Source organism: Dryobates pubescens, chromosome 15 (assembly GCF_014839835.1).
Source record: "Dryobates pubescens isolate bDryPub1 chromosome 15, bDryPub1.pri, whole genome shotgun sequence".
Taxonomy (NCBI): domain Eukaryota; kingdom Metazoa; phylum Chordata; class Aves; order Piciformes; family Picidae; genus Dryobates; species Dryobates pubescens.
This window is the reverse complement of record NC_071626.1, coordinates 2,066,728-2,207,666: the sequence shown is the minus strand read 5'-3', so window position 1 is coordinate 2,207,666 and position 140,939 is coordinate 2,066,728. Positions and strand designations below refer to the sequence as shown.

Below are 140,939 nucleotides of genomic sequence, written 5' to 3'. Positions count from 1 at the left end.
CAGGCATGGGGACTCCACCACCTCCCTGGGCAGCCTCTTCCAACCCTTGACCACGCTTTTATGTCAAGGAGAGGGATGCAAACCCCAAATCCTGGAGACTGAGGAGTTAAGGAAGTGGTTTGGATTCTTGGTTGAGAGCTGAGGGATGCCAGAAGACAGACAGCAACAGACCCAAGCAAGACACAGAGCACAGCAGTGCTGTCAGCACAGGTCCACTCTGCAGCTCTTATAGAGTCAGGGAATTGGTTGCCCTGGAAAAGACCTCTAAGGTCATCCAGTCCAAGCAGCAACCCAACCCCACCATGGCCACTAAACCATCTCCCAAACTGCCATGGCCACAGGTTTCCTGAACCCCTCCAGGCATGGGGACTCCACCACCTCCCTGGGCAGCCTGTGCCAATCCCTGACCACTCTTCTATGTCAAGAGGAAGAGGCAAGGGAAGAGGCTTCAGAGGGAAGTGAGGAGCTGTGCAAAGCAGAAGTGAGAAGCTGCCAGGGAGGCTGCCTGCTCTGCTGCCTGAGCAAAGTGTTCTGCCAGGTCTCTCACCAGGCTCTTATGAGCTGTGTGCCATGGCTCTTGCCCTTCCTATTTGATGTCCCAATGCTGAGTGCATCCTTCTGCATTTTTTGCAATCAATTGGCTGCTGGCAGACTGATTTGCCACACCAACATCCTCTCCAGCTCTCCAGATCCCTCCAGCCTCTCATAGTCAGCCCATGATGCTTTCCTCTCCAGCTCTCCAGATCCCTCCAGCCTCTCATAGTCAGCCCATGATGCTTTCCTCTCCTGCTCTCCAGATCCCTCCAGCCTCTCATAGTCAGCCCATGATGCTTTCCTCTCCTGCTCTCCAGATCCCTCCAGCCTCTCATAGTCAGCCCATGATGCTTTCCTCTCCAGCTCTCCAGATCCCTCCAGCCTCTCATAGTCAGCCCATGATGCTTTCCTCTCCTGCTCTCTAGATCCCTCCAGCCTCTCATAGTCAGCCCATGATGCTTTCCTCTCCAGCTCTCTAGATCCCTCCAGCCTCTCATAGTCAGCCCATGATGCTTTCCTCTCCTGCTCTCCAGATCCCTCCAGCCTCTCATAGTCAGCCCATGATGCTTTGCTCTCCAGATCCCTCCAGCCTCTCATAGTCAGCCCATGATGCTTTCCTCTCCTCTGTTCACCACCCCCCTGGCTCCAAGGCATTTTCCAGCCTCCTCAGTGCCCTGCAGAACTTTGCAGCTTGCCTCTCTTCTTGCAAGTGGCACTGAGGAGGCATCACCTTGGCTGCTGTGTCTCCTGCTCCATGCCTGTTGAAGGGAGGAGGTCTTCTTGCCTGCTCAGTGCTTCCCTCTGTGTTTTACCCTTTCAGTGTGGCACTGCTGAGGCCACACTTTGAGTTCTGTGTTCAGTTTTGGGCCAGGGTCAGTGAGAGCTGCTAGCATGGCCCCACAGAGGGGGTGGAGAAGGAAGCTGCTTGCTGTCTCCTCTTTTGACATGATGACAAAGAAAGGCAAGTGTGTGAAGGTCTCAGAGCCCCAGTGCAGAGCAGGAAGAGGCAAACAAATGGCTCCACACCACATGCCCCTAACCTCAATTAAAATGCATTCAAATTCATTTCCCTGCCCCTCAGCTTCCCTTTTCCACACCAGTGAACAAATAGGTTTGACAACAGGCTGTGGGAATTTCTACTTCACTGAGCAGGTTTCCTTTCTCCTTGCCCCTGCACCTACCTGAGGCTGCTGCTCCAAACCCTCAGCATGCAGCCCAGAGCCAGCCCCCTCCTCCCTCTGCCATGCAGCCAGGCATTGCACACCAGCCCAGGGGCTCTGGGGGGAAGCAAACTGGGATGCAACAGACATGGCTCAGGGGAAAGCCTTCTCAGGAGGGGGAAGTCAAACCTTGCAGGCTCCCTGATGATGCTGTGCAGGGCTTGCCACCCTTCCCAGGCACAGAGCTTCTCATGCCTGGAGAACCATCATAGAACAGTTGAGGTTGGAAGAGACCTTTGAGATCAAGTCCAGCTGCTCACCCAGAGCTCACAGCCCCAGCACTGCTGCCCAGCCCCTGCCACTAAACCACCTCCAGCAGCACCACAGCCATGTGGCTTTTGAATCCCTCCAGTGAAGTGGTTATCCTAAAAGCCAACCTGCACCTCCCTTGGCACAACTTGTGGCTGTTTCCTCTTGCCCTGTCCCTTGTGACATGTGAGAAGAGACCAAGCTCCACCTCACTGCAGCCTCCTCTCAGGGAGCTGTAGAGAGCAAGGAGCTCTCCCCTCAGCCTCCTCTTCTCCACACCAAACATCCCCAGCTGCCTCAGCTGCTCCTTGAACTTGTGTGCAGCTTGGTTGCCCTTCTCTGCTCTCCCTCCAGCACCTCACTGGTCCTCTGAACTTCTGCTGGGGTTCTGCCTGCTGCCATCTTTGGCTGTGTATCTCTGGAGGCTGGACATTAGGGAGAATGTTTTTCCCCAGCAAGAGTGGTCAGGGATTGGAATGTGCTGCCCAGGGAGGTGCTGGAGTCACCAACCCTGGGTGTGTTTAAAGGTGGTGCTTGGGGATATGGTTTAGGGGTGAACAGGGCAGGGTTCTGGGTTGGACTGGGTGCTCCTGAGGGTCTTTTCCAACCTGAATGTCTCTGTGGTTCTGTAGAGCAGGGTTCTGGGTTGGACTGGGTGCTCCTGAGGGTCTTTTCCAACCTGAATGTCTCTGTGGTTCTGTAGAGCAGGGCTCTGGGTTGGACTGGGTGCTCCTGAGGGTCCTTTCCTACCTGAATGCTTCTGTGGTTCTGTGAGGGAACCCAGGAGGGAGAGCTGCAAGGAGGCACAAGGTTTGGAGGCTGCCTCACACAATCCAGGGCTTGGCAGGCCCCATTGTTTATGTAACTAATCCCAAACTGATGCTTTTGGGAAACTCCACCCAGGAGTGATCCAGAAAGCTTCCTGATATGCCCAGCAAGGCTTCAGCCAAGTGCACTAATTGTAGGCTGCAAAACATTAAGGTTTTTTTTCAGGGTGAAAGGATGGGAGGGGGAAAAACAAAGAGAGTAAAAAACTAAAGCCAGAGAAGGAGAGATTAAGCCAAGGCCTGAGCTTCCATGGAGCCAGAGGCACAGCCTGCAGGGCTGCCTCTGCACAGCTCTTTAGGTCTTGTTAGGGACAAGGGCTGGAACTGGAGCCAGTGAGGACCTGTGGCATCCACCAGGGACTGAGTCTTCACCTGGACACAACTCCAGTGGAAGCTTTTGGCTTCCCAAACATTGGAATGGTCTGCCCAGGGCAGTGGTGGAGTCACCAGCCCAGGAGGTGTTTCAACATCGTGTGGACCTGGCTCTGGGCAGCCTGCTGTAGTGTGAGGTGTCCCTGCCCATGGCAGGGGGGTTGCAACTGGCTGATCCTTGAGGTCTCTTCCAGCCCTGACAATCCTGTGACCTTGCAGTGCTGGGTCAAAGGCTGGACTGGGTGATCTTGAAGGTCTCCTCCAGCCAAAGATGTTCTGTGACCTCCTGTGTCAATGTGAGAAGCCAGATGGTCCCCACCTGTTTGTCCCAGCTGACCAGAAGGGACTGAAGTAGGAAGGATGATAAAGGCAGCACCAAGTGCTAGTGCAGGAGGAGGCAGAGGTGGTGGGGGGTGTTGGGGGAGACCATCCAACCTAATTAGCAGTAACTTAATTGTCAATAATCTAATTATTCAGTAGAATGGGGTTCAGGGTTGTCCTCTCATGGAACAAAGAGCAGCTGAGGGAGCTGGGGGTGTTCAGTGTGGAGAAGAGGAGGCTGAGGGAGACCTCATTGCTCTCTGCAGCTCCCTGAGAGGAGGTTGCAGTGAGGTGGGGGTTGGGCTCTTCTCCCTAGTCTCAGGTGACAAAAGGAGAGGAAACGACCTGAAATTGTGCCAGGGAAGGGTTAGGTTGGAGATGAGGAGAAATTTCTTTGCTGCAAGAGTGGTCAGGGATTGGCAGAGGCTGCCCAGGGAGGTGGTGGAGTCCCCATCCCTGGAGGTGTTCCAGAAACCTGTGGCCATGGCACCTGGGGCCAGGGTTTGGTGGCCATGGTGGGGTTGGGTTGAGGGCTGCACTGGATGATCTTGGAGCTCTTTGCCAAGCCAAACCATTCTCTGATTCCTTGATGATCCAAATACGTAACCCTGACCCCTCAGGACCCGGCAGGCAGGGCCAGGCTGTGCTGCTCCCAAGACCTTTTCCCTCTCATTGAAAACTAACCAAAAAAAAAGAAAAAAAAAGAGAAAGAGGAAGTCAGGAAGAATCCCAGGTTCAGTCCAGAGCCATCCTGGAGCCACTGGGGCCTGGAGAGCTGCCAGGCAAGAGCTGGCAGGAAATCAGGCAGGCTTGTGATGGAAACCTGCCTGTGCCTCATCGGAAGTTCATCCAAACAGAGGAGCTGCTGCAAAACACTTTGCTGACGACAACTCAGCCTTCTCTGACAAAAACCTGGGCTGCTGGAAGCCTCCCAGGCAGTGCTCCTGATGCCATCAGCCTCCCTTAATAAAGGAATTGAAAAAGCAGAAGCAATGGGGTGTGGCACAGCTAACCTTGCGTGGTACAACTGCAGCTGCCCCAGGGGAGGTCGGAGCCAGCTGGGGGTTTGGTCTCTTCTCGCATGCAACAAGTGACAGGGCAAGGGCAAACAGCCCCAGGTTGTGGCAGGGGAGGTTCAGGTTGGACCCTAGGAACAATTTCTTCACCAAAAGGGTTCTCAAGCTCTGGAACAGGCTGCCCAGGGAGGTGGGAGATTCACCATCCCTAGAGGGATTTAATAGACACGAGGATGGAAAACTGTCTCATTGTAGCATCTCCTCCAGAGGAGCATCCAAAGGGCTGCAGGATAAGGTCTCCATACAAATTGGGCACTTAGTTCCCCATACTCTGAGTGGCAGAGCAAGAAGTTCTAGGCTTTAACTCAGATAGCTGTGCAATAAGGAGCAAGGCACCCACTGAAACCAGCCTCTCCACTTCCAATGGCTGTAGAGACCCACCAGAATCTACTGGCTTCAGTTCTGGGCCCCTCGCTCCAAGAAGGACTTTGAGATGCTGGAGCATGGCCAGAGAAGGGCAACAAAGCTGGGGAAGGGTCTGGAGAACAGGGCTGGGGAGCAGCAGCTGAGGGAGCTGGGGGTGTGCAGTGTGGAGGAGGCTGAGGGAGACCTCATTGCTCTCTACAGCTCCCCAAGAAGAGACTGCAGTGAGGTGGGGGGTTGGGCTCTGCTCCCTAATCTCTGGTGATAAGAGGAGAGGAAGTGGCCTGAAATTGTGCCAGGGTTAGGTTGGAGAGGAGGAACAATTTCTTTCCTGCAGGACTGGTCAGGGACTGGCACAGGCTGCCCAGGGAGGTGGTGGAGTCCCCATCCCTGGAGGTGCTCAGGAGCCCTGTGGCCATGGCACTCTGGGACATGGTTTGAGGGCCATGGTGGTGCTGTGTTGCTGGTTGGACTGGATGATCTTGGGTTTCTTTTCCAACCCCAACAATTCTATGAATTCTATTTCTATTCCTTGTACCTTTGAAAGAGCCACAGCTGCTCTTCAACTCTGGTTTCTTTGCCCCCTCCCTCCCCCAGTTCTGTGTACAGAGTGCAGAAGATGAGGACATTTTCAGCCTGGAACTTGAATCATGTGAGCAGTCCCTCTGCTTCCAGCCAGCGACTTCCTCTTGAGTCAGCAAAGTCCTCCTGGCTGTGTGTGATCTGAGGATGACTAATGCCCCTGGCTGTGTCTGCACTGGTGCCTGGGTACCTTGGGCAGGATGTCCTGCAGCCCTGGCCCCCAGCAGACGCCCTGGCTGCATCCTGGCTCGGGGCTGGGACAAGATTGGCGTCACCAGGAGCTCTGCTTTGATTTGGGAAGGGTTCACTGTGCCCAGAGCCAGCAAGAAGAGTGCTGTACTTTGGGAGAGTCCAGAGCTGGGGTGACTGAGGGAGTGCCTGCAGGAGCATCCCCTCTGCTGCATGGGTGCTCAAAAACCATGCAGGAGCCAAGGGCCAGGTGCTGCACTTGGGTCACCACAACCCAGTGCAACACACCAGGTGTGGGGCAGAGTGGCTGGAAAGCTGCCTGGCAGAAATGAACTTGGGGCTGCTGGTTGGCAGCAGCTGACCATGAGACATCAGGTGGCCAAGAAGGCTACCAGCCTCCTGGATCAGCAATGGTGTGGCCAGCAGGAGCAGGGAAGTGATTGTGCTCCTGTGCTGGGCACTGGTGAGGCCACACTCCAAATCCTGGGTTCAGTTTGGGGCTCCTCACTCCAAGAAGGACATTGAGAGGCTGAAGCAGGTCCAGAGAAGGACAACAAAGCTGGGGAAGGGTCTGGAGAACAGGGCTGGGGAGGAGCAGCCTGGAGAAGGAGGCTGAGGGGAGACCTCATTGCTCTCTAACAGAGAGAGAGAGATTGGCCATTGGGATGTGCTGCCCAGGGAGGTGGTGGAGTCACCATCACTGGAGGTGTTTAAGAGGAGACTGGATGGGGCACTTGGTGCCATGGTTTAGTTGAGTAGATGGTGTTGGGTGATAGGTTGGACTCAGTGATCTCAAAGGTCCTTTCCAACCTGGTTAGTTCTGTATTCAGAGAGGAGGTTGCAGTGAGGTGGGGGTTGGTCTCTCCTCACATGCAACAAGTGACAGGGCAAGGAGAAACGGCCTCAGAAGTGCCCCAGGGGAGGCTCAGGTTGGCTATTAGGAACAATTTCCTCTCATAAGTTGGCACTAGATGATCATTAAGGTCCCTTCCAACCCAAACCATTCTGGGATTCTGTGAAGTACTGTCCTGGGGAGCACAAGCTTGGCTTACCTCTTAGTCTGAGGATTCTCATGCCTCTCAGGGACCTGCTTTCCCTTGGAAGAAAATGTTGTGAATGTTACCCAGGTGCCACTAAACTTTGGGCAGAGCAGCTGAGTGCAATCAGGCAGAGCCCAGCAGGTTGCCTGCAACCCCACCGAGTGGCTTCCCTCGGCGCTGACGTCTCTCTGCAGCTCCAGCGCTGAAACACAGAGCTTTTGTGCAGCCCCTGCAGCCCAGGCAGCAGGGACCTCGCCTATAAATAGCTGCATTCTTGAGAGGCAGGCAGAGGTTCATTAGGGAAGTTGTGACAGCCTCATTTGAGCCAGGGCTGACAGAGCACCACTCCAACCTACCCAAGAGGTTCAGCAGATGGGTAACAAACAGCATGGAGCGATGCTTTTGGCCGTGGAATCATGGAATTGTTTGGGCTGGAAAAGAGCTCCAAGATCCTCCAGTCCAAGCAGCAACCCAACCCCACCATGGCCATCAAACCATCTCCCCAGCTGCCATGGCCACAGGTTACTGGAGCACTTCCAGGCATGGGGACTCCACCACCTCCCTGGGCAGCCTGTGCCAATCCCTGACCACTCTTGCAGCAAAGAAATTTTCCCTCATGTCCAACCTAAGCCTCCCCTGCCACAATTCCAGGCCATTTCCTCTCCTATCACCTGATACTAAGGAGAAGAGACCAACCCCCAGCTCACTGCAACCTCCTCTCAGGGAGCTGCAGAGAGCAATGAGGTCTCCCTCAGCCTCCTCTTCTCCACGCTGAACACCCCCAGCTCCCTCAGGTGCTGCTCCCCAGCCCTGTTCTCCAGACCCTTCCCCAGTTTTGTTGCCCTTCTCTGGCCATGCTCCAGCATCTCAAAGTCCTTCTTGGACTGAGAGGCCCTAAAACTGAACCCAGCACCAAAGCTGTGGCCTCACCAGTGCTGAGCACAGGGGCACCATCACTTCCCTGCTCCTGCTGGCCAGACTACTCCTGATCCAGACCTACAAGACCATCAAGTTCAACCTTCTCCCCTGTTGCTCTCACAGGGTGATGGTGATGGGAATGTGCTGCCCAGGGAGGTGGTGGAGTCCCCATCCCTGGAGGTGTTCAAGAGGAGATTGGATGTGGCACTTGGTGCCATGGTTTAGTAGTCATGAGGTCTGTGGTGACAGGTTGGACTCAATGATCTTTGAGGTCTCTTCCAACCTTGGTGATGCTGTGATGATGATGATGGTTACAGGTAAGCATCACACTAAGGTGTAAGCCTGCTCTGCAACAGGTCATAAATGCAGCTCGTTGCTCACTGCCCACTCTATAAACTCCTTTATCGGTTTGGATTGCTGCTGGGCTCACCAGGGCTGGTGGCAGGGCTCAGCTGAACCGAGCTGAGCCGAGCCGAGCCGCGCCGAGCCGCACCTGCTCTTGGAGGCAAGCCCTAACAAACGCAACCCTTCCAGGCTGCAAAGGGAAGGACTTGTGTGCACTCCTCCCAATTAACATCTGCCTTTTGGCAAGTCATTAACCCATTTTCTCACAAAGAAAGGGCTTCCATTGTGCCGTGCCTCCCAAGCGTGCGAGAACAGGAGCCCCCGAGGGGGCACGCTGCCAAACGCAGCCTGTTCCTGCCGCCGCTGGCACCATGCATATTCATTCACTGTCGGGGGCAAAGAGTGCAGAAGTTCTGAGCCCTGCAAAGCCTGACAAGGTAAACAGCTTACATAAAGCTGCGGCCCTGAGCACACAGCCAGGGCCCTGCTCCCTTTGGCTCAGCAGAGAACTTTCTGTGCTGTGCCATGGCAAGGAAAACACAGCAAAGGGAACGGGCTCGGCAGAGGGGAACGCAGAGAAAAGCCTCCTCTTTGTCCTAAACGTGGGGCAGCATGGCCAGAGGTTCATGGAGTGCTTTGGCTTGGAAGGGACACTAAAGATCAGCCAGTTCCAATCCCCCTGATGTGGGCAGGGACACCTCCCACCAGCCCAGGTTGCTCAGAGTCTCATCCAGCCTGGCCTTGAACACTTCCAGGGAGGGGACAGCCACAGCCTCCCTGGGCAACCTGTGCCAGTGTTCAGCTGCCTCAGACCTGCAGCTGAGTTCATGCAGCACTTATGGTTTCCAAGGTTCATCAACCTCATCTTCACATTTGCCACTCCCAGCTCACAGAATCAACCAGGTTGGAAAAGACCTCAGAGATCATCAAGTCCAACCTGTTACCTAATGCCTAACACCTCCTGACAACCAAACCATGGCTCCAAGTGCCACATCCAATCCCTTTTGGACCACCTCCAGGGATGGGGACTCCCTGGGCAGCACATCCCAATGGCCAATTACTCTTTCTGGGAAGAACTTTCTCCTCACCTCCAGCCTAAACCTCCCCTGGCACAGCTTGGGACTGTGTCCTCTTGTTCTGTTGGTGGTTACCTGGGAGAAGAGACCAACCCCCAGCTGGCTACAACCTCCCTTCAGGGTGTTGTAGAGAGCAAGGAGGTCTCCCCTGAGCCTTGACATTCCATCCTCTTGCAACCATCACTCAGTGAATAGAAGACAGAGAGGAACTGCCACTGCTTTGGGGCAAAATATTTGAGGGTGTGTAAAGGGATAAAGAAAACCTCATTCATTCTTGGGGTCAGGACTACACAAGGTTGTACTCAATTTAGGTGCTTGAGTGAAGTTGCCTTTGAGTAAAGAGAATGAGTCACACAATCCTTACCTGAGTTAAACACCTGCAGTGCTCTTCATCTAACAGGAAGCTTGCCAGGCTGGGCTCCAGAGCTCCTCCATCCCTGCCAGGCTGGGCTCCAGAGGTCCCCACTGCCAGGCCGAACTCCAGAGCTCCTCCATCCCTGCCAGGCTGAGCTCCAGAGCTCTCTTCCCACCCCAAGACTGAGCTCCAGAGCTCCTCCATCCCTGCCAGGCTGGGCTCCAGAGCTCCTCCATCCCTGCCAGGCTGGGCTCCAGAGGCCCCCACTGCCAGGCTGGGCTCCAGAGCTCTCTTCCCACCCCAAGACTGAGCTCCAGAGCTCCTCCATCCCTGCCAGGCTGAGCTCCAGAGGCCCCCACTGCCAGGCTGGGCTCTAGAGCTCTCTCCCCACCCCAAGACTGAGCTCCAGAGCTCCTCCATCCCTGCCAGGCTGAGCTCCAGAGCTCTCTCTCCACCCCAAGACTGAGCTCCAGAGCTCCTCCATCCCTGCCAGGCTGAGCTCCAGAGGCCCCCACTGCCAGGCTGAGCTCCAGAGCTCTCTCTCCACCCCAAGACTGAGCTCCAGAGCTCCTCCATCCCTGCCAGGCTGAGCTCCAGAGGCTCCCACTGCCAGGCTGAGCTCCAGAGCTCCTCCATCCCTGCCAGGCTGAGCTCCAGAGGCCCCCACTGCCAGGCTGGGCTCCAGAGCTCTCTCTCCACCCCAAGACTGAGCTCCAGAGCTCCTCCATCCCTGCCAGGCTGAGCTCCAGAGCTCTCTCCCCACCCCAAGACTGAGCTCCAGAGCTCCTCCATCCCTGCCAGGCTGGACTCCAGAGGCCCCCACTGCCAGGCTGAGCTCCAGAGCTCTCTCCCCACCCCAAGACTGAGCTCCAGAGCTCCTCCATCCCTGCCAGGCTGGGCTCCAGAGGCCCCCCTCTGCCATGCTCACAGGCAATGATCCTAGAGAAGTCTTCATTTTATCCACTTTATTAGCTATAAACCCAAACCACCTGCCTGCTACCCCTGCTTTACAAAGCATTAATTTGGTGGCTTTTTTCCTTCCCTTCCCACTGCAGCAACTTGTAAGAAGGGGAGGACTGGGCTGGGTTTTCTCCTGGTTGCAGCAGAAGGAAAGAACATTTTCTGCTTCTTTGTGGAAGTGCAGCTCCTTCCTTGCCTCTTCTACTCCTCCTGCCTTCCCTGCAGCAGCATTTTCTGCTGGGTTTCTAGGCATTCCTTCAGTTTGTCTTCAGTCAGTGTCAAACGTTGTTCCAGGATCGAAACAGTCTGCATGAAGAAGAGAAGGGACTGCAGCTCCCTCCTGCACCTCACTCACACAGTCAGGCTAAAGATGGGCACCAGGGGTGGGGGAATACTTCTGATAATACTACCCACAAATACTTATTGAGTGCCCCCTCAGCAGGGTTGCTGGTGACACCAAGCTGGGTGGTGCAGCAGACAGCTGGAGGGAAGGGATCCATCCAGAGGGACCTGGACAGGCTGCAGAGCTGGGCACAAGCCAACCTCAGGAGGTTCAACCAGACCAAGGGCAGGGTCCTGCAGCTGGGTGGAGGCAATCCCAGGCACAAATCCAGGCTGGGCAGGGACTGGCTGGAAAGCAGCCCTGAGGAGAGAGCCTTGGGGGTGCTGGGGGAGGAGAAGCTCAGCAGGAGCTCTCAGTGTGCACTTGCAGCCCAGAAAGCCAACCAGAGCCTGGGCTGCAGCAAGAGAAGTGTGGCCAGCAGGGCAAGGGAGGGGATTCTCCCCCTCTGCTCAGCTCTGGGGAGACCCCACCTGGAGTACTGCCTCCAGTTCTGGAGCCCCTAGGACAAGAGGGATCTGAAGGTGCTGGAAGGTGTCCAGAGCAGGGCCACCAGGATGAGCAGAGGGCTGGAGCTGCTCTGCTGTGAGGACAGACTGAAGGAGTTGGGGCTGTTCAGTCTGGAGAAGAGAAGGCTCCGAGGTGACCTCATTGTGGCCTTCCAGTATCTGAAGGGGGCTACAGGAAGGCTGGGGAGGGACTGCTCAGGATCTCAGGCAGTGATAGGACTAGGGGGAATGGAATGAAGCTGGAGGTGGGGAGATTCAGGCTGGAGGTGAGGAGGAAGTTCTTCACCATGAGAGTGGTGAAGCCCTGGAATGGGTTGTCCAGGGAGGTGGTTGGGGCACAGTCCCTGGAGGTGTTTGAGCCCAGGCTGGATGAGGCTCTGGCCAGCCTGATCTAGTGTGGGGTGTCCCTGCCCATGGCAGGGGGGTTGGAACTAGATGATCCTTGTGGTGCCTTCCAGCCCTGATTCTATGACACTGATACTATGAAATAGCTTTTCCTTAGCTGTTCCACAAGTGCACTTTAAAATCCTAACAGCTTTGTGTCTGTGGAGATTGCCTGGTTTGTGTCTTCTCTGTGGGCAAATAGAAGGGAAATAACTAAGTGAGAGGGTAGATGACTTCCTCTGGAATGCTACAGCAAAGCTGCATCAAGATCACAGGATGTTAAGGGTTGGAAGGGACCTCCAGAGGTCAGCAAGAGGAGCCCAGCCATCATTGGGTGACCTCAAGTGATGGCTGCCAAAAAAGCTATCAGAAGCTTCTAAAGCATCCCAAAAATGAAGCAGTGGGGGGGTGGTGTGGAAAGGGGAATTAAAAGGTGTTCTCCAAAGGAAATGACCAAAAAGTGAGGGAATTGTTTGGGTTGGAAAAGCTCTCTGAGATCATCCAGTCCAACACCACCATGGCCATTAACCCTCTCCCCCATGGCCACACGTTCCTTGAGCACCTCCAGGCATGGGGACTCCATCACCTCCCTGGGCAGCCTCTGCCAGTCCCTGACCACTCTTGCAGCAAGGAAATTTCTCCTCCTCTCCAACCTAACCCTCCCCTGGCACAATTTCAGGCCATTTCCTCTCATCCTGTCACCTGATACAGGGAGAAGAGACCAACCCCCACCTCACTGCAGCCTCTGTTCAGTGAGTTGCAGAGAGCAATGAGGTCTCCTCTATACAAAACCTACTCAGAACCACCCCACAGACTTCAATGTTGTGATTCCAGAACCTGGTCCCTGCTTTTATTTGCCCACTGACAGCACCAGCCCTTTCCACTGCACATCTCAGCTGTTACCTCATACTCACCAGAGTTAAAATATCCAGCTGCTCCACAATGTGCTCCAAAGTCTTGCTCAAGGAGGGGGAGATGTCTGTTTGCTGCTCCCCATCATGCAGAGTTGATTTGCTCTCATTCTCTGACTCCCTTTTAGAACTGGCTGTCAAATCTGAAGGAGGACACTGCAGGTCTTCACTGCTACCATCATCCTGGAACACAGAAATCATAGGACAGGTTAGGTGGAAGGGACCTTCAAAGATCATCTTGTCCAACCCCCCTGCAGTCAGCAGGGACACCTTCAACTACATCAGGTAGCCCAAAGCCACATCCAACCTGACCTGGAATGTCTACTACCCCTCTGGGCACAGCCTCTGTGAGTGTTTCACCACCTGCAGTGTAAATAATGCCTGGCTCCTCTCCAGCCTGAACCTCCCTCTTCCAGTTCAAACCATCAGCCCTTGGCCTGGCACAACAGGCCAATACAGTCTGTCCCCAGCTTTCTGACTGGCCTCTTGAAGTACTGAAAGGCTTCTCTAAGAATAGAATAGCATAGCATAGAATAAACCAGGCTGGAAAAGAGCTTTGAGAAAATGCAGTCCAACCTCTCACCCAACACCATCTGATCAACTCAACCATGGCACCAAGGGCCTCATCCAGGCTCTTCCTAAACACCTCCAGGGATGGTGACTCCACCACCTCCCTGGGCAGCACATCCCAATGGCCAATCTCTCTTGCTGGGAAGAATTTCTTCCTCACCTCCAGTCTAAACCTCCCCTGGCACAGCTTGAGACTGTGGCCTCTTGTCCTGGTTGCCTGGAAGAAGAGACCAACCCCCACCTGGCTACAACCTCCCTTCAGGTAGTTGTAGAGAGCAAGAAGGTCTCCCCTGAGCCTCCTCTTCTGCAGGCTAAGCAACCCCAGCTCCCTCAGCCTCTCCTCCCAGGGCTGTGCTCCAGACCCCTCCCCAGTCTCCTTGGAGCCTTCTCTTCTGCAGGCTGAACCACCCCAGCTGGCTTGGATCAGGAATGGTGTGGCCAGCAGGGCCAGGGAAGTGATCACATCCCTGTACAGGGCACTGGTGAAGCTGCACCTTAAATACTGAGCTTTGTGAGGTGTAAGAATAGAACCTGAGTGAAATGCATCCATATATAAAAGATGCCTGAGCTGTTGCATTTACAGAGGGGGGGAGAAAAAACAACAAGCATCAAAAACCCAAACCATTCCCACAAGAAAAATCCTCAAGGAAAAGAAAATAATTCCTCCAGGAAAACATTTCCAGCAAGTAAAAACAAACAAGCAAAAAAACCCCAAAACAAACACATTCCTCAAGGGGAAAGAAAAAAGGCTCAAGTGCAAAGTTTCCACCAAGGGATAAAAAAAAGGCTCAAGGGGAAAAAAATTCCCCTCAGGGGAAAAAAAATCCAAGTAAAGAAAATTGCCACAAGGGGGAAAAAATCCACAAGGGGGGAAAGGAAGAAGGGAAAAAATCCATAAGGGGGAAAGGAAGGAAGAAAATCCTCAAGGGGGAAAGGAAGGGAAAAAGATCCACAAGGGGGAAAGGAAGGCAAAAAATCATAAGGGGGAAAGGAAGGAAGAAAATCCTCAAGGGGGAAAGGAAGGGAAAAAATCATAAGGGGGAAAAGAAAGGAGAAAATCCACAAGGGGGAAAGGAAGGCAAAAAATCCACAAGGGGGGAAAGGAAAGGAGAAAATCCACAAGGAGGGAAAGGAAGGGAAAAAATCCACAAGGGGGAAAAGAAGGGAAAAAATCCACAAGGGGGAAAAGAAGGGAAAAAATCCACAAGGGGGGAAAGGAAGGCAAAAAATCCACAAGGGGGAAAGGAAGGGAAAAAATCCACAAGGAGGGAAAAGAAGGCAAATAATCCACAAGGGGGAAAGGAAGGGAAAAAATCCACAAGGGGGAAAGGAAGGGAAAAAATCCATAAGGGGGAAAGGAAGGGAAAAAATCCATAAGGGGGAAAGGAAGGGAAAAAATCCATAAGGGGGAAAGGAAGGGAAAAAATCCACAAGGGGGAAAGGAAGGGAAAAAATCCACAAGGAGGGAAAAGAAGGCAAATAATCCACAAGGGGGAAAGGAAGGCAAAAAATCCACAAGGGGGGAAAGGGAGGAAGAAAATCCACAAGGGGGAAGGGGAGGAAGAAAATCCACAAGGGGGGAAAGGAAGGGAAAAAATCCACAAGGAGGGAAAGGAAGGCAAATAATCCACAAGGAGGGAAAAGAAGGCAAAAAATCCACAAGGGGGAAAGGAAGGAAGAAAATCCTCAAGGGGGAAAGGAAGGCAAAAAATCCACAAGGAGGGAAAGGAAAGCAAATAATCCACAAGCAGGGAAAGGAAGGGAAAAAATCCACAAGGGGGAAAGGAAGGAAAAATATCCACAAGGAGGGAAAGAAGGCAAAAAATCCACAAGGGGGAAAGGAAGGAAGAAAATCCCCAAGGGCAACTACCATTTGAAAGCAGAAATGTTTGTGCCCCAGTTGCTAATTCTTGGTCTTCAATCATCTAAGAGCTTTGAGTTCAGGAAATGCAAAGGACAGCTTCCCCAGGCATCTCTGCCTGCTGTTATCATTAAACCAGGCTTAGCTGAAGCCAGTCCTGTTGGTAAGCTCTGCAATGAATCACCACAATTGGCACCAAAATCTGCCTTTTTTCCCCCCCCCCAAAGAACCCTTGAAATCTGGAACCCTTGGGAGCTTTGCCTCCTGGTGCTAAAACATTTCTGAGGCAGTGAGTAAAACAACTCCAAATAATTAGTCATGAGCAGGGCATTGAGCTCTGAGAGATCAAAGACCAAAGGCTCTCACCTCAGCAGACCTGCAATCCCTGCCTTCCTGGGGCACTGGAAATCACAGTGACAGCATCTGGGGTAGAGAACAACCCCAGGCACCAGTACAGGTGAGGGGGTGACCTGCTGGAAAGCAGCCCCATGGAGAAGGACCTTAGAGAACTGCTGAAGAAGCTCCCCATGGGACAGCAATGTGACCTCAGGGCCAAGAAGGCCAATGGGATCCTGGGGGGTATTCAGAAGAGTGTGGCCAGCAGGTCATGGTTGGTTCTCCTCCCCTTCTACTCTGCCCTGGTGAGGCCACATCTGGAGCACTGTGTCCAGTTCTTGGCTCCTCAGTTCCAAGAGGGACAGGGATACACTGGGGAGTGCCCAGTAGAGGCTGTGAGGATGCTGAAGGGACTGCAACATCTGTGTGAGGAGGAAGGGCTGAGAGCCCTGGGGCTGGTCAGCCTGGAGAAGACAAGGCTGAGAGGGGAGCTGAGCAATGTCTACAAACATCTGAGGGGCTGGTGTCAAGAAGAGGCCAGGCTCTTGTCAGTGGTGTCCTGTGATAGGATAAAGGGCAATGGACACAAACTGGAACCCAGGAGGTTCCACCTCAACAGGAGGAGAAACTTCTTTGGTGTGAGGCTGCTGGAGCCCCGGAGCAGGCTGCCCAGGGAGGCTGTGGAGTATCCTTCTCTGGAGGCTTTCAAACCCACCTGGACACATTCCTGTGTGACCTGCCCTGGGTGACCCTGTTTTGGCAGGGGGGGTGGACTGGATGACCTCCAGAGGTCCCTCTCAACCCCTACCATTCTGTGATTCAATAAGAATGGACAAAAGAATTGCTGATGACAACCCCCCAAAAAGACAGCTCTGGACAAGAAGGGTTGAAGGACACAAGTAACCTCCTTCTAAACCCTGCAGAAAGCTGAGCAGAGCTGCAGTCCCTGTGCCCCACAGACCAGGGGTCTGAATACAGAATTAACCAGGTTGGAAAAGACCCCAGAGATCATCCAGCCCAACCTATCACCCAGCACCATCTGATCAACTAAACCACGGCACCAAGTGCCTCATCCAGGCTCTTCCTAAACACCTCCAGGGATGGTGACTCCACCACCTCCCTGGGCAGCACATTCCCATGGCCAATCTCTCTTGCTGGGAAGAATTTCTTCCTAACATCCTGCCTGAACCTCCCCTGCTGCTCTACAAGGCTGGGAGGAGAACCAGTGGAGTGGTGGCTGTGCTGCAGAACCTTCCTGCATCAACATACACAGCCCACATCCTCTTGTAGAAGGCTACAGAAGATCTTCTACCAGCCCACACACATCCACACAGGACATACTTCTAAAGTCATGGACAAAGCCACCAGAAGCTCCTCTCTGGTGACAAAGCTGCACTGCAGAGTGTCCACAAAGAGGCTTCACAGTGAAACCCTCTCTTGTTAGCTGAGATCTAGCAGCTCTGACTGCTAGAAAAGGAAGTATCAAGAGGTGAGAAGAAACTGAGAGTGTTGTAGAGCCCAAAGTTAAATCCAGCAGAGCCAGCACAATTGCTTGAAGGCTTTGCCAAAGAGCCAGATGCTACTATTGGGGAGGGGGGAAGAAATGTGCTCAGTATTTCACAGCTTGCAACTGAAATCCCCTGATGGTAGCCAGGCAAAAATAAAAGCCACAGTTTACTATGTAAGAGAGGAAGAGTGAGCCTCAGCAGCTGAGCAAGGCTTTTGGTAGGAAAATGTTACACCTGGGACAGATAATGAAGAAAGGAAGAAGGACATCAAGAATTTCAGACATTGAGTTGCTGGAGCAGGTCCAGAGAAGGGCAACAGAGCTGGGGAAGGGTCTGGAGAACAGGGCTGGGGAGCAGCAGCTGAGGGAGCTGAGGGTGTTCAGTGTGGAGAAGAGGAGGCTGAGGGGAGACCTCATTGCTCTCTACAACTCCCTCAAAGGAGGTTGCAGTGAGCTGGGGGTTGGTCTCTTCTCCCTAGGATCAGGTGATGGGAGAGGAAATGGCCTGGAATTGTGGCAGGGGAGGGTTAGGCTGGAGAGGAGGAACAGTTTCAGCCAGGGATTGGCAGAGGCTGCCCAGGGAGGTGGTGGAGTCTCCATCCCTGGAGGTGTTCAAGAAATGTGTGGCCACAGCACTTGGGGAGATGGTTTGATGGCCATGGTGGTGTTGGACAGATGTCTGAACTTGATGACCTTAGAGAGCTTTTCCAGCCCAAACACCTCTATGATTCCATGAACCTGGTCTAAAAAGGAGGGCACTGTGAGCTTCCCTTCATTCCCAGGCCCTCAAAACCTGCAAGCTCAGAATTATTCGAGTCCTGTGAGCACCACAAAGTGCCCAACTGGTGCTCCTCTGTGGAAAAGGATGAGCACAGGCATTATAGAGAGCCAGAGAGCTGCTGGATGCTAACTTCATTAACTTTCATTAAGCTAAATGACTCACAAATGGCATTGAGATCAGTAGTAAATCATCACCTAGGTCAGCAGGAAGCTCGTTACAGACTGACAACCCGAGCGACAGAAACGCTTCTCTGCCAGGGCTGGAGCAGTAATTTCCTGTGTGAAAGGCTTGCTGCTGGTTGCTGCATTCCTCAGGGGAGAGTTTTCTCCTCAGAGGATGTTACTCTTCCCCAGGAAGAGGAAGGAAGCAGTTTACTGCCGGCTGTGTGGGCTGCCGGCTGGCGAGCATTGTCGGCGTGCCGCAGAATCAGCTGGGAGAGCTCGGCAGCCAGCTTGAGAATCCCAGCCCCAGACGGGTGGGGTAGGGCTGGAAAAACACTGCTCAGCAGCCAAGGTCAGAGTGTACAAGCAGGCTATCTCAGGAAGTGGCAACAGAAATAAAACCTGGAACTTCCAGCCCTCTGATTCCCAGAAGTGTGCTGCTGTGCTGAGGGAACAGCACACAGCCACGGAGCCACCCGGAGAGCATTCACAGAGAACGGGTTGGGTTGGAGGGGACCTTAAAGATCAGCCAGTTCCAACCCCACTGCCATGGGCAGGGACACCTTCCACTAGCCCAGGCTGCTCAAGGATTCCATGAACCTTGTCTAAGAGTCAGGCACTATGAGCTCAGGGCTCATCCAGCCTGGCCTTGGGGGAGGAGGCATCCACAGCCTCCCTGGGCAACCTGTGCCAGTGTCTCACCACCCTCACTGCAAAGAATTTCTTCCTAATCTCCAGCCTAAATCTGGCTTCTTCCAGCTCAAAGCCTGTTGCCCCTCATCCTGTCACTACAAGCCCTTGTGAACAGTCCCTCCACAGCTGTCTTGTAGGCCCCTCCAGGCACTAGGTCTCCCCAGAGCCTTCTCCTGGGCTGTTCCAATCACTGCGGTACCCCTTGACAACAACAAGGAGCACCTTCCATCCTAACCAGTCACACCACTTCTGCTCCTTTAATACTGAAGCTGCTTTGCAGCACTCCTACTGTACATGAACAATGGCTCCTGCTCTTGTTTTCAGCGTGAGGTGGCACTGGAAGAGGAAAGAACAGCAAACACCTCCCAGCCAGCGCTGCCGTCGTGACTTCCAGATTACAGTACACACTGCTTTGCTTCCTCCAGATCCTGTTTACATGAGCAAGGTCAGGTGATGGAACATTTCACAGCCTCTACAGTGATTTATTTTTTTGCTGCTGTCAGTAAAAAACAAAAAAAAACCCCACACCAAAACCCAAACCCAACAAACCCCCCCCCAACAAAACCCCTACCCAAGACAGCATCAACTTTCCTGTGTTCCCAGCGAGCTTATCAGGGCCCGGAGGTGACCGATGCGTTTCCCAGCAGCCTGGCAAATCCAACCCCAACAACCCAACCTCCCTCTGAACTCAAAAGTGAAGGGGGAAAAAAATAATAATCAAATCACAGCATGAAACAAGAGCAAAAAGTGCCCCAGGGAAGCAAGATTCCCAGGGTTTTTTTTCCCCTTTCCAAGAGCTGGGAGAATCCAGGCAACGTGAAACTGCTAGACACAGGGGGAAGAAAGGGTGAGAGAAGAGCAGAGCCTTTGGGGAGCTGGGGAGGAGAAATGAGCACCACCACTACCAGCAGCAGGACCCTTCCAACAGCTGAAGGAGGGATGAACACTTTCCCTTAGCTCCTGGAGATCTTTGGGAGTCTGCCTGAGTACCACTGGGAATTCTGGCAGTCACTGAACACATCAGAGGGGTTTGTATGGATCTCCAACCCCCCTGAAGATGTCTTCTGTAGTGGCTCAGCCTACTCCTATGATTGCATTGAGTTGCAAGGGACCCTCACAGGTCATCTTGGCCCACCCCCTTGCAGTCAGCAGGGACACCTCCAATTAGAGCAGGCTGCCCAGGGCCACATCAAGTCCGATCCTGAATGCCTCCATGGATGGAGCCTAAACTACATCCCAGGGTAACCTGTTCCAGTATTTCACCACCCTCATTGTGCAGAACTTCCTCCTGATGTCCAGCCTACACCTCCCCTGCTCCAGCTCCAAACCACTGCCCCTCATCCTATCCCCACAGGCCCTTCTGAACAGTCCCTCCCCAGCCTTCCTGTAGGTCAACTTCAGATACTGCAATGCAGCAATAAGCTCTCCCCAAAGACCTCTCTTCTCCAGGCTGGAAAAACTCTCTCAGCCTGTCCTCAGAATCCCAGAATGGTTTTGGTTGGAAGAGACCTTCAAGATCACCCAGTCCAACCTCTGACCCAGCACTGCCCTAAGCACCAGCTCCACATTGTGCTTGGACACCTCCAGGGATGGTGACTCCAGCACAGCCCTGGGCAGACCACTCCAACATTTGCCAACCCTTTCAGTGCAGAAACATTTCCTAACAGCCATCCTGACCCTCAGAGGAGAGGCACTGCCTCTGCTCCCCTTGGCGGCCCACACCTATCCACCCCCACCTCTTAGCCCTTCAGCCACACCAGTTCTTGTTCTGGTTAAAGCTGCTCAGGATACAATTTATGCCTTTATAGGGAGAGATTGAAAGCTAGAAGAGAAACTCTCCTTTCCCCCTAATTGCAGAACAGGGTGTTACTGAGATTCCAGAGCAGGAGAGCATATTTCTCCTCCTACGACACCACCGTTCAAACGCTGCCTTCCTTTTCCTCCCACATGCCATACCAATGTCATATGAAAAGCTGATACTAGGAGGATCTAATCCTAGGATTCTGCCTTAAAATGTGGTGCTTCTGCCCCCCACCCCCCTTATTTTATTTTTTTCCATTCCCCCTTTCTCAGAGAACTCCATGCCTTAAAAGGAGAAAAATGAAAGCTATTGAACCCATTCGTTTCCAGTGAGGGTGGGGAGGCACTGGGACAGGTTGCCCAGGCAGCTTGGGAGGTTGTGGATGCCACCCCCCTGGAGGTGTTCAAAGCCAGGCTGGATGAGGCCTTGAGCAAGCTGGGCTGGTGGAAGGTGCCCATGGCAGTGGGGTTGGAACTGGATGCTCTTCCAGGTCCCTTCCAACCCAAACCCTTCTATGATTCACTTTGGGATTTTTATCTTTAGGTTTCCCATTGTTTGCAGGGCTAAAAGCAGTGTATGAGAATAAGGCACAAATGTGAACAGCAATATTTAGTTATAATTAGCATGGGCTTCTAATTAGCATTTCTGCTAAGCACGTTGTTAAAATCCCTCCTGAGTTTCAGTTCCCGCTGCTGGCAGCGCGGAAGCTTTGCTCTCACTCCATCTTCTGGTTCCACTGGGGAACTGTGCAAGAGGGCTGCAAGTGAGAACTGCAGGTTCATAGAATCATAGAAGGAACCTGAAAGATCATCCAGTTCCAACCCCCTCACCATGGGCAGGGCCACCTCCCACCAGCCCAGGCTGCTGGAGGCCTTGAACACCTCCAGAGGGGGGATGTCCACAGCCTGTGCCAGTGTCTCACCAGCCTCACCGGAAAGAATTTCTTCCTCATCCCCATTCTGAGCAGCCAGAATTGTTCTAAAGAGAAAACAGATGCTACTGAGCCAGACAGGTCACATTTCCCAGAACCTTTCAGTTCAAACTGTCTTTCTGGCTACTCACCCCCCACCCCCTTAAGGCAACTCACCTGAGCACTGAAGGATGAAGAGGCTCTAATCTCTATGACAGGTGGGTCAAGTGTTTGTGTAGCAGTCACATCAAGGGTAGGGTCAACCTGTTCAACAAAGAATCAATGCAGGCTTGGCTCAGCATCAGTGGAGATACAGGCCTGAGAGAAAGAGGACTCCCTGCTCCATGAAGGCACCACTATTCATTAAGGAGTGGAAACAGCCTCTAAAACTTGGCAAAACAAAGAATCCTGGAAAAGGTTGGGTTGGAAGGGACCTCAAAGCTCATCCAGTTCCAGTCCCTCTGCCATGGGCAGGGACACCTCCCACCAGCCCAGGTTGCTTAAAGCCTCATCCAGCCTGGCCTTAAACACATCCAGGGAGGGGACAGCCACAGCCCCCCTGGGCAACGTGTTCCAGTGTCTCACCACCCTCACTGGAAAGCATTTCCTCCTCACCTCCAGTCTGTTCTAAGCCTAATGATACCCAATCTTAAAAAGAAACCCTCCACCCTGTACTTTTTCAGTGTGAGACTTTGGTGGGGTATCAAAAAGCTAAGAATCAATTAAAACAACAACCACAAAAGCCTGAAATTCCTCACAAAATAGGAAAGTGGTGGAGCTCACTCTAAAACAGCCTCTCCAACCACACAAAGAGAACTTTAGCTCCCAGTTTAGCTGAGCACTGGGCTCTGCTGGAGCCTCCAAGCCAAGCAAGTCACAGCCTCTTATTTCTATTTCTATTCTGCCACCTAGAGTAAACTTGGATCCCCTTCAGCTGAGAGCACACAACCAACTGGCACTGCAAACGCTAGGATGAAGCTAAAGAAGTCACTTTTCATCCTCTCCACATCTCAATATGCTCAAAACTCAGTGCTGTGTTTTGAGAGGAAGCTTCTTTCTGCCTTCCATCTGCTTTCCAGAGGTCTCCAGTACGTGAGAAGTTAGTTAGAGGAGATGCAAAGGTACTGCTGGGCACAGGAAATGCAGCACCAGGGCTCAGCACATGGAATGAGTTTCTTCTGGGATCCTGCACTGAAATTTCAGCCTGGATTAAACCTGCTGCCTGCAAACTCAAAGATGCCCCAAGAGGCCAAAACTTCCTTAGGATGAATGGCAGAGCTCTAGAGCCCTTTCATGGAGCCAGAAGCCTTTAAATTGTCACAAATGCTACAGCCATGGAGTTAAAAAAAAGCAGCAAGTATTAGGTTGGGAGAGAAATAATTCCCTGGCATTCAACCATCACCAGCACTGAAAGCACACAAAGGAAATTTCATGAGGTGTTTCTTTTAGTGTCAGCTCAACAATGGTTTCCCAGAGCTTCTCAATCACCACAGAAGAGGAAGAAAAAAGGAAACCAAAGCCAACCCCCAGAATGCCCCAACCCCAAACCCCACAACCCAAACAGGCCCTCAAAGCAGCCCAAATAAAGCCCAGTGCCAAGCCAAGCCAACCCCCCTCCCCCAGCCACCCCCCAAGCAATCCAAACCCCACCAGATCACAAAAGAAAAGGCTCTCTGCACTCACCTGAATTGGCTCAACCTTTCCATCCCCATGGAGAAGAGGTGCCCTTGGGTAAACATCCAGATGAGGAGGATCATCAGTCTGTGTTCTTCTCATGTGATGTTTGAGAACTTCTTTATAATCAAATGAGTCAAAGTTTGTTTTCCATAGTAACACCTGCAAGCAGCCAGCACAGCACTCACTACCTGAAGCTCCTTCAGTGCTCAGAACTTAACTGCTCAGTGAAGTCTTATCAATGCAGCTCCATGGAGGAGGACCCTGGAGTCCTGGTGGACAAGAAGTTCTCCATGGGATGGCAATGTGCCCTTGTGGCCAAGAAGGCCAATGGCATCCTGTGTTCAGAAGGTTGAGGCCAGCAGGTCCAGGGAGGTTTTCCTGTACCTCTGCTTTGCCCTGGTGGGACCAAATCTAGAGTACTGTGTCCAGTTTTGGGCTCCCCAGTTCAAGAGGGACAGGGAACTACTGGAGAGAGGCCAAGGGAGGCTGTGAGGATGCTGAAGGGACTGCAACATCTGTGTGAGGAGGAAAGGCTGAGAGCCCTGGGGCTGGTTAGCCTGGAGAAGAGAAGGCTGAGAGGGGATCTGAGCAATGGTTACAAAGATCTGAAGGGTGGGGGGCAAGCAGGGGCCAGGCTCTTGTCAGTGGTGTCTTGTGATGGGGCAAGGGACAATGGACACAAACTGGAGCACAGCAAGTTCCACTTCAAGATGAAGAGAGACTTCTTTGTTGTGAGGGTGCTGGAGCCCTGGAGCAGGCTGCCCAGAGGGGTTGTGAAGTTTCCTTCTCTGGAGACTTTCCAAACCCACCTGGATGTGTTCCTCTGTGACCTGACCTGGGTGATCCTGCTTTGGCAGGGGGGTTGGACTGGATGATCTCCAGAGGTCCCTTCCAACCCCTACCCTTCTGTCATTCTGTGATTACTAACTGATCACAATATCAGAATCAGCCTGCAGCCACCACAGGTGGCCAACAGGTCAAGGGAAGTGATCCTCCTCCTCTCCCCTCTGAGAAATTCCTCCACTGAGGAATAAAGGGACTACTAAAGACACCTACACAGGTAACTACCACCCAGTGATCAGAGGTGAAACCAAGTGCCCTGTCCCACCAGAAGGGTCACAAGGGGCAAGGTTCAACTGATAAAACCATGCCTTTGAGAGGTAAATGAACCCCAGGCCTGGGTACTGGAACTCCTGGGACTGCTTTAATTAAATATTGACCTAAGACAGCACTTCCTGGTGAAGCTGGCTAAGTCATCCTGCAGATTTTCGCACTCACATGATCCCACATGGGCCAGCAGAGAGTCAGAGCAGGAGAAAGGCAAAGACATAGTGGTTGGAAGGGACCTCTAGAATCAATAAGGTTGGAAAAGACCTCAGAGATCATCAAGTCTATGACCTAATCCCTAACACCTCCTGACAACTAAACCATGGCTCCAAGTGCCACATCCAATCCCTTTTGGAACACCTCCAGGGATGGGGACTCCACCTCCCTGGGCAGCACATTCCAAAGGCCAATCTCTCTTGCTGGGAAAAACTTTCTCCTCACCTCCAGCCTAAACCTCCCCTGGCACAGCTTCAGACTGTGTCCTCTTGTTCTGGTGCTGCTTGCCTGGGAGAAGAGACCAACCCCCCCCTGGCTACAACCTCCCTTCAGGGAGTTGGAGGGAGCAAGAAGGTCTCCCCTGAGCCTCCTCTTCTGCAGGCTAAGCAACCCCAGCTCCCTCAGCCTCTCCTCCCATGGCTGTGCTCCAGACCCCTCCCCAGCTTTGTTGCCCTTCTCTGGACACCTTCCAGCAGCTCAACATCTTTCCTAACCTGAGGAGCCCAGAACTGGACACAGGACTCAAGGTGTGGCCTAACCAGTGCTGAGTACATCCAGTCCTACCCCCTGCCAGAGCAGGGTCACCTGGGACAGGCCATGGTTGCACTGAACATGTCTGTCACTCAGGGGCCCCAAATGCAAAGGAGCCTTGCAGAAGGACAAGAAATCCCAGGGTGTGTTGGCATTTAGAAGGGCAACAAAGCTGGGGAAGGGTCTGGAGAACAGGGCTGGGGAGGAGCAGCTGAGGGAGCTGGGGGTGTTCAGTGTGGAGAAGAAAAGAGGCTGAAGGGAGACCTCATTGCTCTCTGCAGCTCCCTGAAAGGAGGTGGGGATTGGTCTCCTCTTCCTAGTCTCAGGTTATAGGAGAGGAAATGGCCTGAAATTGTGCCAGGGGAGAGTTAGATTGGAGACGAGGAACAATTTCCTTGCTGCAAGAGTGGTCAGGGGTTGGAAGAGGCTGCCTGGCCTTGACAGGAAGAGGAAAATGCTGCATGATGGAGTTGGCTGGAGAGAAGCAAGGCCACAACTTCTACCCTGGATGGATGTCAGCATGCTGCAATGAGCACACTGCTGTGACAAAGCCTCTAACAAAACCTTAAGACAATTAAAGAGAGAGACCACAGACCTTGGCATCTGCTCCACCTGAGGCAAATTTTTCACCACTTCTGGAAAAAGCCACAGAAAGTACAGGTCCCTGAAAGGGAAAAAACAAATTAGGACAGAGTTGAATTGTGCTGCTGCTGTAATCATTGTCTTGTGATGCACAGGGGAAAACACTTCTGGACTCTCAATACCTTTGCTGGCATTTATTTAGGAGATAATTCTTTGCTGCAAGGGTGGTCAGGGATTGGAACAGGTTGCCCAGAGGGGTGGTGGAGGCACCAAGAAAGGTGTGGCCATGGCACCTGGGGACATGGCTTAATGGCCATAGTGGTGTTGGGTTGATGGTTGGACTGGATGACCTTAGAGGTCTTTTCCAACCCACACAATTCTATGATTCTCTGAATGCCCCTTGCCACAAGTGCACAAACACAGCATTTTGCTCTCCACTCAAGCTGATCTGCAAGGCACAAGACAGTGGCAGGAGTGTCACTGGTCCAAGCAAGCTGGTCCAGCAGAAGGTGTCCCTGCCCATGGCAGGGGCTTGAAACTGGATGACCCTTTAAGGTCCCTTCCAACCCAAACCATTCCCTGAATCTATGAAGAAGTCAATGTAAGTAGGATTCTTGTACATGCCTTGTGTCCATGGAGAGTGTAAATAAGCCTTCCTTCTAAAACATCCAAAATCTTCATGGTCCCATCAGTAGAAGCAGAGATGAGGTAGTTCCCAGAGGGATGGAATGCCACACAATTAACCCCTGCTGTGTGAACTAGTTAAGAGAGAACAATATTCACAAGACAGTAAATGCCTCCTAACAGGACCTGGACACTTTGTTCCTTCCCTTTTTTCACTTCCCACAACTACAACCTACTTCATTTATGGGCAAAGCAACCCACAGCTGGGCCATGGCAGCCTCTCCACATTGTTTCTCTTAGTTCTGCTCTGAAGAATTAGAAGCATTGCAAAGGAACCATCAGGATTCAGACTGGATTTCTATGGTTAAAAGACCACAGAAAGGTCACTTACAAAATGCCAGTCTGGCCTGGTTCTCCACTGTCCCCAGGAAAGGAGGAAATGGGCAGGGGGTTGGAGGCACCCTCAGCAAGGTGTGCAGAGGACACCCAGATGTGTGGTGCAGTTGATATGCTGGAGGGAAGGGAAGGCATCCAGAGGCACCTTGACAGGCTGAGGAGAGTCAAGGCCAACCTCCTGAAGTTCAACAAGGCCAAGTGCAAGGTCCTGCACCTGGGCTGAGGCAATCCCAAGCACAAATCCAGGCTGAGTGTGTAGTGGCTAAAGAGCAGCCTGGAGGAGAAGGGCTTGGGGGTGTCAGTTGGTGACAAACTCCCCAGGAGCCAGCAATGGCCCCTGGCAGCCCAGCAGGCAGCTGTGTGCTGAGCTGCAGCCAGAGCAGGGAGAGCAGCAGCACAGGGAGGGGATTCTGCCCCTCTGCTCTGCTCAGCCCCCACCTCCAGCACAAGAAGGACCTGGAGCTCTTGGAGAGGATGCAGAGGAGGCCATGAAGATATCAGAGGGCTGCAGAACCTCCCTGTGGGGACAGGCTGAGAGCTGGGGCTGTTCAGCCTGGAGAAGGCTCCAGGGAGACCTTAGAGCAGCCTTCCAGTGCCTGAAGGTGCCACAGAACAGCTGGGCAAGGACTTTTGACAAGGGCTGGGAGTGACAGGATGAGACAAAATGGCTTTGAGCTGGAAGAGAGGAGATTGAGACTGAAGATTAGGAAGAAATTCTTTGCAGTGAGGGTGGTGAGACTCTGGCACAGGTTGCCCAGGGAGGCTGTGGATGCCTCCTGCCTGGAGGTGTTCAAGGCCAGGCTGGATGAGGCCTTGAGCAACCTGGGCTGATGGGAGGTGTCCCTGCCCATGGCAGGGGGGTTGGAACTGGCTGATCTTTAAGGTCCCTTCCAACTGAAGCCATTCTATGTAGTCATATAAGCTAAAGAAACCAAAGAGCTCCATCCTCAAGAGGACAACCTCCTGCCCTGGCTTTACCTTTGTAATGCTGCAGGAGCTGCTTCGTTCGAATGTCCCACAGCTTCACGGTGTGGTTGGAGCCTGCAGCAGCTACACAAGTGCCACTGGGGTTGAAATCCACATCACTGGTAAATCTAAACAGAATTAAAAAGCAGCTGATGAGGTCTTTCCAGAGAAATGCTTAGGAGCAGCCTGCCCTGGGTGGTGCTGCTTCGGCTGAGGGGGGGTGGAGGTGATCTCCAGAGGTCCCTTCCATGCTGCATTTCAGTTCTTTGGAATAAGGTACTTCAAGCAACTGAAATAAGCAGAAGGACTGAAACATGTCCAGAGAAGGGCAACAAAGCTGGGGAGGGGCTTGGAGCACAGCCCTGGGAGGAGAGGCTGAGGGAGCTGGGGTTGCTTAGCCTGCAGAAGAGGAGGCTCAGGGGAGACCTTCTTGCTCTCTGCAACTCCCTGAAGGGAGGTTGTAGCCAGGTGGGGGTTGGTCTCTTCTCCCAGGCAAGCAGCACCAGAACAAGAGGACACAGTCTGAAGCTGTGCCAAGGGGAGGTTTAGGCTGGAGGTGAGGAGAAAGTTCTTCCCAGCAAGAGAGATTGGCCATTGGGATGTGCTGCCCAGGGAGGTGGTGGAGTCCCCATCCCTGGAGGTGTTCCAGAAACCTGTGGCCACGGCACCTGGGGTCATGGTTTGATGGCCATGGTGGTGTTGGGTTGATGCTTGGACTGGATGATCTTGGGGATCTTTTCCAACCAAACCCATTCTGTGATTCTAAACCTAAATAAGGCAGGTCACTCAAGTTGGTGGAGCTGGCTTAAAGGGGAAAACTGGATGCTTCACGTCAAAAGCTGCATTAGAGAAAGGGAGGATGGCCAGGAAAATGTTCACAGATCCAGGAACAATCTGACTTTTCTCTGCCTTATTTCTTCCCTGCTGGAAAATAGGAACAAGTTCTTTCCCATGAGGATAATGGATCATGGGAACAGGATGCCCAGGGAGGTAGTTGAAGCCCCATCCTTGGGGATGTTCAAGGTGAGGCTGGACAGGGCTCTGGACGACCTGATCTAACTGAGGATGTCCCTGCTGACTGCAGAGGGGGTTGGACTGGATGAGCTTTGGAGGTCCCTTCCAACCCAGACCCTTCTATGATTCCATGAAACAGGTGAGTAAATTAACCAACTTCCTTAGGAAAACATGAAATTGATGATTCTGGTTGCCATGGGTGGCAGAAAGCTGCTCCCTTTTCAGATCTAACACAGTTAATGCCATGTTTATGAAATTAATTGACATTAAACAGCTACAGCTTGGGTTGGGTTGGGGTTTTTTCCAGTAACACTTACCCTCCATAATCTAAGAAGCTATCAATGCAAGTCTTATTTCTTGTATCCCAGATCCTAACAGATTTATCTTCACTGCAAGATGCTATCAGCCTTCCATCAGGTGAGAACCTGCAACATACAAACATATAAATGGCTAAAACAACTGACACCACCTAGGCAGGCATTAGAGGCACAAGCAGCAAACCACCAGAACCAAGAGAGCCAGTTTGGAACTCAGATGTGTCACATTCAAAGGGTAAGTTGGACCAGATGATTCTTGGGGTCCCTTCCAAGCTGGTGTTCTGTGACTTGAAGCTTCTCACAGGCACAAAAAGGAGAAGAAAAGCTGGAGTATTTTGTCCAGTTCTGGGCTCCCCAGTTCAAGAGGGACAGGAATATACTGGGAACTGTCCAAGACGGGCTGTGAGGATGAAGGGACCGGAACAGCTGTGTGATGAGGAAAGACAGAGCCCTGGGGCTGGTTAGCCTGGAGAAGAGAAGGCTGAGAGGGGATCTGAGCAGTGTTTACAAATATCTGAAGGGTTGGTGTCAAGAAGAGGCCAGGCTCTTTTCAGTGGTGTCTGTGATAGGACAAAGGGCAATGGACACAAACTGGAACCCAGGAAGTTCCACCTCAACAGGAGGAGAAACTGCTTGCTGAGGCTGACAGAGCCCTGGAGCAGGCTGCCTGGAGAGGTTGTGAAGTCTCCCTTCTAGGGAGACTTTCCTAACCCATCTGAACACGTTCCTGTGTGACCTGCTCTGGTGAGAGGGTTGGAGGGGATGATCTCCAGAGGTCCCTTCCATCCCCTGCCACGGTGTGGCTGCATGAACCGGGAGGGACACAGCAGCGCAGGGCGTGCGAGGCTGGTTTCGATGGCATCGTGAGCGGCAGGTGCTCGCAGGGGGCTGCTTCTCGTTCCTCAGGTCTACCCTGGGAAGTAAAACCCCTTGGAGAGGGCTTTGGAAAGAGAGGAAGGGCAGCACTTACTTGGCAGAGCGAACCCAGCGAGTGTGCTGGAAGAGGGTGAAGGCAAGGCGCTGCGTGCGCACGCTCCAGACCTTCACCGACTTGTCGTTGGAGGCGGACGCCAGCGAGCGGCCGTCGGGCGAGAAGCTCACGCTGCGCACTGCTGCCGTGTGGCCCCTCAGGACCGAGGACTCTCCGTGGCTAAGGGCACACAGAACAAACCACAAACAGGGAAAACACCACAACAACAAACAAGTCAAATGGCACAAAGCAAGCCCATCCAAAGGCACCAAAGGCCGGTGCTCCTCCGTGACCGGCCCGAGGGCGTCCTGCTCTGGCAGCAGGGGTGGGCTGCAGGATCCCCAGAGGTCCCTCCCAGCCCCTACCGCTCTGTGCCTGGGAGGGTCCAGAGGAGGGCCATGAAAATGATCAGGGGGTTGGAGCACCTCTGCTGTGAGGACAGGCTGGGGTCCCATCCAACCTGGCACCCTGTGGTTCTATATGAGTCGTAGCTTGATGGGTGAGCTGCCTGACCAGTACACATCCATACAGGGCAGGCATGGAGGGATCACAGCACCTGCCCTATGGGCACAGGCTGTGAGAGTTGGGCTGTTCAGCCTGGAGAAGAGAAAGGCTCCAGAGACACCTAATAGCAGCCTGTCAGTACCTGAAGGGGGCCTACAGGAAGGCTGCAGAGAGACTGTTTGCAACAGCCTGTGGAGACTGGACCAGGGACAATGGCTTCAAATTAGAGCAGAGCAGATTCAGATTGGATGTTAGGAACACATTCTTTACCATGAGGGTGGTGGAGCACTGGAACAGGTTGCCCAGGGAGGTGATTGAGGCTCCTTCCCTGAAGATATTCAAGGTGAGGCTCAATGAGGCCCTGGGCAGCCTGATCTAGTTGGGGATGTCCCTGCTGACTGCAGGGAGGTTGGACTGGATGAACTTTGGAGGTCCCTTCCAACCCAGACCATTCTGTGATTGTGTTGGGAAAGCCTCCAAGGCTGCAGAGGGGCAGCCAGCAGCAGCCACTCCTACTCACATGCAAGGAATCCAGAGCCTGACAGTACGATCTTGAGAAGCTGAAGCCAGCAGCTGCCCATCTGCTGAGAACTGCACACTGGTCACTGCTTCCTCATGGCCTACAAACCTGTAGGCTCTGCACTGTGCCTTCAGCTTCCACACCATAAGGCCATCCAAGGAGGAGGTAGCTGGCACAAAGAAGAGATATCAGTCAGAAGCAACCACAGAATCAACCAGGATGAAAGAGACCTCCAATATCATCAGGTCCAACCAATCACCCAAGCCTAACTAATCAACCAGACCATGGCACCAAGTGCCTCATCCAGGCTCTTCTTAAACACCTCCAGGGATGTTGACCCCACCACCTCCCTGGGCAGCCCATTCCAATGGGCAATCTCTATGGGATGAACTTCTTTCTAAGATCAAGCCTAAACTTCCCCCTGCACAGCTCGAGACTGTGTCCTCTTGTTCTGGTGCTGGTTGCCCAGGAGAAGAGCCCAACCCTCACCTGGCTACAACCTCCCTTCAGGGAGTTGTAGACAGCAGTAAGGTCTCCCCTGAGCCCTCAATGGATTTGGATTCACCAGTGACCTTCCTGGGGCAGGGAGCAGTTACTGGGTGTTAATGGATACTTGGCCTGAGTGGAAGCCTGGCAGCCAGCAATGCCAACATGAGGCTTCAGGAGGGACATCAGAAGACTGGGATGAGTAAAGGATGTATCTTAGCAGATGGTTTTCCACACATGCCAAGCAGAGGTTTTATAGAGAGAGAACTTTATAGAAGAAGCACTTGAGAGATGTAGACCAAAAGATCCAAAGGTGAACATCATACAGCTGCCATTCATGACAGACCCAGGTTTGGTGTCACCAAAGACCAAGGGGCAAAGTTTAAGGCACTGCAATTGAAACCAAAGAAACACAGAAGGCCCAAGAATCCCAGAATGGTTGGAAGGGACCTCTGGAGATCATGCAGTCCAACCCCCTGCCAAAGCAGGGGCCACAAAGCTCGGTGTGATAAGGTCACAGTGTGATAGTCACAACACAGACATTTAACAGTGATCTGCAAAGATTTCCCACTTAGGAATGGAACCTTCTGTCAAGACACCCAGTCTGGAATTCCAAGCACACTGGACAAACTCATAGAAGAGTAGGAAGGGACCGCTGGAGATCATCAAGTCCAACCCCCTGCTAAGGCAGGGTCACCTACACAAGGTCACACAGGAGCACACCCAAGTGAGTTTTGAATGTCTCCAGAGATGGAAACCTCACCTCTCTGAGCTGCAGTGCTCCAGCACCCTTCAATTAAAGACGTTCCTCCCCAGTCAGCTGAATATGAGCCAGCAGTGTGCCCAGGTGGCCAAGAAGGCCAAGGGCATCCTGGCCTGGATCAGGGACAGTGTGGCCAGCAGGAGCAGGGAGGTCATTCTGCCCTCTACTCAGCACTGGTTAAGCCACATCTTGAGTCCTGTGTCCAGTTCTGGGCTCCTCAGTTTAGGAAAGATGTTGAGGTGCTGGAAGGTGTCCAGAGAAGGGCAACAAAGCTGGGGAGGGGTCTGGAGCACAGCCCTGTGAGGAGAGGCTGAGGGAGCTGGGGTTGCTTAGCCTGGAGAAGAGGAGGCTCAGGGGAGACCTCATTGCTCTCTACAACTCCCTGAAGGGAGGTTGTAGCCAGGTGGGGGTTGGTCTCTTCTGCCAGGCAAGCAGCACCAGAACAAGAGGACACAGTCTCAAGCTGTGCCAGGGGAGGTTCAGGCTGGATGTTAGGAAGAAATTCTTCCCAGCAAGAGAGATTGGCCATTGGGATGTGCTGCCCAGGGAGGTGGTGGAGTCACCATCACTGCAGGTGTTTAAGAAGAGCCTGGATGAGGCCCTTGGTGCCATGGTTTAGTTGATCAGGTGGTGTTGGGTGATAGGTTGGACTGGATGATCTCTGAGGTCTTTTCCAACCTGGTTAATTCTATTCTATGTTTAGATGGAGCTTCTTATGCTCAAGCTTGTGCCCATCACCCCTTGTCCTCCCACTGGGCACCACTGAAAAGTCTGGTCCCAACCTCTTGCCTTCCACCTTTACAAATTGATCAGCACTGAGGAACTCTCCCCTCAGTCAGGACTTCTTAGACTGAAAGAGCAAATCCTCCCCCTCTTTCCTCAGAGGGATGCTGCAATCCCCTCAGCATCTTTGTAGCCCCTGCTGTATCCTCTCCCTGTCCTTCTTGAGCCAGGGAGCTCAGAACTGGACACAGTATTCCAGATGTGGCCTCAGCAGGACAGAGAAGGGGGGGGAAGGAGAACCAGGAGGAGACTTCTGAAGAACTTCTACCACTTGTAAGTCAAATCTCTGGGCTAGTGCGAGAAGTGAGAAGAGAGCCAGCATGCCACCAACATTTAATCATCATCCTGAAGTTTATTTTGTCTGAAGAAACCCCAAAGCCCTCCTACATTTATTCAGTGTTAAGTTCACATTCAGTTTCTTTTAAGTCACTTCAAGTCAGTAGTTTCAAATACATACAACATTCCCTACATTTGCAACCTCAGTACAGGGGGGGTGGGGGAGGAATAGATACAAATCTTTCAGAGCTTCAGATTTTCCAGGAATCTGCACATCCTGAACACCAACTGCATGGAACATTGCTTCAGGATTGCTCTAACTCACTTCAAAACTCATGGAATTCAAACTGGAAAGGGTTTTTTAGCCCCTTCCTCCTCTTCTCTCACCTTGTCCTGTCCCCAACCTTCTTTATTCCCATTGGGATCAAAATTAAAGGAATTAGAAGTGGAAAGGGTTTTTTTTATCCTTTGTTTCTCCTACTCTAGCTCTGCCTCCTCCCCACCTCCCAACCTTCTTTATTCCCACTGGGATCCAAACCAAAGGCACTGGAAAGGGAAAGGGTTTCCTTTCTTCCTCCTTCTCTAGCCCAGCCTCCTCCCCATCTCCCCACCATTTTATTCCCATTGGGATCCAAACCAAAGGAACTGGAAAGGGTTTTTTCTTTCTCCTTCTCTAGCCCAGCCTCCTCCCCCTCTCCCAACCTTTTTATTCCCACTGGAATCCAAACTAAAGGATTTATAAATGGGAAAGGTTTTTTTTCCCCCCCCTTTCTCCTTCTCCAGCTCTTCCTCCTTCCCCCTCTCCCAACTTTTTTATTCCCATTGGGATCAAAACTAATGGAGGCAGAAAGGTTTTTTTCCTTCCTTATCATTTGTTTCTCCTCCTCCCCCTCTCACAAACCTTTTATTCCCACTGGGATTCCTTCTGTTTCTCCTCCTACCCATCTCCCAACCTTTCTTTTTCCCCCTCCTTCCCATTGGGAAGAATGATTTCAATGTTGGTTATTTACTCAGGGCCAGGTTATTTCCCTTTAGTTCTCACATAGCCACAAATCCATGGTAATCACAACTCCATGATTCCAAAACTCACCTCAGAGGCAGTGGGGAAGAGGAGAGCCTCAGACACATAAAGGGGGGTAAAAAAAGAAAGAACTTTTCCAGCTTTAAGGAGAAGGTTCACTTATTGCTTCAGTAGATAAGGAACACTTTAAATGCCAGCTTTAACATGAAGGTAGTTTGGTTGCTTCTGTTGTGTTTGCTTTTGTTCCACATGAAATGCAGTTTTATGCCAAGTTCCAAAAGTGTGAGGTGTATAAAAGTTGCATAGTCTACATTTGAATCCCTTTCAGCCAAGGGAGCATGCACTGCACAATTTATGCTCTGCCATGTAGGAGAAGCCAGATCTCCCTGCTGTCATTTCTGCTGGATGCAATAATGCCCAGTACACACAAGAAAACCCTTTCTGTACTTCACTGCCCTGATCTGTAGTGACTGGCTGCCTTCTCAAGGTTGATAAATGGTTTCTAAGTCACAGAAGAATTTCTTGCTGCAGAGGGGAATGGAATTTTTTTTAGGACCATCTCCTTTATTTAGTAAAGAAATTCCCTTGTAAGGAGAAAACAAACAAGAACAAGTGAAAATCAGCTCAGGGAAGGTAATAGAGGATAAAATACAAACACCCAAACAAATTGAAGTCACAGAATGGTTTGGGTTGGAAGAGACTTTGAAAATCATCTAATTCTGACCCCTTCCCCCCCAGCACTGGCAGGGACCACCTAAAAATAAGTTAAAGATTTAAAACAACCCATGCCACACAGTGGCAAGCATTTGTAGAATGATTCAATGCCACATCCACAGCTCCACAGGTTTTGTGTTTCCCTTCTAATCAGCCCCTTCCATGCAAGCTTCAGGACTCAAGAGCAAGTCTTCATTTACTCATGGTTTCATGGCAAACCTCCACCTCTTTCAGGTCTCACTTGCTCCCTTTTAACCCTTCTGCCTACCAGCACCTGCAGCAAATGCACAACTCCTACCTTCCTCAAGGCTCCAGATTTGCATTGCTCACTAATCCAAGGTCCTATTTACCAACACCATGGCAAGAGTTACTGCACTGGGGGCTACTGAAGGATGTTTGTCACTTGAAAGGAATCAAAAACATCATAGAATGACTTAGGCTGGAAGAGACCTTAGAGATCATCTACTTCAACTCCCTGCCATGGGCAGGAACACTTCTCACCTAGACTTGGTCACTCATCCAGCCTGGCCTTGAAGACCTCCTGGAAGGTGGCATCCACAACCACTTATGGCAACCAGAGTCTCTCCATTAAGATAAGTGTTCAACCTAAATCATCAAGGTGGTTGGAGTCAATGATCTTAGAGCTCTTTCCCAACCAAAACAGTTCTATGACTCTAAACCCCACAAGTACCAAGGGAAGATTCTTTTTGCCCAAGCACACACAGTCTCCATCACACCTACTGCCCACAGCCACACTCAAAACTGATTAGTGAGGTGATTCTACAATCAAGGTTCTTCAAAACTCAGCATAAGAGGATACAGAAAATCATTCTAAGGATGTTCTGTGAAGCACCTAATCAACACATCTTGGCTTCCTCCAAGCTGCCCTTTGCCTTTTCAGTTCCTTGCTTGAGGAACTCCAACTTCCCAGCCTTGCCTGAGGCCTCCCCCAGTGCCATCACGAGCAGGATGAGGCAGCTTAGTCTGCCCTACCCAGGGCCACTGTGTGCCAGCTGGTGCCAAAATGCATCATGCAGAACCCACCTGCCCATGTTTTCCTCTCTACTGCCTCTGCCTGCCAAAAAACAACCCCAATCCACCACAAAACCCAAGCAAATGGAGAGATGGTAGAGGTCTCACAAGCTCTGGCTCTTGGATGCTGGGCTTAGTGTGGAAAAACTTACACAGAGGCAACAAATAGGAAATCTGTAGCTAAACAAGAAAATAGCAGCAGCTCAGGCAGCTCTGAGTTTTCTTTCCTACTCTATTACCTTTAAACAGAATCCTCACTTGCAGCCACATCCATTCCCATTTGTGGTACTGCCAAAGGTCCTTGGTTCCACTACCAACCACCACACTCCTGACTCACCCTCATGAGATAAGCTTTCCAGAATAGGCACAAAGGCTGCAGAGCAGTGCCAAGAGCCAGCCACAAAAACCAAACCCTTCCTCTTCTTCAGTGCATCAGAGCTGATGTCACCCTGAACCCCCTAAGAGCATGGAAATTCCTAGAAGCCTGCAGACACAAGGCTTAAGAGTCAACTTCCCACATCAGCCTCGACCCAGCCACACACCACAGTAGCATCATTGAGGGTGTTCAGGACAGATGTCCTAACTATCTGCAACAGATCAGATCATTCCCCTGCAAGAACCCAAATTCTGACTGCTCCAGGACCCTTTATTTTTACTTCTATAAGTCCATTTCCACAGCTCTAGGTCCTATTTTTTTTTCCCTTTCTCCATAGTTCCAGGTTTTGGGTTCCAACTTCCCCCCCTGCCCAGCTCTAGGTCCTATTCCTTTCTCCTCCCCCAGCTCTAGGTCCCTTTTTGGTTCCCCTCTCACCCCCCCAGCTCTAGGTCCCGTTTTGGTTCCACTCTCACCCCCCCAGCTCTAGGTCCCGTTTTGGTTCCACTCTCACCCCCCCAGCTCTAGGTCCCTTTTTGGTTCCCCTCTCACCCCCCCAGCTCTAGGTCCCTTTTTGGTTCCCCACACACATTGCTCTAAGGTCCTGGGTTTTTCCCCCCCAGCTCTAGGTCCTGGGTCCCCCCACACACACACACACTGCTCTAGGTCCTGGGATTTTCCCCTCAGCTCTAGGTCCTGGGTCCCCACACACACAATGCTCTAGGTCCTGGGGTTTAACTCCTCACTGCTCTAGTCCTGGCTCTCCAAAGAGACTGCTCTAGGTCCTGGTTTTTTTCCCCACAGCTCTAGGTCCTGGTTCCCCCCACACACACTGCTCTAGGTCCTGGGGTTTTTTTCTCCCCCATCTCTAGGTCCTTTTTTTTTTTCCTCCACTGCTCTAGGTCTTTTTCCCCCTTCTGTAAGGCCCTTGTTGGAGTAAAAACTCTCTACTTCCCCATAACATTACTCTGCAGCTGTCATGTGCATACTAATTATCGAAAGGAGGGGGGAAAATCCCTCCTCAGTCCACTCAAAAGCCTTTGTCTGACCCTAATCATCGAGGCAGTAACTAAAGCATAACAGATCAGAATTTCACAACAATAAAAAACAAAAAGGCATTAGATCAACATTAGAACATTGCAGAAGCTAAGCCCCAGCATTCCCTCCTGCTTTCCAGCACACAGTGTCCCAGGAACTAAACCCCAGCATCTCCTCCTGCCCTCCAAAGTTCACCACAGTGCAGCTCCTCCACCAGCTGAAGACCTCCAGCTGAACGTCCCCATCTGCTCCCACAGGCGAGGGCCGTGGGGGCTCCCAGGCCAGGCTCCTGCCCGCCGGGGACCTACTTCTCAAACTTCCACATCTGATTTTTATCTCCAGCCTCGCAAGTTCTCATCTGCACGTCGGCACGCCCCTCGGCCGTGCGGTAGGCGGTAAGGCACCTCCCTGAGCGAGGGTGATAAATGGTCCCATCTTCTTTGAAATGCCAGATAATGCCTGCGGGGGGAGGAGAGCCGTCCTTCGGGCAGCTCCGCATCCCGACGAAGTCCTCGTTCTCGGGCACCTCCGCGCACAGCTCGGTCACGGAGTTAAACCTGATCTCCTGGTTTGACGTGTACTCAAAAAACTGATTGCCTCCTTGCCCGTGGCACCCAAAAAGAGAGAGGTGAGCCCCAGTGGGGTGATGCTCTGGCAAGACATAGTCGAGGCACTCCGAAGCTATCCCGGCGCTGCGGATAGCGCCGTGCCACCCGGGCCGGTCCTCCGGGACGTGCAGCTCGGCGAAGACGTTCTGGAGGTACCAGCTGAAACTCCTGCACTTCAAACGCTCCCTCAGGAGCTTCCTCTCGGAAATGTCCCCGTAGTTCTCCTTCCTGGCCGAAGGGTTCCTGTTGTAGAAGTGCTCCTTGTAGCGATCCATCCAGACCTCGGCGGCCCGCGCCGTGTTCTGCAGGAAGCTGGGCCTGGCGTAGGGGGCGCGCTTGGGGAACACGTGGCCCACGTGGGAGCAGGGGTGGATCTCCAGCGTGCCCCCGCACTGCCAGACCCGAAACGACAGCTCCAGGTTCTCCCCTCCCCAGACGTCCATGCCCGTGTCGTAGGTGCCCAGGTACTCGAAGTACTTCTTGCTGACGGCAAACAAGCCGCCGGCCATGGTGGGGGACCGGATGGGGTCGGTGTCGGCGGCGCGGCGGAGGCGCTCGTGCTTGGGCACCGAGTGCCACTGGAAGGTCAGCCGCCAGTCGAAGCCCCCAATCATGGGCTCCGCCGTCTGCATGTAGTACTCGAAGGTCTTCCAGTCGATGGTGTCGATGACGGGGCACACGACGACGCTCTGGTTCTCGGCGATCCTCTCCAGCAGCGGCTCCAGCCAGCCGGAGACGCACTCGCAGTGGCAATCCAGGAAGGTGAGGACGTCCCCGGTGGCAAAGGTGGCACCGATCAGGCGGGCACGAACCAGCCCTTCCCGTTTGTTGGTCCTGATCAGCCGAACCCTTTTCAGGCTGCTTATGTATTTCTCCAGGTCAGCCTTCAAATACACTTTATCGCTCAGGTCATCCACCAGGATAATCTCTTTGAGAAGCACCGAAGGAGACGTTTCCAGGACGCTGTGTACGGTCCTCAGCAAGGTTGACCAAGCCTCGTTGTAGAAAGCAATGACGACGGACGTGGTGGGCAACCTCCTGTAGTCGTAGGACTTGGTTTTACAGCCGCTCAGGCGGTTGTCCTCGATGTGCCGGTGGAGGGAGATTTTGTCACTCAAGTAAATATTGATTGCATACTTCTCGATGAGCTCCTCTTCCTGCTTCTTCTCCTCAGGGCTCAGCTGCAGGCGAGTGGCTTTGCCCCATTCTCCCGGGGCAGAAGGATCGGGAGGGGATTTGGCATAAACCGGACGGGCCAGATCCACAGCCGCTTCTGCTCTGCCGGAGAAGTGCCTGTCCCATTTCCCCTTGGTGATGCTCTCCCCTGCGAAGGAGGCACCTAAGGAAGAAACTGACAGCTCCACCACAAAGTAAGCGACGGTCAAGAAGCCGAGAAACACGCAGCTTTTGCGGACCCACGTCCATCTTCTCGCCAAACGGATCCTCATCGCAGGCGGATAAACGCCTCCCCTAGCCGAGAAGGGCTCCGTGTGCTGCTGCCGGACCACTCTCGTCTCCCCCAAACTCCCAGCTCCGCGCTCGGGCCGCCGGCCGAGTTCACCGCCCGTCCCCCGGCGGCGGGCCCGGGGGTTTCCAGGGGCGCCGCGGGGCGAGCAGAACGGCAGCACGGAGGCAGCCTCCGGCCCCGGCGCTCCCCTCACTTACTTCCTCCTCCTCCTCCTCTCCGGTGGCGGGACAAACCCCTCCTCCCGCCGCGTGGTTTGCTCAAAAAGTTGTCGCTTAAGAAAGGGGCAGAGACTGCTCGTCCCGCCCGGCCGGCGCGGGAGCCCGCCCCGCCTCCGCGCCCGGACCTGCGCCCGGACCCGCCCGCGACTGCCGGAGGGAGGAAGGGAGGCAGCGAGCCCGCCCCACCCGGAAAGCAAACGGAGACCGGCCCGGCCCCCGCCGCGGGCCCCCGCACTCACCCAGCCCCGCGCCATCCGCGTTGAAGGAGACGCCCGTCACCGCCGCTCGGTGGCCGCGGAGAGACCGGATCAAGACGGGGTCCTCCTGGGGGAGAGGGTGCGCAGCGGTCAGACTCCGGCTGAAGGCGGCCCCGCCATACCCCCCCCATCACCTTCAGGAACCGTTACCGGCCCGCAGACAGCGGAAGCACGGCGAGAGCAGGCCCCGCACGGAGCTGGGCGCCGGGCGACACCCGCCGGCCGTGGTAGCCGCTGGCAGGTCGGCAGCTGCATCTCGCTGGAGCGCTGCCCGAAGCCGGGGCCGAGCCGTTACCGGGGCGGAGCGGGGCCGAGCCCGTGCTCTTACCAGCACGGAGGCCATGGGCGCAGCGGGACGGTTAACGGCGGCTTGCCGAAGTGCCTGGGGCTGGGGCTGGGACCGGCCCCGGTAGAGCCCCGGTGCGCGCGCCAGGCGCGTCCGGCCGAGCCCCGAATTCATCCCCGGCGCCAACAGCGCGTCCTCCCGCTCCGCCCGCCCATTGGCGGCCAGCGCTGCCCGGGGGCGGGCCCTCTGCGGCAGCCTATCGGTGCGGTAGGTGCTCGATTCGCCCTTAAAGGGGCCGAGCCGCCGCGCCGCCCGCGTTGCCCGGCAACCGCCCGACCTGCAGACGCCGCCTCAGCGGTGAGCGGCGGCCGCGGAGCGGAGAGGCCTCATCGGCCAGGGCGAGCGAAGTACAGTCTCTTCGAATCAGACAGCTGCTGAGCTTGGAAGTGACCTTTGAGATGCTCAAGTCCAGCCTCTCGCCTAGAGCTCGCAACGCCGCCGCTGCTGCTGAGCCGCTGCCACTCAGCCGCATCCACCTGGCTTTGAAATCCCTCCAGCCGTGGGGACTCCACCACCTCCCTGGGCAGCCTGGGACAGTGCCTGACAACCCTTTCTGTGGAGAAATGTTTCCTGATCTCCCACCTGAACCTCCCCTGGCACAACTTGAGGCCATTTCCTCTGGTCCTGACACTTGTTCGGTAACCACAGAATGGGCTGGGCTGGAAGGGACCTCCCAGGGTCGTTCAGTCCAACCTCCTCTGCAGTAAGCACAGGCACTGTTGCACGGGAGACCAAGCTCCACCTTGCTGCAGCCTCCTCTCAGGGAGCTGTAGAGAGCAATGAGGTCTCCCTCAGCCTCCTCCACACTGAACACCCCCAGCTCCCTCAGCTGCTGCTCCCCAGCCCTGTTCTCCAGACCCTTCCCCAGCTTTGCTGCCCTTCTCTGGACCTGCTCCAGCCCCTCAAGGTCCATTGTGGGGTGAGGGGCCCAAACCAGGATTCCAGGGGTAGCCTCACCAGTGCCAAGTACCCCTGGACATCCCTGCTGCTGCTGGCCACACCATTGCTGACCCAGGCCAGGATGCCATTGGCCTTCTTGGCCACCTGAGCACACTGCTGGCTCACATTCAGCTGCTACCAACCAGCACCCCCAGATCATTTTCCACCAAGCAGCTCTCCAGCCACTCTGTGCCCGTACCTGAGGCAATCCATGCGTGTGCACAGAGGGTCTCTTCTAGTCCACCTAGAAATCTATCCAGTCCAAAATGAGGACTTTTTAGAATAGAACAGAATTAACCAGGTTGGAAAGGACCTCAGAGATTGGGTCCAACCTATCACCCAACACCATCTAATCAACTAAACCATGGCACCAAGTGCCCCATCCAGTCTCTTCCTAAACACCTCCAGGGATGGTGACTCCACCAGCTCCCTGGGCAGCACATCCCAATAGCCAGTCTCTTTCCTTGAGGAACTTCTTCCTAACATCCAGCCTGAACCTCCCCTGGCACAGATTGAGACTGTGTCCTCTTGTTCTGGTGCTGGTTGCCTGGGAGAAGACACCAACCCCCACCTGGCTACAACCTCCCTTCAGGGAGCTGTAGAGACCAAGGTCTCCCCTGAGCCTCCTCTTCTCCAGGCTAAGCAACCCCAGCTCCCTCAGCCTCTCCTCCCAGGGCTGTGCTCCAGACCCCTCCCCAGCTTTGTTGCCCTTCTCTGGACACCTTCCAGCATCTCAACATCTTTCCTAACCTGAGGAGCCCAGAACTGGACACAGGACTCCAGGTGTGGCCTAACCAGTGCTGAGCACAGGGCACAATGACCTCCCTGCTCCTGCTGGCCACACTGTTCCTGATGCAGGCCAGGATGGCGTTGGCCTTCTCTGCCACCTGGGCACACTGCTGGCTCGATCCTGCTTTAAAACACAACTGAGAACCTGACTTCAGTTGCTTAAGATTACACTGGAGGCAGCTGCATTAGCAAAAGAGCTCTCCAGACCCCAGAGAGGCCTTTGTCCCTCAGGCTGTTGAGAGATGAGGACACCAGCAGGTGATGGTGGTGTGCCGTGGGCGCTGGAGGGGACCCAGAGCGCTGCCTTGCCAGAGTGGTGTCAGTTATTCCTCCACCCATGTGCAGCGCAGGAACGTAGTCTCAGGGCACAAAGATTTAATTACAGGCTGCTTGCAGCTGTAGAACCATTACACCTTCTGCCCTCAGGGGTCTTTACAACCTCTGAGCCTACCTTTTTTTTTTTTGCCTACATCCAAATGGTTATGAAAATAAATATCAATGGAGCTTGTGGAGAGCTCTTGGGGTTCGGTTTGGTGGCAATGGTCTTATCAAAATCCCATTACAGTTCGCCACCAGCAGCAAAATAAACCCCCAGAATGGGACAAGCTGAGCACTGGCTTTGGGAATATATCTTCTGAAGAAAGAGGGAAAGGGTTTTTTAACCTTCATCAGGAAAAGGAGAGTATGAGTTCAGTTTGAGAGTGCTGAAGCCCAACAGACCCATCACCAAAATTGCTTAGCTAGTTCCTTAGCCCGTGAGGATTCCAGGAAGCCCTACAGAACAGAGCTCAAGTTAATGCCATTGAAAGACTTTTTTTTTGGCTTTCCCAGTCAGTCATCCTTCAAAAAAAAAAAAAAGAGCTTACTTTAGCAGAAGTGATCCAAGCTGTGCTGTCACAGCAGGCAGGTAGCAGCAAGCCCATTAGATGAGGTTAAGGGGAGAGAAGGACAAGTGCCAGAGAAAGACAAGTGCCAGCTCCTTTCTTCTTGTGGCTCAGGTTTGATCACTGCAGAGATTGATATTTTTTTTCACCAACTCCAAAACTGAATTCCACCTATGCCTAGAAATATTCCATAACACTAGTTGGGATCCTGCTCAAGAATGTCAGCAGCACAGAGTGGCCAAGGCTGGCAGGGACCCCTGCAGATCATCTAGTCCAAGTCCCTGCTCAAAGCAGGCTCAGCTACAGCAGCTTGCTCAAGGTTGCTCTCTAATTGTGCTTGAAAGTGCTGCCAAGGATGCTGACACTACAACCTCTCTGGGCAACATGGTCCAGCCTGTGCCCACCAGCACAGGAGAAAAAAGGAAAGTGTTTTCCTGTGTTCAGGTAGAATTTGATGTGTTGTAACCTGGAGCCATTGCCTCTTGTCCTGTCAGCAGGCAGAAAGGAGAAGAGCCTGGCTCCTTCCTGTGGTTCTAGTCCTCACACCCCACAGCTGTGGTAAATTAAGACCCCCTACAGAGCCAAAAAAGCTTAGTGCTTGTTTTGGGGGCTTGGGTGGTGGGGAAGCAGAGGGGCTCTGGGGCAGATGTTGGGTGGTGGGGAAGCAGAGAGGCTCTGGGGCAGATGTTGGGTGGTGGGGAAGCAGAGGGGCTCTGGGGCAGATGTTGGGTGGTGGGGAAGCAGAGAGGCTCTGGGGCAGGTGTTGGGTGGTGGGGAAGCAGAGGGGCTCTGGGGCAGATGTTGGGTGGTGGGGAAGCAGAGGGGCTCTGGGGCAGATGTTGGGTGATGGGGAAGCAGAGGGGCTCTGGGGCAGATGTTGGGTGGTGGGGAAGCAGAGGGGCTCTGGGGCAGATGTTGGGTGATGGGGAAGCAGAGGGGCTCTGGGGCAGATGTTGGGTGGTGGGGAAGCAGAGGGGCTCTGGGGCAGGTGTTGGGTGGTGGGGAAGCAGAGGGGCTCTGGGGCAGATGTTTCCTACCTGCAGGCAAGCACAACCTGTGCCTGCTCCTGTTGGGTTGTGTGTTGATCAGGCCTCCAGGTACAGCGGTCTGCAGGCAAGGTCACCATGTTGGTTCAGGTAGATGCTTTCTTAGATACCTACCTTACCTTGGCCAGGTATTTTCTTTCTTAAGTCCTCCTAGCCCTTTCATGCATGTTTTCAAAGCCCTGCCCTGAGGACTTTTGATTTGAAGTGGGTGTTAAAGACATACCTGACAGAAGGCAGAAAGCTTTTCAAGTTCCCGGCCCAGGGTTTTGAAGTATGATCCCCATTCTCAGCACCTGCACATCTGCAAGCATGACCACAGTCCCCACTATGCATGGAGCAGGAACCTTGTCTGTGTGCCAAGGAGCAGCCACATAAGCAGGCACAGAGGCTGGAGTGAGGCCAGCGTTGGCCTCTTCTCCCACGTAACTAACAACAGAAGGGCTGATGGCCTCAGGCTGCAGCAGAGGAGCTTTAGGTTGGATATTAGGAAGAATTTATTTACTGACAGAGTGGTCAGGGATTGGAAGAGGCTGCCCAGGGAGGTGGTGGAGACCCCATGCCTGGCAGTATTCAAGAAGCCTGTGGCCATGGCACTTGAGGGTTTGATGGCCAGGGTGGTGTGGGGTTGATGGCTGGACCGGATGATCTGAGAGGTGTTTTCCAACCTTAATGATTCCATGAATGAGCATCAAGGGCTCAGCCAGGAAAGTGCTGCCTATGAACCCAGGAGAAACACTTGGTCTCAGAATGTTCAGTCCTCCTTCTGATCAATTTCTCAGGGTTAGGCTCTGTTCATTCTTAGTCTGAAACCCAGTTCTTCGAGTCTTCACACCACTTAAAGAAGACATTAAGGACCCTTGACTGGAAGCACCACCAGCCCCATTGCACAGCAGTTTTCCAGTGTGTGTGCTGCTAGAAGGTGAGATCTTGGAAGCAGAAGGCAGAAGATCATAAGGCAGGGCAGAAGAGTGATAAAGGAGACAAATGCACTATTGCATCTCTCGCTCCACCTGTCCTTCACTGCCTCCCCTCAGCAAGCCTGTGCAGACTGCAAGGGGGAAGAGCAGAAAGGGAGAAGATCCCAAGATTTTTGTCATGCCCATAGTACTGCCTTTGGTTTAGACACAGTGTAAGCCTCATCTCCTTGATGGGTCCTGCAGTCTCTTGAAGAAGGTGGTTAGGTAGTTCTGTATGGAGTCCAAGACAGAAGAGAGACAGAAACAGCTCCAAGGCTCTTGAGTCTGGAGGAGAATGTCTCATTAACATGACCCTGAACAAGCAGAGGCCACTTCAGGCTGGAGATGGCTGGAGCTGGATCTTGGCTCATCCAACAAAAGTATTTCAGTGAGGGCTGGAAATCTGCAAGACCAGAAAACATGTACAGCTTGGGGAGAGGGTGGAGGTGACACCAAGCAGCTCCTTAGAACCAAGCACTGGCATCGGAAGAGCAGGATGAACGTGGAGACATTCCACTGTGGTTTCTGCAAGCCTTAAAAGGATCTCAGGTCTGGGGCACAGCAGAGGCTGGCACTACTGGCAGGAGAAACTCCACTTCTCAGGCCAACACAGCAACAAACAAAGTCCTTCCTTCCTTCCTTCCATGAGGAACCACATTTGCTTTCTGTTCAAAACACACTGGAGAGCCTCCTGCCACTCTAGGCAAGCGCAAGAGTGTTGCTTGGCTGTTTCTGTGCTTTTCACACTTGGTGCAGACCCCTGCATTAACCCGCTGGCTTGGCATTAAATTGTGGCCATGATTCTCTCCAGCCTACTCCATGAAGCCATTCCCTCTTCCAGGCAGCCTCTGCCAATCCCTGACCACTCTTGTACCAAGAAATTTTTCCTCCTCTCCAACCTAACCCACCCCTGGCACAATTTCAGGCCATTTCCTATCACCTGGAACTAGGGAGAAGAGACCAACCCCAACCTCACTCCAGCCTTATCTCAGGGAGGGCAATGAGGTCTCCCTTCAGCCTTTTTGCCACGCTGAACACCCCCAGCTCCCTCAGCTGCTCCTCCCCAGCCCTGTTCTCCAGGCCCTTCCTCAGCTTCATTGCCCTTCTCCAGCCCCTCAATGTCCTTGCTGGAGTGAGGGGCCCAAAACTGAACCCAGCTTTGTTGCTTTCCTCTGGCCATGCTCCAGCACCAAAACTTCCTTTTGACACTAGGGAGGGACTGTTCAGAAGGGCTTGTAAGTGACAGGACATGGGGCAATGGTTTGAGACTGGAGCAGGGCAGATTTAGGTTGGACATCAGGAGGAAGTTCTGCGCAACGAGGGTGGTGAGACACTGGAACAGGCTGCCCAGGGATGGGATGAGCCCATCCAAGCTCAGACTTCATAGAATAGGATAGAAGATAGAAGATAGGATAGAAGATAGGATAGGATAGAGGATAGGATAGAGGATAGGATAGGATAGAGGATAGGATAGGAGAGAAGATAGGATAGGAGAGAAGATAGGATAGGAGAGAAGATAGGATAGGAGAGAGGATAGGATAGGATAGAAGATAGGATAGGAGAGAGGATAGGAGAGAGGATAGGATAGGAGAGAGGATAGAAGATAGGATAGGAGAGAGGATAGAAGATTGGATAGGAGAGAGGATAGAAGATGGGATAGGAGAGAGGATGGGATGGGATAGGAGAGGGGATGGGATAGGAGAGGGGATGGGATAGGAGAGGGGATGGGATGGGATAGGAGAGAGGATGGGATGGGATAGGAGAGAGGATAGGAGAGGACAAGACCAGACCAGGTTGGAAGAGACCTTCAAGATCATCATGTCCAACCTATCATCCAACACCACTTAATCAACTAAACCATGTAACCAAGCACCCTATGCCCTGGGCAGCCTGCTCTAGGTGGAGGCATCCCTGCTGACTTCAGGGGGGGATTAGACTTGATGCCCTTTGAGGATCCCTTCCACCCCACTGCAATCTGGGCATCTGGGGATGGAGCCGAGGGGAAAGGCACACCAAAACCCTGCCAACAAAAGACTCCTGAATGAATAGAGCTGTAAGAAACCATGGCTGCAATTTTATTTTAACAAAAGGGCAGATTTATTCATGTTTACAAACAAGTTGCAAAAACAAAAAGGAGAACATGGATGCTACCCCCCTCCCCCCCCCCGCCACTGACAGCCTCTCCAAATTGCCAACAGCCCTCATGCTGCACGAAGGATCTCGAGAGATTAGAAAACCCCAAACCAAAATGAAACCAATTAAAACAAAAAAGGGGGGAAAAATAAAACAAAAAATTATTATTATTAATAATAAAAGAATAAAATCAAATCACAGTTCCACTCACAGTTCACCAAGACAGCACTAAAAAAAAAAAAACCAAAACAAAACCTAACCTGTGGAGACCAAAAGAAAAACCAACCTCAAAAGAGGACTAAAGGTTCTGATGTTGGTTTGGATTTCATCCCTTGTTTGGTTGGGGTTTGGTTTTGGTTGTTGTTGTTGTTGACTACTTTTGGTTTGCCAGAGAGAACAGAAACGTTTCAAGCACGTCCCCCACTGCTGCCCTGCACTGAAAACAAACCCTGCCCAGTGCTGAACCACCCAAGGAAAGCGAAAAGGAAAACAACCAAAAAAAGCCCCCCCCCAAAAAAAAACCCCAAAGCAAGCAGCAAAGTCAATGACTTCTCCATGGAATCGGTTTGGTTTTGTTTCCAAGTTGCTCAAAATGAAAAGCAAGTTGCCCCAACAACCATCACTTGCAAGGGAAGGAGCTAGAAGCAGGGCAGAGGTCACGGAGAACACCTAACTGCTCCTCTCGCTTCGCTGGTTTGGTTTCCTCTCTGTCTTTAGTGTTCTGTTTGTTGTCTCTTTACAAAGCGTTTAGTCTTCAGCTATTTGGCTAGCAGTTATTAGCAATTTATCTACAATATTTCACAAGGGAAAAGCTTTTGTTTGGGGTTTGTTTTTTTTTTTACTTTTTTTTTTTTTTTCCTTTTTTCTTATTTTTTTTTCCCTTTCTTTTTTTCTTTCTTTTTTTTCTTTTTTTTTTTTTTCAGGCAAAATTTTGTAGTTTCCATGGAAACAGCCTTCCTGGAGCTGGGGTTGGGGGTTCTTTTTCCCCCTGAAAATACAGCACTAGCTGAAGGACCAGTTTATTTTGGGGGTTGGTTTTTGGGGTATCTTTTTGGTAATTTTTTTTTTTAACTTTATTTTCTCTTTTTGTTTGGATTCTCAGTTAGTTTGGATTCCATTTGTTTGGATTCTCAATTAGTTTGGATTCTCTGTTTGGATTCAGTTTGGATTCTCTGTTTGGATTCTATTTGTTTGGATTCTCAGTTAGTTTGGATTCTCTGTTTGGATTCAGTTTGGATTCTCTGTTTGGATTCAGCTTGGATTCTCTGTTTGGATTCTATTTGTTTGGATTCTCAGCTAGTTTGGATTCTCTGTTTGGATTCTCAGTTAGTTTGGATTCTCTGTTTGGATTCAGTTTGGATTCTCTGTTTGGATTCTATTTGTTTGGATTCTCAGTTAGTTTGGATTCTCAGTGTGGATTCTATCTGGATTCTCTGTTTGGATTCTATTTGCTTGGATTCTCGGTTTGGATTCTATTTGGATTCTCAATTAGCTTGGATTCTGTTTGGATTTCTCAGTTTGGATTCTCAGTTAGTTTGGATTCTCTGGATTCTATTTGGATTCTCTGTTTGGATTCTGTTTGGATTTCTCAGTTAGTTTGGATTCTCTATCAGTTTGGATTCTCTGGATTCTATTTGATTGGATTCTCAGTTAGTTTGGATTCTATTTGGATTTCTCAGTTTGGATTCTCTATTAATTTGGATTCTCTGGATTCTATTTGATTGGATTCTCAGTTAGTTTGGATTCTACTTGGATTTCTCAATTAGTTTGGATTCTATTTGGATTTCTCAGTTTGGATTTTCAGTTTGGATTCTCAGTTTGGATTCTGTTTGTTTGGATTCTCAGTTAGTTTGGATTCTATTTGGATTCCTCAGTTTGGATTCTATTTGGATTCTCAGTTAGTTTGGATTCCATTTGGATTTCTCAGTTTGGATTCTCTGGATTCTATTTGTTTGGATTTCTCAGTTAGTTTGGATTCTATTTGGATTCCTCAGTTTGGATTTTTCAGTTAGTTTGGATTCTCTTTGGAATTTCAGTTAGTTTGGATTCTCTTTCTGACTGGATTCTCTATGTTTGGATTCTCGTTTGTTGTTGCCTTTTTTACATTTGATTCGTTGATTCATGTCTTTATTTTCATCTCTGCATGATTGATAAGGAAGCTTCCCATCTATCAACAGGAACCCAACCACCCCCCCCACCCCCAAAAAAGAACCCCTCCCTCACCACCCTCCCTCTCCTTCCCACCCCCCCCCAAAAAAAAGTATCTACAAACCTTTTGTAAACAGATCTGTTCTCATTTATAAACATAAATAATCCAAATTATTAACAGCCAACAGCAGAAATTAAAAGTTATCCATTCCACCATGCCAGGGCTCTCCTCATTTTGTGTTTTGCCCTGTTTTTGCCCTTCCCCTCCACGAAAAGGCTCTCTCAAGCTCAGCTAAACACACATCTCCTGCAGGACCATTCTCAAGAGTACAACAGATGCTCCTCAGGTCACTTTGTTAGTTTATGCCCAAGGATTTATTGTTTTTTTTCTTGACTCACATATATATATATATATATAGAATTGTTGTTGTTGCTTTATTGTTTCATTTTCGTCGTTATTCATCTCTCTCTCTCTCTCCAAGAGTTGATGAAGCTCCTCCCCCACCCCCCGCCCCCCCAGAAAAGCACCCTCCAAAGTCTGGCAGAAAGCTTTTTTATTTTTATTTCTTTTCTTTTGTTAAAAAAATAAATCTACATTCGTACAAGTGTTGTCGGGTTGGGCTGGGTTGCGGTGCCTTGTGCGGGGGTGGCCGCGGGTGGGTTGGTTTGTTTGTTGTCTTCTGTTCGAAGTCCAAAGACAAGAAATTCTCCCACCTTGTCTGTCCATCACCACCACCACCACCACCACCACCATCATCACCACCACCACCACAACACCACCAACGTGAAGAGACCCAAACTTGCCGTTTGCGGCTCGAGAGAGCTGCGCTTCCCGCGGCGCTCGGCTTCGCTGCCATCAGAGGGACGTTTCCAAACTGTGTAGAGGGCTCCCTGGGGACGAAGAGGTAGCAGACTTGTTCCTCCTGCCTGCGGTGAGGTGGACGACGGCGCCGTCGGCGGCGGCCGCCGCGTTGTTGTTGTTCCTGTTGGGGGAGGGCGGGGGAGGGCTGGAGTTGCGCTTGGTGGGAGCGTCGTCCTCCGCGTCCGTGTCGTCGATCAGGGGGATGTGAGGCTCGGAGTCTTCTATTCTAAACTCGGGATGCGTCATGAAGTTGTGGATGGAGCTCCGCGTCTCCGGCTTCTCCAGCCCCTCGTACAAGGAGCTACGAAACGCATTCACCACTCGGATCTGCCGGCCCGGGAGGGGGAGGGGGAAACAAAACGAAACAAAAGAAAAGAGGGGCGGTGAGAAGCTTGGAGGTGGCAGGAGGTCGAGGGGGAGGGGGGAGGGGGGGGTGGGTCATGGCTCGGATGAGTTTGAATCCACAAACAGCTTAGACATGAGTGAATCGAGCTTGGATGTGATGCGGTGGAGCTTGCAACCGACTGTAAGAAATGAGAAGCAGTTCAGTAGAGCGCTGCCAAGTCGACACACGGGAGGAAGACAGAGTAAAGAAAAAGTACCACAAAAAGCTGGAGAAGGGCCTCAAAAGGTTCAGGCATGGCGCTAGAATTGGTCTGCTCAAGGTGGGCTATGAAGTGAGGCCAAGGACTATCGACTGAGTCACAGACTGAAATCAACCTCAAAGAGAGTGTTTGGTTGGGTATCTGGGGACAGGGGGGAGCACAGTGCCTGGGGGAAGAGGCTGGAAATCAGTAGAGGATCAAAGGATTACTGAATTCTCATGCTAGGGATTGGGATGTCAACTGACTATGGAAAAGCCAAGCAAGTGTAAGCCAATGTCAGGATGACTGAACGTTGGGAGTCATGCAAAACAAAACCAGGATACCCCTGGAACAGCTGTAAATATTCGAGTATATACCCAGGCAGCACGCCAGAGAAAGCTCCTTACTCAACACAGCTTTGGAAACGCAGCAAGGAGGAAATTCAATCATCTCTTGCTTCCTTCAGTGCCTACAGCTCAGAAGAGACTACTCAAGTAGCACAAAGGGTATGAGAAGAGGAAGATCAACCTTTGCTTGAGCCTTCAATTTACACTGAATTCATGGACAGAACTCCCAGGCTGAGTATTTCATCAAGTCCTTCCTCCACTGCTGAACTACCTCTCTTTCTTTTTCCCTTTCCAAGCACAGAGCTAAGTTGACAGAAGGAACAAATAAACCATTTCCAAGGAGATAAAGCACAGCTGCATTCTGCAAATCCTTGACTGGAATTTGAAGCTTTCCCCAATTGGAACTTGAATAATGAAACCACCCTCCCCCTTCTCCTCCCAGACAGCAATGACAGCCACTCAGGATTCATCCTTCAACTGCTAAAGTGAATTAGGTTAGGCAGAGTCAGTGACCCCTTTGCCCACTGAGCCCTTTCATAGACTCAGAGAACAGTTTGGGTTGGAATGGACCTTAAAGATCATTCAGTTCCAACCCCCCTGCCATGGGCAGGGACACCTCTCACCAGCCCAGGCTGCTCAAGGCCTCATCCAGCCTGGCCTTCAACACCTCCAGGGAGGGGACATCCACAGCCTCCCTGGGCAACCTGTTCCAGTGTCTTCCCACCCTCACTGGAAAGAAGTTCTTCCTAATCTCCAGTCTAAACCTGCCCTCTTCCAGCTTCAGTCCATTCCCTCTCATCCTATCACTCCTAGCCCTTGTCAAAAGTCCCTCCCCAGCTCTCCCGGTGCCCCTTCAGGTCTAAGGTCTCTCCAGAGCCACCTCTTCTCCAGGCTGAACAGCCGCAGCTCCCTCAGCCTGTCCCCATAGGGGAGGTGCTCCAGCCCTCTGATCATCTTTATGGCCTCTGGACCCTCTCCAGCAGTTCCAGGTCCTTCTTGTGTTGGGGCTCCCAGAACTAGATGCAGTGTTCCAGGTGGGGGCCTCACAAGAGCAGAGCAGAGGGGAAGAATCACCCTCCCTCATCCTGCTGGTCACAGTTCTTTTGTTTCCCCCTTCTGCAGCTTCCCTGTTCAATTCTCAACATCTCCATTCAAGTCTCCAGAACAGCACAGTTTCAATTCCAAAGCTCTTATGTTGTATAGTAAGCAGCAGAGCAACTCTGTAGTAAATAAGAACTTAATGTTACAAACAGCAAGTCCAGGCTACAGATCTGGGGTTTTTTTTTTAGCACATCCAAGATGACTTGTTTCAAGCTGAGAAATAGGTCATGGCTGGTTCTTCTGTAGAGATTCTTGGTAGTAAAAATACTCCAGATGAAGGAATGAAGCTGGCATAGAATCATACAATTGTTTTGCTTGGAAAGGCTCTCCAAGATCGAGTCCAACTGTCAACCCAGCACCACCATGGCCACTCAACCACATCCCCAGGTGCCATGGCCACAGGTTTCTTGAACACCTCCATGGATGGGGACTCCACCACCTCCCTGGGCAGCCTGTTCCAACCCCTGACCACTCTTGCAGCAAAGAAATTCTTCCTAATGTGATCCTGATGACTTGTTTCAGGCTGAGAAATAGCTCAGGACTGGGTTTTCTGTAGAGCTTCTCGAGAGTAAAAATACTCCAGATGAAGGAATGAAGCAAGTCAAGAGCAAAGACTTCAAGCCAGCTAAGATCCCTCACCCAGACCCAGTGTCCAATCAGCAGGGCTCCCCCAAAGCAGTGCATCATCAAATTTGTGGTCACAGAAAATCACTGCATGTGGTAAAGTTTTAGGTCCTGACTGTGTTCTTTGACCTCGAGAAAGAGCACTGCTACCTCACCTCTACCCCCTCAGAGGAGGCTGTACAAGGAGGTGTTCAAGGCCAGGCTGGATGAGGCCTTGAGCAACCTGGGCTAGTGGAAGGTGTCCCTGCCCATGGCAGGGGGGTTGGAACAAGATAATCTTTAGGGTCCCTTCCAACCCAAACCATTCTATGAAATGGCCTCCAAAGCTATCAGGTCCCCATTTTTATGCTCAAGGCTCCTTAGCCATGGAAAGCACCAGGGAGATGCGAAGCACACAAGTGGGGAGCACAAAACTAAAGGGAGTAAAGTAAAGGGAGGAGAAGGGAATAGTGTGAATGTGCTTGAGAAGTCAGAGCTACAACAGCTAGTACTTTCCCCTCCATGACAGGGTCTGGAGAACAGCTCTTATGAAAAGCAGCTGAAGAAACTGGGGTTGTTTGGTCTGGAGAAAAGGGAGTGAGAGGAGATCTTCTTGCTCTCCAGGACTACCTGAAAGGAGCTTGCAGCAAGATGAGAGAGCTCAAACTGCACCAGGGGAAGTTTAAGTTGGACATCAGAAGAAACTCCTTGACTGAAATGATTCTGAAAGACTGGAACAGGCTCCCCAGGGAGGTGGTTGCATCTCCACCCCTGGAGGTGCTTCAAGGGGGCAGAGACGTGGTGCTGAGGGCCGCGGTTCAGCACCAGCCTCGGTGGAGCCGGAGAGCGGTTGGACTCGATGACCCTTCCCAACAAAACAACTCTATGGTTCTATGACTTGAAACACTTGAGCAGGCCATTAAGGAGCTGGCATGTTCATGAGGTTGAAGCAAGTCCAGCAGCAAGCTGCAGAAGCTGACTTGGCACTGAGCAAACCAGTGGTGCCAAGGCCAGGCTGCAAGTTTGCAGAGCCATTCTGTGGCATGTTGCATGGTGCTGTGCCACCGCCAGGCCTGGCTGCCCCCGGGGGGACCGGCCCTTGGGGGCTTGCAGGGGGAGAATTAGAACATCAGCAGCGATGGAAAACTATCTGGGGCTCACCAGGCCAGCTGCAGTTACCACAGCAATGCAAGCATACCCACAACAAAAGCTTGATGCATACTAAAAGTGCTGGAGAGGCTCCTGTGAACCCAGGGTCCTGCAAGAGCCCAGCCCTGAAGGCAGACATCAGCCCATCAGCATTGATGTTCTACTGAAACAGGGGGAACCTGAAGGCTTTAGCTACTTGGGATAATTGGAGGAGACAGGTTAACTATAAATAAGGAGAGCATTTGTTATGTGTGTTTGACACTGTCATCAGGCCTTCCTCATATTAGTACCAGAATAGCAAGGAATGCAGTAAGCACTCCAAATCCTCCTGGCCAGATGGCTGCTTAAGAGTTGCAGCCTCACTTCACAGCAGCAGCTCAACTCTCCTCCAACAAACAGCTCTGAAAGAGAGACAATCAAACAGAACACATCTGCTCCCTCTGAGACAACCACTGAATGCATCAGGCTGGAAGGGACCCTCAGAGGCCATCTCGTCCTCCTGCAGTGAGCAGGGGCATCTCCAGCGAGACCGAGGTTGCTCAGGATCACATCCAGTTTGACCTTGGTTAATACATACTAACAGAGTCCTCAGAGGGCTATGAGGATGACAGAGGAACTGGATGAGGAAAGGCTGAGAGACCTGGGGCTGTTTAGTCTGGGAAGAAGAAGACTTGAGAGGGGATCTGATCAATATCTGAGGGGTGGGAGTCCAGAAGGTGCTAGTTCTTTGGTGGCCTTCCAGTGTCTTTGGTGTCTTTTCAGTGGTGGTCTGTGATAGCACAAGGGGCAATGGACACAGACTGGAAGCCAGAAAGTTCCACCTCAACACAAGGGAAAACTTTGTTATTGGGAGGGTGCTGGAGCCCAGGAGCAAGCTGCCCAGAGAGGCTGTGGAGTCACACAGGATGTTAGGGGTTGGAAGGGACCTCTGCAGATCATCATCAAGTCCAAACCCCTGCCAGAGCAGGGCCATAGAATCCAGCACAGGTCACAGAGGAACACATCCAGAAGGGTCTGGAAAGCCTCCAGAGAAGGAGACTCCACAACCTCTCTGGGCAGCCTGCTCCAGGGCTCTGTGACCCTTACAGGGAAGAAGTTCCTCCTTGTGTTGAGGTGGAACCTCCTGTGCTGTAGTTTCCATCCATTGCCCCTTGTCCTATCCCAGAGTGCAACAGAGCAGAGCCTGGCCCCTGCCTCCTGACCCCCAGCCCTCAGATATTGATAGACATTTATTAAATCCCCTCTCAGTCTTTTCCTGACTAAACAGCCCCAGGGCTCTCAGCCTCTCCTCACAGGGCAGTGCTCCAGTCCCTTCCTCATCCTCATAGCCCTCCCTTGGACTCTCTCCAGCAGATCCCTGTCCCCCTTGATTGGGAGCCCAAAACTGGGCACAGTATTCCAGGTGAGGTCTCAGCAGGGCAGAGCAGAGGGGGAGGAGAACCTCCCCGGATCTGCTGGACACACTCCTCTGAATGCACCCCAGGATCCCATTGGCCCTCTTGGCCACAAGGGCACATTGCTGTCCCATGGATAATTTGTTATCCACCTTCTCTGGAGACTTCCAAAGCCCATCTGGATGTGTTCCTGTGTGGCCTGCCCTAGGTGATCCTGCTTTGGCAGGGAGGGGTGGGCTGGGTGATCTCTGGAGGTCCCTTCCAATCCCTCCCATTCTGTGACTCTATGATATCATCAAAAGTTGCTCTGGGAGGTGGAGCAGAAGACTGTACTGCTTAGTGAGGAGCAAAAACTGGTCCTCTGGTGTTGCAGCTCCACATCTGCACTGCTTATCAGATGCAATGAGATGCTGCAGCACCCATTAGATTCTGCTCAAATGGCAGCCTGGCATGAAGTTGCTCTCTAGAGAATTCTGAATGTCTAATTAATGTTCTTGAGTGTGGTTAGGGATACAGGTTACTAATTAGCATTTTAACTAGGAGATGCAATCCTGGGCATCCTTACTGTCCAATCTACTTCTCATTTCATGTCCTTGAGGCACAGGAATTTGTGAGCTGAGCTTCTCAATACCACTGTGAAGTAGGGACAGACCTTTCTTGCCAGTGGGGAACAAGTAGAGAGGGTAAATGTTTGTGTAAAGTGAAACAGGAATTCTGGCCAAGCCAAAATGAACCAAAACAAGCCCCAGAAAACAAAGCTCCCAAAACACCCCTGAAGCCACCATAAAACAAACCCCCCCAAAAAAATAAAGCCTCAAAAAAAACCCCAAAGCCCAAGTTACACCCCAAAAACCCCCCAACAAGGCAGGTAAACAACAAGCCTCCCTCCCCCAAACTCTTCAACCTCCAGAAGAGAGCATTGCATTTAAGAGAACTCCTGAAATTAAGGGTCTTCATCCACCTGGGGAAGCTGAAAGTTCAAAAAGCAGAGGAGAGAAAGCAGCCCTCCAAGAGTTATTACAACAAAAATAGGTAAGGATTTAACCAGTCTCTAAGGAAGTCAGACATGCAAAAATGCAATTAAGGTGGAAAACTCCTCCAACAACAGATAGCAGCTATCAATATTCGGCTACAACTGTTAAGCATCTTCAGGCTCCAGAGTTTTAAGCCTCCAAGACAGGAGTAATTAAATCTCTAACACCTCTACAGAGAGGAAGGCTGAAACTGAAATGCCACAGTTTGAAGAGGGCAGAATTAAGGTGAGACAAAGCTTTTACTTTCACTGCTGGCTTATGAACTGCTGCCAGAAGGAACCTAGAAAGGAAAAAACCCTTCAGATTTGAGTGAAAATTTCACCATTCAGTGCTTCAAAAAACTTTTGTCCTCCCCCCCCCCCCCCTTTTTGTTCCTTTTTTGGATCAGCTAATTACTTTTCTTCTGACTTGTCTGCATTTTAGAAGCTTTGTTTTCTCCACCTGAATCCTGATGTTGAGAAAGTTGTGTTATTCAGTTTAAGACAACCCAAAGGTCCAAGAAAAGCAGAGGTTCAGAAGTTGCTGACAAGCTACAAAGGAAATGCATTTCAGGCTCCATGTCCTAACTGCACTTCATTTCTTTAACATACTCCTTCATTTCCCACCACCTTCTTTACCTTCAATACCTTAAGATTTCCTTCAATACCTTAAAATAACCTTAGAAATGTCCTTAAATACATCTTTAATACCTTAAGATTTCCTTCAATACCTTAAAATAACCTTAAAAATGTCCTTAAATACATCCTTAATACCTTAACATTTCCTTAAATACCTTAAAATAACCTTAAAAATGTCCTTAAATACATCCTTAATACCTTAACATTTCCTTAAATACCTTAAAATAACCTTTAAAATGTCCTTAAATACATCTTTAATGCCTTAAGGTTTCCTTCAATACCTTAAAATAACCTTTAAAATGTCCTTAAATACATCTTTAATGCCTTAAGGTTTCCTTAAATCACTTAAAATAACCTTAAAAGTGTCCTTAAACGCATCCATAATACCTTAACATTTCCTTAAATCACTTAAAATAACCTTAAAAGTGTCCTTAAATACCTTAAGATTTCCTTAAACACCTTAAAACATCCTTAGGTTTCCTTAAACACCTTTTAAAACCTTAATTTTTTTCCTTGAGCACCTCGGAAATGTTCTTGAGCACCTTAGAAATTTCCTTTAGCACCTCAAAAATGTCCTCAAAAGCTTCAAAAATTTCCTTGAGCACCTCAAAATTTTCCTGGAGCACCTCAGAAATAGACTAGAATAGAGTTAACCACCTCAGAAATTTCCTTGATTACCTTAACATTTTCCTTGAGCACCTCAGAAGTGTCCTTAAAAACTTTAGAATTCACCTGGAGCACCTTAAAAATTTCCTTCAGCACCTCAGGAATGTCCTTAAAAACTTTAATGTTTACCTGGAACACCTTTAAAATTTCCTTGAGCACCTTAGAATTTCCTTGAGCACCTCAAAAATGTACCTTGAACCCCTGAGAAATGTCCTTACCAACTTTAAAATTTACCTGGAGCACCTTAAAAATTTCCTTGAGCACCTCAGAATTTTCCTTGAGCACCTCAGAGATGTCCTTTAAAACCTTAAAATTCACCTGGAGCACCTCAAAAATTTCCTTGAGCATCTCAGAAATGTCCTTAAAAACTTTAGAATTTATCTGGAGCACCTTTAAAATTTCCTTGAGCACCTCAGAAATGTCCTTAAAAACTTTAATATTTACCTGGAACACCTTAAAAATTTCCTGGAGCACCTCAGAATTTTCCTTGAGCACCTTAGAGATGTCCTTTAAAACCTTAAAATTCACCTGCAGCACCTTAAAAATTTCCTTGAGCATCTCAGAAATGTCCTTAAAAACTTTAGAATTTACCTGGAGCACCTTAAAAATTTCCTTGAGCACCTCAGAATTTTCCTTGAGCACCTTAGAGATGTCCTTTAAAACCTTAAAATTCACCTGCAGCACCTCAAAAATTTCCTTGAGCACCTCAGAAATGTCCTTAGAAACATTAAAATTTACCTGGAACACCTTAAAAATTTCCTTGAGCACCTTAAAAATTTCCTGGAGCACCTCAGAAATTTTCCTTGAGCACCTTAGGAATGTCCTTAAAGACGTCAAAATTTTCCTTGAGCACCTTAGAGATGTCCTTTAAAACCTTAAAATTCACCTGGAGCACCTCAAAAATTTCCTTGAGCACCTCAGGAATGTACCTTGAAGCCCTGAGAAATGCCCTCGAGCACCTTACAAGGTCCTTAGATACCATTGGCAGAGCACTGCAAGACCTGGGGTCCATGATCAGAGCGTTCCTTCATTCAGTGCAAGTCACCCTGGGAGGCATATACTCGAAAATTTACACCAGTTTTCTCCTTTGGTTTGTTTTAACCCTTAAAACCCGACCCCCATCCCCCCTGGAGACAAATGGATGAAGGCACAGGATGTGCAGGCTTCACAGCTCTCACATTGAAAAAGGGCTTTTTAACAATTCTGTTCCACCTGTTCTCAGCCCTCTTCAGAAAAACAAAAGCCCCACAACCCCCACCCCCAAAAAACAACCAACCCCCAAAGCCTTGAGGACTCCACTTTGTGGAAGAGCTCTAGAAAAGCCTACTTCCAAAGTACTAAGGAGAGAATGGAAGAGAACGTTAGGTAGGTGAATTAGGAAATGTTAATTGTCATGCACTTTAGGAACACACACTCACACCCCACAGTAGTAGAAGCAGTAGTAGAGGAAAACACTACATGTGTAGGGGTAGAAATATTTGTTACATCATGGTGCTGGCTGGCGATGGAGGGTTGTCGCCTTAGAGCCCCCTGAATGGTACTTCCACTCTGGAAAGCATTCACTACATCCATCTGCAAGGAATCAGAGATTGTGACAGCTTGCTCAGCAAGAGAGAGAAAGAGAGAGAGAGAGAGAGAACAAGAGAAAGGATCATCCCATCTACAGCACACAAAGAGTAAAAGGACAAAACCAGGAAACCACAAGGCACTTGTTTGGTTGTGGGTTTTTCTTTCTCCCCTCTCCTCTTTTTTTGCCCCTAACAGAGCAGCTACACAGCTTCAAAGTTGCACTTAGAGCTGAAGGAAACAGAGGACACCCTGAGAGACTGCACAGCAGCCCCTTCTGACAGTCACACCACTGAGAACTTCCACCTTAGCCAAAGGGTCTGGAGATGGAGAGGTTGCCCTCCTAACACCCACTGCCATCCTACCTTCTCCAAGACCATACCTGAGTTTGTATCCTGTTCAGGCCCCTAAACCACAAGATCTGACCACGACGTAGCTCTCTCTCAGCATGATCAATCTCCTCCACATCCTCTGCCAGCTCCTCCTCAGGAATCTCCTCCTTTTGTGTTCCATGACCTGCTTCTTTCAGGAACTTCAGGCGGCTGGTTGGAATCGTGGAAATCAGCTAAGGGGCAATCGAAACCAGGGGTCAGGAACCTCCTTTTGGAACAGGTTTGTCACCCCCAGACTCAAGGCTTAGCACAAAACCCTGCACTGCAATTAGCTGAGCTGAACAGCTGGACTCTGGAGATGCCAATGAGTGCATCAGTGTGGAGTGATTACTGCAGCTGAAGAGCTGCAAAGCTGTGCAGATCCTCAGCAGCTCAGCTGAGGTGTGAAATTAAACTTGGACTGCAAACCTGGAAAACCAAACACCCTTGTGCTAGGGACAAAGGCTTCCACCTGAGCATCACTTGACCATGCAAGGAAAGGGCAACACTGAAGCCACAGAGACAATAGCTCTGCAGATTGTGCTGGTACCTTGAGCTGTCAGAGCTCCATCACCTGACTCTGCAAGGAAGGAGCAGGACTGAGGCCACAGAGACATTGATTCTATACATTGAGATTGTGTCTGGAGCTGTCAGAGCTCCATCACCTGACTCTGCAAGGAAGGAGCAGGACTGAGGCCACAGAGGCATTCATTCTATACATGGAGATTGTGTCTGGAGCTGTCAGAGCTCCATCACCTGACTCTGCAAGGAAGGAGCAGGACTGAGGCCACAGAGGCATTCATTCTATACATGGAGATTGTGGCTGGAGCTGTCAGAGCTCCATCACCTGACTCTGCAAGGAAGGAGCAGGACTGAGGCCACAGAGGCATTGATTCTATACATTGAGATTGTGTCTGGAGCTGTCAGAGCTCCATCACCTGACTCTGCAAGGAAGGAGCAGGACTGAGGCCACAGAGGCATTCATTCTATACATGGAGATTGTGTCTGGAGCTGTCAGAGCTCCATCACCTGACTCTGCAAGGAAGGAGCAGGACTGAGGCCACAGAGGCATTCATTCTATACATGGAGATTGTGGCTGGAGCTGTCAGAGCTCCATCACCTGACTCTGCAAGGAAGGAGCAGGACTGAAGCTACAAGAGCCTGCAGATTGTGCTTGTGTCATCTGTTTGATGAGCATGAAGTGCTAGCTCCTGTGAGAGCATCATTTAAAAGCAGCCACAATCAGTTCAGAAATAGAGAACAAAAAATGTTTGTGTTCTGGGCTTGTTTTCTGGTGTGACCTGGAAGCTCTCAATCCATTTGCAAGCTGAGTGATGCTTCCAAAAGCTTCATCCCAAGCTGTTGTTTTGCTGCTTGGTCTAGAGCTAAACAGAAAGCTACATGTGGCTGCTTCAGCTTCCCTTTCATCCCCACCTTCAGGGTTACTCTTAAGGGCAGTCATCTTTTATAGAATCATAGAATCAATAAGGTTGGAAAAGACCTCAGAGATCATCAAGTGCAACCTAACACCTCCTGACAACTAAACCATGGCTCCAAGTGCCACATCCAAGCCTTTTGTGAACACCTCCAGGGATGCTGACTCCACCACCTCCCTGGGCAGCACATCCCAATGGCCAATCTCCCTTTCTATGAAGAATTTCTTCCTCACCTCCAGCCCAAACCTCCCCTGGCACAGCTTGAGACTGTGTCCTCTTGTTCTGGTGCTGGGTGCCTGGGAGAAGAGACCAACCCCCACCTGGCTACAACCTCCCTTCAGGGAGTTGGAGAGAGCAAGAAGGTCTCCCCTGAGCCTCCTCTTCTGCAGGCTAAGCAACCCCAGCTCCCTCAGCCTCTCCTCCCAGGGCTGTGCTCCAGACCCCTCCCCAGCTTTGTTGCCCTTCTCTGGACACCTTCAAGTCTCTCAATGTCCTTCCTAAACTGAGGGGCCCAGAACTGGACACAGGACTCAAGGTGTGGCCTGACCAGTGCTGAGCACAGGGCACAATGACCTCCCTGCTCCTGCTGGCCACACTGTTCCTGATGCAGGCCAGGCTGCCCTTGGCCTTCTTGGCCCCCTGGGCACACTGGTGACTCCTGTTCAGCTGCTGTCAACCAGTACCCCCAGGTCCCTTTCTGCCTGGCAGCTCTCCAGACACTCTGTGCCCAGCCTGTAGCTGCATGGGGTTGTTGTGGCTGAAGTGCAGCACCTGGCACTCGGACTTGTTAAATGCCAGTGTCCCATCTAGCGGATGCAGATCGGTCCCCAGACTGCTGGCTTTCAACATCACAAACCTAGGAGGAGACTATTTCAGGAGCTGCAAAGGGAAAAGACTGCTGGCAAAAGCAAGACAAAGAAGCCTTTATGCTGAAATTGCCACTGTGCCTGCCCTCAGATTCTGCTCCAGTTTCTACTCCTTGGCTTTAATCAGATGCTAGAGCAGCACGAAGTGCAGCAGGGAAGCTTTGCCCTTGCAGGACAGGTTGGGTCAAAAGTATTTCAAGCCATCTGGATTCTCTTCTAAGCTCCTTTTAACCCTCAGAGTGACTCCATTTGATTTTTTTCCCTCCCCTCTCTTTCTTCACTACTTAATTTTAGAGCTTCTACCCACTTCTAGACTCTGTGCCCAGGTGTAGGTATTTACAACTCAAATTCTGAAACCTGCCCCCCACAAACCAGAAGGAAAGAAACTGTAATGGAAAACTCTCTTCATGTGGTATGAAAAGTTTAGACAACTCTGTCATTAAACAATGGAAACTCCATAGCTCTAAAGTTTCATGGAAATAACCTTGCTGCTTACAAGCACTGCTGGCCATGCAATAGTAATGAAACCTTCAGGTGGGGGTGGGGGGGAGGATGAATGAAAAAAACCATTTAAAACCCCCCCCAAAAATCAAAGTAAAACCATTTAAGAGGTGGGAGAGCTTCCCCATTATTTCAGCCTGGTGAAAAGAAGGCTGTTTGGTTTAGTTTTGCTGCGTTTCTTGCTGCTCCAGGGAGTTTTTACACCCAGAGAAACCAGCTGACTAACTCTGGATTCCCTGTCAAGGTAATTCTTCAGCATGAAGCTAAATATTTCAGCATGAACTTGTTCACTGAATCTCTCTTCTTGCAGGGCTTATTGTAGCATTCATCAGGTTCAAGAGATCACTGCATAATTGAAAAGTAATTAGGGCTGCTGACAGTTAAAAGCTACAAAACCAACCACAGTTATGAAATGCAACTCAGTGACCAGGTCAGAAGAAGGAATAGGCAAACTAATTACTTCCTAGCTGTTGAACTAATCACTATTTAGTGATTAGAATTGATTAGCTCAATAGCTAAGGAGCTAATCCCCATATATTCCTATGGTCCACTTGCAAGATCTGAATGCTGAGGGATTTTAGTAGGGTTCAGTGTTTGGATTTGCCATGTAGAGTGTGGTAGTGCAAGGGCATGTTGGGCAGCCAAAACACAGAGTGTGGCAGTGCAAGGGCATGTTGGGCAGCCAAAACACAGAATTTGGCAGTGCAAGGGCATGTTGGGCAGCCAAAACACAGAGTGTGGCAGTGCAAGGGCATGTTGGGCAGCCAAAACACAGAGTGGGGCAGTGCAAGGGCATGTTGGGCAGCCAAAACACAGAGTGTGGCAGTGCAAGGGCATGTTGGGCAGCCAAAACACAGAGTGTGGCAGTGCAAGGGCATGTTGGGCAGCCAAAACAGAATGTTGTAGTGCAAGGGCATGTTGGGCAGCCAAAATGCATATCAAGAGGCATTTCAAATGAAAAAACACCTTAGTTTACCTGGCCCCAGAGCAGTGTTCCCATGCCCAGGAAAATGGACCACAGCCACTGTTCAACAGAGAGTTCTGAGCAGCTGAAAGGCTTCCCACCAAACTGCACAATAATTATCTGTGGAGAGCAAGAGCATGAGACAACATCTGGCAGTGACTTCTGACTAGGAAATTCCCTGAGCCCTCCAGACAAGGGCTGCATGAGAAGATAGGAAATCCCATCTTACTCAGCACACATTTCCACTCTCTCAAGCAGTTTGAGCATGCTTCCAAAGTACCCATTTACTCATCCTATCCTATCCTACCCTAGAAAGGTTTGGGTTGGAAGGGACCTTAAAGATCACCTAGTTCCAACTCAAAGATCATCCAGTTCCAAACCCCTGCCTTGGGCAGGGACACCTCCCACCAGCCCAGGTTGCTCAGGGCCTCATCCAACCAAGCCTTGAGCACCTCCAGGGAGGAGGCATCCACAACCTCCCTGGGCAACATGTGCCAGGCTCTCCCCACACTCCCTGTCAAGAATTTCTCCCTAATCTCCAATCTCCCCTCTTCCAGCTTCATAGAACCAAAGAACTGTCAGGGTTGAAAGGGACCTCAAGGATCATCCAGTCCCAACCCCCTGCCATGGGCAGGGACACCTCACACTACAGCAGGTTGCTCACAGCCACATCCAGCCTGGCTGCAAACACCTCCAGGCAGGAGGCTTCCACCACCTGGGCAACCTGCGCCAGTCTCTCACCACCCTCATGGGGAACAACTTCTTCCTAGCATCCAATCTGAATCTATTGTGTTGATTAGTGATTGATTAAATCCATTAATCCGAATCCATCTGAAGCTTCACTCCATTCCCCCTCACCCTATCACTACAAATCCCTTCCCAAGCACATCAGTGTACTGAGTGCACTTCTTCCCTGCCCACCCCACCCTCCAAGGACTCCCTTACCTGCACAATGAATGTCCCCAGCACGATGGAACAGAAGATGGCATTGTTGAAGATGCCCTCAAAGACGTTTCTTTCCCCGTGGATCTTTCGGGCGTTGATCTCATTGAAGAGCTGCATCATCACAAAGGTGTTGAACACAATGGTGTAATGCTCTGAGGGAGGAGCGTGCAGAGGAGCATTCCTTCCACTATCAATGTCAAAGATCTTCTCACCTGTGTACAAAAGGAGTTTGTCAGCAGCTGAAGTGGTGTCTACACACCTGCAGCGCCCAAAAGACCTCCCTCCCTGGTTTTAAGGTCTTTACAAGCTCTAGAACAAGTTACAGCATACAGAATTAACCAGGTTGGGAAAGACCTCAGAGATCATCAAGTCCAACCTATCACCCAGCACCATCTGATCAACTAAGCCATGGCACCAAGGGCCTCATCCAGGCTCTTCCTAAACACCTCCAGGGATGGGGACTCCACCAGCTCCCTGGGCAGCACATCCCAATGGCCAACCTCTCTCTCTGGGAAGAATTTCTTCCTCGTATCCATCCTGAACCTCCCCTGGCACAGCTTGAGACTGTGTCCTCTTGTTCTGGTGCTGGGTGCCTAGAAGAAGAGACCTGGCTACAACCTCTCTTCAGGTAGTTGCAGATGGTAACAAGGTCCTCCCTGAGCCTCCTCTTCTCCAGGCTAAGCAACCCCAGCTCCCTCAGCCTCTCCTCCCAGGGCTGTGCTCCAGACCCCTCCCCAGCTTTTTTGCCCTTCTCTGGACACCTTCCAGCATCTCAACATCTTTCCTAAACTGAGGAGCCCAGAACTGGACACAGGACTCCAGGTGTGGCCTAAGCAGTGCTCAGTGTTCTCACCAGCAAAGAGGAGAGTGAAGACCACTACAAGCTGGTAGAATGCATGGCCCAAAATGTTCTTCATCATGGTACGAGAAATCAAAGGTTTGTTTCTCCCATAAGGCTTCCTCAACAGGAGAGATTCAGTGGGAGGCTCTGTGGCCAGGGCAAGAGAAGCTAAGGTGTCCATGATGAGATTCACCCACAGCATCTGCACAGCTTTAAGTGGAGAATCCTAGAAAGAGAAGATACATGAACCCTCCATTAGCAGTCAACAAAGTGTAGCTCTTCCAGGCATTTGTTATACAACACAGGCATGTCTGGAAGACCACTATCTGATACTGAATATCAAGGTTTGAATCCAAGGGTTAACCACTCATGACACTCAAAATCCTACAACACTTTAGGCTGGAAGGGACCCTGAAGATCCAGCACCTCAAAGTCCTTCTTGTAGTGAGGACCTCAAATCTGAACCCCCTGTATGAGGTGATGCCTCAGCAGGGCTGAGCACAGTGGGACAATCCCTGGACCTTCTGGCCACACTATTCCTGATACAAGCCAGGATGCTGTTGGCCTTCTTGGCTCAATTGAAGTGAAGCAGTTCATAGATTCATAGAATCCCACCAGCCCAGGTTGCTCAAGGCTCATCCAGCCTGGTCTTGAACACCTCCAGGGACAGGGCATCCACAGCCTCCCTGGGCAGCCTGTTCCAGTGTCTCACCACCCTCACTGGAAAGGATTTCTTCCTAATCTCCAGTCTCAACCTCCCCTCTTCCCACTCAAAGCCATTCCTCTCTCATCACTCCCAGCCCTTGTCAAAAGTCCCTCCCCAGCACTCCTGTAGCCCCCTGGAAGGTGCTCTAAGGTCTCCCTGGAGCCTTCTCCAGGCTGAACAACCCCAACTCCCTCAGCCTGTCCCCATAGGGAAGTTCTCCAGCCTTCTGATCATCTTTGTGGCCTCCTCTGGACCCTCTCCAGCAGCTCCAGGTCCTTCTTGTACTGGGGGTACCAAACTGTTCCAGTGTCTCCCCACCCTCCCTGTCAAGAATGTCTTCCTAATCTCCAGCCTACATCTCCCCTCCTCAAGATGCAATCCATTCCCTCTCATCACTCCAAGGCCTAGTAAAAAAACCCCTTCCTTTTCATTTGCAACCTTCCTTAGCTGAAGCAACTTCCCCCCAGTGGTACCCACTTGTGTTATGCAGGCTCCTGTGAAAGCCACAATCACTGCTACCACGTTGACAGTGAGCTGGAACTGCAGGAATTTGGAGATGCTGTCGTAGACATTTCGTCCCCACATCACTGCTTTGACAATGCTGGTGAAGTTGTCATCTGTCAGGATGATGTCAGAAGCTTCTTTAGCTACATCTGTTCCAGCAATACCCTGGAAGAAAAAGAAAACCAGGAGAAATTTATCATCAGGAGGCACTGCATTATGCAGAAGAAGCTATCAGGATATCCATGGCCAGCATTCCCTTTGGTGCACCGTGTCTGAAGGACTATTTTAATACAAGCACCTACAGTTCTAACTCAATCAAGTTCTTGCTGCCCAGGGAGGTGGTTGAGGCCCCATCCCTGGAGGTATTCAAGGTGAGGCTCTGGGAACCCTGGTCTAGTTGAGGATGTCCCTGCTGACTGCAGAGGGGTTGGACTGGATGAGCTTTAGAGGTCCCTTCCAGCCCAGGTGATCTATGGTTCTGTACTTAAGCATGGGGAAAAACTCAGAATCCTAAAATGGCTTGAGTTGAAAGGGACCTTAAAGATCATCATTGGAGGGGGGCCCTGCCAGTGCCAGGGGGATCTTCAAGGTCCCTTCCAACCCAATCCATTCTGAATGTGGCTCTGAGCAACCTGCTGTAGTGTGAGGTGTCCCTGCCCATGGCAGGGGGTTGGAACTGGCTGAGTCTTGAGCTCCCTTCCAGCCCTGATGAGTCTATGAAATTATGAATCTAATTTCAACCTCCCTGCCATGGGCTGTTGATAAAGATCCTCAAAGACAGCAGAATACCTAAGAAGTACAGATGCAGGCAGTGGAATGGCTTGAGTTGGAAGAGACCTTAAAGATCATCCAGTTCCAACCCCCCTGCCATGGGCAGGGACATCTCCTACTAGCACGGGCTGCTCAAACCCTCATCCAGCCTGGTCCTAAAATGCTTCCAAGGATGAGCCATCCACAGCTGCTCTGGGCAACCAGTTCCAGTGTTCCACCACCCTCACAGTAAAGATCTTCTGCCTAACATCCAAGCTAAATCTACCCTGTTCTACTTTCAAACCATTGCCCCATATCCTATCACCACATGCCCTTGTAGCAGCTCCCCCTCCAGCCCTCCTGTAGGCCCTTTCAGGTAGTGGAAGGCTGCTATAAAAATGTGCACATATAAAATAGAATCAAAGCAATGATCTCTTCCAAATGGGAACCTCCACAACCCCCCTCCTCAGGCTGTGCAGAAAGACACTCTCCAGTTCTTCCACAGAAATGCTACTGAAGGCCACCAGATGGTGCAGTGCCACAGCTGAGTTTGTCCAAGCTGTGCTGCATGGATCCCAGCAGCAGGGCAATCCATGTGTCCAGGACACAGCAGAATGCTAAAGCCTTTAGCAGGAGAGGGAATGCTCTTGCACATGACCTTGCAGTGCAGTGTGGCACCCTGCAGTGTTCCCCACCTGCACTCTCCTGCAGTACCCAGACAGTTAAAATCCATCTGAGGTCTGTATAATCACACAATGGGAGGGGTTGGAAGGGACCTCTGGGGATCATCCAGTCCAAACCCCCTGCCAAGACAGGAGCAGCTAGGGCAGGTCACATGGGAATGTGTCCAGATAGATCTTGAAAGGCTCCAGAGCAGGAGACTCCACAGCCTCTCTGGGCAGCCTGCTCCAGGGCTCCAGCACCCTCACACCAAAGGAGGTTTTCCTCATGTTGAAGTGGAACCTCCTGGGTTGTAGTCTGTGTCTGTTGCCCCTTGTGCTAGCACAGGACACCACTGAAAAGAGCCTGGCCCCTTCTTCTTGACCCTCACCCTTCAGGTATTTATAGACACTAAGAAGATCTCCTCTCAGCCTTCTCTTCTCCAGGCTGAGCAGCCCCAGGTCTCATCACACAGATGTTCTAGTCCCTCATAGCCTCCATTGGACTCTCTCCAGTAGTTCCCTGTCCTTGCTGAACTGGAGAGCCCAGAACTGGACACAATACTGCAGGTGTGGCCTCAGCAGTGCAGAGCAGAGGGGCAGGGAGACTCTCCCTTGACCTGCTGGCCACACTCTGCTTAGTGCACTGCAGCCTCCAGGATCTCTCTTTTGCTTTCAGCCCTGCAGAAACACCACCTCAGTGGCAAATTGAGCATTTCTTATTGTATGACACATTCTTTGGCCAAGGAAGTGAGTCACCTGCACACCTCTGTGTACATCTTAAAAGGTACACTTCAATATCATCTAGCAGATGGAGCACTTTAAGTGCCAGGGAGATAAGCTGTATGGAGGAATTAGTTTCTTGCACAGAGGAACACAGGCAGCAACTGCAGGGCACATTTCAGTTCTGGAAGGTGAAAAAACATCTGCCCCCTGACAGTGTCAGCTGCAGCAACTCTGCAGGACCAGGAGGCAGATCCCTGTTAAACCAAGACTGTTAAAGAGTCTGGAGAACATTTCATGCTTCAGCTGTCAGATGTCTAAGCAATGCTTTTGAGATGCTCCTTCAGAATGCCATGGAAGTTCTTCCTCCTGCCATGTTTTCCTTCAGGACTAGCAGCTGAGCCAGTGCCTCTGCCTGTGGTGGAGCAGGACTGTGGTCTTTCCATTTGTTTTACCTTCAAATGCTTCACAATGGAGCTTTTAAAGACTACAGTGACCTACTAGCACTAAACTCTACCTCTGCTGCTTAGGTATCTCCTTTTCAGCATAGGAACCCTGAGGCAAGAGGAATCTGTCTTACAGTGGCAAGAGACAGAAGAAAGCTGAAGCCTGCATACTTAAGGCAGGAGTCTATCAGCCCTTAAAGTCAAAGCCAAGTAATCACAGAATGCATCAGGATGGAAGGGACCCCCAAAGGTCATCTTGCCCAAGCCCCCTGCAGTCAGCAGGGACACCTCCAACTAGATCAGGTTGCTCAGGGCCCCACCAAGTTTAACCTTCAGTGTGTCCAGGGCTGTGGCCTCAGAAACCAATCAAACACAGATTCTAGGGTCATAAAATGCTGTCACTTTGGGTTTACCAGTGACCAGCTCTTAGCAGAGCCTCCAAAGCCATGTTAAACATCAACTTGCAGTCTCTCTCCTTGGAGCCTCCCTGCTCCTAGGCATCATTTCATGTAAAACAGAGCAACAAACTGATTCCATCCTGCAGATAAGCTTTATTCACTCAACTATGTTTGCAGTTTAACACCTAAAAAACCCCACTTGGCCTTATGTTGAACAAACCTCACTTCAGAAACCTCCAGTTACCAGTTCTTCTGTGCCTACAGTTTGCAACAAGCCTGTGTGTAAAAAGCAACTGGAGAGGAGACTGCAAGTGTTGTGAAGCTTTCCTTCAATGGCAAGGCCATTTCCCATCAGAGAAAACCATGGCTAAAGATGGAAGACTGAGGAAGGTGCAAAAAGTAATTAGTATTAAGAGAGAGAGATGCTGACTCCATTAGCTGCACAGGAGGCTCATGAAACAAGCAAGGTTGGTTAATCTTCAAGTGATCTGAATAGAATTAACCAGGTTGGAAAAGGCCTTTGAGATTATCCAGTCCAACCTATCACCCAACACCATCTCAGCAACTAAACCATGGCACCAAGTGCCTCATCCAGGCTCTTCCTAAACACCTCCTGGGATGATGACTCCACCACCTCCCTGGGCAGCACATTCCAATGGCCAATCTCTCTTGCTGGGAAGAATTTCTTCCTAACATCCAGCATGAACCTCCCCTGGCACAGCTTCAGACTGTGTCCTCTTGTTCTGGTGCTGCTTGCCTGGGAGAAGAGACCAACCCCCACCTGGCTACAACCTCCCTGCAGGGAGTTGTAGAGAGCAAGAAGGTCTCCCCTGAGCCTCCTCTTCTGCAGGCTAAGCAACCCCAGCTCCCTCAGCCTCTCCTCCCAGGGCTGTGCTCCAGACCCCTCCCCAGCCTCATTGCCCTTCTCTGGACAGAGAAGTTATTATATCAAAAGAAGTCTCCAAAATGCTAAAGGTTTTAAAAGAAGACCAAAGCAAACCACTGCAAACTCATACCATAGCAAATCCAACATCTGCCTTCTTCAGAGCTGGGCCATCATTGGTACCATCACCAGTTACTGCTACAACCTGCCTCTGCTCAAAGACAGTGCTGTCAATTATACCTGCAACAGAATGAGACCTGGGTGTCACAGCCCAAAACTGACAACACAGCAGATGAAACCTGAAAGAGAAACTCATTTTTTTGGCTGAGAGTCATCAAGAAACAACAACTTAAAAAGAACCAAATGGATAGTTCCCTCCTTGCCTCTAGTTCTCAGTGGGGTGGGGGGGAAATCCACACCAAACTCCCCCAAAGTCCAAATTCCAAACCCAAACTAACCAAATGAAACCACACCAATAAACCCACACAACCCCTTGAACAATCAACCCACCCCAACCCAAAACCACACACAAAAACCAAACACCCCCCAGGCAGAAATCCCAAACAGGAACACCCCCAAAACACAGCAAACTCCTCCAAGCAAAACCCCCAACCAAAAGCACCCCTGAAAAATATCCCTAAGCAAAAGCCCCAAACCAAAAGCACCCCTGAAAAATATCCCTAAGCAGAACCCCAAACCAAAAGCACCCCCAAAAAACATCCCTAAGCAAAAGCTCCCAAACCACCCCCAAAACACAACAGAAACACCCCCAAACCAAGCCAGCCCTTAGCAAAACCCCAAACCAAGCCAGCCCTTAGCAAAAACCCAAACCAAAAGCACCCCCAATAAGCATCCCTAAGCAAAAGCCTCCCCCAAAACACAACAGAAACACCCCCAAACCAAACCAGCCCTGAGCAAAACCCCAAACCAAAAGCATCCCCAAACCAAAACATCCCTAAGCAAACCTCCAAAGCAAAACCATCCCAAGCAAAAACCCAAACCAAAACCATCCCCAGCAAAAAAAATCCCTAAGCTAAACCACCCCCAAAACACAACAGGAGCACCCCCAACCCAACACAGCCCTAAGCAAAACCTCCTAAACCACCCCCAAAACACAACAGGAGCACCCCCAACCCAACACAGCCCTAAGCAAAACCTCCTAAACCACCCCCAAAACACAACAGGAGCATCCCCAACCCAACACAGCCCTAAGCAAAACCTCCTAAACCACCCCCAAAACACAACAGGAGCACCCCCAACCCAACACAGCCCTAAGCAAAAGCCCCCCAAAACTCAACAGAAACACCTCCAAACCACCTCCCAAAAGCAGCTGGAAGAAGCCCAAACTAATGAACAAAACCCAAACTAACCCACAGCAACTCCCCCAAGAAAACAATCCCTTCCCCCACACAGGACAAGCCTCCCCCCCAAAGACAACTGGCAAGACCCTCTGAGAGGTATTCCCCCCTGTTTAGTCTTGCATTTTCCTTCTGCAAGCAGGGGAAAAGAAGAGTAAGCTCAGGTTGGCTTAGGAAAGTCAGTTCCCACTCACCTTTCACTAGGGTGTGCTTGTCAGTGGGAGAAGACCTGGCAAGAACACGAAGCTTTGGCCAAATTTTGTCTATTCTCTCTTGCTCTATCTGCAAGGGAAGGAAAGCCTGGCTGTAAGTTGACTGCTAGGGAGGGAGGAGCGCTGCTGTGGGTGAGGGTCCTCACCTCTCCCTTCTCGTTCCTTATTCTCCTGTTGAAGTCCTTGCCCTCCAGACACAGGAAGTCCTCGCCAGGGTTGAGGATGCCGCACTTGAGCGCGATGGCGCGCGCGGTGTTGATGTTGTCGCCGGTGACCATCCGCACGGTGATGCCTGCGCGCTGGCACTTCTTGATGGCATCAGGCACCTGCAAGGGGGGAGAAGACCAAGAAAGGCAAAAAAAACAAAGGCAAACAACCCCCAGATCAAAAGCTGCAGACTCAAGAGATTGCATCTTAGCTGAATAAATCTAGCCTGGAGAAGAGGAGGCTCAGGGGAGACCTTCTTGCTCTCCACAACTCCCTGAAGGGAGGCTGTAGCCAGGTGGGGGTTGGTCTCTTCTCCCAGGCAAGCAGCACCAGAACAAGAGGACACAGTCTCAAGCTGTGCCAGGGGAGGGTTAGGCTGGATGTTAGGAAGAAGTTCTTCCCAGCAAGAGAGATTGGCCACTGGAATGTGCTGCCCAGGGAGGTGGTAGAGTCACCATCCCAGGAGGTGTTTGAGAAGAGCCTGGAGGAGGCACTTGGTGCCATGGTTTAGTTGATGAGATGGTGTTGGGTGATAGGTTGGACTGGATGATCTTGGAGGTCTTTTCCAACCCCTAATGTACTGTGGTACTGTGATTCCCTCTCATCCTATCACTCCCAGCCCTTGTCAAAAGTCCCTGCCCAGCTTTCTTGTAGGCCCCTCCAGGTACTGGAGGGCTGCTCTATGGTCTCCCTTGAAGCCTTTCTTCTTTTCAGAGCCCAAATCCTCCTCTCCATCCAGCTGGCAACAAAGGCAATAGCTAATATTATCCTAATTAATACTAATACTATCCTAATTAATACTGCTAATATCCCAAGTGGTTAAAAAAAGAACCCAAAAAGAATAAAAGAGAAGTTGTTCGATGTGAGGCCCTGCACAGTAAGCACCTTAAGTCATTACTTTGTGCAGAGTCCTGGTAGCACAGCATAAGTGACATTAAGAAGTTTTAATCTGCTTTTAGAGCTCCATTAACTTCCCTCCTTCCCCCCCCAAAGAAATTAGATTTTCAGTTATCAACTGTGCTCAAGGCACAAACCAGCAATTCAGTTCCTTCTGCTCTCTACACAGCCATAGAATGCTTTGGGTTGGAAGGGACCTTAAAGATCCTCTGCTTCCAAATCCCCTGCCATGGGCAGGGACCCCTTCCACTACAACAGGCTGCTCAAGGCCTTATGAACAGCCACATGAAGCTGGGGAGGGGTTTGGAGAGCAAGTTTCATGAGGAGAGGTTGAGGGAGGGGGGATCATTTAGTCTGGAGAAGAGAAGGCTGAGGGGAGCTACCTAAAAGGGGGCTGCAGTGAGGTGGGGGCTGGTCTCTTCTCCCTAGTATCTGGTGACAGAACAAGAGGCAGTGGCCTGAAATTGTGCCAGGGGAGGGTTAGGTTGGAGAGGAGGAACAATTGCTGCAAGTATGGGCAGGGATTGGCACAGGCTGCCCAGGGAGGTGGTGGACTCCCCATCCCTGGTGTCCAAGAAACCTGTGGACATGGCATGTTGGGACATGGTCTAGTGGACATGGAGGTGTTGGGTAGAAGGTTGGACTTGATGATCTTGGAGATCTTTTCCAACCTTAATGGTTCCATGACTCCTAAGCCTGCAGAAAGGAGGAGGATAGGGAACGGGAGCAGAGGCTGCTGTAACAGAATCGCTTTGCTTCAGTCAGTGACCTTACCTCAGGTCTCACTGGATCTTCAATCCCAACAACAGCAATGCAGGTCAGGCCAGTCACAATATCATTTTCATTGTCCCATTCTGGCTCAGGTTCCCCTGCTGGGAAGTCCCTGAAGGCCAGGCAGATGGTTCTGAGCCCTTCGGAAGCCATCGGCTCGATGACGGTTTTCACGATATCGTCTCGGTCCCGAGGTCTGAACACCTTTGGTTCTCCATTAGCACTCAGGATTTTGAAGCACCTGAAAAGGACAGCAGAGGGAGTGGTCAGATCTGAACCAGGAGTTCAGCCAATTCAATCAGTTGTCACTCCAGGAAGTTTGCACAAGCTTTGTTCCCACCAGCCTCACACACACACAAAACCACTTTCCACCTCCAAAGCTTCCAAGCCATAGGAAGTCAGCCGAGAGTCACCTTCCAGAATAAAGAACCCCCAGTGGCTTCAGGACACCAACATCAGTCACCTCCAGAAGTATCCACCTCTGCAAGCCTACAAGGCCTGAGTCAATCCAAGATAAGCATCCCACCTTGTAGAGTCAGCCAAGCCTCGGAAGCAGAGGATGCTTCCAAAATGCACATGGGAGGTGCAGCATCAGCTGTAAGCTCCAGACTTGCTGAGTTAAAAGCAAACTCAGGTCCTGCTTACCCTTAAAAGTTCTAAGGTTTGCCTAAAGAGCCTTTGTGGGAACTGGGGCTGCTGAATCTGGACAAGAGGAGGCTGAGGCCAGACCTCATTGCTCTCTACAGCCCCCTGAAAGGAGGCTGCAGTGAGCTGGGGGTTGGTCTCTTCACCCTAGCGTCGGGTGATAAAAGGAGAAGAAATGGCCTGAAGTTGTGCCAGGGGAGGGTTAGGTTGGAGATAAGGAACAATTTCATTGCTGCAAGAGTGGTCAGGGATTGGCACAGGCTGCCCAGGGAGGTGGTGGAGTCCCCGTGCCTGGAGGTGTTCAAGAAACCTGTGGCCATGGCACTTGGGGCCATGGTTGGATGGCCATGGTGGGGTTGGATCAGTGGTTGGATTTGATGATTTTAGAGAGCTTTTCCAACCAAAATGATTCTATGATCTAAGCATAGGGAATTCAGAGAGCATCTGGCATAAAGCTCTTCACATGATGTATAAAATGAAAATCAAACACTTCAATGTGACTCAAATGTTTGCATCAGGGCCTGGATCCAGCACCCTGTCTTTTAGCATTTCAGCAGATGCTCTGCAAGTTCTTCCTGTCAGAAATGCTTTCACAGACAGCACACATACAGACTGTACCAGTATTAGAATCACAGAATCAACCAGGTTGGGAGAGACCTCCAAGATCATCCAGTCCAACCTATCCCCCAACACCATCTGATCAACCAAGTGCCTCATCCAGGCTATTCTTAAACACCTCCAGGGATGGTGACTCCACCACCTCCCTGGGCAGCACATCCCAAGGGCCAATCTCTCTTTCTATGAAGAATTTCTTCCTAACATCCAGCCTAAACCTCCCCTGGCACAGCTTGAGACTGTGTCCTCTTGTTCTGGTGCTGCTTGCCTGGGAGAAGAGACCAACCCCCACCTGGCTACAGCCTCCCTTCAGGGAGTTGCAGAGAGCAAGAAGGTCTCCCCTGAGCCTCCTCTTCTCCAGGCTAAGCAACCCCAGCTCCCTCAGCCTCTCCTCCCAAGGCTGTGCTCCAGACCCCTCCCCAGCTTTGTTGCCCTTCTCTGGACACCTTCCAGTACCTCAACGTCTCTCTTGAGTTGAGAGGCCCAGAACTGGACACAGGACTCAAGGTGGGGCCTGACCAGTGCTGTTGATGCCTTCAACACTGGCACAGGCTGCCCAGGGAGGCTGTGGATGCCCCCTCCTTGCAGGTGTTCAAGGCCAGGCTGGGTGAGGCCTTGAGCAACCTGGGCTGGTGGGAGGTGTCCCTGCCCATGGCAGGGGGCTGGAACTGGATGATCTTTAGGGGCCCTTCCAACGCAGCCCATTGTCTGAATGTGTGGGTGTAACACTAAGGGCACTGTCTGAACATCTGTGTCCTTAGCCAAGTTTTCCCATGAAGTGACACCATGAGAATGTCTTCCACAAATTACCAATAGCACAGGACTGAACAAGTACAGGAGGGATGTGTGGCTGATTCCTTTGGACACCAAGCTCAGAGCTGGCAGATCTGCTGGGATGACTGCTGTTAGCCTCAAGTGTTGGATCCAAGCATTTAGACAACTCCCAGTTGCAAGGTGCACAGGATGCCAGGCTGGAGAAGACCCCAAGGATCATCAGGGCCAAGCAAGTTCTCCCCTCAGCCAGGAACTTCAACTGGAGCAGTCCCTCCAAGCTTCCTGACAGGTCACCAGAACTGAAACCTGAAGTCTGAATTTCCTGGGTTGTTTTTTTCTGTCCAAATGCCAGCAGCCACTGAAGGAATCTTGTCTGACTTGTGATAAACTTGAGGCATTCCACAATGATTGATAGGAAGCCAATAAGCTTCCTGTAAATATTGACTTGAAACTAACTTCAAATATTTGACTTGATAAGGAAAGAAGGACAGAAAAAAAAACCCTGCTCCACTTGAAGTTTGCTTCATTCCTCCTAGCACTCATTAGTGGCTCAGAAATAGTCCTGGTTAAGCTTTTCAGTGCTTAAGATTAGTCACAGATGTTGTAAGAAAGTGAACAGCACAACTGACAACCCAGGCTGCAAGCTCTGAGGTTTGTTTCTGGCACTGCACAGGCAGAGAGAGGGTAGAGAAAGGAGCTCATGAGGCTAAAACTTCATCCTACTCAGTGCATACCTGGGAAGAGTGTTGGAATTCCAACTATTCCAACAGTATCCAAATCAGTCCAGGTTCCCCTGCTCTTTGCCAGGGATCCCTATTATTTGTTTTCTTATCTCAGTTATGAAGCTAAGTGGATTGCCTGAGTCTGGGCTGAGGTTCTAGCTACTTAGGCTGGAGGTGAGGAAGAAATTCTTTCCAGTGAGGGTGGGGAGACACTGGAACAGGTTGCCCAGGGAGGCTGTGGATGCTCTCTCCCTGGAGGTGAATAGAATAAACCTGGTTGGAAAAGACCTCCAAGATCCTGCAGTCCAACCTATCACCCAACACCATCTGATCAACTAAACCATGGCACCAAGTGCCTCAGCCAGGCTCTCCCCAAACACCTCCAGGGATGGTGACTCCACCACCTCCCTGGGCAGCACATCCCAATGGCCAATCTCTCTTGCTGGGAAGAATTTCTTCCTAACATCCAGCATGAACCTCCCCTGGCACAGATTGAGACTGTGTCCTCTTGTTCTGGTGCTGCTTGCCTGGGAGAAGAGACCAACCCCCACCTGGCTGCAGCCTCCCTTCAGGGAGTTGTAGAGAGCAAGAAGGTCTCCCCTGAGCCTCCTCTTCTCCAGGCTAAGCAACCCCAGCTCCCTCAGCCTCTCCTCCCAGGGCTGTGCTCCAGACCCCTCCCCAGCTTTGTTGCCCTTCTCTGGACACCTTCCAGCATCTCAACATCTTTCCTAAACTGCAGGGCCCAGAGGTGTTCAAGGCCAGGCTGGATGAGGCCTTGAGCAGCCTGGGCTGGTGGGAGATGTCCCTGCCCATGGCAGGGGGGTTGGAACTGAATAATGTTTGAAGTCCCTTCCCACCCAAACCATTCTATGAATCTATGAACTTCTCCACTTCAATTGCTCCATAAGATTGAGCCAAGAAGGCCAACAGCACCCTGGCTGGCATCAGGAACAGTGTGGCCAGCAGGTGTTGGCATGGGATTGTTCCCCTGTTCTCAGCACTGCTGAGGCCACAGCTGGGTACTGGGTTGTTTTGGGTCCCTCTCTGCAAGATGTGTAGTGCAGCAAGTGTCAGGACGAGGGGCAATGGCCTCACCTTGTGCCAAGGGAGGTTCAGGTTGGATAGCAGGAAACATTTCTTCCCAGAAATGGTTCTCAGGCACTGTCCCAGGCTGCCCAGGGAGCTGGTGGAGCCACCATGGAGGGTGGTGCCTGGATGTGGTGCTGAGGGCTGTGGCTCAGTGGCAGTGGCTCAGCAGCAGTGCTGGGGCTGTGAGCTCTGGGTGAGCTGCTGGACTCGAGCATCTCAAAGCTCTCTTCTAACCCCAACTATTCTATTGTTCTGTGATTCTATATAAGGCACCAAGTGCCCCTGGAGGCAGAAGCAATGCCAGCACAGACACACTTAATTCACTGGTGAGACTGGGCTGAAAATCTAGCTGCTAGGAAAAAACTAGCAGCCAAATCCAATTCCCTATCAGAAGCAACAAGAGTCCTTTGAAGACTGATCTAAGTTGAGGAGAAGGACAACTTAAGCTTCTCTCTTTCCTGGATAACTGATTTGGGGGGGCTGGTAGGCAGCAAGAAGATAAATTGCCTAGAAATAGCCTGGACATGGGGACCAAAACCATCCTGGCTGCACCAGCTGTTCCTAGAGAACATGATGCAGGAGTGCTTGACGTCACTCCTCACCTAGTTAGGAGCTACCACAGCCCTCCTCACAGCTAAAGGTTTGTCCCAGTAGTGACTAATCTCTCACTAAGTCTAATCTCATTCTAATAAATCCTCTAGGGGCAGATGGATAAGGAAGCAATTTGCTTTGTCACATTAAAAACCCTCAAGTTCCTCTGCTGGCCAAGTTCAACCTCCTGTTAAGATGATCAGGTTCACAGACTGCACCGGGCTGGAAGGGGACCCTCAAAGCTCATCCTGTCCAGCCCCTCTGCAGTCAGCAGGGACACTGCCAACTAGATCAGGCTGCCCAGGGCCACAACAAGTCTGATCTTAAGACTACAGCTTTAAAGCAATCACTTTGCCAAGGCACAGAGTTGTGGCCTTCCTGGGGTTTAGCCAGCTCAACCTGTTGGGACTTGACTGGAAGATGGGTGAGCACTTTGGTCAGCCACAGCTACAAGAGTTCAGCTAAAGAGCAGATAATTCACAGATGCTGTTCTGCAGCAGAGCAGAGTTGCCAAGTTGTGACCTGGGATTTTTTGAGGGGGTGGTGCTGGAGTGTGAGAACTGAAGTAACTGAACTGCTAATTGCACACACAGCTCACTGTAGGCATTCAGGCTCTGAGGGAGAGAAGCTGGCTGCAGCCACAAGGGTGTAGGACTGCTGCACTTGCACAGATTGCATTGGGTTGGAAAGGACACTGCAAGGTCATCTTGTCCAACAACCCTGCAGTAAGCTGGGACACTTCCAACTAGATTAGGCTGCCTCCCCCAACACCCCACTGCCCCTCCAGCTTCCTCCCCCCCAGCACACCCCACTGCCCCTTCAGCTTCCTCCCCCCCAGCACACACCATTACAGTAGAACAGAATTAACCAGGTGGGAAAAGACAAAGCTTAGAGATCATCAAGTCCAACCTATCACCCAACACCATCTAATCAACCAAACCATGGCACCAAGTGCCTCATCCAGGCTCTTCTTAAACACCTCCAGGGATGGAGACTCCACCACCTCCCTGGGCAGCACATCCCAATGGCCAATCTCTCTTTCTATGAAGAATTTCTTCCTAACATCCAGCCTAAACCTCCCCTGGCACAGCTTGAGACTGTGTCCTCTTGTTCTGCTGCTGGGTGCCTGGGAGAAGAGACCAACCCCCACCTGGCTACAACCTCCCTTCAGGGAGCTGTAGACAGCAAGAAGGTCTCCCCTGAGCCTCCTCTTCTCCAGGCTAAGCAACCCCAGCTCCCTCAGCCTCTCCTCACAGGGCTGTGCTCCAGACCCCTCCCCAGCTTTGTTGCCCTTCTCTGGACACCTTCCAGCACCTCAACATCTTTCCTAACCTGAGGAGCCCAAAACTGGACACAGGACTCAAGGTGTGGCCTAACCAGTGCTGAGCACAGGGCAGAATGACTTCCCTGCTCCTGCTGGCCACACTATTACTGATGCAGGCCAGGATGCCATTGGCCTTCCTGGCCATCTGGGCACACTGCTGGCTCATGTTCAGCCTACTATCACCCAGCACCCCCAAAACTTCCAGCAACATCACTTCCCTGAGCCATCAGAGCTTTCCCACCCCCCAGGGCTGAGTGCTGGAGGCCAGCAGAGGTTGCCTTACTTTTTCAGCACGATCTCGGAGGCACCTTTGCTGAATATCCGGAAACTGCCGTCGGAGTTCTTGAGCACAGTGCTCATGGATTTCCTGACAGAGTTGAAGGTGTACACTTTGTACAGGTCCTCTTCAGGAATCTCATTCCTCACGTCCTGGTAGTCCCTTTTCAAGTCCAAGAGCAACCCCAGCAAGGCACATTCAGTTTTGTTTCCGACGTGACGCGGGAGGCCACCTTCCTTCTCGGGAGGCTGCGGGGAGGACAAGAAACTCCACTGGTTAGGAGGAGAGCAACTCATGAGCCACTGAAAAAGCACAGCACTTTCCTTTCACTGCTTTATACAGCAAGCTAAGGCCAAGCTGAGCTCCAGGATGAGTGGATTTCACCACTGGTTAGGAGGTTAAGAATTAACCGGGTTGGAAAGGACCTTTGAGATCATTGAGTCCAACCTATCACCCAACACCATCTGATCAACTCAACCATGGCACCAAGCACCCCATCCAGGCTCTTCCCCAACACCTCCAGGGATGGAGACTCCACCACCTCCCTGGGCAGCACATCCCAATGGCCAATCACCCTTTCTATGAAGAATTTTTTCCTCTCCTCCAGCCTGAACCACCCCTGGCACATCATGAAATGGTGTCCTCTTGTTCTGGTGCTGGCTGCCTGGGAGAAGAGACCAACCCCCACCTGGCTACAGCCTCCCTTCAGGGAGTTGGAGAGAGCAAGAAGGTCTCCCCTGAGCCTCCTCTTCTCCAGGCTAAGCAACCCCAGCTCCCTCAGCCTCTCCTCCCAGGGCTGTGCTCCAGACCCCTCCCCAGCTTTGTTGCCCTTCTCTGGACACCTTCCAGCAGCTCAACATCTTTCCTAACCTGAGGAGCCCAGAACTGGACACAGGACTCAAGGTGTGGCCTGACCAGTGCTGAGCAATGGGGCACAGCCCTTTTCTTTCACTGCTTTATAAAGAAGGAAGCTGAGGCCAAGCTTAGCTCCAGGCTGAGTGAATTTCACTTCTGAAATGTTTACTCTATACAAATTCTACCAAGCCAGGTGTCCAAGCCATACTGCTGTGTGAAGAACTACTTCTCACAGGCTCACAGGATGTCAGGGGTTGGAAGAGACCCAAAGAGATCATTGAGTCCAACCCCTGCCAGAGCAGGACCATACAATCTAGCTCAGGTCACACAGGAGCACATCCAGACAGGCCTTGAAAGCCTCCAGAGAAGGAGACTCCACAACCCCTCTGGGCAGCCTGCTCCAGGGCTCTGTGACCCTTACAATAAAGAAGTTCCTCCTTGTGTAGAGGTGGAAGCTCCTGTGCTGCAGCTTACATCCACTGCTCCTTGTCCAGTCCCAGGGAGCAAAGTGAGCAGAGCCTGGCCCCTGCCTCCTGACCCCCAGCCCTCAGATATTGATAAGCATTTATTAATAACTTCTGTCGCTGTTTAGGATCTTTCAGTCCCTTTCTCTCACTCAAAACTCCATTAAGTTGATATCAAGTCCCTTTCCAAAAGGACTTTTCCCTTCCCTGAATCATCTCTCTGATCAACTGAGAGGGGCCCCTGATTATTTTGCATTTTAGAAGCACAGAGAAGTTTACTCCAAACCAAATTCAAGCAAGCTAATGCCACTCTTGCTGCTAAATTGAAGCAGCCTCTCCTCTCATAACTCTTCCTCAACGACTCAGGCCAGGATCACATCACCTGTTAGCCTTCTACTGAACAAACTAAGTCTTTAAGCTTCTTATGTCTCACTAAAAGTTCATTTTCCAGGCCATGCCCTATTTAACTGAAAAGAGCTCAGATTCAAGTTTCCAAGCCTTTAATAGCAGCAGAAGTTTCCTATCTTAGCAGTGTAGAATATGCAGCTCCTGGTGCTTCAAGGAGTACTTCTGAGCCGTAGCACTGCAGTGTGGTTTGGGGCAGAAGCAGCAGCAGGACTCAGTCAGTTTCAGTGGAACATCAGGAGACAATTTTCTGCCTCTAAGGGCACTCAAATCCCTGGCCAGGTGTGGCAGTTGAAACTAAGACAGCAGCTCACCCTCAGGTGGCTGAGTTCCTTCCTCTGAGATTCTTAGAACCTGCCTGGACACAGCCCTGAGCAACACTGAATGCTTTGGGTTGGAAGTGACCTCCAAAGGTCACCTAGTCCAAGCCCCTTGCAGGGGGCAGGGACATGCTGCCCTGGATCAGGTGTGAGGAAGGCTTCTCCTAAGCCCTCATCTGCTAATATCTCTATTTTGAAAGCTGAATCCTAATTATTCTTTTTACTGCCTTGAAGAATACAAATGATGCAACATGGGGGGAGAACTACAGCAAGGAAACCAGGTGTGGAGACGCAGGAAATGATGCACACAAAAGTGCATTCAGCCCAATATTACTTAGCACAGTATTTAAGATGTGGAACAGTCCATTAGGTTTTGTATTTGAAAGTCTCAAGCAAGGTCTGAGCAAAGATCTCACAAGTCTAAGGGCTACAAAGTCATCCAGAAGCACCTGGAATTAAACTGAATCAAAGGTGTGACCCTTTTAAAGGCTACAAACTCATCCAGAAGCACCTGGAATTAAAATGCATCAAAGATTTGACCATTCTAAAGGCTACAAACTCATCCAGCAGTACCTGGAATTAAAATGCATCAAAGATTTGACCCTTCTAAGGCTACAAACTTATCCAGAAGCACCTGGTATTAAACTGAATCAAAGATGTGACCATTCTAAAGGCTACAAACTCATCCAGCAGCACCTGGACTAAAAAACACACCAACATCCTCATCTGTGCTTGCATTTTCTCATGCCATTCTAGCTAGTGTTATGCTTACATGACTGCTTTGAAGTAGGACCCCAAATAGAGCCCAAATGCTGTGCAGCTAAGGGGAACAACCCCACTTACAACAACAACTTTAGCTACTTGCAGGAGATTCTCTTCCTGCTGCTGCGTTTTTGAAGCACCAGCTCAGCCTCTACATCGGCAGTTCCAGCTGACAGAAAGCATTTTGGAAGGTTCTCAAGGAGCTGAGCAGCTTCCAGCAGGTGCAAAATACCTCAGAGACTGCATTCTGGCAGCAGACTGTGGCCATCCTTTGAGGAAGTGGTTTAGTCCTCTCCCTTACGACGGAGGCCTCCACTTACCAGGATTTTGGAAGTGTAAGCACAGTTAACCGAGATCCCTGTCACAAGGTAAGCCATGGTTTTCTCTGGAATGGCTTCTGGCTCTGGGATCTTCTTGTAATGCTTTTCATTGATGTAGGCTTGGACCACTGTCATCCTGTTCATGGTCAGGGTTCCCGTTTTGTCTGAGCAAATGGCCGTGGCGTTGCCCATCGTTTCGCAGGCATCCAGGTGCCTCACCAGGTTATTGTCTCTCATCATTTTCTGAGGGAAGAAAAGCACTCAGCAGCCAGCAAGGACCATTCCTTCACAGTTCAGAAGCTCACTGTTTTTTTAGGGTGCCCAGCCTGTGGCAGTTTGAGCTGGTGCCCAGCTTAGACACAGAGACTTTGAGTAAAGCGGGGACTGGACACAGAGTAGTAACAACTGACTGTGGCCCCTCAGGCTGGGTGTCTCCAAAAAAGAAGCCACAGAGCTGAGACCTCCAATGTCCAGCCCAGTGGGTGGCCACAGGGAACAGTGTACTTCTACCCATGCATCCTGCACCCTTGTCAATCTGGCTGCAAAGTTATTGTCTCTCTCCTTCTTCCCTCTCTGCTCCCATGGGAGAGAGATGCTCTCTTATCTGGTAACGAAGGGGAAGTATCCCAGGCCTCTTTGGCCTGAGTAACTCTTCTTTTCCTGCACAATCTTGGCTTGTTTAGGCCTCATGCCAGGGTGAAAAGGGGGGTGCAGTTCAGGCCTGCCCAGCCTGAAACCAGCCTAGCAATGGAGGGGGAGGCAAAGAGCGAGCCCTGGGGTTGTTGGTGAACCCCAGGTAGGGAGAAGGGAAGTGCTGGGATTTTGGTCTGGTGTAAAGGAACTTGTGTGTTAAGATGAGACTGGGGATTTCTGTGAGCTGTATATGCTGTGCTGTGCTCACCACTATGCTTTGCAGCCTGTTGGAGTGTATGCATTGCTTTTCCATGCAAACTTTCTATCACCATCCAATCCATTTGTCTGAGCCTTATTCTGTTGCCTCTTTTGGGGCAATAGAGCAATCTCTCCTGCTCCAAACTAGGGCACTGATAAATGAATATCATTCCACTGGGGTGTGGAGAAGCTTCTATTTTGTACCACAGATAGCTCTTTCTCTTTCTTTTCTCTTGCTTCTGCTTGCAGCTTCCCTCTCCCTTTGACCTTGCCAGGATAATCTTTGTTTTGACTACACTGTGTGAGGTACCAGGGAGAAGGGAGTGGGGAGGAGGTTTGCTAGCAGTCCCTCTGGGCTGCCCAGGGGGGTTACTTCTGATTGTTGAGCTGTAAGTACATGTAAATATACTTAGCATATGTCTTGTGGCCTCATATAATTTCATGTTTAGCTCACTTGTTGTAAATACAACTTCATTTTGCTTCCAAATCTTTCTGTGCTAGTCTGGTGAATTATTCTGGAGGTAACTCTCAATCCCTGGGGGTGAATCTCCAGTTGCTGAGGTGGGGAGGGCAAACTCCTAGCCCCACAACACAATCTTACACAGCAGTTTCAGAAGCCTTTCAGAAGCCTCTTAAGTTAGCTGGCATCTTACAGAGGAAGAATTTGTAGCTGTGAGGCTTTCTTTAAGTCTCTTACACCACAGTAAACTTCATTTTCTATGAGCTTCATAGTCTTCATCTCCTCTATCTGCGTGTCACACTGATTACCACTACAAGCAAACAGCTTATGGATGACATTTACAAACAGAGGAGAGGTACAGGCTGAGCTTTACTGGGTTAAAAAAGAGCTGTAAGCCACGTCAGAGACTAACCTGAACAGAGAGTTGGAGATTCACAGACTGGTTTGGCTTGGAAGTGGACTTAAAGATCATCTAATTCCAAGCCCCCCTGCCATGGGCAGGGACACCTTCCACTCAACCAGGTTGCTCATCCAACCTGGCCTTGAACACCAGATGAAATACATTTGAAAGATGCCAGACTCAGACTTAAAATCCAATTCAAATTGAGAGCCTAATGTTTCAGCTAAGACACAGCAGGCTACTCAGGTTTCTTAAGTCAAATATCACTTTCAACTCTCCACTTCACATGCTTGGCTTTTATTTTAACCTCAAAGAGGCAGAGTAACTTTAACTGCTGCACTAGGAGGGCCACTACTGGTCAGTGCTGTAAGCTGAGTTTTAGAGCAAAGCCTAAACACATCAGGGTTTTGTGATGAGTTTTGTCTTTACACATCAGTTAGGTAGAAGGGTTCAGGTTTACAGAAGAGTTTGTTGTTTGCAAACTCTCCCACACCTGTTTATTACTGTAAGCAATGTCAGGAGCTGAAGCCATTCATCTCTAGCTGGTGACAACAGCAGCTGCCCACCGTGTGTGTTAGTATTCAGGGGTTCAGAATATGGAGCTCAGGAAAAAGAAAGGAATCTCCTCCCCAGTCTGCCCCCCACCTCCCTTGAAAATCTGTTGCCCTTGAACCCCACTTACCTTAACAGAGTAAGCCAGAGATATAGTGACTGCAAGTGGAAGCCCTTCTGGTACTGCCACCACCAAGACTGTAACTCCAATAATGAAGAACTTCACAAAATACTGAATATAAATGGGTGTGCATTCAGCAAGCCAAGGTCTCTTCTGCACCCAGAAGGTATCAATTACAAAATACAACACAAGGATAATGACTGTGATTGCAGACATCAACAGACCTTGTTAAAGAGAGAACAAACAGCTTTCAGAAGTTATCTCCAACGTTTGACAACACAGACTGTGCAGTGCAAACATTTCTGCCCTGACAGAGGTTAGTTTACAACTGAGATTTTAAACAGGAGAGTCAGCAAACATTCAGGCTGTTCTCAAATGTGTTAAAAGTTTCCCACACAAGGATTTCCCTCCTAGAAACTTCCCAAGTCTGTTCTTCCTTCTCCTTTCATTCACCAGTGTAGATCTAACCACGAACAGGAGAGACCAAGGAGCAACTTCAGTTGACTAAGGTGAGGAAGACCTGAAATAATTGAGCAGGACTTGAAGGCTTCAGAGAAAGCTGCTCAGAGTCTGCACTCTGCTTCCTGCTGAAGGTGGGATTCAATGTGGCAGCTAAGCAGTGTTCAAGGAACTGGGACCAACTGGGAAGACCAATCAGAACTGCTGGTAGCAAGCTGAGAGGCACACTTAGGACACCACACGAACACAGCACAGGGAAATGGACTTGGCTGGACAACAGGAACAGAAATCACTGCAGGGTCAGCTTGTTGGGGTTGTTTTTTTGCAGGAAGATGTTTGGATGTTGTGCACTGCCCCAGGGAGCAGGACAAGAAAATGCATGCAGGAAGCAGATGAGCATCAAGGGTGTGTGGCAGAATTGCACTGGGACAAAAGGTGCAGAAAGGAAAACAAGAGAGCTCTTACCTAGGGAAGATGGGGGGAAAGTGTTTGCTAAGAACAGTATTTACACTAACAGCATGGAAGCTTTAGTCAACATTTGTTAGCACAAGTTCCCCTGAAAAATTCACAGTGTTAGGCACAGCTATGGAGTACTAAAGCTAAAAGCTTCATTGCTTTGTCCTCAAACCACAGAGATGCTGAACCCTTTGAGTGCTGGCTGGGCTTTAAGGCTTCTAAATGTTCCTTAAGTTCTGCAGGGCACAAAATCAACCCTGAGATACTTGAATCAAACCTCTTCATCCCAAATAATACAGCCCAAAATTCACACAGAAATTCATTGCTGTTCAGTCTGCTTTCAAGACTCCAGAATCATTAAGGTTGGAAAAGACCTTTAGGTCTAATTTAAAGTCATTAAGACCTTTAGGTCTAATTTAAAGTCATTAAGACCTTTAGGTCTTTCAGTCCTTAAGGACCATTTTGTCCAACCCTAACCCAACTCCCATGACCACGAAGAAGCAGCAGTTTACCAAATGTTTTTGCCAAGGCAGCTGAATATTATCAGATAAAAGAGTGGAAAAGGGATAGCAGAAAGTCAACACAAATGTTATGGATCCACATGAGGAAATTCCTGCCCCTCTGGAAGTACCACAGATAAGCTGGTCAACCCCACCATGCTTTCCAGACTTCACTCAGCTTCTAGCTCTCTTGGTCCATCACTGAAGGCCTTTTCTTATGTCAAAACATCTTTCCTAACAGCTGTCCAAGGTTAGGAAGTTGGAACTTTCTCTAAGCCAGAACCTGGCACTCTAAAGCCTGAATCTTTGTAAACCAAGGAGAGATAAAAGCCATCCACACAACAGCCTGAGGAGCCAGCAGCACACACTCAGGCACGAGGGCACACTGCAATTTTGGACTCAAAATAACCCAACTGGCCAAGGCTGGCTACTAAAATTGTCTTGTCAAGCTACAGATGTTCAAACTTTATTCAAGCATGTGAAAACAGCAGAATCACTATGGGGGGAAAAGACCCTCAAGATCTCCAAGTCCAACCATCACCTAAGGTAAAGAAGGCACTGATGGATCATACCTGCTTTGCCAATCTGAACTGCCAGCTTTGTAAGCTTGCCTTGAAGAACTGACTTCTCTTTCTTTGGCAGATTTGATCTCTTCTTGTCTTTTTCATCTCCATCCCCACCATCTTCACTCTTCAGTGGCTGCATTTCCATGGCTGCACCATCCTGAGCTTTAGCTACAAGGTAAAAATCAAATAAAACACAGTTTAGCCAGTGGGGAGTCCCCCAGAGCAATCACACTTAAGAGGCCAAGCTCCACCAAACAGCAGTACCTGACTCAGTGTAGCACCTTGTACCCAGAGATGCCATACTACACATGAACAACCCTCCCTGGAGGTGCTCAAGGCCAGGCTGGATGAGGCCTTAAGCAAATTGGTCTAGTGTGAGGTGTCCCTGTCCATGGCAGGGGGCTAGAACTGGATGATCTTTAAGGTCTCTTCCAGCCCAAATCATTCTATGAATCTCTGAAGTTGAGTTTGTTTGCCCTGAAGGTAATGAGTAGTGCTCTCCCCATCCTTATCTCAACCTACAAGCTTTCCATCCTGTTTTCTGCCCTGCCCTGCTGAGGAGCAGAAGTGAGAGAGCAGCTAGGTGGGCACCAGGCAGCCAGCCAAGGTTAACTGCCCTCAAGAAGATGGCTTGGAAACCACTTTTAACATTTACTTCTGCAGTACCTGGCTACAGAGACTGCCAGGTTCATTTAACTGCTAGTCTGGGGTTGACTCACTCCTGCCATCTTTAGCATGAGCACTGAGGATTTCAATGTTCCCCATGCCTTGTCCTAGGGAGCTCTGCATTCCTCACAGACACTCTCAGGAAACAGAGACTTGAAAGGATAAATAAAGAGCAGAGAATCTTCCTCTTACCTTTGTTCCGATTTTCAACAGCTCCATCTTGCTTTTTACCTGTCAGAGAGAGAAACAAGCTGTGTGCTGAACTGCCTCTCCAGACTTCATCTCAGGGTTCATTCTGAGGCATAAAGCACACCTCTGGGGCTGGAGAGTGTCCAGAGAAGGGCAACGAAGCTGAGGAAGGGTCTGGAGAAGAGGGCTGGGGAGGAGCAGCTGAGGGAGCTGGGGGTGTTCAGTGTGGAGAAGAGAGGCTGAGGGGAGACCTCATTGCTCTCTACAGCTCCCTGAGAGGAGGTTGCAGTGAGGTGAGGGTTTGGGGTCTTCTCCCTAGTCTCAGGTGATAGGAGAGGAAGTGACCTAACGTTGTGCCAGGGGAGGGTTAAGTTGGAGAGGAGGAGTAATTTCTTTGCTGCAAGAGTGGTCAGGGGATGGAACAAGCTGCCCAGGGAGGTGGTGGAGTCCCCATCCCTGGAGATTTTCAAGACCCACTTAGACATTTTCCTGTGTGACCTGCCTATGGACACCTATGTGACCCTGCTTTGGGGGTCTGGACTCCACAGTTGCCTTCCAACCCCTACCACTCTGTGTTACTGTGAGCTGCAGCTGACTACTCCTGTGAATGAACTGCAGGATCTCCCTCCAGAATCAGTGCTTTTTTGTGTCCCACACTGCAGGAGCTTCTGTAGTAGAAAATATTTCTGCCTCCAGCCCAAAGCTTAATGGAAGAGCAGCCCTGGATTACTGGGTCTGTGCTAACCCTATTTACGCAAGCAGCAACATAATCTGTTGGCAGCACACCAACGTTACACCGCTAAGAGAAGTGTTCAAGTTGCTCCCTGGCTCTGTGCAGCCACAAAGCTTTAGATTCCACCTTGGCAAGTCACAAACTTGACACCCAAGCAGAGGAAGCAAGGGTTATAGCTTAGCCTGCAGAAGAGAAGGCTCAGGGGAGACCACCTTGCTCTCTCCAACTCCCTGAAGGGAGGTTGTAGCCAGATGGGGGTTGGTCTCTTCTCCCAGGCACCCAGCACCAGAACAAGAGGACACAGTCTCAAGCTGTGCCAGGGGAGGGTTAGGCTGGATGTTAGGAAGTTCTTCCCAGCAAGAGAGATTGGAATGTGCTGCCCAGGGAAGTGGTGGAGTCACCATCACCGGAGGTGTTTAGGAAGAGCCTGGATGAGGCCCTTGGTGCCATGGTTGAGTTGATTAGATAGTGTTGGGTGATAGGTTGGACTGGATGATCTCAAAGCTCTTTTCCAACCTGGTTAATTCTATTCTATTTGCAACATCCTGAAATGCAAACACATTAATTCTGCCCCTCTGCTCTGCTGAGGCCCCACCTGGAGCACTGCATCCAGTTCTGGTGTCCCCAGCAGCAGAAAGACATGGAACTGCTGGAGCAAGTCCAGAGGAGGCCACAAAGATCATCAAAGGGCTGGAGCACCCTCCACAGAGGGACAGGCTGAAAGAGTTGGGGCTGTTCAGTCTAGAGAAGGCATCAAGGAGACCTTACAGCAGCATTCCCAGCAGCATGCCGGTACCTGAAGAGGCCTGCAAGACATCTTGGGAGGGACTTTTGACAAGGGGGGCATGGATTGAAGCTGAAAGAGGGGAGACAGACTGGAGATGAGGAAGAAATTCTTTCCAGTGAGGATGGTGAGACACTGGAACAGGTTGCCCAGGGAGGTTGTGGTTGCCCTCTCTTTGGAGGTGTTCAAGGCCAGGCTGGATGGGGCCTTGAGCAGTTTGGTCAAGTGGAAGGTGTCCCTGCCCATGGCAGAGAGGTTGGAACTGGATGATCTTCAAGATCCTTTCCAACCTGAACCATTCCATGAATCTACAAAATCAGGAACGAAGCCCAGAACTTTTCCAGCCTCAGTGGCAAGTCCTTAATTCTGGCTTGAGGTTTTGTGGACTGAAGTGTACAAGAGCACTCAGAATAAAATCCAATTATTAAGCAGCCTGTCTGGCATGGTATTTAATAGCTCCACTACATGATTACTGCAGGCCTGGTCACTCTTCTACACATCAGATTTCTGCTAAGGATTCCTGGGGGACATCTGATGTGTAGAAATCAGACACTGAGGGGGGGAAAAAAAAGACTCAAACCAAACCAAACATGATGTTCACCTTCTGCCAAAGAGGGCACTTCACATCTCTTAAGAGCTCATCATTGCCTCCTAATTTAGTATTTGTTCTTTCCTAGCTCCCCTTTTGCTCTTACAAGAGCAAAGCTCCACACCTGAGTTACTTCTAACTCCTTGTGCACACATTTGCTTTCACTCTGAACCAAGCCAACCAAAAATAGCCACCTTAATCTCCTTAACATTCCCAGAGCAGCTAATTTAGTTTAACCTGAGTTTTATCAAGGAGAATGTTATCAAGCACCTAACTGAAGGAAGAAATTGTCTATCCTGAGAGACAAAAAGCCCCACAAGCCTCCAGGATACAAAGTCTTTGTGGAATAAGAAATGTGAAAGCTGCTCCACATCTCCTGCAGCAGCTGGCACTCTGCTTGCTTACTTCCTTCTCCTTCCTCTGTCAAGGAAAGAGCAAAGGATGGCAACTGCTCCACAGTAATCCCTGGAAGTGCTGCAGGTCGATTTTTGCCCTTGACTACACCAAGCTCGAAAGTGAAACTCATTTTGAGCTTCCAGTTCTTCTTGTGCTAATTCCTGTGACTTAAATGCAGAGCACAGAGGCTGCATTCCTCTGTGACCACCTCGAGGTGATCCTGCTCTGGCAGGGGGGGTGGACTCAATGATCTCCAGAGGTCCCTTCCAAACCCCACCACCCTGTGAGACAAGCTTTTTCCCTTCAAGTGCCAGTGAAGAACTCCCTGTATAGGACATCTTCTGCCCAGAGCAGACACAGGCAGTTATTAGGTTTGAGTTCTTGCTGATGGTCTCTTTGCCATACACAAGTACTTGCCATCAGATATAAATCTCCTTTGAAGTTACCCAAGATGGCAGTTTAATAATTTATCCATGCTAGGAGTTGTAAACTTTCCAACTTCTAATTGATCAGTGAGATCTGAAGTGTGATTAAACACCTGCATGACAGAACTTTTCAACAGTGCTGCACCCTCAAGCTCCTGCACCTGAGCTGTTCCTTTCTCCTGTGAAACCTATGTTAGAAGAAGAGGTTTTTTGCTCCAGATGACAGGCATCTGTTTTTACCCAGTAACATTCAGTTCATCCTTCCCCCTCCTCCCCCCCAGGGATTCAAGGTTTCACCTACTTTTCTTGTCCTTCTTCTCTTTTTCCTTCTCCTTCTCCTCTTCATCTCCTCCAGCCCCAAGTAAGGTAAAGATGATCCCAGTCTGAGAGTTGACACCTACAGCAGTAACCACCATTCTTCCAGAGCCTTCCATCACATGTGTACCTGAAAGATTGAAGCAGGTTTTCCACTGAGACTTGATCAGAGCACAGAGGAAATGAGTTCTTCAGCTTCACACTGATGAAACCATTAAGATGTATAAACACCACCAGGCCATTAAAGCCTCTAGGGAAGCACAAACTACCACCTGGAGATTAAAACCACCATCACCCACAGAGGATGTTTGGCAGTTTTAAGAGGCTGCTCACTTTGACAAAGTTTTATGCTAGTTGTACTGGCTTGGGATACTTTCAGGAGTCAGCCTAGAAGAGGTCCTCAAAAAAAAACCCAACCAGATTTTTTCTCAGTTTAAAGATGTTGAGGTGCTGGAAGGTGTCCAGAGAAGGGCAACAAAGCTGGGGAGGGGTCTGGAGCACAGCCCTGGGAGGAGAGGCTGAGGGAGCTGGGGTTGCTTAGCCTGGACAAAATGAGGCTCAGGGGAGACCTTCTTGCTCTCTCCAACTCCCTGAAGGGAGGTTGTAGCCAGGTGGGGGTTGGTCTCTTCTCCCAGGAACCCAGCACCAGAACAAGAGGACAGAGTCTGAAGCTGCTGCAGGGAAAGTTTAGGCTGGAGGTGAGGAAGAAGCTCTTCCCAGCAAGAGAGATTGGTCATTGGGATGTGCTGCCCAGGGAGGTGGTGGAGTCACCATCCTTGGAGGTGTTTAGGAAGAGCCTGGATGAGGCACTTGGTGTCATGGGTTAGTTGATTAGATGGTGTTGGGTGATAGGTTGGACTTGATGGTCTTGAAGGTCTTTTCCAACCTGGTTAATTCTATTCTATTCCATTCTATTCTATTCCATTCTATCTCATCCCATCCAAAGCTCAAAATTTCAACCTAGCCATTTACCCTTTGAAACAAACCACTTCAAGAAGCACCAAATATCCCACACACCTGACAGCAGCATAGGGTCTCTGTCCAGAGATTTCTTCACATGATCAGATTCTCCAGTCAGTGAGCTCTCATCAATTTTGAGGTCGTTCCCTTGGATGAGGACTCCATCCGCCGGCAAGAGATCACCTAGGAGAGACCACTGGGGCTGGTGAGTGCAGTTCCTTTTATTGCTTTGGTTTTAAAAAGCCAAGAAAGTTCAAGTTAATTGTTTTTTCTAAGTGTGTTTACCATATTTCACTTGTGCAATATCTCCAACAATGATGTCAGCTACTGGAATCTGAATGACTTGGCCGCCTCTGATGACTGTGAACTTCTGCTCTTGCTCGATACGGCTCTGCAACCCCCGGAACTGCTTCTCTTTGCTCCAGTCATTGAAAGCTGTTACCAACACCACACAAACCACAGACAGGAGGATGGCTGCTCCTTCAATCCAACCTGCTTCAGATTCCTCCTCTTCTTCACCAACATTTACTGATCCACACACTGTAGGAAACAGGGTTCAGATTGGAGAGGAGTTCAGGCAGCGGCATTTCGAGCAGAGAAAACCAGAAGGAGCTACCAACAGCTGCTGAGCATTTCCTTGCTAAAGCATTCTGTCAGTTAGCACATTTCAAAGCTGCAAAGCAGTGCATTTCACATTTGTTTTTCAGCTGTGAATTAATGCATTTTAAAGCTGCAAAGCAGTGCACTTCACATTTGTTTTGGGCGGTGAATTAAAGCATTTCAAAGCTGCAAAGCAACACGTTTCACATTGAAGTCAGTCAAGAATGGGACCTCCAGGAAAGTGAATTTACACCACCTAAAAATCTACATCCCTGCTCATCTGAGTTGTTAGAGGAAGTCACCTGGCCCTACCACCTTGTTAAATGATGGCATCAAAATGCCAGCCTAGACAACGAAGCAACCACCTTTTGTTTTTTTGCCTTTTCAACACTTGAATTTTATCTTAGACAGCTAACCATTGCAAAAATCCAGTCCAGTGAAGGCCAGATCCTTTCATTTTCCACTTGCAAAGCACAAAGATAGCTTCATTTCTTAAATTAGAAAGCCACCAGTGTCATATTGCAGATCAAGGAAGAGCGAAGACTTGCTGACTCCCCCAAGGAAGCACATGACCACAAATTACAAAGTGCTGAAGTACTTGAGGCAAAACAAACCCCCCCCCCAAACCCAAAACAAACAAAAAAGGGAACAAAAAACCCCACCAGCAACAACAACAAAAAAATCACATAAGAAAAAGTCCAAAAAACCACCAACCCCCAAAGCAACCCCAAAGCAACCCAACCAACCCCAAAGCAACCCCAAAGCAACCCAACCAACCCCAAAGCAACCCAACCAACCCCAAAGCAACCCCAACAAATAAACCCTGAGAAACCCAACCAAATCCCAAAGCACCCCCAAAGCAACCCAACCAACCCCAAAGCAAGTCAAATAAACCCTCAGAAACCCAACCAAACCCCAAAGCAACCCAACCAACCACAAGAAGCTCAACCAAATAAACCCTGAGAAACCCAGCCAACCCCAAAGCAACCCAACCAACCCCACCAAATAAACCCTGAGAAACCCAACCAAACCCCAAAGCAACCCAAATAAACCAAGAAACCCAAACCCCAAAGAAACCCAAAGAAACCCAAGCAACCCAACCAACCCCAAGAAGCTCAACCAAATAAACCCTGAGAAACCCAACCAAACCCCAAAGCAACTCAAAGAAACCCTGAGAAACCCAACCAACCCCAAAGCAACCCAACCAACCCCAAAGCAACTCAAACAAATAAACCCTGAGAAACCCAACCAAACCCCAAAGTAACCCCAAAGCAACCCAAATAAACCAAGAAACCCAAACCCCAAAGAAACCCAAACAAACCCCAAAGCAACCCAACCAACCCCAAGAAGCTCAAACAATTAAACCCTGAGAAACCCAACCAAACCCCAAAAGCAACCCAACCAAATAAACCCTGAGAAACCCAAAGCAACCCAAGCAAACCCCAAAGCAACCCAAGCAAACCCCAAAGCAACCCAATCAGCCAAACAACCCCCAAAGCAATCAAATAACCCCCAAATACCCCCAACCCTCAATCAGAAAGTACCCAGAAACACCCCAACACCTCCCAATCCAAAAACTCCCAACCCCCAACCAGAACAACAAAAAATCCATCAAAAAACCCCCACCCCAACAAAAACCAAACCCCAATCCAAACCAAAGAAGCCCACCCAAAACAGCCAACCAAAAAACCCCAAACCACCACCAAAAGAAACCAAACCCACCATAAAAAAATAGCCAAAACCCCCCACCAACAGATAAGCCAAATGAGAACACAAACAGAAGTCCAAACCACCACCCAAAACACCTCATGCTCAAACACCCACACAGACAGAAATAAAAACACAGAGCAAAAAACCAAACTACCAAAACCCCCACAATAGTAACAAAACCCCCAAACCAACCCCAAAAAAACACCTCAAAAAAAAAGATCCAAGCCCAGAAAGATGACTGGCTCCAAGCCATGCCCTTGCTCCTTTACCTGCAGCATTATTTTGGTCAGAATGATAGCAGCTCCCGAGCAGGGAAATCCTCCCCTTGCCCCTTCCACAAGCTGCCATTTCAGCAGTGCCCTCCCAATAAGCTGCTTTCCCACTGCCCTACTGCCCTCCCCTCAGCTTTATGCTGGAGCAGGCAGGTCAGTGGTAGAGTAACACAGGTAGAGACCTACTTGGGAGTTTACTTACATGATTCATTTCCTCCTGGAGGCTGGTAAAAAGAAAGGCCCAAGGACACTACGGCAGCGATTTCTAAGATAATTAGTGTAACATCCTGTAGTGCTTCCCATACTAACTGAAGAAATGTTTTTGGCTTTTTAGGAGGTATAAAGTTCTTCCCAAAAACTGCTTCTCTCCTTTCTATATCTGCTGGGTTTCCACTTAAACCTAGGCAATAATAAGACACAGTTAGTCGACAGCAATGTGCATCCCGTCCCCGCCGCACGAGTGATGCTTCCCCACTCACAGCATCCAAGTCCTGCTCCAGATTTGAGTTAACAACACTGAAAGGCCACAGCTTCAATAGAGTGACATGAAATATTAGCCTTAAGTCACAGTCTCTAGAGAAAAACAGATTGATTTTTATATACCCATACTTTGCCAGGGCAAAATGAGCTCATGGTCTGCCTGCTTTGCACTTAACATGGCAGCAAGAGAGTAAGCAACTACTCCTGGGCTTTGTTATCTGTGAAGCATGAGAGGGCAGATTTAGACTGGAGATGAGGAAGAAATTCTTTCCAGTGAGGGTGGGGAAGCACTGGAAGAAGCTCTTCAGTATGAGAGTGGTGAGATTCTGGCACAGGTTGCCCAGGGAGGCTGTGGATGTCCTCCACCTGGAGGTGTTGGATAAGGTTTGCTCTAGTGGGAGGTGTCCCTGCCCATGGCAGGGGGGTGGAACTGGATGATCTTTAAGGCCTCTTCCTACCTAAACCATTCTGTGAGTCTAAAATGGTAACAGACACAGCTTTGGACAAGGTAAACAAGTCAGCAAGACAAAACCATTAGTAGAGTTACTACTACACAGTCTCAAGCTGCACCAGGGGAGGTTTAGGCTCGAGGTGAGGAGAAAGTTCTTCACTGAGAGTCGTTCGTCATTGGAATGTGCTGCCCAGGGAGGTGGTGGAGTCACCGTCCCTGGAGGTGTTCAAGAGGGGATTGGATGTGGCACTTGGTGCCATGGTCTACTCATGGGGTCTGTGGTGACAGCTTGGACTTGATGATCTTTGAGGTCTCTTCCAACCTTGGTGATACTGTGACACTGTGGAGACTTGAGCAGCACCACCCAGCTTTGGCAGGGCCCACAGCCCGTGAAGCCAGCTCTGGCTCCCACCGTTGGGATTCTGTATGCAGAGATAACATCTTGGGGTCCTACAACTGAGGTAGCACTTGTGATGAAACATCTTAAGAGAACTGCTAACAGAAATGATACCAAGACTTGTGTCTCTTTTATGATGTAAAATACTAGAGAACTGCTGAAGCTCTCCAGGCATCATTTTTTTGTTGCAGACGATGATGAGACCCTGGTCCAGGTTACTCAGAGAGGTAGTGGATGCCCCATCCCTGGAACCACTGCAGGTCAGGTTGTTTGGGGCTCTGAGCAACCTGTTCCAGCTGCAGGTGTCCCTGCTGGCTGAGGGGGGTTGCACTAGCTGGCCTTTAAAGGTCCCTTCCAACCCAACACCTTCTGTGATTCAGTGGAGAGAGGCAGCCACTTGATGCTGCTTCCATCTGGACAGCAGCTGTTTGCCCTCCTGAAGCTTTGACTGCATCTCCTGTCACACACAGCTCATATTCATCACTCTGAAGCCTCTCTCACCACGGTTTTCTACCCCACCTTCTTTCTCATATGGCATATTTCTTTCAGAGTGCCTTCATATGAATGCTTACTAGTTAATTATTAATAATGATTAATGCTTACAAATATCTAAGGGGTGGGTGTGAGGAAGGTGTGGCCAGACTCTTCTCAGTGGTCCCCAGTTACAGGACAAGAGGTAAGGAGCATGAAGTTGAACATAGGAAGTTCCATCTAATCATGAGAAGTGATTTATTGACTTTGAGGATGGCAGAGCACTGGAACAGGCTGCCTGGAGAGCTGGTGGAATCTTCTTCTCTAGAGTCATTCAAAGCCTGCCTGGACACGTTGGTTGGACTGGATGGTCCTGCAGGTCTCTTCCAACCTGGCTGAGTCTATGATTCTCTGTTCTTGTGTGACCTGCCCTAGGTGATCCTGCTTTGGCAGGAGGGTTGGAGCAAATAATCTCTGTAGGTCTCTTCCAACCCCTACCATTCTGTGCTTCTCTCTCTGAACTCTTGTACTTCAGGAACACCAAGGAGCAAGAGTGAGGAGCCTTGCTAGAAGGCTCTGCATGCTTCAAGAGTTAGGCAAGACCTTCCAAATAAAGGAACAGTAAGTAAGTACCTTCAGGGCAAGGTCATTCACTCAAGGGCTTCTCTAAGTACACTTCCTGTTTACTTCAAGTGTCTGGCTGCCCAATTTGCCAATCAGAACTTAAATTGAAGCACTGGGAAAAGTTGCCCAGAGAAGCTGTGGAGGCTCCAAACCTGACAAGTGTTTAAATGCTGGCTGGCTGGAACCTTGAGCAACCTGCTCTAGTAGCAGATGTCTATGCCCACAGCAGGGGGTTGGAACTAGATGATCTTCAAGGTCCATTCCAACCCAAACCATTCTATGTTTCTAAGCTCATTTTCCAAAGCACAACAGTCCAGCCACATTCAGAGCAGAAGTCAGGATACTTCCACCACTTAGAATCCTTAAAGTTATGACCACCACCTGCTTAAAGCCAACAGTTTTCTCAGGACTAGGTTTTTTCACTGCTCAGTGCTAAAGGCATTGCACACACCTATGGTAATGAACCAGGGAGAACAGCAACCACTGCAGCTGCCTCTCCTCATAAACCAAGAACTTCACACTGGAACAGGTTGCCCAGGGAGGTTGTGGATGCCCCCTCTTTGGAGATCTTCAAGACCATGTTAGAAGAGGCCTTGAGCAGCCTGGGCTAGTGGGAGGTGTCCTTGCCCATGGCAGGGGCTCGGAACTGGATGATCTTGAAGGCCCCTCCCAAACCAAACTATTCTTTGACTCTATGATGCTTAAGCTTTTCTGAGCTAATGATGTTGGACTGGGGAGGCTTTGCTGTGTGGTTTTGAGCTGCTCTCATACTTCAAAGAGAAGATGGTGCCCTGTTACCAAGTTAGTGATTGCAGGACAGGACAGCTAAGTGTCAAATCCTTTGGGAAGGGAAAGGCCTTGATCCCAGCCAGAAGGGCAGGATGGATCTGCCATCTATCTGCTCCTAGTTTCAGTTCACTGATACTCATTGCCATGTGTTAACCTGCTTGTCACGTTAAGGGACATCCATGGGACAGCAATGTGCCCTCATGGCCAAGCCCAGTGGTATCCTGGGGTGAATTCAGAAGAGTGTGGCCAGCAGGTCAAGGGAGATTCTCCTGCCCCTCTGCCCTGGTGAGACCACATCTGGAGTATGGGCTCCCAGAAGAGGGACAGGGAGCTACCGGAGAGAGTCCAAGAGAGGCTGCAAGGATGATCTGTGGAACATCTGTGTGATGAGGGAAGAGTGAAGAACCTGGAGGTGTCTAGCATGGGAAACCAAAGGCTGAGTCCTGATCTTATTGATGTGTATGAATATGTGAAGGGTGGCTGGCAAGAAGAAGGGGGCAGACTCCTTTCACTGGCATCCTATGATGGGACAAGGGGCAGTGGACACAAACTGGAACTGAGCAAGTTCCACCTCACCATGAGGAAAACCTTCTTTGCTGTGAGGGTGCTGGAGCTGTGGAGCAGGCTGCCCAGGGAAGTTGTGGAGTCTGCCTCTATGGAAACTTCCAAGACTCATCTGGCTGTGCTCCTGTGTGGCCTGTCCCAGGTGCTCCTGCTTTGGCAGGTGAGCTGGGCTCGATGAGAGGTCCCTTCCAACCCCTACCATTTGATGATTCTGTGGCATGAGGTGGACCCTGCAGCTTGGGTGCACTGTGGTCCTCTTACAATCATGCACCCAGCTGCCCTGCAGAAACAATGGGCTTCAAACCTTGCAGATTGCTGTAAAAGATGATCCAGCTCTCACTTCAGGTCCTAATTGTGAAACACTGCAACAACAGCCTTTTTCACTGAGAAAGGAAACTGCCTTTCAATTCTCTGGAGCAGGTCAAGCTGGTAACCAGAGCCTGCTGCTCCTACCCAAGGGATGTTCCACTGCCTGCACACAGCTATGCTTCACTGGCAGGCACTCAACTTTACAACTCCATTGATGCTGAGGAGCAGAAGTTTGCATTCCTCATGTTGTAAAAATTGGTTCTTCAGACTCCTGCTCACTGGCAGCTCCCACACTGAGGCATGAGAGCTGGCTGCTTCCAGACTGGGACAAGGCCAGGTTGGACAGGGCCTTGAGCACCCTGCTCTAGTGGGAGGTGTCCCTGCCCACGGCAGGGGGGTTGGAACTAGGTCAGCTTTAAGGTCCCTTCCAACCCAAACCATTCCATGATAAGAGGAACCCAGTTCATGTACTGAAATACTTTCAGCAGTCTGGAAATCAGGAGGCTGGCTGCAAAAGCAGATCAAGCCAAACCCATGCTAAATGTAGGTGTACCCAAAGAGACCTTAGAGACCTTTTGCTGGAGGGTGTCCAGAGAAGGGCAACAAAGCTGGGGAGGGGTCTGGAGCACAGCCCTGGGAGGAGAGGCTGAGGGAGCTGGGGTTGCTTAGCCTGGACAAAACGAGGCTCAGGGGAGACCTTCTTGCTCTCTACAACTCCCTGAAGGGAGGTTGTAGCCAGGTGGGGGTGGGTCTCTTCTCCCAGGCAACCACCAACAGAACAAGAGGACACAGTCTCAAGCTGTGCCAGGGGAGGTTCAGGCTGGATGTTAGGAAGAAGCTCTTCATAGAGTGATAGAATGTGCTGCCCAGGGAGGTGGTGGAGTCACCATCCCTGGAGGTGTTTAGGAAGAGCCTGGATGAGGCCCTTGGTGCCATGGTTTAGTTGCTGAGATGGTGTTGGGGGATAGGTTGGACTGGATGATCTCTGAGGTCATTTCCAGCCTGGCTAATTCTGTATTCTGTATTAGTAGGCTGCTCCTGGTCCAAGGGGGCAAACCTTTCCACAGTGTTTCTGAAGAACAGAAAGCATCAGCTCTCCAGGATTAAGACAGCAGGTGGCTTTACTGTCACCAGCACCACACCACATTGATTAAAAGCTCTGTGAGTGCTTCAGTGCTGAGCCACTACCAGTGACAAAAAAATGGGGTTTGGGACTTCTCAATCATTACCAGTAGCAGGACTTCACATGAAGAGTGAGTTAGATAAAAATGCATAAATGCCCTTGCACATCATGCCTCTCCCTCTCCCTGGAGGTGCTCAAGGCCAGGCTGGATGAGGCCTTGAGCAACCTGGGCTGGTGGGAGGGGTCCCTGCCCATGGCAGGGGGGTTGGAACTGGCTGATCTTTAAGGTCCCTTCCAACCCAAATCATTAATTTACAGGATTTGCATTTCTTTCACAAGTCAAAACTCAGAGCTTTCACTTAATGATAGGACTAAGGGGAATGGAAAAAACCTAGAAATGGGTAGATCCAGATTGGATGTTAGGAAGAAGATGTTCCCCATGAGGGTGGTGAGAGACTGGCCCAGGGAGGTGGTGGAAGCTTCATCCCTGGAGGTGTTCAAGGCCAGGCTGGATGTGGCTCTGGGCAACCTGCTGTAGTGTGAGGTGTCCATGCCCATGGCAGGGGGGTTGGAGCTGGCTGATCCTGGAGGTCCCTTCCAACCCTGACAATTGTATGATTCACATTGGAAAAGATGAGTAAGGGAGGGCTGGATCTTAAGGAGATCTTATGGAAAGCTCTCAGGAAAGAGACTTGATATTTATTTCCTTCTTCACATCTCTACAGTCTGTCTTGGAGTAACAACTCCAGAGAGCAAAATCATCTTCACAGAATGCCATCAAGTCTCCCTTGACTTCTTTAAAGATGCTTATTTGCAGAGAGCAAGATTGTGTGACCCCTTTTCAAACCTTCTCCTGGCAGAGACAATACCTCTTAAGTGCCTAAAGCTACACTGAGAGTCATCTGATACAGACTTGATGATTCTTCTCCAGAGCTCATCCCTACAGAACTACCATACATGTGACCACCAGCTCCTCTTCAGAATCCACTGCAGCCCAAACTGAAAACAGAGGTCACTGGCTTGATAAATGGTTGCATGAGGGAACACAAGAACCAGCTGGCAAGACACAAGCATTAATAATTGATTATTAATGCTATGAAAACCTGGTGTTCTACAACAGCATGATGTGACATTTTCACAGCAAAGGAAACATCTCTCTCTTGCTTTGCTCTTTCACGTCTGGGTGCTTGTGGCAATGAGCTGTGCTCAGAGGGTAACTTCACCACTTGTCCATCCAGCATCTCACCTGCAGTTACACCAGGCTGACAAAAAGCCATGCTTATCTATGACTATTCAATACCTCTGCCTTAAAAGAGGAAGAGTGTTTTATTCACTGAAATGGTTTTGGAAGGTTTGTTCTACCCAAAGTAAGTAGTTTAGCTCTGCAGAAGAGGAGCCTGAGGGCTGACCTCGTTTGTGTTGATAAAGATGTGAAGGGCTGCGTCAGGAGCACGGAGCCAGGCTCTGCTCAGTGGTATCCAGTGACAGGACAAGGGGCAATGGGTGCAAGCTGGAGCAGAGGACCTTCCACATGAACAGAGGGAAAAACTTTCTCACTGTGAGGGTGAGAGCACCCTGGAGGAGGCAGCCCAGAGAGGTTGTGGAGCCTGCTTCTCTGAGACATTCCAAACCCGCCTGGCTGTGCTCCTGTGTGACCTACTCTAAGGGACCCTGCTCTGGATGATCTTTTGGGGTCCCTCCCAACCCTTACCCTTCTCTGATTCTGCAATAATCAAAGCAGTTGGCTAAGGCTTCTCCTAGAAGGAAGTTTCCTCAGGGGCAGCATTGCAATGGCCTTACCTTCATTGGGTGAGGTTTTCAACTTGGTGCAGATGCCATGAACATCTCCATAGCACTCCTGGATTTTATGCAGAGCATCTGCAGCTCGGAGTTCCATCAGGGAACGGAGCTCTGCAAGAGTAACTCCAAAGTCTCCATGGTTACTTTCCTTCACAGCATTTTTCACGCCGCTGTAGGCGATCGAGTTGTTCGCCATGTCACCCATGGTGCCTGCAGCCTTCAGCAGAGGCAGTTTCCAGCAGGGAACAGGGTTTCAAACTTCAAATATTTCCAACAGGAAAGTAAATCCCTTTGAGTATGAAGACAGTCAGGAGAGCAGACACGTCACCCAAGCAAGAGAACCCGTCTGGAGAGGGATCTTGGAGGCTGTCCCATGGCGCGCTCTGTTCCCCAAGCCCAATGGCATGTACAGGCTAGGGAAAGAAGAGAGACATTCAGTTACATCACAGCTCTGCTGAAATACACTGGAGGGCAACCCTGCTCTTCAGACTGCTCTTCCCACTCTGCCCTGCTCCAGTGAGACCCCACCTGAAGCACTGAGTCCAGTTCTGGGGCTCCCAACACGAGGAGGACACGGGGCTGCTGGAGTGGGCTGAGAGGAGGCCATGAGGATGATCAGAGGGCTGGAGAAACTCTCCTATGGGGACAGGCTGGGAGAGCTGGGGCTATTCAGCATGGAGAAGAGAAGGCTCCAGGGAGGCCTTAGAGCAGCCTGCCAGTGCCTGAAGGGGGCTACAGGAGAGCTGGGGAAGGACCTTTTACAAGGGCTGGGAGTGATAGGATAAGGGGCAACGAATTGAAGCTGGACGAGGGAAGATTTAGGCTGGAGGTTAAGAAGAAATTGTTTCCAGTGAGGGTGAGGAGATACTGGTACAGGTTGCCCTGTGGATGCCCCCTCTCTGGAGGTGTTCAAGGCCAGACTGGACAGGACCTTGAGCAAGCTGGTCTAGGGAAGGTGTGGATTAGAACTGGATGATCCTTATGGCCCCTTCCAACCCAAAGCTTCTGTGGTTACAGAACAACTTTCTGCTTAAGGACCACTTTGCAAGCTTGCCTTGCATTCAGCTGGCAAGCAGTGAAGGCATAAAATGGATGTTTCCCACCCCAACCTTGCACTGCTGCCTTCAACTCTTGCATTTTGCTTGGCATTCCCACACGATTCCCACATCATCAAGAGGAAACCTTTCCAAACACCTGGAAGCAGATCTGGCTCCCCAGAAAGGGACTTTGGAGCACCCACCACTGCTGGCACTGGGGGCAGGAATGTGCTCAAGTTAGACACCCCAACTCTCCAACCACAGCTTTCACCTCAGAGCTTGAGAGGAGCAAACTTTTCTGTGTCCCCATGAAGAAAAGCCTGCACATCTCAACCCTCAACACCGGCAGCCCACGCGGGAAGCACTTTGGTACTGGTAAGTAGGAGTCTAACTCCAGGCAGCTTCCAGGTCTCCTGCAATTTTCATGCCTGAACAGCATTATCCCCCCCCCTTCATCCACTCCATTCCACCCCAACACTAACCTCCCACAGCAATTCCTTGGACAAAGGGGATCACCTTCCCACAGAAGGGACAGAGAGACCAAGAGCAGCTCATCCCTCTGATTACCAGGGCTCTGTCGCTGAGCAATTAGCATCTACCCACAGGATTCTGACCCTCCACAGGCACTTAATTCCTGGTGGGCTGACACAGCCTACATGCAGAGATGGATCTCCAGAACAACACCATGAGCACACAAACTCTTCATGCCTCTTTAAAGACCTGAACACAGAAGCCTGCTCATCTAAGCCAGCTTTGTGGACACAATAGGGCACAGTGAGCCACAAGTAACAATATATTCCTCCATGAAACACTATGACTGCCAGGCTGAGGTGAACAATAACTCTGACACTTCCAGGTCAACAAGACCCTCAGGTATCATATGCCCAGCTAAGGCTAACAGTTACCACTGCCTGCATTGCTTTATGAGGAGAAAGACAAACAGCAAAGAAGATTTCTGGCTGGAAGACTGTTTGGCTAAACCACCTTGCCTACACTGAGGGCCAGGTATAAGCATCTCACTACCAGGACTTTAAGGCCCTTGGTTGCAGGAAAGCCTCTGGAAACAATCTCTAGCCACAAACAGTTTCATCTAGAGTCAATCTACCATTGTAAGCACCCTGCCATAGCTGCTGCTACACTGAAGACAGCTACTGAAGGTCAAAGACCCTGAAGACCACCCCCCATCACCACCACCTGACAAGGGGAAATGGGCACAAACTTGAACACCAGAAGCTCCACCTAAACTTTGATTCAGAGGTGGCAGAGCACTGGAGCAGGCTGTCCCAGAGAGGTGGTGGAGTCTCCATCTCTGCAGGCATTCAAAACTTGCCTGGCTGTGCTCCTGGTAAGGGAGTTGGACTCCCTCTCCAGAAGCTCCTCCTATGACTGGTGTGAATCATGTACTGAAGAGTGCTCTTTCAAGCCACATCACATCTTCATCCAATGGCCAAAAGCTGGTGGCCAACTAGCAGCCTAGGACAATTTATCAACCGGCATCTGATCACAAGCTGTGACAGCAGAGCAAGGAGCAGATCAGACAAATGAGTTTACACAGCTATGGAGATGCTGCTGCAGCTGCTAATGAGACAGAAATAGATCAAGCAGAATGCCCCACAACTAATTACATCAAACTTGTTTCAATTTTAATTAAGAAAGAGCTCTGTTCAAGCCTGCACTCGAGGCCCAAAATTCAAGTAGCGCCACGAAGGCAGGAAAAGCTCCAGCTCCAGTCACTGCTCACTTGGCAGGGAAAGGCTTGCAGACTGAACACCAGGGCCAGGGCAGAACTTGTCTTCATAGAAATCACAGAATGGGTTGGGCTGGAAAGGATATTAAACCTCATCCAGTTCCAACCACCTTGCCATGGGCAGGCACACCTCCCACCAGCCCAGGTTGCTCAAAGCCTCATCCAACCTGGCCTTCAACAGCTCCAGGGAGGAGGCAGCCACAGCCTCCCTGGGCAACCTGTTCCAGTGTCTCACCACCTTCACTGGAAAAAATTTGTTCCTCATCTCCAGCCTAAATTTGCCCTCTTCTAGCTTCAGCCCATCCCCCTTGTCCTATTACTACAGGCCCTTGCAAGAAGTCCCTCCCCAGCTTTTTTGCAGCCCCCTTCAGGTACTGGAAGGCTACTCTTAGGTCTCCCTGGAACCTTTTAGAATAGAATAGAATTAACCAGGTTGGAAAAGACCTTTCTCCAAGCTGAACATCCCCAGCTCTTGATCATCAGCCAATTCCTACAGGAGAGTCTCTCAACACATTGAAGAAACACCCTGAATGCAGTTTTGATGTCAAAACCTGCAACACTGAATGGCTTCCTGTTAGAGCAAGCTCCAACTGTCTCCTTTTGCAACCCAGTGCTGATGCATAATGCAACTACAAGCAGTGATGTGTTTGAGGATCTCAGCATAAAGCCTCTTCCTAAGCTACCATCTAATAAGATTTATCTCTTCAACTAGTGGAACGTTTTGGTTTGAACAGTGTCATCATAGAATGCCAGGTTGGAAGGGACCCCAAGGATCATCTGGTCTGACCTTTCTAGGTGAGAGTGGAGTTGAAATGAGACATCCCAGCACCCTGTGAAGCTGAGTCTTAAAACTGCCCAGTGTAGGGGAATCCACCACTTCCCCTGGGAGATGGCTGACACTTCTCAGGGGGAAACATTTTCTTCTGGAGTCCAGTGTTCCAGTTCAACTCCATTCTTGCAGAGGCCATGTGAGATCTATCCTTTTTTTTGAGCACCACAAGCTCTGAAGCATGAGAGTTAAAAGCAGCTCACCTAAAACTTCCTGTTTGCTAAAATCTCAAAGTTGAGGCAGGTGCCAAGCCCCAAACCAGCTAGCAAGCCCCCAAACCAGCCAGCAAGCCCCCAAACCAGCCAGCAAGCCCCCAAACCAGCCAGCAAGCCCCCAAACCAGCCACACAACATTGCTTAAAGTTATTCTAGTGTCCAAATTGAAGGATTCATACAATGGGTTGAGTTGGAGGGGACCTTAAAGCTCATCCAGCTCCAACCCCCTGCCATGGGCAGGGACACCTCCCACCAGCCCAGGCTGCTCAAGGCCTCATCCAGCCTGGCCTTGAACACCTCCAGGGAGGATGCATCCACAGCCTCCCTGGGCAACCTGTGCCAGTGTCTGACCACTCTCACTGGAAAGAATTTCTTCCTAATCTCCAGTCTAGATGTCCCCTCCTGCAGCTTCAATCTACTGCCTCTTGTCCAACCACCACAAGCTCTTGCCAAATGTTAAAATTAAGGCTACCTTGAAGTGGTAGCTGGTGGTGGCCACACACTGACAATCCAGCAGCAGAGTTTAAGAGAGGCAGAACTGCTACTGCTTAGAAGCACAGGACTCAGCACCCCTCAGACCCCCAGGCAAGCCTTCCCAATTACTGAGTTTGCATGTAACACTTCCTTCAGCAGCCCAGGGGGAAAGCATTTTTGCATTTTAATAGTAAGAAAATGAAATCTCAAAGCACTTGAGCAAACTCCTACCTGGAGAGCTGCAGCTCCAACAATTACACATCCTGTGTCCTTTGATTTAACTTAGCCATCTGCTTGCACCCTCTGCATCCACATCTCCAGCATCCAGCTGGAGCTAGCGTTTGACCTTCACCAACACCCTAAAGCTGGTTGCTGTAAGATAGGAAAAGGCTTGCCAAGTGATTATCTCAGGAAAGCCTTGGTTTAATCTAATTAGCTCAATGAAGAGCAGACAGATCTCCATACCAAGAGGCTGCTCTGACACAAGCTGTCCCCACATTCCAGTTGTCAGGCCACGGGAGTTACACAGCCCAGATATCCATGACCAGCACAATGCCTGGAAGGGTCTCCTGCAGCCCACAGCTCTGACAAACACCCAGACAGCTTCTCCACCCACAAGCCTCAAGGCTTCCTTCTCAGCACTTCCTTTTACAAGTCTCACCTACTTTTTGCTCTGTGATGACACCGTAAATGAAACCAAAAAGGCTGAATTTGCTTATAATCCTACCAGGTGATTCCAAGCAAAGACTATAATCCAAGGAAAAGAAACCACCAAACCTCTAGACATAACTGTCCCAATTCTCACTGTTTCTAACATGTTCCAGCACCTAAGATGTATTTACTGTGTGTGTCAGCTCCCTCATAGAATCATAGAGCTGTTTTGCTTGGAAAAGAACCCTGGGATAGAGTCCAACCTTCAACCCAACCCCACCATGGCCATCAAATCCTATCCCCAAGTGCCATGGCCACAGGTTTCTTGAACACCTTCCAGGGATGGGGACTCCACCACCTCCCTGAGCAGCCTGTTCAAAGAAATTTTTCCTCCTCTCCAACCTAAGCCTCCCCTGGCACAATCTCAGGCCATTTCCTCTCCTTCTATCACCTAAGACTAGGGAGAAGAGACCAAGCCCCACTCACTGCAATCATTCAGGGAGCTGTAAAGAGCAGTGAGGTCTCCTCTCAGCCTCCTCTTCTCCACACTAAACACCCCCAGGTTCCTCATCTGCTCCTCCCCAGCCCTGTTCCCCAGACCCCTCACCAGCTTTATTTCCTCTCTTTGGACACACTCCAGCACCTCAATGTCCTTCTTGGAGTGAGGAGCCCAAAAGTGACCCCAGGACTGTGGGCTCAGCAGTGCCAAGCGCAGGCTGCTGCGGCCCCGCTGGCCACACCGCTGCCGAGACTGGCACAGCACTGCAATTGCTTCAGTCAATTTGAGCAATGATTTCCTTCCCTTGCCATCTCATCAGACAGCAAAGAGCATTAATGGGATTTATTTCTGTTGTTCTGAAGCTCCTCCAAGCAAACTTCAGGAGTTCTTAGCACCCAAACCACCGAGAACACGCTGCACTTGCTTAAATTAAAACATTTAAGTTGAATTAAGTGCAATTCCTCAGCCAGCACCAGACATTTAACAGCTCCTCCTGATTTGCATACTGCCCTGGTTTTCTTCCAGAAAAGCCTTTTTCCATATTAATAGCAACTGAAGTAGAGCAATGTGCTTCTGCCCATGCTTCCTGACACCAGGGCTGACAAAAGCTCTGCAGAGCCAGGAGCCTGCAGGCGAAGAGCAAAAGCTCCTCCTGACCTGATTCTGGTTTTGCATTCAGGAAACCTTGAGAGAAAGTTAAAATTAGGCTTAAAACTATTAGGAAATATTTCTGCCTAATGAGATTAAGCCTAATTACTTCCACAAAGTCACTCTGCATATGACTGGCTCCTTGCTATTACAGCAGCAAAAATTCATTCCGGGTGAGTTTCAACTGGTGGTTGTCCGGGGCTTGGGGTTGGTTTCTTTCTTGCTACTCTACAGCCACACCACCACAAAAGATTCCTTATGCTCACTGAGCTGTAGGCACCCAAAAACATGTTCCTTGTGCTCACAGAGCTGGGAGCATGTGAAATCCAAACACAGAAATAGAACTATCTAAATCTAAACACAAAAATCCAAACACCCAAACAGAAACACACAAATAGAAATCCCCAGTTGCAATCACTCCGAGGTGAATAAACTCTACAGCTTAGCAAGTGGATTGAAATTGGTCACTTAGAACCACAGAATTGCTTTGGCTGGAAAAGAAGCTCCAAGATCATAGAGTCCAACCACCAATCCAGCCCCACCATGGCCACTAAACCATGGCCCCAAGTGCCATGGCCACACATTTGTTGAACCCCTCCAGGGATGGGGACTCCACCACCTCCCTGGGCAGCCTGTGCCAGTCCCTGACCACTCTTGCAGCAAAGACATTTTGCCTCATCTCCAGCACAACCCTCCACTGGCACAGCTTCAGGCCATTTCCTCTCCTCCTAGCACCAGAAGAGACCAAGCCCCAGCTCACTGCAACCTCCTTTCAGGGAGCTGTAAAGAGCAACGAGGTCTCCCCCCAGCCTCCTCTACTGCAGGCTGAACATCCCCAGCTCCCTCAGCTGCTCCTCCCCAGCCCTGCTCTCCAGCCCCTTCCCCAGCTTTGTTGCCCTTCTCTGGACCTCCTCCAGCCCCTCAATGTCCTTCCTGAGAGCAAGGAGCCCAAAACTGCACCCAGTATTTGAGGAGCAGCCTCACCAGTGCCCAGTACAGGGCTGCAACAAACATGTAAGGAAAAGTAGAGAAGTAGAGAGCTTCCTCTAACCTCAGGGAAATGACTGTTTCACCACCGGTGGCAACTGACTGAGCAGAACATCAGAGGATCATGAAACAAGAGAGAGACAGCACCACGAAGCACAAGATAACATGAACAACCTGGTGGGATGAGGGGATGGGGCTTTAAGCTGGGAGAAGGTAGATTTAAACTGGGGGTGTGGTTTTAAACTAGAGCAGGGTAGATTTAGACTGGGCTTTAGGAAGAAATTCTTCCTAGTGAGGGTGGTCAGAGGTTGCCCAGGGAGCTTGTGGCTGTGCCCTCCCTGGAGGTGTTCAAGGCCAGGTTGGATGAGGCCTTGAGCAGCCTGGGCTGGTGGGAGGGGTCCCTGCCCATGGCAGGGGGGATGGAAGTAGATGATTTTTAAGGTCCCTTCCAACCCAGACCATTCTCTGAACCTATTAAGTTGATTCTGGGTGTGCTACAACCCCATGGCAGCAGTCAGACTTCCACATGCAGCCACTCCTGTTTGACACCATCCTGTCTAAACAAGAGCAGCATGAAATGAGAGTGGTGGCTGGTTTGGGGGAGAGTGGAGTGGTGGAACATTTTACATTGGAGGTATTTAAGCACAGTTTAGAGTAATTGGCTAATTAAAGGAACTCAATGTGATCACATAGTGCAGGGTCAGACTCCAGAACCAAACTAAGTGTGAAGGAACAAACAGCTGTAGGCAGTCACAGAGCTGCCTGTCAAAACTACAATCCAGTTTGAGACATGATGCCTTATTCACATAATTAAGACTAAACAGCTTGGGTTTTTTGAGGCAGTTTTCCTCCTTAAACCTCAAAAAAAGCAGGTACCTACTAAAACACTGCCTCCTTGTTGAGCAATTGTTATTAAATATGCCATCAGCTGTCAGAAAGTGTTTTTCCCTGAGCCAGTGTTTTTCAAGTATACATAAGTCGCTTGAAGAGGGCCTAAACCAAGCTAGTTTAAGCTCCTTTAGTCTTTTTTAAGCTATTTTAAGAGTAGGAATCTCTGGCTCCTTGACTTGGGAGGTTTCTAAGCTATGTTAGGCTTGCCTAGGAAATGGAAGCCTGTCCCTGTGCACTAAGAATTCCCAGCTGGTTTTCTCTTAGCAGACTGAGGTGCTAGGATTCTGTGTCCCTGGAGAATGTGTGGCCATGGCACTTGGGGACATGGTTTCAATAAGGGCCACGGTGGTGCTGGGTTGATGGTTGGACTTGATGACCTTAGAGGTCTTCTCTGACCAAAGCAATTCTGGTTCTATTCTAAGGTTCAAGGCAGGGTACTAAGATACACTGTATGGCCATAGAACTGTTGATCTGGGAAGAGACCTTGGAGATGCTCGAGTCCAACCCCTTGCTCACAACCCCAGCGCTGCTGCTGAGCCACTGCCACGAAGCCACAGCCCTCAGCACCACATCCATGCAGCTTTGAAATCCCTCCAGAGACGGAGACTCCACCACCTCCCTGGGCAGCCTGGGACTGCCTGAGAACCTTTGCTGGGAAGAAATGTTTCCTAACATCCAACCTGAACCTCCCCTGGCACAACTTGAGGCCATTTCCTTTTGTACTGTCACTTGTTGCAGGTGAGAAGAGAGTGACCCTCACCTGGCTCCAACCTCCTTTGAAGTAGTTCTAGAGGGTAATGAGGTCTCCCCTCAACCTCCTCTTCTCCAGTCTAAACAACCCCAGCTCCCCTGGCCATTCCTCACAGAGCAGGGTTAATGGTTGGACTTGATGATCATAGAATCACAGAATGGTCTGGGCTGGAAGGGACCTCCAAAGCTCATCCAGTCCAACCCCTCTGCAGTCAGCAGGGACATCCTCAACCAGATCAGGTTGCCCAGAGCCCTGTTGAGCCTCACCTTGAATATCTCCAGGGACAGGGCTCCAAACACCTCCCTGGGCAACCTGATCTCAAGGGTCTTCTCCAACATGCTTGATTCCATGTGTCTATAAAGCCCTTCATCAGCTAAGCTGCTGCTCTCTGGACGCACTCCAGCACCTCAATGTCCTTCCTGGAGCAAGGGGCCCAAAACTGATCCCAGTGAAGTCTGCAAGTTTTGGTTTAGTTGCCAACTCACATCAACTTCATTAAAACACAACTCTGGACATCAGAACCAAAGTTCCTGAGCAAAACTTCTTGAACACAGCAACAAACCTCTACCTTCTGATCCTCAGTGGGGCATGCCTAGGTCATAGGGTTGAACTTCAAGGCTTCAGACTCCAATAACCCAAAGGCAAAAACTGCAGAAGGCCATTTTGGTAGGGGAACCACACTTGGTGTGAGAAGGCGTATTCTAAACTTTGTAGGAGCTGCCTTTTCCTATACAGCCAAGCAGTCCCCACTCTAAAGGCATCTGCAGACAGCCAGAGAGAATCCTAGAGAGAAATCCAACTGAAGGAACCACAGAGTGCCTGGCTGCACCAAATTCTTCAACCAGGTTTGCACAACAGTCTCACCAGTCCAAAGAGTTCGACAGTCATGCACTTTACAAGCAGATGTCTGGAAAAAAGAACTGTGCCTTCCAGGAAACACACCTTGCAGGCATGAGGAGCTAAAAACCATCCTTGGACTTTACAACCACAAACCTGGCTGTCCACATTGCAAAGCTGTGGTGCTCTTGCTCAGATACACCCTGAGGAGAAGGCTGGAGAACCTCTCCTACAAGGGCAGGCTGAGAGAGTTGAGGAGGAGACCTCAGAGCTATGGTCTTGAGCAGCCTGCTCTAGTGGAAAGTGTCCCTTCCTATAGCATGGGGGAGGTTGGAATGATGATCTTTAAGGTCCTTTCCAACCCAACCCCTTCTATGATCAAACACATGGCACACAACAGCTAGGAAAAGAGGGCTCAGATGTATGTCTAGATGTACAAGTATTTGGTATCTTCATTTGGATAGCCCCAGCCCATCACTGATACACAAAGCCAGAGCAGACTACAATTACAAAGGTCTACACAACACCAGTGTTTACCATCAGAGCAGAAGATAGCATCTGAGACACCTGATTAGCTTTCAGTAACTATTTGTTGACCCAATTTTCAGGAAAATCCCTCTGGCCTGCATGAAACTGCCCTCAGCTCTGCATTGCACCAGGGATGTGGGGAGGAGATGCCACTCAGCAAAGGAGAGCTCAGGAGAAAGCTCTTCTAGCAGAGCCAGCAGAGGGAGTGCAGACATCATTTTCCCTGTCAGCTGTGGAAAAGAGCCTCAACCTTGCGAGAAAGCACTGAAGGAGCTGTGCCTGCAAACCTGATGCAGCTTGAAGCACACCAGGAACTTGCCCAGGCTTTCAGAGATCTGTAAAGCGACAGCCAGCAAGGGGAGTGCTTCCCTGCTGATTCACAACAGCCCCTCTCCTAGGGGCGCAGGCTGACTGCCTGGGGCTGCTCAGCCTGGAGAAGAGAGGCTGCAGGGAGACCCTAGAGCTGCATTTCAGTATCTGAAGGGGACCTACAGGAAGGGTGGGGAGGGACTGCTCAGAAAGGGCTGTGGGGATAGGACCAGGGGCAGTGGTTTGGAACTGGAGCAGGGCAGAGTTTGGCTGGACATCAGGAGACAGTTCTGCACAATGAGAGGGGTGAGACATTGGCACAGGTTGCCCAGGGATGTGGTTGAGACTCCCTCCCTGGAGACATTCAAGACCAGACTTGATGTGGCTCTGGACAGCCTGATTTAGATGGAGATGTCCCTGCTGACTGCAGGGGGGTTGGACAAGATGACCCTTGAAGGTCCCTTCCAACATGATGCGAGTGTCCTGTACCCAACAGCAATGGCAGGATCAAGCCCTGGCAGGGTCTGCCCAGGGCAGTGCTGGAGTCCCTGTCTCTGGAGGTATTTAAAAGGTCTGCAGGTGTGATGCTGAAGCACATGGTTTAGTGGTCACCTGGCAGTTGCACTCTATGATCTCCAAAGTGCTTTACAACCCAAACTATTCCGTGATTCCATCAACTGTAACAGAATCAGCAAGTTCCATAAGCCTGAGGGTTCACATCAAAAAACCCACCAAACAATTCTCTAGCTACAGTTGCAGTTAGCTGACAGCTTTCATTCCTGTGGATTCCTCTCTTTCCTCAGTTTCACAAAAGCTAAACCCTTTTGGTTGTCCATTCCTTAAAAAGCAGCTCCAACTTGGAAGGAAAGAACCTGGAAAGAGCCTACAAGAAAGCTGGGGAGGGACTTTTTGCAGGGGCTTGCAGCAGTGGGATGAGAGGGAATGGATTGAAGCTGGAAGAGGGCAGATTGAGACTGGAGCTTAGGAAGAAATTCTTTCCAGTGAGGGTGGGGAGGCACTGGAACAGGTTGCCCAAGGAGGCTGTGGCTGCCTCCTCCCTGGAGGTGTTGAAAGCCAGGCTGGATGAGGCCCTGAGCAACCTGGGCTGCTGGGAGGTGTCCCTGCCCATGGCAGGGGGTTGGAACTGGATGATCCCTAAGGTCCCTTCCAACCCAAACCATTCTATGACTTCCCCTGCTAGCAACTGAATTTTAGGTATCTAATGAGGCTTTGTGGAGCAAAACCAAGGGAGGTTGGGTGAGCAGCTTGGTCTTGTAAAAGGTGTCCCAGCCCATCACAGCGGGGCTAGAACTAGATGATCTTTAAGGTCCCTTCCAGCCCAACCCATTCTATGAATCTGTAAGAAGCTGAGCAACTCCAAGCTGACCCCTAGCAAGGGAGCCAGGTAGGGGCAGTGTAGGGGAGTGGAAGGCAGCAAGGAGCTCAACTTCCCACTGGTGCTCAGAGGCAGGCATCTACTGGCACATCTGCTCTTCCACATCCTCTGAGGGAAGAGCTCTGCTGCTTTATTTAGCAGATCCATTGATCAGCCAGCTTTGGAGCTGGCAATTACAGCTCAACAGTGTTGACACAGCGAGGGCTTGGGCAAAGAGTCTCAAAGAGGAGCAGGCTTTAAGCAGAGACACTGAGAGCTTTCTGCCATCTCATAGGAGGGGAATGCTAAGCTCTAGGCCAACACAAGACAACCTCCACAGACACTCATGGCTTCTTCAGGCTGCAAAATTCTGACAGCATTGGGTTGTTTAAGGCAGTATGGAGCATGTCCAGAGAAGGGCAACAAAGCTGGGGAAGGGTCTGGAGAGCAGGGCTGGGAGGAGCAGCTGAGGGCCCTGGGGGTGTTCAGCCTGGAGAAGAGGAGGCTGAGGGAGACCTCCTTGCTCTCTACAGCTCCCTGAAAGGAGGTTGCAGTGAGGTGGGGCTTGGGCTCTTCTCCATAGGATCAGGTGATAGGAGGAGAGGAAATGGCCTGAAGTTGTGCCAGGGGAGGGTTAGGTTGGAGATCAGAAACAATTTCTTTGCTGCAAGAGTGGTCAGGGACTGGAACAGGCTGCCCAGGGAGGTGGTGGAGTCCCCATCCCAGAGGTGCTTAAGAATCCTGTGGCCATGGCACTTTGGGATGTGGTTTAATGGCCATGGTGGTGCTAGGCTGACAGTTGGACTTGATTTCAGAGATCTTTTCTAACCCAAACAGTTCTGGGACTCTATTTCTTGTTAAGAGGCTAAGCCAATACAAAAATCTTGCCCATCTTAAGCATTTAGCCACCCAATAAAATGCTTGAGGATTTCTTTTTGTTCCACTCTTTAAAACTTGGCATGTTAAAAGCTCACACAAAAGTGGAAGGCTCCAGAGCCTCCAGGAGCACCACCCTCCTCCTGAAGAAAAGAAACATCTTCACCACCTTAAACTTCCCATGAACTTGGAAAAGCTTTGACAGCTTGAATCATTAGATTTGGATTGCTATCTGCCCAAGAAGAAGAATGTGCCTGTAGCTATGGAATTCAGCCTTCACTTGTTTCAAGTGTTGAAAATGGAATAACCAGCCTTGGGCAAGTTAGGTGACTGCTGCTGCTCCCAGCTTCCCACAGGAGCACAGTGGTGCTCACTTCCCAGCAGTCACCAGCTGAGTAAGTCAGAGTGGGCTAAACCCATTCCCACCCCACACAACCTGTGGTTGAACACTGTAGAGCAGACTGAAGTTTCTCTCCCCTGGCACATGGGACAAGGTCACCTCACTCTTCCTGTTGAAATGCAGCAGCATTCCTTCTTAGTGAGTTCTGCTGGGTTGGTTTCCTGGACTCTGCCCAGGGTCCTCACTACACTTTATCACAGAATGGTTTGGGTTGGAAGGGACCTTAAAGATCATCTGGTTCTGGCTACTCTGCTATGGGCAGGGACACCTTCCACCAGCCCAGGTTGCTCAAGACCTCAGCCAGCCTGGCCCTGAGCATCCCCAGGGAGGGCACATCCACAACCTCCCTGAGCAACCTGTGCCAGAGTCTCACCACTCTCATACTGAAGAGCTTCTTCCTCAGCTCCACTCTAACCCTACTCTCCCTCAGCTTCAAACCCTTCCCCCTTGCCCTGTCTCTATACACCCTTATGAAAGGTCCTTCTGCAGCCTTCCTGTCGGACCCCTTCAGGTACTGGAAGGCAGCTCTAAGGTCCCCCCAGAGTCTTCTCTTTTCCAGGCTGAACAACCACAGCTCCCTCAGCCTGTCCTCAGAGCACAGACTTCATGAATTTATGACTACATGTCTGTCCACAGGTGGAAAAAGCAAGGGGAATGACAAAAGTTCACACAGCAGTTTACTGGTTGAGTACAACACCACAGCTCTACCTCATTCACCCTGCAACTGGAATCTCATTAAGTTCCTCAATTATTATGCTTGTAATACCCATTACAGTTCAAAGAAATTAGGCTTCTAACCAAGTTAAAACATGGGATCCAGTTACAGGGAATAGGAGGGGTGGGGGAAGCACTGAGAAGCCCCTGGAAAGAGAATCATGGAATTGTTTGGGTTGGGAAACACCTCCAAGGTCATCATAGTCCAACCAACAACCTGAGGCCACCATGGCCATCAAACCACATCCCACACTGCCACAGCCACAGGTTTCTAGAGCACCTCCAGGGCTGGGGACTCCACCACCTCCCTGGGCAGCCTGTGCCAACCCCTGACCACTCTTGCAGCAAAGAGATTTTTCCCTCATCTCCAACCTAACTCTCCCCTGGCCATTTCAGGCCATTTCCTCTCCTTCTGTCACCTGGCAGTAGGGGAAAGAGCCCAACCCCCACCTGACTCCAGCCTCCTTTCAGGGAGGCCTGACCACTCCTTCACAAGTATTTTTGGGCTGCTTTTCCTCAGGAAAAGGTTTCTGCACCAAATTCCACCCAAATGTTCACACTTGAAAATTACTCCAGCTGCCTTGAAAGAGCTCCAGAAGTCTGTGATCTCAGATTTTTAACCTGAAAAACTGAAGGCCTTACATTTAGTACACAGCTGAACAATTCCTGATTGCAGCATTAATCACCCTCCAAGATTTAGCACTTCAGTAATCAGTAACAGCACTGAGCAGATGCAAGAGCAGCCCTGGAAGCTGTGCTCTTCCCCATCCCCTTCTGCTTTCACCACCTAGAGGTCCAACCTCAACTTCTGAAGCCTGTTTGCATTCCACAGGTTGAAAGTTTGCATTCCTTCCATCACATGAGAGATTCACTTGACCAAACAGCAGCACCTCTGTCTAAGGTAGGCAGCACTGCAGGGCTTGCTTGAAAACGTGCAGCGGCTGAACAGCAACTTCCCTGCCAGAAGGTTCAAACACTCTCAGGAACCTCAGCTTAGATGCACTTAGGACTCTTCACAAGGGCTTGTTGTGGGAAGAGGGAATGGACTGAAGCTGGAAAAGGGGAGATTTAGACTGGGTATTAGGAAGGAATTCCATGCAGTGAGGGTGGTGAGACTCTGGAACAGGCTGCCCAGGGAGGCTGTGGATGCCTCCTGCCTGGAGGTGTTCAAGGCCAAGCTGCCTTGAGCCACCTGGGCTGGTGGGAGGTGTCCCTACCCATGGCAAGGGGGGGTTGGAACTGGATGATCTTCAAGGTCCCTTCCAACCCAACCCATTCTGCATCCATGAGTCCCTTCAGCAAGCCAAGGGGCGCAGTGGCCGCTGGCAGCCTGAGACGCTGATGCAAGTGGCCAGGATTGCTGTGCCGCAGCTGGGCTGGCGCCTGGAGCAGCTGCGTGCACACGCAGCAGGAAGGATGTGGTTTCACAGTTAGTGTAGGAATATCCCAGCCCACACTGCTGCCAGGAGCTCCAGCTCTGTGCCCTGGCCTGCACCAGTGCTCACACTCACCTGACTTCAAGGTCAGGGGACAGTCCTAGACGGGAACTGGTGACAGGGAAGACACTGGCACCGGCGACGGCTCCTCCCGAGGGTGACATGGGTGACAGGGACTGCCCCTTGCCAGCACAGCACAGGCCTCACCAGCTCAAACCAACCATGGAGACTCTTCTCCTCACTCCTGTGCTCATCCTGGCAGGAACCTGGCTGCACCTTCCCTGGGAGGTCCCCGCTGAAGACTGTCACCAGGGACCCCTCCTCAGCCATCTCCCTTCCAGGTCAAGCGAAGCCACTTCACTCAACCTCTCCACCCAGCACAGCACAGCCCCTAAGTGGCTTAGTGACCCTTTTGCCAGCATCTTGTCAGGACACCATTTTGGATGCAGCCTCACAAGCACAATGGAGGTCAATAGCCTGCCAGCCACACTCTTGCCAGCATCAGCTAGCCCTCACCAGCACAGCACAACCCTACTGCTGACTCTGGAGGATGTCCTACTGACCTCCTTCTCCAGCCCCACCACAGGGAGATGACCATCAGGCAGCCGAGGCAGCTCCCTGTTCACCCTCACCCCCAAGGATCTGGACCAGCCAGCAGCCCAACCACCACAATCCAGCAGCAGATGCACATCACCATCTCCAGCTACTCCCAGCTGCTGCAGCAAGGAGGAAAACCCTTCAGTAATGCTTTTGCTTTGCCAGCTCAGTGATGCTCAGGAGGGCCTTTTGGCAGTTCCCCATCAGGAGCATGAAGCAGCCCTGTTTTATGACCACTGCCTCAGAGTAACAGGTGGTGTCTGTCCTGTTGAAGGCATTTTGCACATGGGTTTATATACAGCTATCTTGAGTCTCCAGGTTCATTTCTCTACCTTTAGATTTGACAACCAATTCACAGAATGGTTTGGGTTGGAAGGGACCTTACAGATCATCCAGTTCCAACCCCCTGCCATGGGCAGGGACACCTCCCACCAGCCCAGGTTGCTCAAGATCTCATCCAACCTGGCCTTGAACACCTCCAGGGAGGAGGCATCCACAACCTCCCTGGGCAACCTGTTCCAGTGTCTCACCAAACAGAATGAGAACATCAAGCTTCAGGTCTACACAGATTCAGTGGTTTTGTTTCAGAGTAGTTCACTGGCCAAAAAGCAAGCAAAACCAGAGTAGTCCCCTCAAGCATCCACTGCCTTGCAGCCTTCCATCTCTTAAACTGATTGTCTGTCCTTAATTTCTCACTGGCAGCTTTAGGGTGTCAGACTTTGCATAATCAAGACAACCTTTCCTGAACAGTTTTGGTAATTAGGTTTGAGGTGGAGCAATGGCAAGATCAATAATCAGATCATAGAATGGTTTGGGATGGAAGGGACCTTAAAGATCATCTAGTTGCAACCAGCCTGCCATGGGCAGGGACACCTTCCCTAAAGCTCCATCCTACCTGGTCTTAAAACACATCCAGGGAGGGGCTATCCAGGGGTAACAAGGGAAAGTCCCATGTGAATTGTTCACTCACAAGCAGACAATATCCTTGGTTCATGTCCCAGTGCTCCACAGGCTGCTGTTTCCTTTTTTTGCACTGAAACTCCTTTACAAAGATTCCTGTGACCTGGGGTAAGCACTGAGTGGCTGTCCCCATCTGAAGGAGAGTTCTGCTACGAATGCCTCCACTAACAAACCAACTAACACCACCAAACACCCAAACAAGCCAAGCCAAACAAACAAAACCACACACACACAACCCCCCAAAACAAACAAAACCCAAACCAACAAACAGAAAAACCCCAAACAACAACAAAACCCAACAACACAAACACATCCAGAACCCCAAACACATCCAGAAGGTAAGAGACCATGCTTTCATAGAATCAACAAGGTTGGAAAAGACCTCAAAGATCATCAAGTCCAACCTATCACCCAACACCTCCTGACTACTAAACCATGGCACCAAGTGCCACATCCCATCCCCTCTTGAACCCCTCCAGGGATGGGGACTCCACCACCTCCCTGGGCAGCACATTCCAATGGCCAACAACTCTCTCTGTGAAGAACTTTCTCCTCACCTCCAGCCTAAACTTCCCCTGGCACAGCTTGAGACTGTGTCCTCTTGTTCTGGTGCTGGTTTCCCAGGAGAAGAGACCAACTCCCACCTGGCTACAACCTCCCTTCAGGGAGTTGGAGAGAGCAAGGTGGTCTCCCCTGAGCCTCCTCTTCTCCAGGCTAAACAACCCCAGCTCCCTCAGCCTCTCCTCGTAGAGCTTGTGCTCAAGACCCCTCCCCAGCTTTGTTGCCCTTCTCTGCACACATTCAAGGGTCTCAATGTCCTTTCCTCAAAACCTAGATAATTTGGTGCCTTAGTACCAAACCTTTTCAACCCACTTCAGAAATGCAGCTCCAGTTCAGAAACCAAGGCGCAGACCTGCAGTCACCACAGCCAGAGCTACCTGCTCCCGAGGCAGGCTGAGAATGGACTTTGTGAGCTGTGAAAGCAGCTCCCCATGCAAAGCAAGCTCACTGCAGAATGTGAAAATCCCTGCCCACTGGTAGCTGCCTGCACTTCAGAGCTGAGGCAGGTGAACACAAGCTGAAATTAGCCAAGCTGCTAATAAAGCAGTTGTGCTAACAGTGCTGGAGCACCTTCCCTCCCCTCCCCAGCTGTTAAGTCTCAACTATGTATATCTGAAAGCCATCTGGCACGGGTCCTGCCTGCCAGCCAGTTTAAATCATTTCATCTTTCATACCACCTCAGCAGAATGAGGCTGCTAGACACTACTCTAAATTAAGTATTGATTTGCATTGTATTCCACAGGCTCCATCAAGTTTTGCACCAGCTTCAGCTCCTGAGGGGAGAGGAACTGGCAGACCCGAGCCACGCAGAGCAATTTAAAGTGTGCTATCAACGGTGAGAGCAGCAGCACCTAAATGGAGGTGAAAAACTCCTGCTCAGGGAGACCCTGCTTTAGTCTCCACCACATCTAAATAGCCAGGAGGGGCTCTTCAGATAATTCAAGGGCTGACCACACACAGCAACAAGAAATGGGTAGGAAAGATGGCATCTCCCCAGTCTCTGATCTAAGAACCTCCTAAAGCAAGTGAGGCTGCAGAGCGCCAGGCACTTCTTCATTTCCTCCTCTGCAGTATCAGAGGGCACAGAGCTAATGCAGAGGTTTTTTAATGTTTTATTTAGAGCAAAAGACCTTTATGGATAGATCCAAATAATCACTTCTGGAAAGCCATTAGTTGAAGGCTGGCACTCAAAACTACTCTCTGACCTGCTGGCAGAACAGTAACTTCAAGTTCTTCTACATGGAAAGATTACCACTCTCTAGGGGATGACTTCACCTGATGGTGATCACACCAGGAGGAACCTCCCCACACCACTGAGCTGAAGACTTGTGCTGCTTCCCTTGTGCAAGCCTCACTTCTCACCTTGGAGAGCCCAGTCTGGGCATGAGGACCGCATGAACACAAATCATCCACTGCTGCGGCAAGCAGAGCTAAAGGAGCAGAGGTAGCACAAAAGGAGAGGGCAGTTGTGGAGCAGCCCAGGGCAGGATGCAAATGGAAGTAGCTACGAGGCCACCTCAAGTCATCCTATGAAATTTTCCACTCTCAGTGACAAGGCCAAACAGGCCAAGTACAAATGAAGTCTCTTAGATGATGCTGATCAACACAGCAGCTTCAGAAGACCATGATAAAAGTGCCACAGCTTCAGAATATTAAAGAAAGGCAGGGGGGGGAATACAAATCAAACATCTTCCATTAACAAAAGTGCCTAGCAAGTCTTTTGATCAGGACTTAAAAGATCTCTTGAAACTCCTACCACACAACCCCAAATGTTTTCCAAGCTTTGACAGCCACACTGGACATTCTCTTAGCTTTTTTTGTTTCTTTAACAATATCCTTCAAGCTATCCTAAAAAAAACCCCAAAAGTTTGCAGGAGCTGCAAGACTTCTCTGCAGGTGCCTCCTTACTTCAATAAAGAGCATGGAACTAGGGCTCTTTCTGTGGTGGGAGAAGTCCATCCAACAGCTACTGTCTCTCCTTCCTCCTTTCTCCACGTGGAGCTATCAGTTGGTTTTGATTTGGTTTCAATCCAGATCAATATTCTAATTTGCTGTGCAGATGGAACTTTATCAGGCAGCACTATAGATCAGAGAGTTGTTGGGGGTTGGGGAAGACCTCTAAGATCTTAAGAGTCCAACCTTCAGCCTAACACCACCATGGCCACCAAACCATGTCCCCAGGCGCCATGGCCACACTCCTTGAACACCTCCAGGGATGGGGACTCCACCACCTTTCCTTTTTCTTTGGAGAAATCTGTTCTCACATAAGACCCAAAACTTCTTGGTTTTATTAGGCATGCAAGAGTTGAGAAGCTGAAGCAGACACCACAAGCAACACATCCTTGTGTCTGCAGCCATCCTGAAAGAGCCACGTGTAGAAGCCACCAGCCAGCTGCCAAGCAAGTACAAAACCAGCTGTGTGATCTCTCTGTGAGGGCACATTTGTAACACTCCAGCAAAAGCAGCATTTATTCCACTGGCACAGGTACTGCCAAGGTGCTCAAGATGATCTGGGATTCACAAGTCTTCAAAGGAATACCAAACTTTGAGGCTTGGTGAAGAGAAGCAGGAGGAGACCAACACCACTGTGGACCTTGGGGTTGAGTCCCAGGAAGGAGCTTAAAGCAAGAGCAGCTGAAGCATCTTTTCTGCCTGGAGCTGGGGTTTGCTGCTCTCAGCCATGCAGAGCACGGGACATCCCAGGTCTCCTCCTCGTGGACACTGTACACCAGGTGGTCAGAACCCAACAGTGTTGTATTCCCTGCTGCCACCTTATCTTTCTTTGAATATGAGGGCACAAGTAAGGGTAGCAGATTACAAGTGATAGGCTCCAGAGAAGGGTGTTTTAAGAACATGGTGTTTCCTCTGCTCACTGGGCATCGAGCTGGCATCCAGCTTGTAAGCAAGATTAAAAACAACCAAAAACCCAAGACATGCAGCTCACTGAAGTCCACCATAAGCAGGAGGCCCTGCAGGAACTCGCCTCTCTCCTCCAAAGCAGGATCAGAAAATGTCAAGAACACTACCAGCTAGGAAAGTTGGACCAGGTGATCCTTGGGGGCTCTTCCCACCTAGCGTTCTGTGATTCTGAGAAGTCAGCAACGAGCCAACACTAACTACCCCTAGTGCTGAGACCATGCTCTAAGTGGCAAAACCAGGCACACTTAGCAAAGGTTCTGAACTCTGTCACCTTCAGAGCTGGCCACAAGCTCCTTATCTACACAGTAGAGTTGCAAGCAGCAGTAAGGGGAGGGTACACACACTTCCTTGGCCCACCTGCCCCCAAGGCAAGGTAGATATTGTTTGTGTCTTGCAACATGTGGCACATGTTACCTCTTACTGGGCAACAAGAATTGGGATTTACTTTCAGAGAAGAAAAATATAGAATCCCACAATGGCTCAGGTTGGAAGGGACCTCAGAGTTCACCTATGCCAACCTCCATGCCATGGGTATGGACATCTCTCAACTAGACTCAGCTGCTCAAGGCCTCGTCCAACCTGGCCTTGAACACCCCCAGGGAAGAGGCATCCACAAACCCTTCTGGGCAACCTATTCCAGAGTCATACTGAAGAACTTCCTAAGGTCCAGCCTAACCCTCCTCTCCCTCAGCTTCAAACCACTCCCCCTTGTCCTGCCTCTGGACAACCTTCTGCAGCCTTCCTGTAGCATCCCTTCAGGTACTGGAAGGCAGCTCTAAGGTCCCCCCAGAATCTTCTCCTCTCTAGGCTGAAAATTCAATGATCCTTCTGCAAGTCCTCCTACCTTTTCTTTACATTTCTTCTCCCACCAGCCCTTTGAAATCCCAGCTGAGAAAGCCTCATGCCTACTTCCCAATTCACCAAAATTAAACTAATCACACCTCCTGCTGTCATCTGTCAGTTAGAGTAAGAGGTAGAAGTGGCAGCAGAAATCACTTGCAGGAGGGTTCACTGGAATATGAATAGCCTGAAAAGGCAGATCCCTTAAATTTACTGATCACAGCAGCTGAAGCCTGTCATACAAAACCAGAAGCTCATTGCTATAAACTGGATTTGAAAGCCTGATAATCTAGAAATCAAAGGCAAATTGGGACTGCATGACTCTGTTGAAACCACATTTGGTGCATAAAAAGGTGCAACTCTTCCAGGATGACTTAGGCTCATCTTTTGCTTGTTGATTTCACTCGGTGTTCTCTCCCAGAAATCTTCCTCCTGGTACCAACTATCACTGCTTCTGCCTGCTTCAGAGATGCACTTTGAGTTTTCCCATGCAGATAAAACCCTCCTGGACAACAACTCCTTCCTTCCCTGCTCTTTATCACTCTGCAACCAGTAGACAAACTCTTTTCAACTATTTGAAGCCAAAAGGAGACAAAAAAAAATCTTCCTGACAGTTGCCCCAAAGTGAAGAAATCCAACCCTAAAGAAGGCCTTTTGGACTCAGATTAATAATTTCTAATGCTGGGGAGAGATAGTCATAAATCATAGGAGCACTCTTCTAACAGGCAAAGGTAGCACCTCATGTCCTGTGCTCTTCTATCAGCTTTGTGAGGCATAAAAATGAGGATTTCGAGATAAAATTCAACAGGTTTGGGGGTGTGGAATTGACAGCCATTAAAAATCACAATTAAAAAAAACAATGAAGTAAAACAATAATAATAATAAATTACAATGATCATAAAGTAAAATAAAAACTGGAATAAAATGGAACTACAGTGCTGCACGTGAATAAAAATAAATGAAAATGAAAATTAATGAAAACTAAAGGAAAGGAAAACTAAAGGAAAGGAAAACTAAAGGAAAGGAAAACTAAAGGAGAAAAATAAAGACAATAAAAATAAATAAAAAACTAAAGAAATGAAAAATCAAGAAAAGAAAATAAAGAAAAGAAAAGAAAAATCAAGAAAAGAAAATAAAGAAAAGAAAAGAAAAATCAAGAAAAGAAAAATCAAGAAAAGAAAAGAAAAATCAAGAAAAGAAAAGAAAAATAAAGAAAAGAAAAGAAAAATAAAGAAAAGAAAAGAAAAATAAAGAAAAGAAAATAAAAATAAAGAAAAAGGAAAAGCAAAGGAAAAGCAAAGGAAAAGCAAAGGAAAAGCAAAGGAAAAGCAAAGGAAAAGCAAAGGAAAAGCAAAGGAAAAGCAAAGGAAAAGCAAAGGAAAAGCAAAGGTCTATTTAAATAGTAATTAACAGTAATACCTAATACTAACCCCCCCTTCACACTGTTGCATGTGCTACAGCAGGACAGTAGGCAAAGCCAATCTTAAGCTTTTAAGGCAAAAATATTGCAAGCTCTAGATTTTATCTGACTCTTAATTAAAATACTCTCCAGAGGAAGACCACTACCCCCTGAACAGCAGCTTTTTAAACAGGTTTTATTATTATTATTACTCTTCTTCACCTTGAGCTGGGTTTAGAACGCTAAAAAAAGCAGCAATTCAGGAATATTACTGCAGTGTGCTCGATCCTTTTGGAGGAAAGGATGCATTTCTCTACCAAAATCTGCTAGAGCTCCGAGGAGCCTTCCTTCATTTCTCAAGGTATCTAAATGCCTTGGGTTGAATATTCTTCATTGCATTACATTCTGCTAATGGAAACCCTGAGAGATCCTCATTGAAGCCCCCCCCCCGCCCAGTGCTATTTTCCCTTGCAACCCAGCAAAATAAAAGAAGAGAACATATATTAAACAGTTCAAACACCCAAAGACATCACCGAGGTCACATTTCAGCTGTAAAGAATGCTCAGTGCCATTAATATTTAGTTTACCTTAATGGAAGAAATTTGAGTTAGGAGATCCTTTAGGTTATCTTGTCCACCCCTCCTGTCAAGGGAGACTTGCTTGCTGTGGCACGTTATTGATTGCTCTGCCCAGTCCATTTTCAGCTCATCAGTTAATATTGAGCTCTAAAGCTCTGAAATGATGGCAAAGTCGGTGGGGTTGGGTTGGGGTTTTTTTTGATTGCTTGTTTTGTTTCTTTTTTTTTTTTTCCCCTAAAGCATCCTTTTTTATCCTTTTTAAAAGTGGTTTCAGCAGATCCAACCTACACTTTTTTGTCTTCTTCAAATCTTCTGTCTCCACTTTAAATTCCTCTTTTCCAATTAAACTCAGACCACGTTTCTTGCTCCTTAAAAATCTTTAACCTTACGCCTGTCTCCAGGTGATCAGATTCTTATTGCCCAAATTAACTCAAACAGTAAAGAAAAGGAAAAAAAGAAAGGCCATTAACGATTAGACCTTCCTGACCGAGCTGCAGGACGTTTACAAGCCTCTCAGCTTCCTCTTAAGCTCCCACCGCATGGTTTGGAGGTTCTCAATGTTAGCAGCCGACAGAAGTTCTCTACGGTGTGGTCCACGCAGGAGTCACTTTGTAAATGAGATTCTAACCTTAGACTGCAGAGCATTTTTAACTGGTAGAATCACTCCAATTATGGGGATCCTTTACTTTTATCCCTATGTAAGGCAACTTTGTGAGAAACCAATCCAGTTTACCCCAACGTTAATGTGACCCTGGTCTGGTTTCTGCTTAGTATGCAATAGTGAGTCACCGAGTGGCCACGCACAGAGCGCAGCCACAGTTCCCTTCGGAATTAGATGTGATTTGTATCATTTTAGCCACCTACACCGGCAGCAGCGCCTTGCTCGGAGCGAGCTGAAGTTGAAATGTTGCAATTCAGCACCCAGACGGCAAGACTGGCTGGGGAAAAAACCTCCATGGAACACATGTTCTCCCCATTTCCCTTCGAGTAACCCCCAGCCTGGGGGGTCACTCTCCACTCAACTGCCAAGAGCAGCAGTACACCAAACCACTCAACAAGGCTGCTGCAGACTAGAAACCTCACATTGAAATGTGCAAGGTTTGTTGTTCTGTTGTTTGTTGGTTTTTTTTTCCCCTCCCTGAATTCAGTGACCACTTTTTCCACTGACACCGAGAGAGTTTCCATTCATTATGCCCTAAGTATTAAAGTCCTAGCACACTGGAAGCTGTTCCTGCCAAAAGAGCCAACAACAAGCTCCAAGATACCCAAAAGTTCACTTCTGTTGGAATTCACCCTTTGGACCTAAGGTGATCTTTAAGTTCCCCTCCAACCCAAACCGTTCTATGAATCTATGATTTTGTGGTGTTTGGAACAAATCCTTGATGAAGTCCAACAAACAGCAAGGGAGGGAGGGGAAAAACCGGCACGGGTTGTAGCTTAGAGCCATCACCTCCTGAATATGCCATTTATGACCCAAGATGTTAGCAAGCTATCTAGCCGAGCTCTTTTCAAACACCATTTCAACTCGAATTCATTAGGATCCACAAGTGCTTTAACGATGCAGCAGCTAGGTGGTGGTTTTCCAAAGGCACACTCAGCAAGTCAAGACTGTCAGTCGCTCCCGAGGCAAGACACGCTTCACAGGTACCTTTGGCTCGGGGACCTCACTTCCAAAAAGGGAGACTATTTGAATAGTCACCTAAACCAGTCACTGGTGAGCTGGATACCAGCGCAAGCACTCTCAGAACGGTGGTTGAAGGCATTTTAAGTTATTATCCCCAGCTCCTTTATTATCTAACTCCTCTATTCTCACCAGACCTTAAGAAAGCTTCAGCACCTGGGATTACAAATTGAAGAGTGCTGCACAGAACAGATAGTTAAGGTTTTCTGCGGGGGGGAATCTTAGACAAGCAAAAAGCCTCTGAAAATCAGGTCCTGAGCATCTTTCTTTCTCCCCTTTCTTCTCACACAGTTTAAGGAGTGAAAAAGAAAAAAAAACCAAACAAACAAAACCCAACATTTAAATATAAGTAAGGATCGATACGAAATGTGGAAGATGCCAAGCACTGCACACACTCCCACTGAAGCTGGCCAAATAGGTTGTCCCTCAAATAGAAGACCCTGGGACAGACTCACCCACAGCTCCCGACCTCCAAACGCTTCTCGCTGCTCAGCCTGACCCCGCTCACCGCTCCGGTAGCCACAGCTCAAGCCATGAGAACCGCTCACGACCACCTCTACCCATCAGCTTTCCATGAGACCTTCCCCCCGCGATCCCCAACCCTTCCGACCCCAGCCCCAGAGGCTCGGCAGCGGGAAGCTCGGGCAGGCGGTGGGGTGGACACTCGCCCTCCCATCGCCCCGCTCCGCTCCCTCCCGCACCCAGCACCGGCCATGCACCGCCGGAGGCTCCGGCCCGCTACCGAACTCACGTGGTGCCACATCCAAAGGTTACCGGGACACGGCTGACACCGCCGTTACAGACGCTTCCAACCGCGAAACGGCCCCACACAGCTTCGCGCTCACCCGCGGCGCGACGCCCCCGGCGGGTCCGCGGTACCGGCTACCGGGGGGGAGTCGCATCCTCTCCCCTCCAGCGTCGGTGGACGAACAGCCCGGTCAGGCATCGATAAATCAAAACAGCCCGCCCGCTCCGGCCGAGAGAGGCGTACGAGCCAGCCGTGGCCAAAAAAACACCGCCCCGGGGGCGCGGCGAGGGATGAGACGCCGGCGGGCAAGGCTGCGCGGCTGCCGGGCTCCCGACCTCCGCGGGGCGGCGGAGAAGCGCCCGGGATGTCGGTGTCGTGCAGCCGCAGCGGGCTAATCCCGGCTACTTAACCCGGCGGAGGCTGAGCACCACCTTAATCCGTCGAGTTTGCGCGACCCCCACCCCGCCCACGGGGGACTGCGGGGCCCCGGCGTGCCCGGCCGCGGGGATCCGCGGCGCTGCCGCGCCCGGCGGCTGCGCTCCCGTGGAGGCTCAGCCCCGCATCCGCTGCCCTCAAGGTCACGCCGCGCCCCGGCTGCACGACCAGGTGCGCGCTCCGGTTACCTGCAGGGAAAAACCGACTAAAGCCTAGAAGAGCAGCAACCAACCCCACAGCCACCGGCCCCGCTGCCTCCCCGATGGGAGCCCGGTCACGGCCCGCAGCCCCGCGACAGCGGAGCAACGCTGCACCTGCCGCCGCTGCCCGTCCCGGCCAAGACGGGAGGAGATCTTCCCCAAGCCACCGCCGCCACCGTCGTGCTTACCTCGGCGTCGCGGGGCCGATCCCGCCGCCGCCCAGCCTCCAGCCGGGGGCCGGGACGAGGCACCCGTGAACCTGCCGCCGCCCGCCCGCTCGCCGCCGAGCGCACAAGGTCCCCGCGCTCCTCGCCCTGCCCACGGCCGGCCGGCCCCGCCGCGCCGCCCCCGCCCTGCGGCCGCGGGAGGAGGGCGGGAGAGGCGGCGGAGGCTGGGGGGAGGGGGGGTGAGGGGGAGAAGCGACGACCGAATTGGGAAGAAGGGAGGGGGCACCGGCGCGGGGAGAGCCGGGGGAGGAGGAGGAGGAAGGAGGAGGAGAAGGGGGGGGACGCAGACCGCCCGCTCCGCCCCCGTCGCCTCACCGGCAGGAACCAGCGATTCGCCCTCCTCGCGAGGGCTACCACCGCCGCCGCTCCCCGGGGGCCCGCCCGCCTCCTTTCCCCCCGCACGCACCGGGTAGAGGCGATCACACCACCGGAGCCCCAGCGCCGCAGCACAACCGCTACAGGAGCCCCAGCGCCACCGGGCAGGGCGGGGCGGAGCGCAACGATCCGCCCGCCTCCCTCCTCCTCCTCCTCCTCCTCCTCCACCCGTTCGCCCGCCTCGGTCACTCACTTGTCCGCTCCCGCCGCCGCCCCCTCCCCTCTCGGCGCCGCAAACCGCCGCCGGTCCCCGCCGCCCCCCTCACCGCCTGCGGAGCGCCGGTCACATGACGGGGCCCCTCGCAGCGCCGAGGAAAGGAGGGGGGGGGGTCCCGACGTGCGGCGCCTTCAATGGGGGCGGAGGGGGAGGAGGGCGGGGAGGGGCTCCGGTAGGCACGGCGCCCCTGGGGGCGGGGCCTGGCGCCTGTGCCCGCCCCCCCGGCGTTGCCATTGGGCGGCCGGGGGCATGACGCGCTTGTTTCCATGACGTAGATGGGCGGGCCCGCGGCGTTTGATGGAGCCCGGCGGGCTCCGGGGGTCGGTGACTTTGCCACGAGCGGCTCCCGCGGGGCGGGGCGGAGGCGGGGCGGCCTCTGTCGTATCGTCCCCCTCCCCCCGCGTCCCAGCCCCCCGGGTCGCAGGCCGCTGCCAGCCGGGGCCAGGGAATCTCCCGGCGGCGGCGGGCTCTGCGACAGAGAGGGGGACGGGCGGCAGCCGGTCCGCGGGGCAAGGCCGCGTCAGTTTGCCCGCGGTGGGCGGGGGCCGTGCCGGGGGCGGCGAGGTTGGGGAGGCGTGACCGTGTGAGGCCTCCCTAACGGTTCGCAGCTCTCCTTTGCCCTCGGGGCCGCGGAGACGCCATGCCGTGCCCGCCGCGGTATCGCCTGACGGCCTCCTCCCCTCCCTGCCCCCTTTGCCGGGGACAGCTGGGCGGTGCTGAGCGCCGGCTCCGTGCCTCTGGGAGCCGCGGGGAGCACGGCGGAGCCTGGGCGAGGCTGTCGAGCGGCCGCGGGCATGAACCGGGCGTCCCCGAGGCTTCGGGTCCCCTGTTGCGGGGGGGGCTTTGAGGTGCGGAGCGGCGGGGAGCAGCGCGTTTGTCGTCGCTGCCGGTGGTGGGGAGCGAGGAGCGGCGGGGGTTAGCCGTGCCTGCCTCTCGCGGGGCTCCGGCAGCTCCCGCAGGAGGACGGGGAAGGTGTGGAGGCCGCGGGTGTTCAGCACCTCCCTGTCTTCGGCTGAAGGCTCTTCCGTTGGAGAAAGAAAAACAAATGGGGTCGTGAACGTTTGAGCCTCGGCGAGTTGTCCGGGGAGACAAGTCCCTGGACTGGGAATTAAACTGGAAATAAAAGACCCCGATTTAAGTTCTCCTCCGCCAATGCGGTAGATCATTCCCTTCCCACCGCAGGGTCAAAAAAAAAATCCCCATCCATAAAGCAGGCGGAATTCTAGAGCGCTTTGGTTGTTCCGAGCTTTGCTTTGCCATCCCGCCGCCCTTCTGCTGCAATGACTGGCCAGCTGTGCCACGGGCTGGCAGGTTCTCTCAGCCTGCCAGAAATAACCCTGCTTGCTCGCCTTTGTTCCCCTTCAAACCCCACTGCTGCCAAAGAAATGAAATGGAGAAGCTCTTGTGGCACTGCTGCTGCAGAGCCTAGAGGGTTAAAGCAACAGGATGAAGTCAGCACAAAACAGCCCCACAAGGACTGGCAAATAAATAAATCATCCTAACTACATGATTAGCATGGCTTGCCTGAGCTTCATTGTCTTCATTCTTTCTTACCTGAATGCCCGTTAACATTTTTTCTCTCCTTGTTCAAGAGAGGCAATCAATAGCGGCTGGGAGCACTAAATGGTTCCTGCCCGTTTTGGATGGAGCTAAAAATACCTCCTTACCTCTCCAGATCTAGAGGTCAATTGAAAAATCAAAATACTGAGGTAAGCAATCCTGCCGACTGTTCTCTTGCTCAGATTTCTGGCCTTTCCCCCGAGAACATAAAGCTATCAGGACACACATAAACCAAATTCTCTTACATTCTGCCTGCAGCTCAGCACCTCGCTCAGCACGCTGATGGCTGTAGCTCAGAGAGAGGTTTCCCCAGGCACTTGGAAATGGCATTTCTCCATCCAGCTTGAGAAGAGTGGCAGATGTGCTCTGCACAGTTCTGTCATATCTCCTGGCTCTCAGGCAGACAAAATTAGCTTCGCTGCAGCTAAGAAGGAGATGATGTGCTTAACGCATTGCAGTTTGGGTGCATGTCTCTACCTGCTCCCTTCTGGCTTGAGGGAAACTAGGTAGATTGTGCTTCAGATCTCTGCCTGTGAAATGGGAATCATACCCTCTTTTCTTCACAGGGAGGAAGTCAAGGTGGGAGGGGTGCATATCAACATGATGTTTCTGGGATACTGTGATTAGAATCGTAGAGTCATGGAATTGTTTGAGTGGGAAGAGACCTGTAAGGTCACCAAGTGCAACTGTCAACCCAACACTACCATGGCCATTAAACTGTGTCCCAAACTGCCCACGGCCACAGGTTTCTTCAGCACCTCCAGGGATGGGGACTCCACCACCTCCCTGAGCAGCCTGTGCCAGTCCCTGACCACTCTTGCAGCAAAGAAATTGTTCCTCATCTCCATCCTAACCCTCCCCTGGCACAATTTCAGGCCATTTCCTCTCCTATCACCTGATACTAGGGAGATGAGACCAATGCCCACCTCGCTGCAACCTCCTTTTACACAGTTGCAGAGAGAATTGTAGAGTTCTCCAAGTGGACATCTTCCAAGGCACAGATTAGTTATTATTTACCGCTCCTGTTGCACTCCTACAGGGAGGTAGAGTAAAACGTGCAACACAGAGAAGATATTTCTCCTAGCTCTACAGAGTCTTCTCCCTGAGGCTTTCAGAAGGATTTCCAAATGAAGTCCTGGAGCTACAACACTCTTCATGCTTTTTTTTTTGGTGTGAAAATAGGCACTGCTCTCGTTTCGAGGGGTTAGGACACGTAATTGACTGAGAAAAAACATTCCTTGTAATGTAGGTCACCAACTGTAGAGAGCAAGCAAAAGCAAGATGCAGGCAGGAGTATTTCTGGAGAGCTTTCACTTCATTTTGAGGGGGATTTACCATTCCAGGGCGATTCAGCCTGGTTTGCAGGTGATTTGGAGAGGCCACACCTGCAAATGAGTGGCAATAGCTCAACTCATTCCGTGCCCAACCCTCAAAGGACAGAAGTATCATAAGCTTGTAACAGAAGCAGAAAATGTGTCACAGGGGATTTGAAGTGGGTTTCCTGAATCCCATCTGCTCACTGTGAGACTTTTAACATAGTATCATAGGATTGGTTGGGTTGGAAAAGCTCTCTAAGATCACTGACTGCAACCATCAACCCAACCCCACCATGGCCATCAAACCATGTCCCCAAGTGCCATGGCCACAGGTTTCTCGAACACCGTCCAGGGATGCGGACTCCACCACCTCCCTGGGCAGCCTGTGCTAATCCCTGACCACTCTTGCACCAAAGAAATTCTTCCTTATCTCCAACCTAACCCTTCCCTGGCACAGCTTGAGGCCATTTCCTCTCCTTCTATCACCTGATACTAGAGAGAAAAGACCAGCCCCCAGCTCACTGCAACCTCCTTTCAGGGAGTTGTAGAGAGAAGGAGGTGTCCCTCATTTCTTGTCCTCCTGGCTGAGGCCCTGCTCTGGTTTGTACCAGCCTGAGGAGGCTGCATCTTGGGACCATTCTGTTATCCTGCATCCCAACAGATCCATCTATTGCCTGAAAGACACCAAAGCCTTTTAGATCAAGACACAATTGCCACCTGGCTCATCTTGTAGGTGTCACAATGAGCAATAAAGCCTAGCAATGACCTCGTGAAACAAAGCCTCATCACCCAATTCATCCTGAAGTCATCCACCCCTCCCTGAGGAAAGAGAACTATCTCTAAACATTTGCATTATTATCACCTCGAAATTCTTTCTCTTGACCGTTCAGGAGCTGAGGATTTCTGCTTCCAGCTGGGAATGCAAATGGAGATTTAAAAGTCTTGATTTTTCATTCCCTCTCTTCCATTTCCCTCCCAACATTTCCAGTTTTTCTTTTAGCTTTACGTTCTTCAGCTGCCGCAGTGTTGGTCAACTAACTACTCTGCAAGTACCCAAACTTGTAGGACTCAGAAATAGAGCAGCTGTCCAGGTGCCTCCCCTGCAGTTACTTTTCCTACACAGCACTTCCCCAGTTTGGAGCAGGAGTGTTCTCCCCAAAGCTAGACCACTGCTCATGCATGGTTGGATTCCTAAAGGATGGACAAAGTCCCAGGCAAGGCTTTCCTGGAAGCAATTCACAGAATCATAGAATGTATTGAGTTGAAAAAGCTCTCTAAGATCAGCCAGTCCAGCCACCAACCCAACCAACCTCCATGGCCATCAAACCCTGTCCCCAGGTGCCATGGCCACAGGGTTCTCGAACACCTTCCGGGGCTGGGGACTCCACCATCTCCCTGGGCAGCCTGTGCCAATGCCTGACCACTCTGCAGTTCACCAGGGGGGTTTGTTCAAAGTAGCACTGCTCTCACCTATCTCCCTGAAACTGCTGTTAGCCTGCCTACAGTGGCTTGAGTTGCAAGGGACCTTAAAGATCATCCAGTTCCAACCCCCCGACCCTGGGCAGGGACACCTCCCACCAGCCCAGGTTGCTCAAAGCCTCATTCAGCCAGGTCTTAAGCACTTCCAGGGCTGAGGCTTCCACAACTTCTCTGAGCAACCTGTTCCAGTTTCTCACCACTCTCAGAGCTGAAGTTCTCAGAGTGAAGAACTTCTTCCTCATGTCTAATCTAAACTTGCTCTAGTTTAAAACCATTGTCCCTTGTCTTGCCACCACAGGGCCTTCTAAACAGTCCCTCCCCAGCTCTCCTGTAGCCCCCTTCAGGTACTGGAAGGCTGCTCTAAGGCCTCCCTGGAGCCTTCTCTTCTCCAGGCTGGACAGTCCCAGCTCTCTCAGTCTGTGCCCATAGGGGAGGTGCTGTGATCCCTCCATGCCTGTCCTGTATGGATGTGTACTGGTCAGGCAGCTCACCCATCAAGCTAAGACTCATAGAATTATAGAACCACAGAATGCCAGGTTGGATGGGACCCCAAGGATCAGCTGGTCCAACCTTTGTAGCTGATAGTGTGGCTGAAATGAGCTGGCCCAGCACCCTGGCAAGCCGAGTCTTAAAGCTGTCCAGTGTAGGGGTATCCACCACTGCCCTTGGGAGATGATTCCAGTGCCTGACTGTTCTGGGGAAAGATTTTCTTCTGGAGTCCAATGGGAATCTCCCCAGCAGTAACTTGTCCCCATCACCTCTTGTCTTCTCCATGGGACTCCTTGTACAAAGGGAGTCTCCATCCTCCTGGGAGCCACCCTTTATCTGCTGGTCCATGGTAATAAGGTCTCCTCTAATCCCTGTCTTCTGCAGGCTGAGCAAAGACAGCCCTCTCAGCCTTTCCTCACAGGGCAGGGCTGCCAGGCCTCTGACCATTCTCCTGGCCCTGCTCTGGACACTTGCCATCCTGTTCACATCCCTGGTTTTTGTACAGCATGGACCAAAACTGAACTCAAAACGTGGGGACATCCATAATGATCTCCAAGGTACAGATCTGCTTCCTGAGGGTCCATGACAAGTACAGTTCCACACTGAGATAACAAAGTGTTCGTTCATGTGACTTATGCTCCCATGGTGACTTTGGATGGGTTGCTTTTTCAGGCTTCTCTGCCGAAGGTGGCTGCTGAAGTTGTGGTCTTATCTTGGAGAGCCTTTGGGTCAGCTGATGTCAGTTTGTGAAGCTTCATTGATTTCTCTGGGTGTTGTGGGCCTCTTCCAGTTCATGCTGATTGAATGTCTGCTTCAGAGCTTGTAAAGTTGTCGTCTTCACCTCGCTGATCAAGGGACAACAAGGCTTTTGTTTGTTTTTCCACCCCTCCCCAAGATAAGAAGCAGCAGGGATAAGCAAGCTCTCTCTCTCCTGAGGCTAACATCATCACCACTGACCAGTCTGAGTCACCCTCTTGACTCGAGAAAAATCAGTCTGAGGCAGAGTAGATGTAGCCCCTCCTCTCTCCCCCATCACTGCAGGGTAATTGTCTTGAGGAGAAGATAAATTGTTTTTTTTTTCCAGCTATGCTACTTCAAAGTCCTTTGGATAAGAAAAGAGACAGCCTTGGGTTCCTTCAGCAAACATTAACATCTCTGCCCCTTGGCCATTGCTCAAGGTGGTTTTGAAACATTTAAGAGTCATTAGAGCTAAAAGCTCCCTTTTTGCACTTCCTTCAAGGAGGGGCATCAGGGAAAAAAAGAGACCAAGCCACTACCTTATTCAGTTCATCATCCAACTCATAAGGGACCAAAACACACTTAAATAAAGGAATTTTTTCTTTCTTTCTTGATCAGGTATAGCTCTAAACCATTTGGGCTGGTTTTAAGCTCCTAAGAAAAATACTCCACCTGCCTAAAATGGCCTTTAAAATGGGTATCAGTCAGAGAATCACTGAATGGTAGGGGCTGGAAGTGACCTCTGGAGATCATAGACTCCCCACCCTGCCAAGGGAGGATGCCTAGAGAAGGTCACACAGGAGCATGTCCAGATGGGTCCTGAAAGTCTTCAGAGATGGAAGAGCCTTCTGAACAGCCCTAACCTGCACAGGTGTGTGGTGTTGTCCCTCCCCATGTGCAGGACTCTGCACTTACCCTTGTTGAACCCCATGAGGTTCCCCTCTGCCCAGCTCTCCAGGCTGCCCAGGTCTCACTGAATGGCTGCATCAGCCTCTCCTCCCAGTCTGTGATAGAGAACAAACCTTATGAAGGGCGACTGAAGGAGCTGGGGATGGTTGGTTTGGAAAAGAGGAGGCTGAGGGGAGACCTCATTGCTCTCTACAACTACCTGAAAGGATGTTTTAGAGGGCTGCTGCTGGTCTCTTCTCAGAGGTAATTAGTGACAGAACAAGAGGGAATGGCCTCAAGCTGCCACTGGGTAGCTTTAGACTGGGAAACATTTTCTCCCAGCAAGAGTAGTCAGGGAGTGGAATGTGCTGCCCAGGGAGGCGGTGGAGTCCCCAGGCCTGGCTGTGTTTAAAGGCAGTTTGGATGTGGTGCTTGGGGCTACGGTTTAGGGGTGAGCCTTGCAGAGTAGGGTTCTGGCTTGGACTTGGTGATCCTGAGGGTCTTTCCCAACCTGAATGCTGCTGTGTGATTCTGTGACTTTCAATTTTGAGTCCCTTTGAGTAATTCAAGGTATTTTTAGTAACAGAGGTGTGAGCTTCAGTGATTGCTAAGCATCTCACCGAATCCAGCCTGAAGTGAAGGTAACCAAACTGCCCATGTTTGCGCTGCTGTAATTTACCAAACACTGTTTCTGTTTTTTAATCCACTTCTGGCCTAAACCAAAGTTTCTTTATTGCTGGGCAATGTGTGGTAGCCTAAAAATAACCTCCCAGCAGTCCTCTTGCTAGATGTGCCCAGAACATGATCTATTGAAACTCCGCTGGTTCGATACGAGGCTGCTGTGTTATCTAATTGATAACAGGGACGTAGGCAGAGGAACATCCTATTGATCTTTTCTGCTAGCACAGAACACAGAGAGAGAGCTGATGCCACCAAAGCTCAGTTTGCTTTGGTTTACATGGCTTCATGGAACGGTCTGGGTTGGAAGGGACCTTGAAAATCAGCTAGTTCCAAGGCCCCCTGGCATGGGCAGGGACCCTTTCCACTAGACCAGGTTGCTCCTGGCCTCATATGAGCTAAGTAGCAGCATTCTAATGAATGTTTGAAAGTTTGTTTCTCCTCACTTTAACATTGATAGGTTTTTTTATTAGGAGTTCAGCCCCTGGAAAGCAGCTCCATGGAGAAGGGTCTTGGAGTCCTGGTGGACAAGAAGTTCTCCACGGGACAGCAATGTGCCCTTGTGGACAAGAAGGCCAAGGGTATCTGAGGGGGCATTAAGAAGAGTGTGGCCAGCAGGTCAAGGGAGGTTCTCTTCTCACTGAACTCTGCCCTGCTGGGACCACATCTGGAGTATTGTGGCTGGTTCTGGGCTCCCCAGTTCAAGAAGGACAGAGAAATACTGGAGAGAGTCCAGTGGATGCTAAAAGGATGCTGAAGGGACTGCAACATCTGTGTGATGAGGAAGGGCTGAGAGCCCTGGGGCTGGTTAGCCTGGAGAGAGAAGGCTGAGAGGGGATCTGAGCAATGGTTACAAATACCTGCAGGGTTGGTGTCAGGAAGGGGCCAGGCTCTTGCCAGTGGTATCCTGTGATAGGACAAGGGGCAATGGACACAAACTGGAACCCAGGAGGTTCCACCTCAAGATGAGGAGAAACTTCTTTGGTGTGAGGGTGCTGGAGCCCTGGAGCAGGCTGTGCTCCAGAGAGGCTGTGGAGTCTTCTTCTCTAGAGACTTTCCAATCTCACCTGGACACATTCCTGTGGGTTGGAAGGGAACTCTGGGGCTCATCAAATCCAGCCCTGCTGCTGTCAGTGAAATAAAAGCTGTAATGCATTAAATTCTTGCCTGTGAGGGTGGTGAGAAACTTGAATGGATTGCCCAGAGAAGTTGTGGATGCCTCATCCCTTGAAGCCCAGGCTGGATGAGGCCTTGAGCAGCCTGGGCTGGTGGGAAGTGTCCCTGCCCATGGCAGGGGAGTTGGAACTAGATGATCTCTAAGGTCCCTTCCAATGCAAACCATTCTATGGGTGTAAGATTCTATTATAAATCCAGATGTACCCAGATCATATTTCTACAATTGCTATTTCTTTTCTTGAGTGTCTAGTACAGATCTTGCATTCTTATACCATAAGCATCAGTGCCATGGTCTATTTCTGCTTGCCTTTAGTCACATCAATTATGGTTTTGTTTGTTTTTCCATGTGACTCCTGAGAGTTCTCCATGCTCCTTATACAATACTTCTTCCTTCCTGATACTACAACCATAGAATGGGTTGGGTTGGAAGGGGCCTTCAAAGAATGCCTATTTGTTCTCTATTTTTGACTTTCTTTCCCATTGTGACCTCTAAATGCTGTAAATTTAGTTGATGGCTGAGGGATCTGTTTAATTACTGCAACCACTGCAGGGTGAGTGCCATGTTTAGCTCTAGAGTAAATGTCTTTGGGGTAATAACCCTTTAGCATTTGTTGCTTTCATTTTGTTCTTCTGCTGTTCCTCTGCTAGGGTGCATTCTGTGCACTAATTGTGATTTATCTGATTGCAAAGCCAAAAGGAAATTTCAACCAGGGTCATGTTTCATAGGCTCAGAGATTCATGGCATGGTTTGGGTTGGAAGGGACCTTCGAGATCATCCAGTTCCAACCCCCCGCCATGGGCAGGGACACCTCCCACCAGCCCAGGTTGCTCAGGGCCTTATCCAGCCTGGCCTTGAACACCTCCAGGGAAGGGAGATCCTCAACCTCTGTGGGCAACCTGTGCCAGTGTCTCCCTACCCTCACTGCAAAGAATTTCTTCCCAATCTCCAATCTCAATCTCTCCTCTTCCAGCTTTAATCCATTCCCTCTCATCCTATCCCTCCAAGCCCTTGTCAAAAGTCCCTCCCCAGCTTTTTTGTAGCCCTCTTTAGGCACTGGAAGGCTGCTGTGAGGTATCCCTGGAGCCTTCTATTCCTTCACAATGAAATGATGCTAAAGATGTAAACAAGATTCTGATTTTCAGCAAGCTTTACTTGTCACTATTTCAGTCATTCCTTTTCCCTTTTCTCTCCTGCTCAAGCTTCAATAACTTCCCTCTTGTCCTAACACTGCAAACACTTGTAAAGAAAGTCATAGAATCATTGAATCAGCCAGGTTGGAAGAGACCTCCAAGATCATCAAGTCCAACCTATCACCCAGCCCTATCCAATCAACCAGACCATGGCACTGAGTGCCTCATCCAGGCTTTTCTTGAAGATCTCCAGGGATGGTGACTCCACCACCTCCCTGGGCAGCACATCCCAATGGCCAGTCTCTCTATCTGGGAAGAACTTCTTCCTAACATCCAGCTTGAATCTGCATGGCACAGCTTGAGTGTGTGTCCTCTTGTTCTGGTGCTGGTTTTCTTGTGCTGGTTGCCTGGGAGAAGAGACCAACCCCCACCTGGCTACAACCTCCCTTCAGGGAGTTGGAGAGAGCAAGAAGGTCTCCCCTGAGCCTCCTCTTCTCCAGGCTAAGCAACCCCAGCTCCCTCAGCCTCTCCTCACAGGGCTGTGCTCCAGACCCCTCCCCAGCTTTGTTGCCCTTCTCTGGACACCTTCCAGTACCTCAATATCTCTCTTGAACTGAGGGCCCCAGAACTGGACAAATCTTTCCCTCCTCAGCTTTCTTGTAGGTCCCTTTCTGGTATTGGAGGACTGTTTCCCTGAAGAAGTTCTTTTGGGCTCCATGATCTTGAAGATCTTTTCCAACCCCAATGATTCCCTGAGGTTGCCAGCTTGTCAAAATCCAGTGCCGGGAGTTAGAGCTGGTATTTGTGTAAAGTGTGGGAGGCACATCAAAGGTTGCTGAGGGCTCAGATGTGCTAGAATAATGTTGCTGTGCCTTGATAAGACAATCTGCTAACTTTTTATTGTGTTTAAAAAAGGGGCCCAGCCTTCTCCTGGGCTATCAACCCCACAGCTCTTAGCAAAACCAAACTCACTCCAGGCCAGGTAGTAGCAGGCGAGTAGGTAAATAAACAAAGCAATATTGCCCCAGCGCGAGCATGGCAGAGCCCAGCTCCTAACAGCCCAGAGAACAGCTGGGAGAAAGGCAGCCACATTTCATTCCTGGCTTCCTTGATATTTGCTTTCCTCCAGAAGTTAATATTTATCCCACCAGTGGGTTTCATACAGCTGCTGGGAATGGGTGATACAGGGAAGGAAAAATTGGTATTGACAGTCAGTGGGAGCAGTTTGCTCTCTACCTTTTCAGGTTCTCCTTTCCTTACAGACAAATGGTCTCTAAATTTCCACATTCTGTGCAAATTTTCAGTCCTTATGTGAGGAAGAAGTTGTTCCCCAGGAGGGTGGTGAGAGCCTGGCACAGGTTGCCCAGGGAGGTGGTGGAAGCCTCATCCCTGGAGGTGTTTGCAGCCAGGCTGGAGGCGGCTGTGAGCAACCTGCTGTAGTGTGAGGTGTCCCTGGCCATGGCAGGGGGGCTGGAACTGGCTGAGCCTTGAGCTCCCCTCCAACCCTAACAATTCTGTGATTCTATGTTGAAATCCTCTTTAAATTTGCAAATTCCAATTTCTGTAAGCAAATTTGCAGTCCTGATGTGGGAATGGTCTCTAAACTTCCACATTCTATCCAGATGTTCAGTCCTGGTGGTGAAATGCTCTCTAAATGTTCAAATTCCATTTTGCCTTCACCCACTTCACAGCCCTGGTGTTGCAATGGTCTCTGAACTTCCCAGTTCTCATTGCCCCACTATAATTTTCAGTCCTTACGTTCTCCTTGTGGTCTCTAATTCTTCAAATGATGTTCAAATTTACACTCCTCCTTTTGATTTGTTCTCTAAATGCTCAGATTTCATTTTTCCTTCCTCGAGTTTACCATCCGAAGTATTGACATGTTGTCTAAATGTTTAGATTCCAATTTCCTCTATGTAATTTGCAGTCCTTCAGTGGAGGCATTCCCTAAATCTTCACATTCCCATTTCCTTGAGAGCATTTGCAATCCTTATTTTGAAGTGTTCCCCCCATCTCCAATTTCCCTCATCAGGTTTATGCTCCTTAGTTTTAAATTTGGCCAGCAGTGTGGCCAGCAGGAGCAGGGAGGTGATTCTCCCCCTGTGCTCAGCACTGCTCAGGCCACACCTGGAGTCCTGTGTCCAGTTCTGGGCTCCTCAGTTTAGGAAAGATGTTGAGATGCTGGAAGGTGTCCAGAGAAGGGCAACAAAGCTGGGGAGGGGTCTGGAGCACAGCCCTGGGCAGAGAGGCTGAGGGAGCTGTGGTTGCTTAGCCTGGAGAAGAGGAGGCTCAGGGGAGACCTTCTTGCTCTCTCCAACTCCCTGAAGGGAGGCTGTAGCCAGGTGGGGGTTGGTCTCTTCTCCCAGGCAAGCAGCACCAGAACAAGAGGACACAGTCTGAAGCTGTGCCAGGGGAGGTTCATGCTGGATGTTAGGAAGAAATTCTTCCCAGATAGAGACTGGCCATTGGGATGTGCTGCCCAGGGAGGTGGTGGAATCACCATCCCTGGAGGTATTTAGGAAGAGCCTGGATGAGGCCCTTGGTGCCATGGTTTAGTTGATCAGATGGTGTTGGGTGATAGGTTGCACTTGATGATCTCAAAGGTCTCTTCCAACCTGATCTATTCTATTCTATTCTATTCTATTCTATTCTATTCTATTCTATTCTATTCTATTCTATTCTATTCTATTCTATTCTATTCTATTCTATTCTATTCTATTCTATTCTATTCTATTCCAAATGTTCTCTAGTTTTTTCCAATTCTCCTGAAGCTTTCCAAACCTTAACATTCCAGTTTCCTGAATCACGTCGAGAATCCTCACATGCAACTGTTCCCTAAATGGTCAAATCCTCATTTCCTTAACAAAGTTTGCAGTTCCTCTCTTGAGAAGCTCTCCACATTTTCAAATGCTCATTCCCCTCCTGAGATTTAGGATCTTTGTTGTGAACTGCTCCCTGAAGTCTCTTTGATTCTGGGATTCTAAGCTTCCAATTCCAATTCCCTTCATAAAATTTCCAATCCTCCTCCTGAAAATTTCTCTGCATTTGCAGACTCCAATTCCCTGAATCAGTTT

The 140,939-nt window shown here is 50.5% G+C and overlaps 3 protein-coding genes across 3 annotated transcripts; all 3 read right to left on the bottom strand.

The window, feature by feature from the left end:
* Positions 1 to 10,526: 10,526 nt before the first annotated feature.
* On the bottom strand, positions 10,527 to 30,784 carry POC1B (POC1 centriolar protein B). Its single transcript, XM_009905995.2, has 10 exons — positions 30,616 to 30,784; positions 29,592 to 29,771; positions 28,622 to 28,729; positions 27,303 to 27,418; positions 25,929 to 26,062; positions 25,318 to 25,386; positions 22,875 to 23,027; positions 21,369 to 21,455; positions 12,575 to 12,754; positions 10,527 to 10,733 (listed from the first exon to the last, which is right to left on the bottom strand). Exons 1-10 carry the CDS (start codon positions 30,759 to 30,761, stop codon positions 10,629 to 10,631), a joined length of 1,278 nt encoding a protein of 425 aa, XP_009904297.1. The 5' UTR covers positions 30,762 to 30,784; the 3' UTR covers positions 10,527 to 10,628.
* A 6,621-nt stretch (positions 30,785 to 37,405) lies between these two features.
* On the bottom strand, positions 37,406 to 39,386 carry GALNT4 (polypeptide N-acetylgalactosaminyltransferase 4). Its single transcript, XM_009905994.2, has one exon. The coding sequence runs from the start codon at positions 39,155 to 39,157 to the stop codon at positions 37,406 to 37,408; it is 1,752 nt and encodes a 583-aa protein (XP_009904296.2). The 5' UTR covers positions 39,158 to 39,386.
* Positions 39,387 to 49,644: 10,258 nt separating this feature from the next.
* ATP2B1 (ATPase plasma membrane Ca2+ transporting 1) lies at positions 49,645 to 128,001 on the bottom strand. The gene is made up of 22 exons (XM_054167979.1): positions 127,780 to 128,001; positions 101,470 to 101,882; positions 94,664 to 94,861; positions 92,165 to 92,419; positions 91,937 to 92,062; positions 90,906 to 91,049; positions 87,681 to 87,719; positions 86,829 to 86,990; positions 84,851 to 85,065; positions 82,418 to 82,660; positions 79,298 to 79,539; positions 73,258 to 73,495; positions 71,526 to 71,705; positions 71,362 to 71,449; positions 69,943 to 70,049; positions 65,924 to 66,115; positions 64,753 to 64,966; positions 63,900 to 64,111; positions 62,967 to 63,074; positions 59,199 to 59,381; positions 58,736 to 58,822; positions 49,645 to 50,082 (listed from the first exon to the last, which is right to left on the bottom strand). Exons 2-22 carry the CDS (start codon positions 101,672 to 101,674, stop codon positions 49,750 to 49,752), a joined length of 3,771 nt encoding a protein of 1,256 aa, XP_054023954.1. The 5' UTR covers positions 101,675 to 101,882; positions 127,780 to 128,001; the 3' UTR covers positions 49,645 to 49,749.
* Between the last annotated feature and the right edge of the window lie 12,938 nt (positions 128,002 to 140,939).

Coding starts and splice junctions, on each gene's coding strand:
- ATP2B1 (XM_054167979.1), bottom strand. CDS start 101,674: ATGGGTGACATGGCGAACAACTCGATCGCCTACAGCGGCGTGAAAAAT. Junction 87,720..90,905: donor AGAGAAGAAGGACAAGAAAA/GTAGGTGAAACC, acceptor TCTCTCTGACAG/GTAAAAAGCAAGATGGAGCT. Junction 58,823..59,198: donor TGAACAGGATACAAACTCAG/GTATGGTCTTGG, acceptor GATTCCTTGCAG/ATGGATGTAGTGAATGCTTT.
- GALNT4 (XM_009905994.2), bottom strand. CDS start 39,157: ATGAGGATCCGTTTGGCGAGAAGATGGACGTGGGTCCGCAAAAGCTGC.
- POC1B (XM_009905995.2), bottom strand. CDS start 30,761: ATGGTGTGGAAGCTGAAGGCACAGTGCAGAGCCTACAGGTTTGTAGGC. Junction 29,772..30,615: donor AGGCTCTGGATTCCTTGCAT/GTGAGTAGGAGT, acceptor GTGTGCCCTTAG/CCACGGAGAGTCCTCGGTCC. Junction 21,456..22,874: donor GAAAGGTTGAGCCAATTCAG/GTGAGTGCAGAG, acceptor TTTGTTGAACAG/GTTGACCCTACCCTTGATGT.